The following is a 144179-nucleotide window of genomic DNA, read 5'->3' as shown; positions in this document are numbered from 1 at the left end:
AATATTTACTATCATAGTATCTTCTTGTTGGATTGTTCCATTTATAGATATGAAGTGAGTTTCTTTGTCTCTTCTGATTAATTTTGTCTTCAAGTGTGCTTTGTCATATACAAGAATAACTGCTAATGCTTGTTTTTAGGCTCCATTTGCATGGCATATCAATTTCCATCTTTTCACTTGCAGCATATGGCCTTTTCCTGTAAAGTGAATCTCTTGCAAACAGTGTGTGTGTGTGTGTGTGTGTGTATACATATACATTTTTTTTTTGGTGGGGGTACCAGGGCTTGAAATCAGGAGTACTCAACCACAGAGCCACATCCCCAGCCCTATTTTGTATTTTATCTAGAGACAGGGTCTCACTGATTTGCTTAGCACCTCACCATTGCTGAGGCTGGCTTTGCACTCATGATCCTCCTGTCTCAGACTCCTGGGCTGCTGGGATTACAGGCATATACCACCATTCCAAGCGCAAATAATATAATTTTGGATCTTTTTAAAAAATTTATTCTGTCAGCACTTTTTTTTTTTTTTTGTTCTGAGGATTGAATTCAAGGGTACTTAATCACTGACCCAAATCCCCAGCCATTTAAAAAGAATTTTTTTAGTTGTTGATAGACCTTTATTTATTTATACATGGGGCTGAGAATCGAACCCAGTGCCTCACACATGCCAGGCAAGTACGCTACCACTGAGCCCCAGCCCCAGCCCCTCCAGCCATTTTTTTGTATTTTATTTAGAGACAGGGTCTTACTGAGTTGCTTAGTGTCTCACTAAGTTGCTGAGTCTGGCTTTGAACTCACAATCCTCCTTCCTCCACGTCCCAAGCCACTGGGATTACATGCATGTGTCACCATGCCCAGCTCCAGCCTATGTTTTTTAATTGGAAAGTTGAGATCATTTACATTCAGCATTATTATAGAAAGATTCTTATTAATTATTGCCATTGTGATTAATTTTTAATGTTTAATTTGGTCCTGTTTCTCATCTGTTTAGCTACTTTTCAAATGAAATCTGTCCATTATTAACTCTGCAGTTTGGCTTTGATTTATTCTGTGGGTAGTATTTCTTTTTTAAGAAATTTTAAAAATTTGTTCTTTTTAATTATATATGACAGCAGAATGTATTTTGACATATCATACATACATGAAGTTTAACTTGTCATTTTTTGTGGTTGTACATAGTGTGGAGTTACACTTGTCATGTATTCATATATGAACAGGAAATTTATGTCCAATGTGGGTAGTATTTCTTTATTTTCTGTAGTGCCAGCTTAGAGTCTAGTCATGAATTCCTTTAGTTTGTGCTTAGCTTGGCAAGTTTTTATTTCTTCTTCAATTCTGAAGTCTAGCTTTATTGTATAAAGCAATACTGGTTGACAGTTATTTTATTTCAGGGGTTGGAACATATCTTTCCATGCTCTCCTGGATATAAGAGTTTGTCTTGGGAAACCAGAAATAATTCTGATTGGTTTGAATGTAAATATGATCCAGTATTTTTCTCTTGTGACTTTTAAAATTCTATGTTTTTTCTACATGTTAGGCATTTTAAATTATAATATGTTGTGGAGAGATTCTCTTTTTTTAATTTTAAAAATTTGCTTATTTTAGATATGCATAAAAGTAAAGGGTATTTTGACATATTAAATATACATGGAGTCTGACTTATTCTAACTAGAATTCCATTCTTGTAGTGGTACATGATGTGGGGTTTCAAGTGCATTTGTATATGAACATAAGAAAGTTATGTCTGATTCATTCCTATTTTTCCTATTCCTATCTGCCCTCCCTTCCCTTCATTCACCTTAGTATAATCCACTGAAGGAGGGATTCTTTTTTCATCTTGTCTATTTGGGGTTCTGAATGCATCCTGTATCTCAATATTCATCTTATTCCCAATGTTTGGAAATTTTTTCTGTTATTATTTCCTGAAAGGGTTATCCAAGCCTGCATCTCACAACCCTCTTTGATTCCAAGGATTCTCAAGTTTATGTTGTCCCAGAGTTCTTGTATTTCTGGTCATGGTTACTTATTTTCTTCTCTTTAATATGGTCTGAATATTCAAGATTGGCTGCTTTGTCTTCCAGTTTTAAAATTCTGTCTTCTGCATGGCCTGCTGTATTAAAGAGACTTTCAACTGAACATATCATTTGATTTATTGTGCCTCTCATTTCCAAGATTTCTGAATGGTTCTTATTCAATATCTCTTTCTTCTTATTAAATTTTTTATTTGTATTCTGTAGTAACTTTTTAAAGTCATTCAGTTATTTTTCTATGTTCTCTTAGAATTTATCGATCATTTCAATCATCATTCATTTGAATTCTTTATCTGTTATTTCAGCCACTTCAATATCTTTGGAGTCAGTCTCTGGTGAATTATGAACACCAGGAGATGTTGTAGACCTTATTTTTCATATTTTTTGTATTCCTGTATTGGGTTTTACTCATCTGTTGGTATTTCTCTTCCACTCCTATGTGTGGGCATTTTTAGGGCACAGTCTTCTCTTGGCACAGTGTTCTAAGAATCAATTTGCTGGGAATTTTTCAATATATTTGCAGATGGCTTGTTTAGTATAGTTTTCCTGATAGTTCTTTTCTGATGATTAGTGTATTTTGTTACAGTGTTTATAATGTCATAACTGAGGATCCCACTTTCCCTGTAGGTCTCACAGAGTGGGATACTTGCACATCTGGCAATTGTATACAAGAAGGTATGTGGTATTTACCCTCCGTGATTGCTCTTCCTCACATAGAAACTGTGGTAGATTCTAATGGGGTATAGGAGTGACCTATATTGAGATACTTCATGGATGAGGTGTCCACAGTCTTTGTGTCAATCTTCTGTTTTTGCTGTTCATTAGTGATACCCAAGGGTCCATCCTAGCCATTCCTACTTGGGGCTTGGTAATTGGTTTGGGATTTTTGTCTCCCATATTCTTCTTTTTTTTTCTTTTTGGGTTCCAGGGATTGGCCCAGGGGTGCTTAACCACTGAGTCACATCCCCAGTCTGTTTTATCTTTTAGTTTGAAACAGGTTCTTGCTATGTTGGTTAGGGACATTCCAAGTTGCTGAGGCTGGCTTTGAACTTGTGATACTTCTGCCTCAGTCTCCTGAGCTTCCGAGATTACAGGTGTGCTTTACAATGCCAAGCTGTTTCCCCTATTCTTTTTCATTAAAGTATCATTGAAGTTGAGTGTGGTTAGTTTATTTGGGGGGCAAAGCATAGGCATGGTAGGAGGAGGTGGGTATTGGGGGTGTGCCCTGGAAGGGCTCATTTTCCATATGGCCCATTCCCTGCTTTCTCTCTGCTTCCCAACTGCCATGAGCTGAGTAATTTTCCTCCACTATGCTCTTTGGCCATGATGTTCCACCTCACCTTGAGCCTGGAGCAATGGAACCAATCAACTATGGTCTGTAACTCTGAAACCATAAGCCCAAATAAGCTTTTCCTCCTGTAAGTTGTTCCTGTTAGGTATTTTGGTCTTAATGATGAAAAGCTCATTAGCATTCTGTCCTTTTCAAATTGAGACAATTTCATCTTTTCCTTTTCAAACAGTATACCTTTTCTTGCATTATTTCAGTAGTATGACCCCAAGCACAATGTTGAACAAAAGTTCAAAGCAGACTTTTCTACTTTGTTCCTGATCTTTTTGGGGAAAATATTTTCTTTCCCTACTAAGCATGATGTTAGCTATAGATTTTATGTACTGTTGATGCTGTTTATCAGGTTGAGGAGGTTTTCTTATAGTCCTAATTTATGGAAATTTAAAATTCATGAATAGGTTGAATTTTGTCAAAATGTTTTTATATGTTTTGAGATGCTTTCATGCCTTTTTAATTTCATCAGTATGGTAAATTGCCTTGCTTTAATTTTCACATATTTTATCAACCTTATATTCTTGGGAAAATTTCTCTTGGTCGTGATGTATTATTTAATTTGCTTGTATTTTATTAAAATTTTTATGTCCATGTACATGAAGAATATTGGTCTTAAGGTTTCTTTTCTTGTAATTCTTTGCCTCAGATTAGTATTGGGAAACACTTGTCTTAAAAAATCAATTGAGAAATGGTCCCTTCTAGTTTTTCAGAGTTATTTTTAAAGAATTGCTATTTTGTCCTTAAATATATGAAAAGGAAGTTATCTGGGCCCAGACTTGTATTTATAGGAAGAGTTTATTCTAATTCAACTTCTTTAATTGATATAGGAATTATTCAGAGTTTCTCTTTTCTGGAATCACTTTTGTTAATTCATATTTTTCAAGGAATTTGTCTACTTCATCTAGATGATCAAAATTTTTTTGCTTAATAATTTTAATAATAATCTGTTATTTTATTTTATATATCTGTAGATATTAGTGATTTTCTTTTTAATATGAATATTAGTCATTTTCTTCTCTTTTTTTAGAGTTTTTCTTCAATTTTGTTGAACTTTTCAAACAACTAGCTTATATTTCATTGGCTTCTCCTTATGTTTGCCTTCTGTTTTATTATTTCCTACTTTTACTTTTATTATTTTTTCCTTCTATCTATTTGGGTTTAATTTGCTCTTTTTTTTTAAGCTTCTTAAATGGAGGCTTAGATAATGGATTTTTGAGCTCTATTCTTTTTTTCGTTTTTTAAAAATTATTTCTTACATACATGACAATAGTGGAATGCATTACATTCATTTTTGTTTGCATTACAATTCTTAATACATCTTTATACCACAATCTATCAAGTCTCTGTTTGTATATATGGTATGTTGACACCAAATTCACATCTTCATACATGAATTTTGTATAATGATGACCATCTCCTTCCACTATCCTTGCTATTCCTCTTCTCCCTCTCTTTCCCTCCCACCCCTATTCCCTATCTAGAGGTAATTCTCCACTCATGCTCTCCCTCCATACTCCACTTTGAGTCACCCCCTTTATATCAGAGAAAACATTCAGCATTTGTTTTTTGGGGATTGGCTAACTTCACTTAGCATAATCTGCTCTAATACCATTCATTTCCCTGCAAATGCCATGATCTTATTATTTTTTAGTGCTGAGTAATATTCCATTGTGTATAAATGCCACATTTTTTTTTATCCATTCATCCACTGAAGGACATCTAGGTTGGCTCCACAGTTTAGCTATTGTGAATTGTGCTGCTATAAACATTGATGGCTGTGTCCCTGTAGTATGCTGTTTTTAGGTCCTTTGGGTATAGTCCAAGAAGAGGAATAGCTGGGTCAAATGGTGGTTCCATTCCCAGCTTACCAAAGCATCTCCATACTGCTTTCCATATTGGCTGCACTAATTTGCAGTCCCACCAGAAGTGTATGAGTGTACATTTTTCTGGCATCTTCATCAACACCTGTTGTTTGTCTTCATAATGGCTGCCATTTTTACTGGTATGAGATGGTATCTTAGAGAAGTTTTGATTTGCATTTCTCTGATTGCTAGAGATGATGAGCATTTTTTCATGTATTTGTTGATTGATTGTATATCCTCTTCTGAGAAGTGCCTGTTCAGGTCCTTAGCCCATTTATTGATTGGATTATTTGTTTTTTTGGTGCTTATCTTGTTGAGCTCTTAGTATACCCTAGAAATTAGGAACTCTCTTCTTTTCTAATAAAAGCATTTAAAGCTATAAATTTTCTTCTAACCATTGCTTTAGATGGTTGCACAAATTTTGACATGTTGTGTTCTCATTTTTTTTAGTTCCAAATATTTCCTAAGTTTCCTTGTCATTTTATCTTTGATTTATGTATTATATTGAAATATATTTTTCACTCCTCACATATTTTGGAATATTATAGATATGGTTCTAGTATTAATTTCAATTTTAATTTCATTGAGATCCTAGAATATGCTTTATGATTTTATTTTTGAAAAATTTATTGAAACTTAGTTTGTGGCATTAAATTTATTGAGATTTCTTTTGTGTTTTAGCATATGGTCTATGTTGGTGAGTGTTCCATGTGTATTTGAAATGCTGAAATGATGCAATGGTGTATAAACATCAGTTGGGTTGAAGTGATTGATAATGTTAAGTCTTTGTATTTTTCTGATTTTTTTCTCTACCGTTTCTATCAATTATGGTGACAAGAGCGTTGAAATGTGTGACAATTGTGGACTTATTTACTTCTTTTTTCAGTTGTGTCAGTTTTTGTTTTATGTATTTTAAAGCTCTATTATTAGGTATGTACATATTTATGATGCCTTCTTGGTGAACTGATACCTTTATTATTATGAAAAGTTTCTCATAATCCTGGTACCATTTTAATTTTTTGATATTAATATCAAAGCTTTATTAATCATTTTGATATTAAGATCAAAGCTTTATTAATAATTTTTCATGATGTATCTCTTTCCATGTTTTTAATTTTAATTTATCAGTGCCTTTGAGTTTCTTTTTTTTTATTGGTTGTTCAAAACATTATAAAGCTATTGACATATCATATTTCATACATTAGATTCAAGTTGGTTATGAACTCCCAATTTTACCCCAAATACAGATTGCAGAATCACATCGGTTACACATCCACATTTTTACATAATGCCCTATTAGTAACTGTTGTATTCTGCTACCTTTCCTATCCTCTACTATCCCCCCTCCCTCCCCTCCCATCTTCTCTCTCTACCCCATCCACTGTAATTCATTTCTCTCCTTGTTTATTTTCCCATTCCCCTCACAACCTCTTATATGTAATTTTGTATAACAATGAGGGACTCCCTCCATTACCATGCAATTTCCCTTTTCTCTCCCTTTCCATCCCACCTCATGTATCTGTTTAATGTTAATCTTTTCTTCCTGCTCTTCCTCCCTGCTCTGTTCTTAGTTGCTCTCATTATATCAAAGAAGACATTTGGTATTTGTTTTTTAGGGATTGGCTAGCTTCCCTAAGCATAATCTACTCTAATGCCATCCATTTCCCTGCAAATTCTATGATTTTGTCATTTTTTAGTGCTGCGTAATACTCCATGGTGTATAAATGCCACATTTTTTTTATCCATTCATCTATTGAAGGGCATCTGGGTTGGTTCCACAGTCTAGCAATTGTGAATTGTGCTGCTATGAACATCGATGTGGCAGTATCCCTGTAGTACGCTCTTTTAAGGTCTTCAGGGAATAGTCCGAGAAGGGCAATAGCTGGGTCAAATGGTGGTTCCATTCCCAGCTTTCCCAGGAATCTCCATACTGCTTTCCAGATTGGCCGCACCAGTTTGCAGTCCCACCAGCAATGTACAAGAGTACCCTTTTCCCCACATCCTCTCCAGCTCTTGTTGTTGTTTGACTTCATAATGGCTGCCAATCTTACTGGAGTGATATGGTATCTTAGGGTGGTTTTGATTTGCATTTCTCTGACTGCTAGAGATGGTGAGCATTTTTTCATGTACTTGTTGATTGATTGTATGTCCTCCTCTGAGAAGTGTCTGTTCAGGTCTTTGGCCCATTTGTTGATTGGGTTATTTGTTTTCTTATTGTTTAATTTTTTGTGTTCTTTGTATACTCTGGATATTAGGGCTCTATCTGAAGTGTGAGGAGTAAAAATTTGTTCCCATGATGTAGGCTCCCTATTTACCTCTTTTATTGTTTCTCTTGCTGAGAAAAAACTTTTCAGTTTAAGTAAGTCCCATTTGTTGATTCTTGTTATCAACTTTTGTGCTATGGGTGTCCTATTAAGGAATTTGGAGCCCGACCCTACAATATGTAGATCGGCGCCAACTTTTTCTTCTATCAGACGCAGAGTCTCTGATTTGATATCTAGCTCCTTGATCCACTTTGAGTTAACTTTTGTGCATGGCGAGAGGAGGGGATTCAGTTTCATTTTGTTGCATATGAATTTCCAGTTTTCCCAGCACCATTTGTTGAAGATGCTATCCTCCCTCCATTGCATGCTTTTAGCTCCTTTGTCAAATATAAGATAGTTGTAGCTTTGTGGATTAGTCTCTGTGTCCTCTATTCTGTACCATTGGTCCACCCTCCTGTTTTGGTACCAGTACCATGCTGTTTTTGTTACTATTGCTCTGTAATATAGTTTTAAGTCTGGTATCGCTATACCACCTGATTCGCACTTCCTGCTTAGAATTGCTTTTGCTATTCTGGGTCTTTTATTTTTCCATATGAATTTCATGATTGCTTTATCCATTTCTACAAGAAATGCCATTGGGATTTTGATTGGCATTGCATTAAACCTATAGAGAACTTTTGGTAATATCGCCATTTTGATGATGTTAGTTCTGCCTATCCATGAACAGGGTATATTTTTCCATCTTCTAAGATCTTCTTCTACTTCTCTTTTTAGGGTTTTGTAGTTTTCATTGTATAAATCTTTCACCTCTTTTGTTGGGTTGATTCCCAAGTATTTTATTTTTTTTGAGGATATTGCGAATGGAGTGTTTTTCCTCATTTCCGTTTCAGAAGTTTTGTCACTGATATACAGAAATGCCTTTGATTTATGCGTGTTGATTTTATATCCTGCCACTTTGCTGAATTCATTTATTAGTTCTAGTAGTTTTTTTGTAGACCCTTTTGGGTCTTCTAGGTATAGAATCATGTCACCTGCAAATAGTGATAATTTAAGTTCTTCCTTTCCTATTTTTATGCCTTTAATTTCTTTCGTCTGTCTAATTGCTCTGGCCAGTGTTTCGAGAACTATATTGAATAGAAGTGGTGATAGAGGGCATCCCTGTCTTGTTCCAGATTTTAGGGGGAATGCCTTCAATTTTTCTCCATTGAGAATGATGCTAGCCTGAGGCTTAGCATAGATAGCTTTTACAATGTCAAGGTAAGTTCCTGTTATCCCTAGTTTTTCTAATGTTTTGAACATAAAGGGATGCTGTACTTTGTCGAATGCTTTTTCTGCGCCTTTGAGTTTCTTATTGACCACATATTGGAGCTTGCTTTTTGTTCATTCTGACAGTATCTGCATTTTATTTCAAGTTCTTTTTTTATATTTTTAGTTGTAGATGGACATAATACCTTTATTTTGTTTATTTATTTTTTTATGTTGTGCTAGGGATTGAACCCAGTGCCTCACACATGCTAGGCAAGGGTTCTACCACTGAGCCACAACCCCAGCCCCTGTTTATAGTTCTTATACTTTATATACAATAAACTTTTTGATATATTTCAGTTTGAATCTGTGAATATGTGCTTTTTAATTTGTTTAATCTGTTTACTATTCTTATAAAGAATTAACAGATTAATTAATAGATTTAATTTTTAATATAGTTTTAGATTTATAGAATAATTGAAAAACTGGTGGTACTGCGAATTCTATGTGTTCACTTCCCTCATAAATCCTTCATCCCAGTGTGGTACATTTGTTATAATTAATGAACCAATATTAGTATGTTATTAATAACTATAGTCTATAATTTATATTAAGATTCACTCTGTATTGTATGGTTCTGTGGGTTTTTAATAAATACATAGTTACATGTGTCTACCATTATAGTCTCATAGAAAATAGCTTCCCTAATCTGAAAATTCCCTCTGTTTCACCCATTCATTCTTTTATCCCTCAAGTTAAAGCCTTGGAAACCATTGATATTTTTATTGTCCCTATAATTTTGTCCTTTACAAATATCATATAGTTGGAATTATACAGTATATGGCTTTTAAGACTGGTTTTTTCACTTAAAAATATAAATTTTAGGTTCTTCCATGTCTCTCTGAAGCTTGCTTTCTCATTTGTTTTTATTACTTAGTAATATTCCATGGTATGGATGGAATAATATAACCATGATTTGTTTATCCATTACCTATTTTAGGATATCTAGGTTGCTTCTAAATTTTGAAAATTATGAATAAATTTGCTATAGACATTCACTGGTAGAGTCTCACATTGGCAGAAATTTTCAGCTTTATTGTATAAATACCTTGGTTGTATCATTGCTGGATTATGTGCTAGTATTATGGTTATCTTTGTAAGAAAAAATGATTTTAGTATACTTACAGATTTACAGAAAAATTGAGTGATAGTACACAGTTCCCAATGTATTCTTGATGCAATGTGGTAGAGACAGAAGACAGGATAAAAATGGAATGTCCCATATACTTTTCCCTTTTAGTTATATCTTACATTATTAGAATGATATTGTAGGTTTGGGGGAAGAAGATCGTAGAGATGCCATTTTCATCACATCATTTCAAGGGTAAATACTACCAACATGACTTATGACTGTTAATGTTGTATGAGTACCCATCTGAAGTGTGTTTTCCAAGTTTCTCCACTACAAGATACTCTTTTTCTTTGTAAAAATCCCCTTTTCTTACTATATTCTTTTGATGGAAATCATCATGTGCAACCCATAATGAAGGAGTGTGGGTCACCTAACTCCTTAAAGGTAGAGTTTTTCCATAATTTATTTGGAATTTTTCTGTGTGGGAGACTTATCTCTTCTTCCCCACTTACTGTTATATTCAACCATTTGTTTACATTAGTATGGATTCATATATGTTAATTTCATACTTTGGGTTATAATCCAACATTGTTAATTTTGTTTTCCAAATGCTCCAGTTTTCAACTTGGGAGATTTTTCAGTTGTTTCCTGTGCCCCTTTGACATACATTTATTTTTTCTTTCTTTTTTTATTAAACTCTTCATTTTGAGATAATTTTAGATTCATATGCAGTTATAAATATAATACAGAGACTTCCATATGCCTTTTAGCCAATTTCTCCCAATAATGACATCCTGTAGTATTATATCGCAGTCAGGATACCAACATCAATACAGTCAATATTCAGCATGGTCCATCACCACTAGGATCTCATATGCTGTCCTTTTATGACCACACACACTTTCCTCCCTACCCACCTTCTTAACCCCTGATGACCACTAGCTGTTCTCTATAATTTTAATTTTTAAATTTTAGGCATCTCATGTAAGTGGGCTCATATAATACATAACCTTTGGGGATTGACTTTTTTTCACTTAGCCTAATTCTTTGGTGATTCCTCTTGATTGCTGAGTAACATTCTATAGTTGTGATACACTGTGGTTTGTTTAACCATTCACTCACTGATGGACATCTGGTTTGTTTCTAGTTTGGAGCTATAATCAATAAAGTTGTTATAAATGATTTCTTCTGTGTACATGTTTTGCTGCAAACATAAGTTTTTATTTCTCTGAGATAATGAGAAATATAATTGCTAAATCAGAAAATTTTAGTATTTGTGTTCAATAGCTACATTTTTAGAATTTTAAGAAATTGTTAAACAGTACTACTTTAAATTGCCATAAACAATGCATGACTGATACAGTTTATCTGTATCCTAATTAGCATTTCATGTTACTATTTCTTGCTTTAATCATTCTGATAGGTGTGTAGTAACATCTCAAATGTGGTTTGAATTTGCATTTCCCTAATGGGTAATCATGTTAAACATCTTTTCATGTGTTATCTCTGTTTATTTTCTGGGGAATGTCTGTTTATGGCTTTTCCCCCATGTATTAATTGGATTGTTTGTTTATTTTGCTGATGAGTTTTGCAAATTCTTACATTTTCTATATCCTGATTCTTTGTTGGATATGCTGTTTGTAAATATTTCCTCCTCTTTATGGCCTTCCTTTATGTCCTCTTAAAAGGGTCTTTCATAAAGTAGAGGTTTTCAATTATTAGGAAGTGCAACTGATCAATTTCTTTCTTATTTGTATTGTCCTTTGGTTATTTAGTCTAAGAACATTTGCCTCATTAGAAAGTTGATTTTTGTAGAAGCTATGAGACATGGGTTTAGATGATTTCTTATTTTCCCTTATGAATGTCTAATTGTTCCAGTACCATTTGTTTTAGAGGCTATTTTTCTTTCACTGAATTTCTTTTGCAGTTTTAACAAATCATTTGGGTATATTTGTGTTGGACTCTTTCTAGGTTGGAAGGTTTGAGTATTTCAATTCATAAATGTGGTTTGCATTTCTTTTCTTTTGGGTACCAGAGATTGAATTTAGGAGCACTCAACCACTGAGTCACATCCCCAGCCCATTTGTGTACTATATTTAGAGACAGGGTCTCACAGAGTTGTTTAGCGCCTCACTTTTGCTGAGACTGGCTTTGAACTCTAGATCCTCCTGCTTCAGCTTCCTGAGCTGCTGGGATTACAGGTGTTCAACACCGCACCCAGCCTCGGTTTGCATTTCTGTTTATCAAATCTTATTCGTTTTAAGTTTTGTAAGTTTTAGATAAAGTTCTTACATGTTTTATTAGATTTACATCTGAGAATTTTTTTCAATGATTGTAAATGGAATTGTATTTAATTTTGGTGGCTACATATTTATTGGTAGTTTAAAGAAACATGATTGACTTTTGTATGTTGATCTTATATTTTACAGTCTAGCTAAACTCACTCATTAGTTGTTATGGTGTAGATGTGGTCTACACCAAAAGCTCACGTGTGAGACAATGCAGAAATTTTGGAGGAGAAATGATTGGGTTATAGCATTAACTTAATTAGTGAATTAATCCTTGATGGGATTAACTGGTAACTGGAGGCATGAGGGGTGTGGCTGGAGGAAGTAGCTCACTGGGGACATGCCTATGGCGTATATATTTTGTATTTGGAGAGTAGAGTCTCTCTCTTCCATCTGATCATCATGTGAGCTGCTTCTCTCTGCCACACTCTTTCTCCATGATGTTCTGCCTCTCCTTAAGCCCTGAGGAATGAAACTGGCCTTCCTTGGACTAAGACCTCTGAAACTGTGAGCCCTCAAATAAACTTTTCCTTTTTTACAATTGTTTGGTTGGGTCCTTTAGTCACAGCAGTGAAAAAGCTGAATAAAACATTAGTTTTAACAATTTTAATTTTTATAGATTCATTAGGATTCTCTTGTGAACAATCATGCTCTGCAAATAGGAGCAGTATTTTTTATTCGATCTGTATGCCCTTACTTCCTTTTCTTGCCTTTTTGTCCTAGCTAGAGTTTCAAATCCTATGTTAAATGATAGTGGTAAGAGAAGATATTTCCCCCTATTTCCAATCTTAGGGGAAAGACATTTAGTTTATTACTATTATGTATATTGGTAGCCCTGCCTTCCTTCCTTTCTTCCTATATCATGTGAGCTACTTTTCTCTTGTCCTTCTTTCATTTTTCTTTAGGTATTATCAGTTTTAGAGAGTATTCCTGTAATCCTAGTTTCCTGAGGGTTATTTTTTGTTGTTGTTGTTATTGTTGTTTTTCTCTTTTTGGTATTAAGAATTTTTTTGGGGGGGTGGGGAGTACAAGGGTATGAACTCAGGTACACTCAACCACTAAGCCACATCCTCAGCCCTGTTTTGTATTTTATTTAGAGACAGAGTCTCACTGAGTTGCTTAGCGCCTTGATGTTGCCAAGGCTGGTTTTGAATTTGCCATCCTTCTGTCTCAGACTCCTGAGCAACTGGGATTACAGGGGTGTACCACTGTGCCTGGCTCTAAATTTTTAATAATGATTTTTCTATAGATATTAAAATGCTTGGATGACACCCCATTTTCATTAATATGGTAGATTACAGTAATTGATTTTCAAACATTGTTATTTGTTTTCTCTTTATTCTAAGTGTCTGTTTGTTCCGTGTTTGTGTGTGTGTGTGTGTGTGTGTGTGTGTGTGTGTGTTTGTGTTTTGTGGTGCTGGGAATTGAAACCAGGATTTCATGCATGCTTGACAAGCACTCTGCCATTGAGCTACATCCCAAGCCCTGTTTGTTCCCTTTTTCTTCCTTTTTTCCCCTGTCTTCTTTACAATGAGTATTTAACATTTATTTTTCTTCCCCATTGACTTATTTGCTCTTTCTTTCTCTCCCTCTAATTAATTGCATTAGGACTCACATTTACAATATAGATCCTATACATATCACCATCTACTTTGAAATAACATTATACCACTTCTCAGGTAACATAAAAATCTTACAACATAATAATTCTGTTTTTCCTTCTAATCTTTTGCATTACTGTTCCCATTCATTTAGTTTTACACAATTATAAATGTTTTAATAAACTATGATTTTTATCTTAAATTGTCAGTTATATTTTAAAGAACTAAAATAGGAAACATTCTCCATAATTACTTCAATAGTTACTATTTTTAGCATCTACATTCTTTTGTGTTTATCTATGGTTTTATCTTCATTTGTTTGAAGAACTTCCTCTAACACTTCCTATAGTGTAGGGTTTTCTCCTAGCTTTTGTATAATTGACATAAAACAGTCTATCCACATTTTAATCAAATAATCTTACACATTTTGACATGTGCACATCCATGAAGAAAGAAGATAATGAATATTTTTATCACCCATCAAAGTTTTATCATGAATTTACATTCTTCCTTTGACCCTTGCCAACTCATATGATAGGCAAACAATGCTATTTCCTGTTATGTAGATTAATTTACATTTTCCAAAACTGATTTATATGAAAGCATATGTTGTTATACTCTTTTTAAAAACATGTAGTCTTCTACTCAATATAATTGAGATTTATCCAAATTGTATGTATTAATTGTTAATATTTTTCAACTGTTAATATTTTTAATGATGAGTAATATCCTATTATTTGGATATAACAAAATTTGTCTACCCATTTATGCACGGAATAACATTTGACTTGTGTGCAGTTTTTGGCTTTTATAAATAGAGCTACTTTGAGCTTTTGTGAATAAGCCATTGTATGAACATAAACTTTCTTTTCACTTGAGTAAATACCTATGAGTAGCATGACTGAATCCTTATGGGGGTTTTATATTTAACATTTTAAGAAACAAACTTTAAAAAATGATGGTATACATTTTGACTTTTCTACCAGAAGGGCATGAGAATTCCTATTTTCCCGTATCTTTGAAAACACTACGGCCTGTCTTTTTTTAAAAATTAAATTATTTATTTATTCTAATTTGTTATACATGACGGCAGAATGCAATTCATTTCATATTACATATAGAGCAAAATTTTTCAAGTCACTAATTGTACACAAAGTATTTTCATTTTCACACCATTTGTGTCTTCATACAAGTACTTAGGGTAATGATGTCTAACACATTCCACCATCATCTCCACCTTCTTGCCCCTTCCCTTCCCCTCTTTCCCCTTTGCCCTATCTAATGTTCCTCCATCCATTATGCTCTCCCCATGGCCATTATGAATCAGTCTCCTTATATTAAAGAAAACATTCAGCCTTTGGTTTTTTTGGGATTGGCTTGCTTCACTTAGCATTATATTCTCTAACTCCATCCATTTACCTGCAAATGCCATGATTTTATTCTCTTTTAATGCTGAGTAATGTTTCATTGTGTAGATATACCAAAGTTTCCCTATCCATTCATCTCCTGAAGGGCAACTGGTTGGTTCCACAATTTAGCTATTGTGAGTTGTGCTGCTATAAACATTGATATGGCCAGTCTTTTAAAATATTAGATATTATAATAAATGTTCAGAAACTTCTTATGATTTTTAACTTGAATTTTTTAAATGATGAATGATGTTGACTGAGTTCATCAAACATGATGAACTCAACTTTTTGCTATCTCTATATTGTCTTTGGTAATTTATCTTTTTAGATCTTTCACCCATTTAAAAAATGGACTTTTAAAAATTGTTGAGTTTTGAGAATTGTTAATGTAGATTGGATACAAGTCCTTTATATCAGATATGTTCTTTGCAAAACTTTTCTGTCTATAGCTTGTCTTTCATCTTCTTAATAGTGTTTTTTTTTCTTTTTCTTTTTTGGTACTGGGAATTGGACCCAGGGGTTCTTAACCACTGAGCCACACCCCCAGCCCTTTTATTTTTTATTTTGAGAGAGGGTCTTGCTAAGTTGCTGAGGCTGACTTTGAACTAGTGATGCTCCTGCCTTAGCCTCCTGAGCTGCTGGAATTACAGGCATGTATCTTCACACCTGGCCTTAATAGTGTTTTTTGAAGACTAGACATTTTAATTTTGATGAAGTTCAATTAATTAATTTCTTCTTTTATGGAATGTGGTTTTTGTATTATATCTAAGAAATCTTCATCTAATCCAGGGACTGATTGGTAAACACTGGCCTGTAACCCAAATCTGGCCTGCTAAGTAGTTTTGCACCATCCAAGGGCTAAAATTTTTTAATTGAAATTTTGTTGAGAAAATTGTAGTTTTGTGTGCAATTGTAACAGACAGTACAGGGGCATCTTGGTACATGTTTTCCAGTTTCTCTGAATAGTAACAGTTTGCAAAACTATATTGTATCAAGATACTGACTTTGATACCATCTACCAACTACAGTTTTGCCTGTGTACATTTATGTGGGTAAGAATGGCTTTTACAGTTTTAAGTGGTTGGAAAAAATCAAAATAATAAAATTTCTTAATTGATGTGTATTATATGAAATTCACCTTTCAGTGTCCCTAAGTCAAATTTTATTGGAGCATAGTCACATTTGTTTGTTTACATATTGTCTATGACTGCTTTTGCACTATCATATCAGAATGGAGTGGTTGTGACAGAGACCATATGTGTTGATCTCATTGCTTCCCAATGCTGTTCAGTGACTATAAATTGTAGTGATGCAGTTATAACTAAGCAGCATTTTTTCTTACCATGTATCATTGTCCCATGACATTTACTTTCCTTTTAATTACCATTACATTCCCATCATGTCAAAACAAGTACAGTGAACTTTGGATATCTGGCTTTTAAGGCACAGTGGACTTTAGATTATTTTGTTAGGAAATTAGTTGGTAAAGCATTGTGCTTATTAGGCAATTATACTATAGTTGTGATAAGGAATGCATCATTCATTGATATTAAATTATTATTTGCCATATTCCAAGTTTATAGGAAAGAAGCTATTAGAAAAATTAGAAAATTCAACATAGAATATCTTGTGACAGCAAAATTTCTTTCCAAAAATAATAAAGAAGGCTTCACCCACCATAATTTCTGAATGGTTAATTTGTAAGCCAGGCAGGGATTAAGTAAATCATAATTTGATTATGGCAGTTGAAGGAATGTATTTAAAGAAAACACATTTATTTAAGTTTATTAGGCTTTTGGTGAATTGAGGAGCAACATCAGTATTTAAAAAACAAGGTGCATGATTTCAAATGGGTTTCCTTGGCTCTTGATGAGGTAAGAGATGCTACTAATATTCTTCAATTATTGTTTATTCAAAAATGTTCATGCAAATTTGAAGTGATAAACTATTAGCCTTATGAATAGTCTTCATAGAACTGTAACAGGTGAGAAAACATTCAAATAAGTTAAGACAATACTAATTCAGTACAACTTGAAGCTAAAATGTGTCACCACAACAAGAGTGACAAAAATATGCATGGAACAGGAAAGGCTTGGTTGAAAGGCTTTTAAAAACTTTGGTTATTTAGCAGGTACTTTGCAGAAAAATATTTATTCTGTCATGTGTTACACCAGAAGTGTAACAATGAAATTGATTCACTCTCATTGATTTAGCCATTGTCAGTTCTATGAAAAAGAATCACAGTAGTCTCAGTTGCCCCCCTACATAGCAGTTCCATGAGTTAGAAGTGGTAACATTTTATTGTGACTTGTCAAGCTCAGGGACAAAACTTAACCATTGTAAGTTTTGTGAATTTATTGTGTGAAATGATCAGTTCTGTGAAATAAAAGCAGGATATTCTAAATTGCCCTTTCACACAGAAGTTCAGTGACTTAAAGTAGTAACATTTTATTGTGCTTTTTATTTTTTAGCTAGTAGGCAAGACTGAATTTCTTCTGAAAGAAAATAACTTCTTTGAATTACCATTATTGAACACTAAATGGCTTTGGAAATTGTCCTTTGCTGTACCTTCACTGAGTTTCTCAATGAATTCAACCTAAAATTACAAAGTGAACAGCATTTACACAAGAAAGTTATACTAACACAGTTTGATTTTTATTGTATGAATCACATTCTACTATCATTGCTAACCCCCGTCGCCTCCTTTCCCCTCCCACCCCCATTCATTTGTATGAATTACAAATGATACCAAATGGATTTATATTCACCTTGTACTGTAAAAATAAAACATAAAAATGAGCTCTTCATTCCTACAGAAATTTGTAGCAGATATATTTTCCAGCGGCATTTTGTGGGACCATCATGCCAGTGCAAAGAAAATTCTGTTTTTCCAAATCCCATTTAATTGTGCAACTGAAGAGTTTCTAACTTTTAATCAGAAGTAATTAATTTGCTATGTAATCTAAAAGGAAAATATCAAAAGGATCTAATTTGTAGTTCTATAAATGCCTTCCAAGTGACAAATATGGTCAATTAAAATCATAAAATTTTGATATCAATCAGTATTTGGCAGTCCCCATCTTTTTGAAAAGATATTGTCAAAGATAAAATTAATAAAATCTCATTGTAGATGAGTATTAGCAGATATATGTTTGCAATTATTTTTAAAAATATTTTTAGTTGTAGATGGACACAATAACTTTATTTTATTTGTTTATATTTTTATATTGTGCTGAGGATCAAACCAGTGCCTCATACATGGTAGGCAAGTGCTCTACCACTGAGCTACAACCCCAGCCCTAAAATTTAAAAGTTTTTAATTGAGATATAATTTGCAGTCAAACTATCTATTTTTTTCTTTGATGACTTGTACTTTCAGTGTCATATATTTGATGGAATTTAGTTGATGGGCACTTGGGTGGTTTCCACTTTCTCGTTATTATGAATAATGCTCCTATAAACATCCATGTATGCAGTTTTGTTTGAATACCTATTGGAGGGATGCAACCACAAGCCATCGATACCAAGGATTACTAGTAATGATTGAAACTAGAAGTGGCAAAGAAGAATTCTTCCTGGAACATTCAGAAGAACATGAATCTTCAGATAGCCTGATTTCAGACTTCTAACTTCCAGAGCTGTGAGAGAATAACTGTTGTTTAAGGTCATCTGGTTTTTGATAATTTTTAAAGGAAGTCTAAAAAATTAATACACTGGGTCATATGAAAAGTCTGTTCATCTTTTTGAAGAACTGTCAAATTGATTCAACAGTAACTGTACTGTTTTATAATCCCACCAGTAATAGATGAATATTCTTTTTATTTTTTGAGTGTTCTTGTTTCTCTTTAGCTACATCAACAATTCTCATTTCTTTCTTTTTATTTTTTAAAATTATAATCATCCTAGTGTCATATCTGAGAAACTGTCAAATCCATGATCACTATTATGAACTTTTGTTCCCCCCACTTTACTACAATAAATTCATGTGTCGAAATCCTAACCCTCATTATAAAGACATTAGGTTAAGGGGTGTGGCCTTTGGGATATGATTAGGTGAAGAGAGTAGAACCCTCCCTAACTGGATTCATGTCCTTGTAAAAAACACTACAGAGTTCCCTTACTCCTACCATGTGAGGACACAGTAAGAAGGCTATCTGTGAACCAGACAAGGAGCCCATACCAGACACTAAATCTACTTCTCCTTGATCTTGGATTGCCTGGCTTCTATTGCAATGAGGAATACTTTTTTTTTTTTTGGTAATCTAAAGTCACCCAGTCTGTGGTATTTTTGTTAAAGCAGCCTGAGTGGACTAAAACAGTCATGAAGATTTATAGCTATGCTTTCTTCTAAGAGTTTTATATTTTATGTCTTTTTATATAGATCTCTGACACATTTTAAGATAAATTTTGTGAGGTTGGAGATCAAATTCATTCTTTTGCATGTGGTTATTAGCTGTCCCAGTGCCAGTTGTTGAAGACAGTGTTTTCTTCATTGAATAGTCTTGATACCTTCATGCAAAACTAGTTGACCATAAGTATATGGGTTTATTTCTGGATTTACACTTCTATTTATAGATTCATATTTATCTTTATGCTACACTGCCTTAATTACTTTGCCTACTTTATAGTAGAATTTGAAATCAGGACATGTGAGTACCACAACGTATTTCTTCTTTTCCAAGATTGTTTTATATGTTCTGAATCTCTAATAATTCCATTTGAGTTTTAGGATCAGCTGCCCATTTCTGTAAAAAAGGCATATGACATTTTGATAGTGTTTCCATAGAAGCCCTTGATCATTTTGGGAAGGACTGCTGTCTCAACAATTTATCTTCCAGTCTGTAAACACAGGATATTTATCCATTTATTTACATGTATTATAATTTTTTTGGTGTTTTCAATGTGTAGTTATTGCATTTTTTACATTAAATTATACCTTTTATTTTTGTTTGATGATTTTACAAGCAAATTTGTTTCCTTAATTCTAGTGATACAATTGATTTTTGCATATTGGCCTTGTATACTTGCTGAAACTTATTAGTTGTAAGAGTTTTTTTAAAAAAATTTTTAGTAGTTCTTTGGAATTTTTACATATGAAAACATGTCATCTAATAGAGATGCTTTTATTCCTTCCTTTCCAATACAGATGCCTTTTATTTCTTTTTCTTGCCTAATTCCCTTGGCTAGAACTTCAGTACAATATTGAATAGGAGTGGTGAGAGCAGATATTTGTTTTATTCCTTAGAGGAAAATTTTCAGTCTTTCATTATTAGTTATGGTGTTAGATACAGGTGTTTCATATGATCCTTCTTTTTTTTTAAGTTGAATAAGTTTCCTTCTGAAATAAGCACAGAAAGACAATTGTTGCATGGTTTCACTGATATGTGGAATCTAAAATATCAGTCAGAAAAGTTGAGAGTGGAGTGATAATTACCAGAGGGCAGGGAGAATAGAGGGAAAGAATGGATAGGAAAATGTTGATCAATGAGTACTAAATTTTAGTAGATAGGAGCAAGATATTCTGGTGTGCTATTGCACAGTAGGGTGATTATAGGTAAAAATAATGAACTGTACATACAAAAAAAAGCTAGAATAAAGGATTTTCCAAGTTCATACTTTAAAGAAATGATAAATGTTTGAGGAGAAAGATTCATTTAATCTAATTTAAACATTGCACCATATATATGTATCAAAACAATACATGGATCACCACTAATATGTATGATTTTTCTGTTTTTATGTGTATGTTAAAGATAAATTTAAAGGATTAAAATAACCAAATTAAACTGCTTGTATCATTGAAAGAGAAAAAAAATCTCTTCTGTTTCTAGTTTGTTGAATGTTTATCATGAAGGGGCAGTGGATTGCGTCAAATGTTTTTCTTTGTTGATAATTGTGTGTATATGTGTATATTCTATTAATGTGATGTATTGTGTTGATTGTATTTTCTATGTTAAATCCATTTTCATTCCTGGTATAAATACCACTCGATCATGGTATGTGCTTATTTTTGTTTGTTAATATTTTATGAAGGATTTTTGTGTCTATATTCATAAAATGCATTGATCTGTAGTTTCCTTTTTTTGTGATGTCTTTGAGTTTGTAATCAGGATCATACTGAACTCAAAAAATAAGTTAAGACGTGTTCTACTTTTTTGTTACTTGGAACTTTTCCATATTCACTCAATTTCTTTGTCACTGGTTCAGATTTTGAAATTTTCCTGAGTCAGTTTTGATAGTTTATGTTTATATAATTTGTTTGTGTATAATTGTTCATTTATGTTTATTAGTAATTTTCCTTTTTTAATTCATGATTTTAGTAATTTGAGTCTCCTTTTTTTCCTCATCAGTTTTGTTAAAGGTCTGTCAATTTTAAAACTTTCCCCCACACAGAACAAACTTCTGATCTTACTCTATTATTTTTCTCTCTTCTATTTTATTAATTTCAGCTATAATTTCTATAATTAGATTATTGTGTTGAGATCTATCTTTCTCATTTTTGGTGGTACTGGGCTTTGCACAAACTGAGCAAGTGCTCTACCACTGAGCTACTTCCCCAGCTCTTTTTATTTTATTTTGAGACAAGGTCTCCTTAAGTTGCTCAGTCTGGCCATAAACTTGTGATCCTCTTGCCTCAGCCTCCCAAGTAGCTGGGATTACAGGTGTGTGCCATTGTAAGATCTCCCTTTTCTAAGAGGCATTTACAACTACAGATTTTCTTCTGAGTACTACCATTGATAAATACTATAAATGTTGGTATGGTGTAACTTCGTTTTCACTTATTTTAAGGTGTTTTCTAATTTCACTTTTAATGTCTTCTTTTACCAATGGTTATTATAAGATTGCATTGTTTTCCCACATATTTATAAATTCCCCAATTTCCTTCTATATGGATTTTTAATTTAATTTGATTGTCACTGAAAAGCATCCTTTGTATGAATTCAACTTTGAAATTTTACTGAAACTTATTTATGAGAAAATTCCATGTGCATTTGAGAGAATATCAATTCCATTACTATTGGGTAGAGTGTTCAATAGACTTCTTTTAAGTCGGGTTGGTTTAAGTGTTTTTCAACCTTTGATTTTTTTTTTTTAGTAATCTTAAGTGTAGTTGTTCTATTTGTTATTGAAAGTTGAGCATTTAAGTCTGTAACTGTTGTTTTTGAATTTTCTATTTCTCCCTAAAATTTGGGCAGTTTTCCATTAAACACTTTGGGACTATTTTTAGGTGTATATATTTTTATAATCGTTCAAACTTTTGTTATTACAGAATGGCTTTATTTAACTCTAGTAATAATATCTATCTTAAAGTCTATTTTTTTTTGCAGTTACACTATGATTTTTTATTTTATTTTTTTGTTTGTTTTTTTATTTTTATTTTTATTTTTTTATTGGTTGTTCAAAACATTACAAAGCTCTTGACATATCATATTTCATACATTAGATTCAAGTTGGTTATGAACTCCCAATTTTACCCCAAATACAGATTGCAGAATCACATCGGTTACACATCCACATTTTTACATAATGCCCTATTAGTAACTGTTGTATTCTGCTACCTTTCCTATCCTCTACTATCCCCCCTCCCCTCCCCTCCCATATTATCTCTCTACCCCATCTACTGTAATTCATTTCTCTCCTTGTTTATTTTCCCATTCCCCTCACAACCTCTTATATGTAATTTTGTATAACAATGAGGGTCTCCCTCCATTACCATGCAATTTCCCTTTTCTATCCCTTTCCCTCCCACCTCATGTATCTGTTTAATGTTAATCTTTTCTTCCTGCTCTTCCTCCCTGCTCTGTTCTTAGTTGCTCTCATTATATCAAAGAAGACATTTGGTATTTGTTTTTTAGGGATTGGCTAGCTTCACTAAGCATAATCTGCTCTAGTGCCATCCATTTCCCTGCAAATTCCATGATTCTGTTATTTTTAGTGCTGCGTAATACTCCGTGGTGTATAAATGCCACATTTTTTAAAATCCATTCATCTATTGAAGGGCATCTGGGTTGGTTCCACAGTCTAGCAATTGTGAATTGTGCTGCTATGAACATCGATGTGGCAGTATCCCTGTAGTACGCTCTTTTAAGGTCTTCAGGGAATAGTCCGAGAAGGGCAATAGCTGGGTCAAATGGTGGTTCCATTCCCAGCTTTCCCAGGAATCTCCATACTGCTTTCCAGATTGGCCGCACCAGTTTGCAGTCCCACCAGCAATGTACAAGAGTACCCTTTTCCCCACATCCTCGCCAGCACTTGTTGTTGTTTGACTTCATAATGGCTGCCAATCTTACTGGAGTGAGATGGTATCTTAGGGTGGTTTTGATTTGCATTTCTCTGACTGCTAGAGATGGTGAGCATTTTTTCATGTACTTGTTGATTGATTGTATGTCCTCCTCTGAGAAGTGTCTGTTCAGGTCCTTGGCCCATTTGTTGATTGGGTTATTTGTTATCTTATTGTCTAATTTTTTGAGTTCTTTGTATACTCTGGATATTAGGGCTCTATCTGAAGTGTGAGGAGTAAAGATTTGTTCCCAGGATGTAGGCTCCCTATTTACCTCTCTTATTGTTTCTCTTGCTGAGAAAAAACTTTTCAGTTTAAGTAAGTCCCATTTGTTGATTCTAGTTATTAACTCTTGTGCTATGGGTGTCCTATTAAGGAATTTGGAGCCCGACCCCACAATATGTAGATCGGAGCCAACTTTTTCTTCTATCAGACGCAGAGTCTCTGATTTGATATCTAGCTCCTTGTTCCACTTTGAGTTAACTTTTGTGCATGGCGAGAGGAGGGGATTCAGTTTCATTTTGTTGCATATGGATTTCCAGTTTTCCCAACACCATTTGTTGAAGATGCTATCCTTCCTCCATTGCATGCTTTTAGCTCCTTTATCAAATATAAGATAGTTGTAGCTTTGTGGATTAGTCTCTGTGTCCTCTATTCTGTACCATTGGTCCACCCTCCTGTTTTGGTACCAGTACCATGCTGTTTTTGTTACTATTGCTCTGTAATATAGTTTGAAATCTGGTATCGCTATACCACCTGATTCTCACTTCCTTCTTAGAATTGCTTTTGCTATTCTGGGTCTTTTATTTTTCCATATGAATTTCATGATTGCTTTCTCTATTTCTACAAGAAATGCCATTGGGATTTTGATTGGCATTGCATTAAACCTATAGAGAACTTTTGGTAATATCGCCATTTTGAGGATGTTAGTTCTGCCTATCCATGAACAGGGTATATTTTTCCATCTTCTAAGATCTTCTTCTACTTCTCTTTTTAGGGTTCTGTAGTTTTCATTGTATAAATCTTTCACCTCTTTTGTTAGGTTGATTCCCAAGTATTTTATTTTTTTTGAGGATATTGTGAATGGAGTGTTTTTCCTCATTTCCGTTTCAGAAGTTTTGTCGCTGATATACAGAAATGCCTTTGATTTATGTGTGTTGATTTTATATCCTGCCACTCTGCTGAATTCATTTATTAGTTCTAGTAGTTTTTTTGTAGACCCTTTTGGGTCTTCTAGGTATAGAATCATGTCACCTGCAAATAGTGATAATTTAAGTTCTTCTTTTCCTATTTTTCTGCCTTTAATTTCTTTCGTCTGTCTAATTGCTCTGGCCAGTGTTTCGAGAACTATATTGAATAGAAGTGGTGATAGAGGGCATCCCTGTCTTGTTCCAGATTTTAGAGGGAATGCCTTCAATTTTTCTCCATTCAGAATGATGCTAGCCTGAGGCTTAGCATAGATAGCTTTTACAATGTCGAGGTAAGTTCCTGTTATCCCTAGTTTTTCTAATGTTTTGAACATAAAGGGATGCTGTACTTTGTCGAATGCTTTTTCTGCATCTATCGAGATGATCATATGGTTCTTATCTTTAAGTCTATTGATGTGGTGAATAACATTTATTGATTTCTGTATATTGAACCATTCTTGCATCCCAGGGATGAATCCTACTTGATCATGGTGCACAATTTTTTTGATGTGCCTTTGTATCTGATTTGCCAGAATTTTATTGAGGATTTTTGCATCTAGGTTCATCAGAGATATTGGTCTGTAGTTTTCTTTCTTTGAGGTGTCTTTGTGTGGTTTCGGAGTCAGGGTGATGTTGGCCTCATAGAATGAATTTGGCAGAGCTCCCTCTTTTTCTATTTCCTGAAATAACTTGAAAAGTATTGGTATTAATTCTTCTTTAAAGGTTTTGTAAAACTCTGCTGTATACCCATCCGGTCCTGGGCTCTTCTTGGTTGGTAGTCTTTTGATTGCTTCTTCTATTTCATCCATTGATATTGGTCTGTTTAAGTTGTGAGTATCCTCCTGACTCAGTCTGGGCAAATCATATGACTTAAGAAATTTATCGATGTCTTCACTATCTTCTGTTTTATTGGAATATAGGTTTTCAACATAATTTCTAATTGTCTTCTGTATTTCTGTAGCATCTGTTGTGATATTGCCTTTTTCATCCCGTATGTTAGTAATTTGAGTTCTCTCTCTTCTTCTCTTCGTTAGCATGGCTAAGGGTCTGTCGATCTTATTTATTTTTTCAAAGAACCAACTTTTAGTTTTGTTAATTTTTTCAATAGTTTCTTTTGTTTCAATTTCGTTGATTTCCGCTCTGATTTTAATTATTTCTTGCCTTCTGCTACATTTGCTGTTGTTTTGCTCTTCCTTTTCTAGGGCTTTGAGATGAAGTGTGAGCTCATTTATTTGTTGGTTTTTCCTTTTTTTGAGGAATGACCTCCAGGCGATTAATTTCCCTCTTAAAACTGCTTTCATTGTGTCCCATAGATTCTGATATGTTGTGTCTGTTTTTCATTTATCTCTAAGAATTTTTTGATTTCCTCCTTTATGTCTTCTGCACCCCATTGATCATTCAGTAACATATTGTTCATTTTCCATGTGATGTAGGATTTTTCCTTCCTTCTTTTATCATTGATTTCCAGTTTCATTCCATTATGATCAGATAAAATGCATGGTATTATCTCCACCCCTTTATATTTACTGAGGGTTGCCCTATGGCATAATATATGGTCTATTTTTGAGAAGGATCCATGTGCTGCTGAGAAAAAAGTAAATCCACTTGATGATGGTTGATATATTCTATATATGTCAGTTAAGTCTAGGTTATTGATTGTGATATTGAGTTCTATAGTTTCTTTATTCAACTTTTGTTTGGAGGATCTGTCCAATGGTGAGAGAGGTGTGTTGAAGTCACCCATAATTATTGTGTTGTGGTCTATTTGATTCTTGAACTTGAGGAGAATTTGTTTTATGAACGTCACAGCACCATTATTTGGTGCATAAATATTGATAATTGTTATGTCTTGTTGGTGAATGGTTCCTTTTAACAGTATATAATGTTCTTCCTTATCCCTTTTGATTAACTTAGTCTTGAAGTCGATTTTATTCGATATGAGGACGGCCACCCCTGCTTGCTTACGAGGACCGTGTGCGTGGTATATTTTTTCCCAACCTTTCACCTTCAGCCTGTGTATGTCTTTTGCAATCAGATGTGTCTCCTGGAGGCAGCATATTGTTGGATTTGTTTTTTTAATCCATGTTACCAGCCTATGTCTCTTTATTGGAGAGTTTAAGCCATTAACGTTTAGAGTTACTATTGATATATGGTTTGTACTTCCAGCCATGTTTGATTATTTATCTTCTTCTTTTTTATTTTAATTTAGTTTGTTTCTCCATGATTAGCTTTCCCCCGCCCTCTGTCTTTACAGAGGCACTTCCCACTGATGGTTTTGGTTATTGTTTTTCATTTCTTCCTCGTGTAGTGTTTTGCTCAAGATGCTTTGCAATGCTGGTTTTCTGGCTGCAAATTCTTTTAGCTTTTGTTTATCATGAAAGATTTTTATTTCGTTGTCGTACCTGAAGCTTAATTTTGGTGGATACAGAATTCTTGGTTGGCATCCATTGTCTTTCAGTGTTTGAAACACGTTGTTCCAGGATCTTCTCGCTTTCAGCGTCTGTGATGAAAAATCCGTTGTTAACCTTATTGGTTTACCCCTGAATGTAATCTGCCTCCTTTCTCTTGTAGCTTTTAATATTTTCTCTTTGTTCTGTATATTGGATATCTTCATAACAATGTGTCTTGTCGTTGGTCTACTGTGATTTTGTGTGCTCGGTGTCCTGTATGCATCTACAATTTGTATATCTGTTTCCTTTTTTATTTCTGGAAAGTTTTCTGTAATTATTTCATTCAGCAGGTTACTCATTCCCTTGGTTTGAATCTCTGTACCTTCCTCTATCCCGATGACTCGTAGGTTTGGTTTTTTTATGTTATCCCATATCTCTTGGATGTTTTTCTCGTGATTTTTTACCAGCCTTTCTGAGTTGGCTAGGCTCTTTTCAAGATGATATATTTTGTCTTCATTATCTGACATTCTGGTTTCTACTTGCTCCACTCTGTTGGTGATACTCTCAATTGAGTTCTTAATTTGGTTTATCATTTCCTTCATTTCTAGAATTATTGTTTGATTTTTTTAATAATCTCTATCTCCTGATAAAGATGCTTAACTTCTTCTTTTATCTGTTTATGTAATTCATTTTCAATGTGTTCTTTCACTGTTTGGATTTGCTGTCTCGTATCCTCTTTAAGGTTCCATTCCATCTGTCTAAGGTATTCCTTGAGTTCTTTATATGACCATTTTTCTGCTGACTCTAGGTCCTCCTGAATATTTAGGCTGTTCTTCATTTTTGTACTCCTTTTCTTCCTTGCTTTTTTATGCTGCTCATGTTACTTCTTGTTCTGTTTGACTGCTGAGTTACTGTTTACTCTTATAAATTTATTTGATGCTTGGGAGGAAAGATATTAGAAGGGAAGGGAAGAAGTCACTAAAGAGAATGAGAGTAGGCAGGTAGAATTCAAGGAAGGGGGAATAAGAAAATTGAAAAGAAATAAAAAGACAAAAGAAACAAAAAAAATAGAAAATAAAGAAAAAAAAATTTTTACAAAAATAATAATGATAATAAAAAAATGAAAATTAAAATTCAAAATAATAATAATAATAATAAAATAAAAAAATTTTAAAAAATTAAAAACATTAAAAAAAGTTAAACAACAACAACAAAAAAAATGAAAATGAAAGAAAAAGAAAAAAAAAAATAAATGCAGTCATAGAGTTCGATTAACTTCTCTTCCAGTAGGTGGAGCTGTGCCCACTGGGCCAAGCTTCTCCTCTCAATAGGTGGGAACCAATCACTGTGCAGCAGCTCTTCCTCCCAGACTGGGCGGGTCTCCAATCCTGAGTGTCTAGGGCCTTCTCTTGTGTTTCCTCAAGCCAGGCCCCGCTCACCTGTGACGCTCACCACAATACTGGCTACACGCAGGTCTGCTGCTCCTGGGAGCCCTGTTTTCATGAACGCCTGGGCACACTCTCCCTGTTTGCCTCCCTCAGACCCTAAGTTTGTAGATCTTGGGGCTGAGAACCCCCAGTGAATTTGCTTGCCCTCCGGTAGCCACGCCCCCGGTAGCTGGTGCAAGAGACCTCAGTTGTCAGCACTGGTGGGAGCGGTAGCCGGGAGTTCCGCGCCGCGAGTCCCGCGCCACTCCTGATACCCTCGGTCTGGCTATCGCGCTCACAGGAGAGCTGGGAGGGGCCCTTACGGGAGAGCTGGGAGGGGCCCTTAAGGTTTCCCCTCTGTGTGGAGAGAGATGGCTAGGGGATTACACACCTGTTGCGCTGGTTTCAATGAAGTTATCTCCTCCGCCCGTGACGTCAGTTCTCTGCCAAGGTGGTATCCCATGCAAATGGTGACCGTTCGTTCCCTTTGCCGGGTGACCAATGCAACAGGTGGGTCCTGACTGTCTCTCCCAATCCCCGTTTCAATCCTGTGGCCACTGTCTATGAAGGCTCGGTTGGCTTTTACCTCTGTAAGTTCAGAAGGGCCGACCAGTTATTTCAGCGGGATTGTTAGTGCTGAGTCATGAGAAGCAGGCGAACCGGAGCTTGAATGCAGCCGATCCGGGCTCGATGTGTGTGGTCTGATGGGCCCAGACTGTTCGCCCCAGATCCATGTCAGCTCAGCATTGCCTAGTGATCTTGAGCAAACAGCATTTAGACAATTTACGGCTCCCTATTCCCGCGCAGCTGAAGAGGTCAGAGACTTGATCTCTCCGCGCCCGCCGCAATGTTGGATCTCCTTAAAGTCTATTTTGAATGATATTAGCATAACTATTCCAATTATCTTGGTTACAATTTGCTTGCTATGTACTTTCCCACTCAGCATTTACCCCAGCAGTTTGCAACTCTGCCTTATCCTTCACTTCCTTCTTTTGTAGAGCCTCCAGGTCAGTCAGAAGTGAGAACTTAGGGCATTTTCAGGGCTTTCCTGAGCACACTCATAGTTATAGGCCTGTGTGTGGCCTTCTAAACTTCAGGAATACCTTAGAGCTTTCAAAGTCCCTATGAATCTCATTTTCTTAATTTTTCTTTCTAAGCCTTTTGGTTTGTCTCAGCTGTTATCCATTGCCTCTGGTAGCTGGGATGTTAAAACATTTGGCAAATGCTTCCCAGGGAAATATGTTCAGAACTGGGCAGTGTCAAATGAGGCCAAATAAAGGCAAGCATTTTGAGTAGGGTCTTCCAGGGATCCACTACATCGGTTAAATAACAATTCTTTGAGAATTAGGTCTATCCATTCCTTTCATTACTGGGAATGTGAGTTATCATTTTTTCAAAACTACTTCTGAACTGGAAAATATGGTATGTGACTTGTGTAAGTTAAAGTAAAGTTCAATTTTCTTATTGAAAAAGTTTAATATTCTAAAATTAAATGCTGCCTGGATTTCTGCAAGCCTTTTGTTAATTTTTAGATTTCTGAAAAAGTTGGCTTCAATAATTTTTGCAGTTTTTTGGGGGGTGTTGCTTTTATTGAGGGGCATATGTTTAGAAGTTCCCTACTCCATTTTCACTGAGGTTGCTTTGTAATCAATTTCAGGAAATCAATGTTAGGAAACACTAACTTTGGGCTCCATTTAAACAAGCTATTACTTCCCCCTGAATAATTCCATTATTGTCATTACTTTATAAGAAAGCTACACAGTTATCATTGCTATATCTTGAATCTCTTTAAAACATTTGTGGAAATTTTTAATTTTTGTTGCATAATTACTTATACAATATGCCTCAATTTTTTTCTCTTGGTCCTCCCAACCTAAAATATTTACTGTCTGACCCTTTACAGGGTCAACCTCTGGCTTATTCCAGAGTCCAGGGATTTTCTCCTATGTTTTTCTAAAAATTTTAGGTTTAAACTTAGATCTATGATCCATTTGAATTTTTAAAAATATACATTAAAAGATATGGATCTAAATTCATATTTTTACTTTATGTATATGTAATGTTTGCATCACAATTTATTGCAAAATCTTTGTCCCTTTGTCAAAAATGTTTTTTGTATGTGTGAGTTTATATACTCTATTCTTTTCAATTCCTTCGTTGTCTATACCATTACCTTGCAGTTTTAATTATTGTAGCTTTATAATCTGGAAATCATGCAGTGTAAATTCTTCAGCTTTATTGTCTCTTTTCAGAACTGCTTGGCAATTAAACTTTTGGCTATTAATAGTTTGCTCTTTAATATTTCTATCTGAAAGTTAGGATTAGTTTGTCAGTTTCCACAAAAAAAGCATTCCTGAGATTTTTATTGGGATTATGTTGAATCTATAGGTAAATTTGGGAGAAAAGTAATCTTAACAATATTAAGCTTTTGGACTCATTAACAAGATATCTCTCTTCATTTATTTAGTTTTTAATTCCCTCAGGAATATTTAATTTCTAATTCCAGGGTGCTGGATCTTAAGGACTACACGTACTGCAAAGCTAAACAGGAGAATATGAATTCTGACTCTTGGGCCAAACTACCTAGTTTTAAATTTCAGCTTTACTACTTACCACTATGTTATCTTACAGAATGAACTGATTTCTCTATGTTTCAGTTTACCACCTATAAAATGGGGGAGCTGGGCATCATAGTGCACGTCTGAAATACTAGTGGCTCTGGAGGCTGAGGCAGGAGGATTGCAAGTACAAAGCTAGACTCAGTAACTTATCAAGGCCTCAGAAACTTAGTGAGACCCTGTCTCAAAATAAAAAAAAAATAAAATGGGCTGGGGATGTTGCTTAGTGGTTAAGTGCCCCTGGGTTCAATCCCTGGTACTGCCTCCCCCCCAAAAAAAGAGGCAGTGATAGGGATTAAAATGAGTTCATTGCTTAGGATAATGCCAGGCACAGATTAAGAACTATATAAAGATCAGCTTTTGTAACCTTTGATAAGGAACCCATGTACACATCATTTTCTAATATTATTAGTAACAAAGGATGGGTATGCCTAAAACTTTATTATTGTATTTGGGCAACTAAAAATGAAAGGGATACCAAGTGGTAATAACTGTAAAACATTTTTGTAGTAAGCACAATTTTTAAATTTATAGGGTAATGATGATGTTAAAGGACATAGTAAAGTCCTTTGAACCCTGTGGATAAGAACAGTTTTATAATAATAGTTTACATTTTTAAAGTGCTTTTAGCCTTTAACTACTTTCACGTGATCACTGTGGCTGGTTTTAAAACTACTGCAGTCATGGAAGAGAAACTCTCGGTCTCTAGCCAAATACTATGACTTAGGCTATTTCTCATTTTGATGTTTAAATAAACAAGAAAATTCTTAACTTGAACTAATGAGTGCTTTGTATATAATGACAGTCTAATAGATTATGTGATTTATAGTGTTTGTAGAATAATGATTAAGAGTATAGGACTCTGAAGCCCGACTGACTGGGTTCAGGATCTTTCTTGCCACTATCTGAACATATGATTTTGAGGAAGTTATTTAACATTTCTGTGCCTTGGTTTCCTCATCTGTAAAATAGGGATAAATAATGGGGATAAATCATATCTATTGGGTTATATTATTTAATCAGTATATACAAAATGTTTATATTTTTAAAAAAAAATATTTTATTTTTACACAGGGTCTTGCTAAGTTACTTAGGACCTCACTGAGTTGCTGAGGCTGGCTTTAAACTCCTGCCCCAATCTCCCCAATTGCTGGGATTACAAGCATGCACCACTGCACTAGGCTTGATGTTACTTACTATCGTAAAGATATTTTTTCTGGTTATAAAAGTGTTGTCTGTTTACTATAGAACAGGGTAGTAGTGACTCTCAAACAGGAAAAGAAAATCACTTATAATATTGTCTCTTGAGATAATTGCTACTAATCCTTTAATTTATGTAATCTCCAGAGTTGTTTCATTATTATAATGTGTGCTTACTCCCTCCCCTGCCCCAAATAATTGTAAGATCACACAAAATGTTGTTCTACTAAATTACCTAACTCTATGGGTTGCTAATTATATGGCCATAGTCAAGTTTTGCTAACTTTTTATGCCTCAATTTCATCATCTGTGAAATGGATCACTAAATTAAATAAATGATATAGTGCATGTAAAGGTCATAGTAGAAACAGGATATCACTGTTATTATTAGATAAAAATTGGGAAACAACTTGGAAATAAAGTGTATAGTAAAGGCAGGTGGTAGACATATTTTCCATGGATAATAATCAGGGTCAAAGAGTTATGAGGCATACTTCTTTTTTCTTTCTTTCTTTTTTTATAGTTGAGATGGACAGCATGCCTTTTTTAATTTGTTTATTTATTTTTTTTTATGCAGTGATATGGATTGAACCCAGTGCCTCACACGTTAGGCAGGCCCTTTGTCACTGAGCTACAGCCTCAGACCTTGAAGCATCGTCTTTTCTGTAAAAAATGTTTTCATACTAAGAGTTTTTGTGTAGTTGTCAAATCTAATACATGTGATTGCCTAGCAAATTGTGCTGTAATAGAAGCTAATCATATAATACAAATTATTATATTATTTCAATTTTGGCAACTGGAAAATCAGTGAGCATTAATACATCTTTTAGCATGTATTTTAGCCAGCTTTTTCACTGCTGTGACTAAAAGATCTGACCAGAAAAATTTTAGGGGAGGAAATGTTTGAGGGCTCACAGTTTCAGAGGTCTTAGTCCATAGAAGGCTGGCTCCATTCCTCAGAGTTTTAGGTGAGGCAGACCATAATGGCAGAAGAATGTGGCAGAAGGAAGCAGCTCACGTGATGATCAGAAAGCAGAGAGAAAGACTCTACTGGTCAAATACAAAAAATATACCTCAAAGCCACACCTCCAATGCCCACCTCCTCCAGGCACACACCACCCACCTTGAGTTACCACTCATCAATCCCCATGAGGGGATTAGTTCACTGATTGGGTTAATGCTCTGATAACACAGTCAGGGGACTCTAAACCTTCTTGCATTGTTTCACACATGAGCTTTTGGGGGCCAATTCACATCCAAAGCATAACAGCATGTTTGATGAAATAAAAGGGTAGAAGCTAGGTCTATTGGGGCATATTGCATATGGGATTGGGAAGGTGGTGGGGGGTCAGTACCAAGCAGTAATAAGAATGAAGGAAGCTGGGTATGGAGGAAAAGGAAGGAAGGATGGGTATGGGACCAATCTTACACAAAATATCAGTAGATTCACATGATTTGGTTTCTCTCCAAGAGTAGATCCAAATCGAACTGCTGAATCCCTTCTGTACACTCAGATCTGTACAGAGAGGTTTTTGAGATAGAAGGACAGGGGATTTATGGATATCTATTCAAACCAATTGTTTTGAAAATCTGAAGAATTTCTAAGAGAACAATAATGGCCAATAAAAACACTTAAAGTGTTTTTTGTATAATGCATTATTCTTACTCATTAGAATATTCTTAATAAATATTGACTTTGTCATTTCAATCCTATGAGATAATGGTTATTGCAATCCTTATTCGTATATAATAAGAAGAAACACAAATAGGTTAACCAGCTTGCCCAAAGACACATAGCTATTAATTAAAATCTTGTATATAGGCCTTGCAGTTTGGTTCCAGAGCCACACTCCCAACTGCACTGCCTTTCTAGAGCGTCAAGGGTCCTCTTGAAGGAAGGAAAATTCCAGTACAATTTGAGGATGAGGGGTATAGCTGACACTACTAGTTGCCAGATTGGAATCAATTCTTTTTCTTCTTAGTAATAGAATACCATTTTTAACTCAGCATATTAATCTCCACATTTAAAAAGCAAAATAAAATACCTTCCCTTGTTGTTAGGCACAGTCATGGCAACTAACTTATAGCCAAAGAAATGAAAGTGGAAGTCTTGTATGGGATTTCCGGGAAGAGTCATTAAAAAGAAGAGGTTGTGCTTTTAGTGTTTTTCTCTCTTTCCTCCTGCTGCTCTCTTGAAATATCTGAGAAATATTCAGTAAATCTTTTGTACCATGATATGACCTTGAAAACAGAAACAATGGGCTGAGGTCGGCAGAACACTGGACCTCTATAGCAACTGCAGATTGGCTACTTATGTACTTTATTTATGATCTTCATTTATAAGAACAATAAATGAATTATGTCACATTTAGCAAGTTATGTTAGATGAAACTGACTCAATCTTGACTGATACAGAAAGAAACAGTATTGATAAGGCACAACTAAACAGCTAAACAGGCCCTTCCTGAGATTGACCTTTATTTCTCTGGCCTTCTGTTTTCTGTCTCCCTTGCCAGCTTTTCTTCTACTTGACTTCTAAGTGTAGTTTTTAGTCATGGTTTCCCTTCTCTTTTCTGAATATGTTTTTCTGTTGGTGATGTCATCCATTCCAGACTTTATATAAAGTATCTATATTGTTGTTTCTCAAATTCATATTTTTAGTGTAGACTTTCCTTGCATATGTATAGCTGCTTTCTTGACTTCTCCTCCTGGGTATTTCCCAGGACCTTTAGAGTAAATGTACCCCCAAATAACCAAACTGGATATTTAATCCCATCCCAAGCTCCACATCTGGCTGATGCTGATTCTTCTAATTAAACTATTATTTAAGCCAGAAATCTGGAAATCATCTGAGATTCTTTCCTCTTGCTTAGCATTCATCCTCCTATGCAACTATGACTTGCAACCTTGAATCTGATCATATTTCTCCATCTCTACTGCCATTATGTGAGTTAAGCTACCATTCTTGTATAAACTACAACAATTACATCAGACTGGTGGTTTTTCTTCCCACCTTATTTCTTTCCAACCCGTTTCTATCTGCCAATGAGAGCAAATGGTCTTTTAATAATATAAGTAGGGTTAGATTAGTCCTTAGCTTAAAATGCTTGACTGGTTTCTCAATTATATTTAAAAATAAAAAAAAAACTTTGTCCTTGGGCTCCAAGGTCTTTCTTAACATATTTTGTGCTCTGAATCTTACCTTGGGATTCTTCCCTTTGCTTGTGATACTTTATTCACTATGGTCTTTAAAGCTTAGCACCTTTGCTCAGGTCATTAACTTGGAATGCTTTTTTCTGTTAGTTTTCACATGATTTATTCTTTTTTTTAATCCTTCATATTTCAGCTTAAGCCCTCAGTCCTTCTCTGGTTATCCATCTAAAAATAGTTCCCCCTTCCAGGTGCTCTCATATACTATCATGGGGGTTTGTTTATTTTAATCTTTTGCAGCACTTCTCTTGTAATCACCTTTTATTTCTTTACTTATCTACATGTTATCGATTATCTCTTACATAGACTATAAACTTCATGAGTATAGGCATTAGGCTTTTTATTTATTGTAATGCAACGTTCAAACTATTATTCTCTACTAACACATATCTAGTGCCTATTGGCTGGCTCCATTTGATGAATGACTATAGCTGAGTGAACAAATATATTTGAGCGTCCACAGAAATTCTGGAAAGATCTATGCATGCTAGGGACAGATGACTATTTGTAATTGGTAGTATTAGACAATATTTGTGCTGGGTTGTATATAATATATTTGATGGTCTGGGATTTTTGTTCATACAAAATCAATATAGAGAAGTGTAACTGAGGGTGGAGTGGTTGTAGAGACTATACCATTTTGACATACCTCTGCTAGATCATTACCAGAGAATTGGGTTACACACTAGTCTATTTACAGTGCAGTTGCAGTTTGGCAAAACCAAGTCCATGGCCAGCCATCTGGGTCTTAGGTCCTTCTTTAGCTCTGGAACAGTGAGACAAAAGCACTCCTGTCTTTCTAAAGCTGATGAAGAACAGACTTCTTCCCTGGAATGGAGCCGACTGGTAATGTGCCTCTAAGGACTATACTGAGTAAACCTTTAGAGCAAGGTGCAGTCAAAGCTGATTAAAATCACACCATTTCATAACACTACTTACAGGCAAAGACATACACCAGGAAGCTGTGAAGAAAGAGAGCTGGCTGCACATCCAACAGCAGCTTGGATCTGTTCTCTTACCCCCTTGAGCTGTTTGTTTAGCACTGCATGGAAACAGATTTCCTGGTTTGTCTGTTAAAGTTTTCCTTTGGTGTCTAACTTACTGATAAGATACCTGCAGATGTCTTCAAGTTTTCCACTTTGAGACTGAAAGTTAAGTTAACACTCCTGTTTCACCTTTGCTTCCTTGAAAGAAAAGATTTAGTGATATTTTAGGAAAATGGAGAGAAAAGAGAACCATACTTCTTAGAAGTTTTCAGCATGTTACTAACATATAAAAGTTTCCATTCTCTCTGTGAGGGATGAGACTGTGTTTCCAGGAAGCTGTCCATTGATGTTTCAGTATTCAGTGTTTTCTGAGTGGTGATGAAAAGACAGTTGTTCCTGGAATTTAAAGAAGGGTTCAAATTATGACTATGTTACTTAATTTGAGAACTTCAGGCAAATCACTTAACATCTCTGAGCCTCAATTTCCTTATGTAAAATAGAAATAACAGCTGCTCTACTTACCTCATAGGGTTGTTTTAGGAATCAAATAGAATAATGGATATGAAAATATTTTGTATCCTGTGAAACTCTTTGCAAATGTACAGTACTACTGTCCTCGCCAAGGCTCCCTCCTCCTTTTTGTAAAGAAAATGTTGACATTTTCCAACCATTAGTTAATCATTCCTCTAGGGCCACGCTTGTTCCCAGACAGAATAGGTGTCAGTCTCTACCTTGAGATTTGGAGGAAAGTAAAGAAACCCTATAGTCTTTTAAGTGACCTTCCAGTCTGCTACCCTTCAAAAAGGAAGGCTGGCTTATGCAGAATCCATCTCTTTATTATTGCTCTTGTAGCAAAGACTTCTTTGAAACTATAAACTTCTGATAGAAAGCATTCATGAGGTTCAGAAAATGCTATTTCTAAGTGACATATTGGAAATTCAGAAAACAGCCTAAGCAGGAAGTTCACTCTCCAACCTTTTCCTATCTTTTCTTCCCGAAGCATGTCATAGACTCTGGTTTGAGAGATGCTTGCCTTATACCTAGAGAAAGGAAGATCCTTAACACTGAAGACACAGGGACACAGAGAAGACAAAACAGGCCTTGCTAAGCTCCTCTTAGTTGGTTAACATTACATCATATAATTTTGTCCAATCAGATTTCTCCAGCAATATTCATCTACTCCTCATTGAATCTAAGCATGAAAATACACAAGTTTACCTGTTTCTTTGGGCCTTCGTTTCTGAAGTCTCCGTGTCACCTAAAACTTATATTAAATAAATTTGCATGCTTTCTCTTACAAATCTGTCTTTTGTTTAAGGGCCTCAGCCATGAATTTAGCAATGGGTGAAAAAATAAATCTTTTCTTCTCCATAGCATGTATTTACAAGTATATTGTTAGTATATATTTATTAAAAGAGATTTTATAGGCATTAATTTAATAGATAACCAATTTCTTCATTGTAAAGGAAAATAGAAGTACCTTTGATATACACATCTACTTGACTAAAAATCAATTTAATTCTTTGAATTAGGTCACATTATTTTTATCCATGCAACAATATTTTGATTAAAAGTAATCTTATTTTCCCTGTCTAAATCTCATCAGAACAGTTTCAGTGATTTTAATTATAGGTCAAATTATAGGATAATTTATCATAATTGTTACAGAAGAATATATTTTTTTAAATATTTTTTTAGTTGTAGTTGGACATAATACCATATCTATCTATTTATTTATTTATTTTTATGTGATGCTAAAGATTGAACCCAGTGCCTCACACATGCTAGGCAAGCACTCTGCCACTGAACTACAATCCCAGCCCCAAGAAGAATGTCTTGTGAAAATAATTTCAGATAGCTTGGGAAAAGCAGGAATGTTCCTGTTCTCAGTAATACAAACAGAAGATGAAGGATTTTATTCTTTGTATCTGTATCTGCTAATTTTCTCCGAACTGTTATTCTACTTGTTTTTACTTGAAAACTTAGAAATATAATTTGCTGATTATATTTTTATACTAACATAATAATTATAATGCAATCTTTGTTAAGACAAGGGAGTAAATTCAAATTCTGATAGCAGGCATTTAGGTTAATCACTTTAACTTAGTGAAATGAACACTTTGGTGCTACTCAGTGAAAGTTGGTTCTGAGCAACAAATGTAGGTTTAACAACAAACATGTCTTGTTTCCTCCATCCCTGTCCTCCTGTCCCAAATTTAAGATTTTACATGCTCCAAAGATGCAAGCTGACCTGACTCTCCCCCCACCAAGAGGGCTAAGTACCTGAACAACTCTTTGGCAGGAAAATTAATAGTTAAGAATATAAGACATTATCAGATAAACAGATTGAAGTTTTAGGAACCTATAAAAGTTCTTATGCATAATATTAAAATCAATGAAATAAAACAATGAACATGGTTACATGAAATACAGAGAACAATCTATAACATTTTAAATTTGATAAATAATAATAATAATATATACTTTACAATTAGTTATCTATCACTGCTTGCTTTTTAGAAAATTTTTAGGATCATCCGTCTGCTAGAGTTTCAATTTGATGTAATAAAAAGCTCAGTTTGCCTTATGGGAGATAACACATAAACAAAGGGACTATTTCTTTTGTGTGTGATGGCCTGACTGTCTTTTTGGTCTAGAGTTGTTGTCTCTGTCTCTAGGTGTAATTTAGTCCCACACATACAAAAATTAAAAATTAAAAAATTTAACAAATAAATAAAATAAAGTGATCTCTCTATATATACACACACATCATTGATTTAGGTTGGGGAGGCTTCATTTTACATATTTGAAAATAAGTGTTTCTTAAGTTATGTCCTCAATTTAAGATTCCATAGCCATGCTTCTGATCACTATAATTTGTATAACAACATATTACTAGATCTTTAAAACGCAAAACTCAACTTTTGCCTGCCTTACAGAATTAGAAGTACAGTTCAAGACTCAAAGTTACTTTTTCTCAGCTCCCTATCTCAGATAAGGGACAAATGTAGCAGTTTCTAAATTGCTGTTCTGCCATACACTATATTTTTTCTATTCCCAACTACTAATTCCTTCATTTTCTTTTTATCTCTAATAGGAATGGCACATAGTTTGTGCACTCAGGAACTCAAATTATTGTAGTTGTTAAAATATATATTACGAAACTAGAAATCCTGATAAGAGAAAATTGCTACTGGGAAAAAAATTCTTGTACTCAGATAAAATAAATATATTTAATACTTTTGAATGTTGTCATATCTCAATGAGGTGTGTTTTTAAGATTGCTTCCTGAGAAATATATGTGGGACTGGGGATAAAAGAGACCACAAGAGTCTCTAAACTCTATGAAGTGAGCAGGCATTTACACAAAGGAGTCAGGCTGATGCTGAAGCAAGGGTTTAGGAACACTGCAGATGAACTCTGTTCACTTTACTATTTTGCCTAAAGTAGAAATAAAGTCTACATTTTCAAAGAACTTAAAATACAGTTTTTAATAGTAAGAATTTCTTGTGGTAGAATTGTGAACCACTGGAATATATTTGTCAAAATAATTTCAATCTTTTGAGAATTTTTAAATGAAAAAAATCAGATGACAATAATTTTTGGAGTAGATTGGCTTAAATGTAATACTGTGCAGAGAATACTGGAAACAACGAGCTATATACTATGAGATAATGGCTAAGGAAATAAATTAGAATAAAACAGACGATTCTAGTCATTGTGTCTTTTGGAAAAATAATATATGAGTACTTGATTTTCTTTATTCTCTGTTTTAAATGTTAGCCTGGCACATAGTAAGTAGCCAATACTTATAAGTTGTTTTTAGCAGAGTTATGAACACAAGGTTATTATCTAGAATTTTTCTGTAGTATAAGTTAAGACCTATGTTTGCTATTTCCCTTCTTTTTATTTAGTTTTATAATTCTGTTCTTTATTCATGATTAAACATTCTTATTACTAATATGGCATTATGTAAAAATGTGGATGTGTAACCGATGTGATTCTGCAATCTGTATTTGGGGTAAAAATGGGAGTTCATAACCCACTTGAATCTAATGTATGAAATATGATATGTCAAGAGCTTTGTAATGTTTTGAACAACCAATAAAGATATTTTCCTATTTCTAAGCCTAATAATCTTATTTTCAAGCATTCTTATTACCAACCTTGTGAAAATGCATTTTATTGCTAAACTCAGACTATGTAGATTTGATAATCCTCTATTAAGAAAATCTTATCCTCTTGCCAATTGTTTACCTATTGAAGACCTAAAAAAGTTGAGCTCTAATTCTACCAAAGTTTATATTTCCCTCCTCTCTGTCTCTTGAAAATTCTACAGAGGAACTATGACAGACATTTATAACTAAGAACTATTAGAAAAGATTAAAAATAGTGTCTGGTGAATATCTATAATTTCACAAAAAATATTTTATAATCTCCTTGAACTGTGGTGTATGGTCTTAGATTTTAGTGGGCTCAGTTTAAACAAAAGTACTTCCCAAGTGACATAATTCAGATGTAGGGACTTAGGCCAACAAGTGCTAACTAGTAGTTAATAGAGAATTTGTTGACATCACAGAGTTCTTCAGAAACTTTAATGTTTTCTTATTCCTTAAAGTCAGGTTAAAATGTTCAATATAGTTTCAGTGGCAAGAATATTTGGTTTTAACCTGCACTGGTTTCCCCCTTCATGATTATTTGGTTCCTTCTTTGTTCAGATTCCCTGAAACATGAAGGTCTGATCTTTGCCTGAAATTTTCTTTCCCCTCTTGAAGTTATTTGTGAATGTTGATTTGTAATCTATAGCCCATCTTCTGCTCCCATACTACTGATCATAACCTTAGACTTCTTTTCTTTCTATGGAGTTCTCTGTTGAACTTGATAGACGTTTTTCTCATCCTTACTCCGTTAAGTGACCTACTTAGCTATCTTGGAAAATTTACTGGTCTGAATTATCCTCTGAGTTCTATTATTTGGAAGGCTATCTCCTTTTATGCTGCCCCTTAGAGTTTTCCTGAATATAATGAAACATTTTTAACTCATACATGTCTATCAAAGAATCCCAAATACCTAATCTTTAAAAATTATGTTCATATTCCAATTAAAAGAACATTTCCTTGAAATATTGGCTTAGTCATTTTCTTTTTAGCCTTTGGAAATAACAAGTGCTTGTAGTTCTTTTATAGGACCACCCTGAAAAGCTTATTTTTAACGAGGATCCAACCACTTCCATGTCTCCCAAGTCACACAGTCATGTCTGTGAATGTCATTGCTGTCATCTAGAATTTTAATAGATAAGCCATGGGGAAATCTATTAGACACCTGGATACTTAAGAATCCTTTGAAAATCGATCATTCATTTGTGGGATCTCTGGATATGGTCTATTAACTATTGGACTTCCTTCCTCTTTCCTCTACCCCTGGAAAATGGAATGCTGCAAAGAAATTTAAAAATGAACTATACTTCTTTTCAAGTGGTCCAATTTGTCCTTTTGGTATCTATCTATCTATCTATTGTCTATCTTTCAATCTAAAATATATTCTGCATGTAATCTTTTAGATATATTTGTATGTTATAATTTATTTTGTAATTAATTTTAAATCAGGATATATGGTAGAACAAGCTAATTGATAAGGAAAAAATTAGAGTCAGAGACCTCTAGTCACTAAACACATGTTTATTTTTTTATTTTATTTTATTTTTTTTGGTACCTGAACTCAATTTAATTCTTTTTTTTTTTTTAATTTTTTATTGTTGGCTGTTCAAAACATTACATAGTTCTTGATATATCATATTTCACAATTTGATTCAAGTGGGTTATGAGCTCCCATTTTTACCCCATATACAGATTGCAGAACCACATCAGTTACACATCCATTGATTTACATATTGCCATACTAGTGTCTGTTGTATTCTGCTGCCTTTCCTATCCTCTACTATCACCCCTCCCCTCCCCTCCCCTCCCCTCTTCTTTCTCTGCCCCCTCTACTGACATTCGTTTGTCCCCCTTGTATTATTTTTCCCCTTCCCCTCACTTCCTCTTGTATGTACTTTTGTATAACTCTGAGGGTCTCCTTCCGTTTCCATGCATTTTCCCTTCTCTCTCCCTTTCCCTCCCACCTCTCATCCCTGTTTAATGTTAATCTTCTTCTCATGCTCTTCGACCCTACTCTGTTCTTAGTTACTCTCCTTATATCAAAGAAGACATTTGGCATTTGTTTTTAGGGATTGGCTAGCTTCACTTAGCATAATCTGCTCTAATGCCATCCATTTCCCTGTAAATTCTATGATTTTGTCATTTTTTAATGCAGAGTAATACTCCATTGTGTATAAATGCCACATTTTTTTTATCCATTCATCCATTGAAGGGCATCTAGGTTGGTTCCACAGTCTAGCTATTGTGAATTGTGCTGCTATGAACATCGATGTAGCAGTGTCCCTGTAGCATGCTCTTTTTAGGTCTTTAGGGAATAGACCGAGAAGGAGAATAGCTGGGTCAAATGGTGGCTCCATTCCCAGCTTTCCAAGAAATCTCCATACTGCTTTCCAAATTGGCTGCACCAATTTGTAGTCCCACCAGCAATGTACAAGTGTACCCTTTTCCCCACATCCTCGCCAGCACTTGTTGTTGTTTGACTTCATAATGGCTGCCAATCTAACTGGAGTGAGATGGTATCTTAGGGTGGTTTTGATTTGCATTTCTCTGACTGCTAGAGATGGTGAGCATTTTTTCATGTACTTGTTGATTGATTGTATGTCCTCCTCTGAGAAGTGTCTGTTCAGGTCCTTGGCCCATTTGTTGATTGGTTGTTTGTTCTCTTATTGTCTAATTTTTTGAGTTCTTTGTATACTCTGGATATTAGGGCTCTATCTGAAGTGTGAGGAGTAAAGATTTGTTCCCAGGATGTAGGCTCTCTATTTACCTCTCTTATTGTATCTTTTGCTGAGAAAAAACTTTTTAGTTTGAGTAAGTCCCATTTGTTGATTCTAGTTATTAACTTTTGTGCTATGGGTGTCCTATTGAGGAATTTGGAGCCCGACCCCACAGTATGTAGATCGTAGCCAACTTTTTCTTCTATCAGACGGCGTGTCTCTGATTTGATATCAAGCTCCTTGATCCATTTTGAATTAACTTTTGTGCATGGCGAGAGAAAGGGATTCAGTTTCATTTTGTTGCATATGGATTTCCAGTTTTCCCAGCACCATTTATTGAAGATGCTATCCTTCCTCCACTGCATGCTTTTAGACCCTTTATCAAATATAAGATAGTTGTAGTTTTGTGGATTGGTTTCTGTGTCCTCTATTCTGTACCATTGGTCCACCCGCCTGTTTTGGTACCAGTACCATGCTGTTTTTGTTACTATTGCTCTGTAATATAGTTTGAAGTCTGGTATCGCTATACCGCCTGATTCACATTTCCTGCTTAGCATTGTTTTTGCTATTCTGGGTCTTTTATTTTTCCATATGAATTTCATGATTGCTTTCTCTATTTCTACAAGAAATGCCGTTGGGATTTTGATTGGCATTGCATTAAACCTATAGAGAACTTTTAAACACATGTTTATAAAAGTGAGATTCTGTTACTTACTTTGGGTCTTTGTTTTCCAAGGGAAGACTATATTGTCTCTGTGTTGGCCAAGATGTATAGATATTGAATTTTAACTCTGGGTTCAAAAGTTTCAACAGGTTCAAAAATATTTTAAGTGTGGATTGTAGAATTTGAATTACAAGTTTTGTGGTGTGCCAGAAGCTTTGCAAAATGTCAATTTACCTGTTTTCTATTATTAGCAAGATCAAACACTAACTTGGCTTGTTTTAACATTTTTCACCATTCTTAAGCATCCTTTATCCAGAGACATATTAGATAACCTGATCTTTGCTTTCTTTTTTTGGATGAAAGACATTGGTTAAGTCTAATTTAATACATATAAAATTACTTACATAATACTTATATTTAAATTATCACAAATTTGGAGGATGGATACTTGCCTTCTTTTACCCATATGATGTATTCATATTGATTTATGTTCCTTCCTTTAAGAATTGTAATAGCTCAAGCTGGTGGATTTTGCAGGCTTTCCATTGCTCAAATATGAAACATCTTTTTCTGATAGTTAATTTGAGAAACTCTTTAGGTAGCATTTCTGGACTATTCTCAGATATAGTATGTCTAGAAATGGAGCTTAGTTTTAATATTGATATAAGCAATGATGAACACATTTTAAAACAAAAATGCTCTTATATCACTGAAAATCAATAATCTAATTTATAATGATGCATTTTGCATTTTATTCTTTTCATAGTTTAAAAAGAAAAACAAATTATTGAAGCAATGTTTTTGAAGATTGATTTTTTTCAAAAAAGGTTAACAAAATAGAGCAGGCTACATAAGTATAGCTTCTTTAATGATATCCTCAACTTTTAAATTTTGTTGGACATAAAAGCGGTGATAATCTGATTAGTAACTGTGATTGAGTAAAGCTACTGTAAAAATGGACTATGTTCTGGCTTTTAACATGATACCATGAAGTCATTTGAGAACTGCTCTGTGAAACATAAAAGTCTCTTTGATGGAATATTTATTCCATGATTAAAAACTATATTTACAAGTAGTTTTATAGTTCTACATACTTATACACATGCACACATACATACACACTTATGTGAATATATGATTTGTGCTGTTTATTTCCATAAATAGTTATGAATTTCAGTTCCTAGAAACTGATAGAAAGGAAAGAAAACCAGTATGCTGCAAATAAGTGTCAAATCTAGATGTGAATGTGGTTACCAAAAGTTAAGACCCAAGATTATCCGATGTTCTTTTTAACTTCTACCCTGCCCTCTTCCTGCTTCTAAACATACATATAGGGAGAAGAAAACTAGTATCTGAAAGATTGTTGTATATAGGTATTTTACATATGGTGCTTCATAACTGGAAGAATAAGGGGAAGTTTGGAAAGGTTTGTGATGTTGAAAAAAAATCTGTTAGCTGAATTGTGAGACTTTGGAAATATCCCTCAAGCAAGCCGTCTATCTAGCTGTAGAATATTTTTGTATGTCACTTTACCAGTCAAAGATACTTCTTTTAAAGCAGACAAGTTCATTCCTTGGCACCAACACATACTACAATTAGTCTCTTTGCAAAATGCCAAAAATCTCTAGCAGTTTAAGTTAAGTCCAAAAAAATGTCAGCACTGCGTATGAATGTATTCATTGGGAAAAAAGGTGGTCATTTAAAAATAGTTAATATGTATGAAAATATACTAAGAATGAAAAGGTTTTAACCAAATGAAATAAAATGCTTAATTTACAGTTTATATGGAATTTAAACAGAACTTTCCATTTTTATCCCAGTAGATATCTGTTAAAATTTCAAATTAAGTGATCTCATTTTGATATATTTTTAAATAAGACCAGTTAACACCTTATTTATAAATAAAGTCATTTTGTGCTTTTATAAAGCTTTTTGCACAAGAATTTCATTACTAACAATGTTATAAAATGTGAGTATGAACGTCATGTAAGACACATTATAATAGATGAGGTGGGATCAATTGACCCAACAAAGTTGGGGTTTTGTTTCAACTTAGTTGCTTGGCATCTTTTCTTAGCTTCATGGCAAATTTTGAAGGAATTGAACAAGTTTGTTGCCCTTTTAAGGGTTTCAAACAACACATTGGTTTGTGAAGCCAGCCGGTTCTATCTTCAGAGGTGGCCAATGGAAGTTTTTAAATAGGCTTATAGTGTATGATTTAAAAAGTAGGTTCCAAGTTTACTTGGATTTTAGGTTTATGATTTAACTATGAAACCTACATCTTTTAGTTCATGGTAATAACAAGGGTTGTTATGAGTATATAAGGAGGACACTGGAAGCGTGGATCCTGCATGGAGAATAGGACAAGAGTGACTATGGGCTGGGTGAGGGCAGGAATTGAAATCTGACCATTTAGTTTAAAGCATAGGAAGGATTGGCGGGAGGAAAACAGCACTTAGGAGAGTAGAGGATATAGCGCCTATAAAGGGTAAATTATTCCAAGCTATATTATCAATTGGGCCATTAATAGCCTGAGAATAAAGCCCAAGTTTCCATTCTAAAATCTTCACATGTATCAATTTTTTTCCAGCTCTGTATGTTCTTTAACAATTTTCAGTTAATTTCTTTTAGAAGAATTTAAACTTCTTTAATTGTCAAAGAAATTTAATTTTGTTTTCCTCCAAAAATGAGAAATTCTCCTGGTGGAAGTTACAGTGATTTTACTAGCAACATAAATGACACATATGATTATGCCTGGGCGTTGATTGCCACGTGTGTTTGGGTAGAAGTTTATCTTTTAAATAAAAAGTGTAGTCTTGCTGGCTGTAGCAGTGCAGGCCTGTAATCTCAGCATCTGGGGAGGCTGAGACAGGAGAATCATGAGTTCAAAGCCAGCCTCAGCAAAAAACGAGGTGCTAAACAACTCAGTGAGACCCTGTCTCTAAATAAAGTACAAAATAGGGCTGGGGATGTGGCTTAGTGGTTGAGTGCCCCTGAGTTCAATCCTGGGTACCCTCTACCCACCACCAAAAAGAAAAAATAAAAATGTGTAGGCTTTGCTGTCCAAGGGCCTAAACTCAAATCCTGGTTCCTTAGGATTGCCAAATGTGTGACTGAAAACTACTTAGTCTTTCTTCACCTCAGTTTCTTATTTGGCATAAAGAAAATAATAAGACTTCTGTATAAGTTAAACAGGAAATAATAAGTAAGGCACTTACAACAATAAGCACTTGATTGATGTGGTGGTGTATGTTTATAGTCCACGCTACTTGAAGGATCCATTGAGCCTACGAGTTTGAGGCCAGCCTGAGCAACACAGCAAGACCCTCTCTCAAAGAAAACAAACAACCAGTTTGTTTGTTTGGGCTACAACTATTATTATTGTTATTATGCACTTTTTTTATACCCATGAAATTCAGGGGATCCTCAGGACCTAGTTCTGGTTTAAGAAGTGAAATTTTACCTATAATCCCAGCAGTTTGGGAGGCTGAGGCAGGAGGATTGTAAGTTCAAGGCCAACCTAACAATTTATCGAGGCCCTAAGTAACTAAATGAGACACTGTCTCAAAATAAAAATGTAAAAAGGGCTGGGGATGTAGCTCAGTGGTCAAGTGCCCCTGGGTTCAATCCCTGGTACCAAAAAAAAAAAAAAAAAAAATGGACAAGAATTTAACTACTTTTAAGCCTTTTATACATACTATCAAACTGTTTTTCTCAAAACGATTTTACCAATTCATTTTCCTAAACCATCTATGAAACTTCCCATTTTGCTCATATCATTTTAACACACCATTATTTATAATTTTGAATCTTTGCTACATAGTGCTCAATAACAACATCACAGTGTTGCTTTAATTTTCAGTTCCTGGTTAGGTAAATCAGTTTTTCTTATAAGCTTATTATATTTATTTATTTGTGAAAGTGCTCATATCCTGTCCTACTTTTCTTTGACATGTTATTATTTACTCATCTGTTTTTGTGGAACCTTCATTTATTAAAAATATTAGCCTTTGTCATATTTGTAGTATTTCTTCTTTTCAATGTTATATTTCTTATGTACAGACATTTTAAATGCTTATTTAGTGAAATCCACTGACCTTATTTCTTTGTGATTTCTTTCACTGAAAAGCCACCATCCTGAAGATTTGTAAAATTTACTGCTGGTACTATGTCCTAATTATAGTAAAGAGATTTGTTTGCTCATCACTTTCAAGGACTTGGAGTCATTTGTGTGAACTTAAGAAGTAACTCTTACCATCGTTAAGATTTATCATGAAAAATCATAGAAACAATTTCCCCTTAATATAAATTAAAAGGTGGAAATATTGGGAAATGATATTGGCCAAATTATATTTTATATTTTATGCATGTATGAATATGTGACAACAAATCCCACCATTATGTACAATTATGATACACTAATAAAATATGGAAAAAATAAGACTAACAAATATTAATTAACAAACCAGTTAGGTGCCAGTGTCTGCTGATATGGTGCATTATAGTTTACAAAACACTTCTAACTTGCATTCTCTAATTTTATTTCACTTCTTACAACTACCTTAAGTAGCAGAATAAAATGGATATTATCATCACCTTATAACAAAGACACACATCTCTAAAAGGGTGTGTCTTTTCTCAGTTTATACAACTAGTATATATTGAAGAGTTTAGATTTGAATCCAGAGCCTCCAATTCCAAATCTATGTTTGTTCACTGTTCCACTTTGTCTTTATATTTTTTGAAAAAGCATGCATATGCCAAATAAGTTTCTTTTGTTTTTGCAGAGCTAGGGTTTGACCTTTAGGACCTCATGCATGTTGGGCAAGCACTCCTCTACTGAGCTACAATCCCAGCCTCCAAATAACTTAAAAATTATTTTTTATGGGCACATTTAATTATAAAAAAATCATACATCCTGCCTTATTCCGAATAACTTTTTAAGAACCTGACTTCTTTGAGTTTTAAAATTCCAAATTTGTGCTGTTTCAGATATACTGCTGGAGGAGGGGGGAGGAAGTAAATTTTGTTGAGCTAATATTTATTTATATTTAAAATGTATTCTTTGTGTTTAAGCCTCTCTCTTCTTTAAATGCTTACTTTTGCCATATCAACCACACTTTTTTTTTCTTTTTGCAGAGGTGAAACCTATGTTCAGATCTCATAAATGCTTAGACTATTTTTGGTAACAAAGTGCCATGACAGTGACCCTTCTCTCCTTTGATTCTCAAAACAGTATATGAGGTAGTTATTTTAATTATCTTCTTCATATTATAGGTAAGGAACAAACTTTGAGAAGTTACCTAACTTGCCCAAGGCTGCACTGCTAGTAAATACTGGTGCTGTGATTAGAACATAGATATTTTTCTGCTCCATCCTTCTGCCTTCCTGGCAGGGACGACTGAAATTCTTTTCACCTGTTAGGATCCTGGAAGCAGTTTTTCTTATGTGTCCGAGCAGCTGTAAATGTACTTCTTGGTTTCTATCCCATAAACCTAATTCCATCTCAGGGTCATTCTGCACAGCTTGACTTACACATAAAAATTAACTTTTAAGAGGTTTACTTTAGCTTGATAGCCATCTATTCACTGACCTAGAAAGCAGGTATCCTGAGTGCAATTTCCTTTTTATAAATGAATACATTGCTGTACTCTTCTGTGAGCTCACTCTTATAGAGTATCACATTTGCATTACTGTTCCAGACTAGATGAGGGCATACTGACCTATGGCTCTCAAGTCCTCCTGGTCTTCAAATTTCCACAAACAACAGGATTTGGGCATTGCTGGAATTTGGACATTAATTTTTTTTCTTGTTTGGAGAAGAGTACAAAAAAGAAAGAAAGAAACAGTACATAGCAAGGATAGACACAAACAACTTTTGGAGTAGATTAAAATATTTGTAGAAATAGAAGGAGCTGAATTTCCATAATATAGACAAAAGACAACTGAGGGGACCTTTACTTACTTGATATTAAGATGGAATTCTGCTGAGGAGAGACTGAGCAGAAAAGTGGTTTAGTTGTAGCAGGTTTTTAACATCAAGAAAGTATAAATGTAAATATAGAAACATATATGCAAACATATGAACATATGTTAAGAATATGGAGTAACCCCTATTAAGTGTTGTTGAGTGCTAGACTGCAAACCTGTTTAACCCTGAAAACAACCCTCTTCTTAGAAAGGTATACTTGTTATCTGTGTGTAGGTTTAGACAGGTTAATAACTTGCTCAAGGCCACAGAATTGGTAAAGAAGGGAACTGAAACAAAATCTTTAGCAGTTATTAGGCTCTTGTATTTGTTTGTTTATTGTCCATCACCTCCACCAGAATGTAAGCCCCACAAAAGAAGACAATGCCTGCTGTTTCATTACTAAATCTCCAGTATCTGGTTCAGGGCTTGACACTTAGAATTTGTTCAGTAGATATATATCAAATGAATTAAATTAATAAAATCCAGTGTAAGCCCAGAACTCTAACCCTTTTGTAGTAAAGGATTGCTAGGAAAAATGTTCTCATTGATTTGTCATGTTCTTCAAACACCTATATACAATTTTTCTCAAGCTTTTATAGATTCAGGGAGGAGGAGATTGCTAACCAATAGATGATATTCTCCCTAGTATAATAAACTTACTTCCATCTGAAATGATGGAAAGAAATTTTAGAATTTAAACAATTTAAGTCAGTTGTGGTTTTTCAAAATAATGATTTACAGCATTTTTTCTCTCTAATTTTCATGGAATTCAGGTGAATAAACAACTGACCAAGTATCACAGTAATGACCAAGACAGACTGAGTCCTTTCCCACTTGAAGCTTTTTGTCTCTTTATTAGTTTGGAGATTTATGGCACATCCTCATTAGATTGTGAATGTAATATTTAGGATGAATTATTTCCCACTAACATTGGTAAGTATCAAATGAAAGGTAAAATACATGTAGACATTACTCTCTAAGGTTTGATACTTGTTAAATAGTGAAAAAAGAAATGTGCAATATCTTGCAGAAGTTATTACCCCATTTCTGGTTTTCAACTTTGATGTGCATCAGAAGCATTGGAAAGTTTTAAAAATTACAGATGCCCAGAGCCTACTGCAGACCAATTGCATATATCAGAACCTCTAGGCTGGGCTCTGGTATCTAGTGTCTTTTTAAAAATGCAACAGTTTAATCACTGTTTTTACTATGATATGAATTTTAATCCCTTCACCAAGTCTTTCCTTCTCAATGGGCCTCATTTTCTCTAGGTTCTTTCAATGCTTGGTGTCCTCACCAATGATGTGATTTCCCCATTCTGTTGTAGTTAATTTTCTAAAAATTTTAAAAGGTTGTATATTTAGTGCCAGTTAAATTTTCAGTTTTAAAATTCCTGAGATAGAGTTTTTTCACTGAAAATTCTGTCTTGTTAGTTTCATCTGAAATTTAGTTTGTCCAAAATTTTTTAAAATTATAATTTGGTTACCTAGCATTTTACCTGCTAGAAGATGGTATAAGAAATCCTTTTATGTATTCATTTAAACCACCATAAGAATATGTTGAACAGGACAAGACCTGTTATGCAAGGAAGCAGCATACATATCTTTCCATGGTATGGATCAAGAAAAAAACAATTAATTTATTATTTAGGACTAAACTTATGTACTGCTTAAATTACCACAGATTCAGGAAAGATTCTGAGACCAACAACCAACAGTTGCACTTGGGTTCTTTCCTGAGTACCACCATTGATTCATTGAGCTGGATTAGTGGAGTATATGAATGACTGAGAATTGGGGATCTGAGGTAAAAACAAAGTCATGCTAGTGTTTTCTACCTTAGAGTTAATCCTAAAATGTTCACATCAAATTTGTTTTATTTAGTTGTTAAACGTTTCTGTGGCTGGAATTTAAGGGTCTTACCTCTGTCAACCACAAGGAGGAGCTGTGACCTTGTGAGGAAAGGGCTTGCTGCTTCTGATTGAGAGTAGAAGCTCCAATCTTAGAAAGTAAGACAAAACTTGGAAAATGATTTTTCTCAGAAATGACATTTTTATAGGAAATTTCATGTGTAAGTCTTTATTTCCAATGGGGAAAGAAACAAGATAATTATAGATAATTCAGATACAACCACCTTCCACTAAGAAACAAGTGAGTTTCCTTGTGATTTTCAATTAGCTATTTGGAACGGATTGATTGGTTAATTCTTTAATTCTTCACCCAGAACCATAGACTTAGAGTAGAAAGGAATATCTGCACCATCACGTTACCTCTTTTCCTGCAGGCATTAAGGAATTAAGTGTTTAAGAAATATAGTGTGTGGTCTTAAAAATCATTTATTGAATAAATGAATTAATGAGTGATTATAAACCTGAAAGACAGATAGGTTAATTAAGTTGGAAAAGCAAACAAGTAGTCAACCATGGGGTAAGGATTTGGGAAGAGGTGAAATCAGACTAAATCTCAGGCATCTAGTTACTTGGACTATAATTTTTACACAGAATTGTGCTGTCCCTCCTGCATTCCTTGCATAGGTACAGTCCAAATGTGAGTTAAGTAACTATTTTTAGTCATTATTTAAAGATGCGGTAGTCTACCTTGGGACATATTGAGTCTCTGACCACTGTACACATGTAAACTGAGGCTGGCATGATCCATTATTTGGGGAGATTGTAGAAGAGGTTCCTATGTTAGATGTGTTAGAAAAGAGGCTTTAAAACTTCTGTTCAAGGCTAGTGTTTTTATTTTACTCCTTTCCACTCTATCCATTCATTTAAAAAAATATTTATTATGGAAAAAATTTTAAATACAGAGAAGTTGAATGAATTTTACAGTGAATGTGCACATACCCACTGCATGGATTCTACCATTAACATTTTGCTCTATCTATCCCTCCCTCTATCCTTCTCCTGCTCCTCCTCCTTCTTCTTCTTCTCTTCCTCCTCTTTCCTCTTTGGTCATTTCAAAGTAAATTATAGGCATCAGTATGCTTCCCCTAACTGCTTCAACATTTATAATATATAAGTAAAGTTCAATATCATTTTTTTAGGTAAAAATTTCACACAAAAATGCACAAACATTAAATGAACATTTCTGAGTTTTGACAAATGAATTGCACTTGTGTAACCTAAGCTTTTCTCAAGATACAGAGCATGACTGTCACCCAACATGGTTTCCTCATGCAGCTGCCCCCACCAGAAGTAACTGCTGTCCTGTGGCATAATAGTATGGTGTAAAACAGAAAATAGCAAGTGATCAGTGAATGTTTGGTGAATAAATGGCTTACTACAGCTTGGGGGCTACAATAATAGAAAAAAGAAGCCTGGGGTCAAAAACCTATAAACATGCTATCACATTATTTTGAGTGTGTCTATCAGGTTATCAGTGTGCAGAGCAGCAAGTTGAAGAGATGGAATAGAGTACATGGAATCTTTTGGAATTAGGGTATAGAATGGGGGGCTACCATGGAGGCAAGGCAGTGAACCTGAGCACTGTCAAAAGACTGAAAGGACAAGATGTAGAGCAGCAGGGACCGGACAAAGAGGAAGAGGAGCAAACTTCACAATTTATCCATGTCCTGGTTGTGTTGCTCTCAGCCCTGGTTTGGAGGCACTAAGAACTTCTATTCAGATATTGTTACCCTTGGATTTCATTGGTACCATAAATTGAGAGAGAAGCAGTGTGCCTCCAGGGTCACAGGGTAGGCCATGGAAGATGCATGGCCCTTCTGTTTCTCTATTTTGGCATTGAACTAATTAGAAGCAGACCTTTAAGAATGATGAAAATAATCATTAACTAATGTTGGTATTAAATGAAATGTCTTGAGCTTTTTAAACCAGTATGCCTTGTTTAAAAGCTCATAGTCCTTCACAATTACTGAAAGTCACATTCATAGTCAGGACTTGAAATCTCCTTGAATCTGATCACTGAGATAAAAGTTCAGTTGTTTGGTATTACCATTGGTGATAAAAGTTAAGTGCCTTTAGAGAGGACTTAAATTAAAGGCTTTTGAAAAAGCCAGCTAATCTAGGACTAAGCATGATTATTATTAACATTTTTCAAGAGACAGTTGTTGACTATATTTCTAAATAATAGTAAAGATAACAAATGTGTTGAACTCTTATTATGTACCACATCCAGTGCAGAAAAACTCTAGATACTCATTATATCTTTTTATTCTTACAACCTTCCTGTTGTAATGTTATTGCACCCTTTTTTTTACATGATGAGGGTGAGTCTCAGAGAAGGCAGAGAGAATGTATGTGGGTACTATTTTAAGTACTGAATATATGTTATGATGTCATTTAATTAGGTAGGTGTTTTTATCCTCCATTTTATAGAGAAGGAAACAGACTGTAGAAGATTACTAAGTACTTACAATGGGTCAGACATCCTGCTAAGTGCCTTCCTAGCATGGTCAGTTCAGTTTCATAGCCTCAAAACAACCCCATCAGATATTTCTCCTTATCCCTGCATCATGAATGAGAAAACTGAGGTTCAATCTTGACATCACTATGTTAAATAATTGTCCCAAATTCGTGAGTTCAGTAAACAAAACAATACTGTGAGTCAAAAGTAGTTCCATTTTCCCTGAAGTTCATGTAACCTCAAAGATATGATGTTCTCCCTCTGATGATGTGGCTAAAGTTGCAGAATCATCAAGCAGGGCAGGATTTCCAAATCGTTAGTGTGGTGGTTCTTTCTGCGTCGCCTTGTTTCTTACTCTGTGGTTTTGGTTTGTGTCATCATTGTCCTCTGCACAGGTAGAGAAAACAGACCAGGGTTTGCTTTTTATGAGATGTTTTCAGATCCATGTGAGTAAGCAACCTTGAATATTCCTTGTCTCTAGACTAAATACTGTGATACCAAATCCTTTAGCCTTCATTTATAGATTATGTTTTTAGCCCTCCAGTATTTTCACTTATCCTCTTTAGTTTTAGACCTCCTGTTAACACTGTCAGGCAGCACACACTGGCCCTATACTGAGGGCTGTTTTCTGATACAGAGGTCCTATAATGTTTCTAAAGAACAGTGTTGCTCTGACAAATGAATTGTGGGTGCAACAATATGGCCTAATTCTATATTTATTACATTCAGATGACTTGGGAGGGATACACTGTCTTGGGATGTCAGGGAGGGAAATTTCGTAGTCCTAGAACTTCTATTTTGTGTCCTAAAATACTGAATTTTGTCTGTACAATGACACCTACAATATAAACCAAGTATGCTTCCAGGGATTTCACTAGAAAGGAACGTTTCACCTTCTGAATCAGCATCTTTGTGCCTGGAAGCTAGTGGTTGTCTGTTTCTTTCTATGTACCACATGGAAAATATTGTTTTGAGGCTATGTTCTCCATGAGGTTAGCATTCTCAGGAAATTTTTAAGACTTGTCCTTAAATATGTTCTCAGATAAAACACTGCACTGCATTTCTGTTTTTTCCAAGTATCAGAGTTACCACCATTTATAAAAATGTGTTATTACTTGCTTAAACATTAAGATGATTTTATCTGCAGGATTTTAGTGAACCACTCAGACAGAAATTGATATTTTTGCAAAATGAGTTTTTGTCTATCACTTTTTTTCTCTTCTGTTTGTTTTTGAGATACCATGATCCACTTTCTCCAGAGAATTTTCTATTTGCCAAATCAATAGACAAGACAGTCAGTCTAATTTTAACAATGAAAAAAGAAACCATAGCTTACTGAATGATGCCCTGTGCTCTGGTGAGCATAGTCCCTAGATTTTAAGAGTCTGTGACTGAGAGGAAAGCCACCAGCAGATGGCAGTACCCCTACACAGAATCTCCTGCCAGACAAATGGCAAGTGCCTCAAGTAAACTGATACCCCAGTGAAGTCACATGCCATTTCAGAGAAACCTGATAGTTTTGGCTGGGTAGGAGCCCATTTCACATTATCTCCCAGCTATTATCTCATCTCTCCATTCCATCTGACAATTCTCCAATTCAGCATTTTGTATGCACCATCCTAAAGGTCACACATGGCTACTAGGGTGGGTGCTTTGAATGTGGTCCCTGAGCCTGGTAGGAGGATCAGACATTCAGCACACCTACCTTGATAGGGCTATTTGCTGTATCCAACTTCATGGTCTTCTGGTCTTAGCTAACTGAGAGTTTGGGATACTAAGCACTGAATTGTGGGAACCCACGATCAATCCTTGAGGTGGAATATGTTGATGGTATTTTATTTAAATAAGAAATTTGGAGCTTTCGCCACAACAAAATGGCTTGTTTGAATTTGGTTGGTTGGTTTATTAACTCTTCTTCCCCTTTTTTGTGCTTTGCTGACTGGGCTCAGTGGTAGGCCTCTCAGAGAGCTCTGACACTTGCTTATAAAATCTACTTGCAAAGTATAGTGACTTTCCAGAAACTGATTGCGATATGGGGACTTTTAAAAAATTTGGGGACTATGGCTGTTATTTTAATTCTTGTTGTAGGCAGGTTTTCCTGGCCTTATATTATTTTCTCATTGATGTTTATGTATCAATATACTTTTGGTTATAATAGAAAACCCTATCTAGAAGTTTTAAGTAATAAGGATATTTGTTATTTTCTGTGTTAAGAGATCCTGAGATAAAGCAATCTTCAGGCTGCTTAATGCAGGGGCTAAACAGTGTTGTTGAACACTGAAATTCTTCTGTACTTCTACTTTGTCATTTGTAGCATTGCTCCAGGCTTAGACAACTTCTTAGGATCATAATATGAGAGTTTAGCATCGTCCAAGAGTAAAGACTCCCTTGAACCCTAGTCCTCTGAGAGACCTCTTCATCTTTGAACCAGGTACAGGAGAGGAGATGGAGAGTTAGCATGCTTGACTATATGTAATCACTTGGACTGAAGTGAAGGCTATGGAGAAATTAGCAGTGTTTACTATAGTATCTGTGGAACTGTTTGTACCTCAAATTTGGGTTTAAGTTGATCAATATGTACTTTTAATTCCTAGGAGATTTGAGAAATAAAGTGTCAGAATAATAATAATTTCTAGCTGAAAGATTAATAGTGAAATGTCTTTTTGGTGAGTAAAAACCTGGAGTCTAAATTCACAGGATTTGGGGGTAGTTTGGTAACTAGAAAATGTGTATCATGCTGGTCACAATGATGCATGCCTGTAATCCCAGCAGTTTGGGAGGCGGAAGCAGGAGGATTGCAAGTTCAAAGCCAGCTTCAGCAATTTAGCGAGGTCCTAAGCAACTCAGCAAGACTCTGTTTCTAAATAAAATAGAGAAAAGGGGCTGGGGATGTGGCTCAGTGGTTAAGCACTCCTGGGTTCCTTCCCTAGTACCAAAAAAAAAAAAAAAAAAAAAAATCATTATGTCTACACTTCACAAAAAATACTTGAGAAATTATTTGAACTATGGAAAGAAGACTTTTGTTTGAATAATGGGAAAATGACCTCAGTTTTTTTTAAAAAAATTGTATTTATGAGTGGTGTTCTGTAATTATATATAATCATAGCATTCTTGTTTTCTGGCTTCAGTTTCCAACTCTGTAAAGGAAGATTGAATTATTTTTCAGATTTGAATAAGGAAATAGTTCAAAATAAATATTTCTGCTTATTTGAGTGCATACTTCAGTAAAGATTTATATGTGCTCTCTGTTTTATATATGTCACAGTTTGGTTTTATATTGTGTCATATTTAATAACTTAATAATCTACTTGAGATTTTTTAAAAAAAGCAATATATTTGGCAACATTTTCAATCTTACATAAAAATCTCAAGAACAGCATGAAAAAATACCTGTATATTCTTTACTTAGAGACACTATAGAATCACCTATTGCCCTACTGATCTCTTTCATAGCAGACAGAACCAGGATCACATGTTGTAATTAGTAGTCATGTCTTTATTCATTCTTTTAATTTGTCCTCAAGTTTTCCCTTGAGTTTCAAATCCTTGCTATGATTTAAGATCACAGTTCAGTTACTTTGTAGCAGTGTCTTCAATCTGAGTTTTTCAAATGTTTCCTCACGATCAGGTGGTGTAGTTTTTGAAAAAAATTCACCAAAGTGAGGATGTGTTTTTGCATTTCACTTGAGTGGCACATGATGTTGATTTCTCCCTTGCTAGTGGTGTAAAGTCTGATTACTTGATTAACTCAGTGTATCTCATAATTCTCCACTGTAAAGCTTCTTCTTTTTCTTTTGTAATTAAATAAGTATTCTATGTAGAAATACTCAGGGGCACTTGATCACTGAGCCACATCCCCAGCCCTGTTTTGTATTTTATTTAGAGACAGGGTCCCACTGAGTTGCTTACCACCTCACTGTTGCTGAGGCTGGCTTTGAATTTGAGATCCTCCTGCCTCAGCCTCCTGAGCCTCTGGTATTACAGGCATGCACCACTGTGCCCAGCTCATTTAAATTTTTTTTTAAAGTTGTAGATGGACACAATACCTTTATTTTGTTTATTTATTTTTTTATGTGGTGCTGAGGGATCGAACCCAGTGCCTCACACATGTTAGGCGAGCGCTCTACCACTGAGCCACAACCCCAGCCCGTTGTTTTGTTTTTTAAATCTCACTCTCACTCACTCACTGGTTTTAGTAACCATTGATATTTCTTGCTTGAATTAGTTAATTATTATTGTGATGCATTTTAAGGTGTTTTTCTAATTATATCATTATATATTTGTTTTTGTTATATTGCATGCAATGCTTCTTTTTCTCTTTTAATTATAGAGGTGTTTTTCTAATTATATCATTATATATTTGTTTTTGTTATATTGCATGCAATGCTTCTTTTTCTCTTCATTTACTTATTCACTTACCTATTTAGATCAGCACAGACTTGTGGATTCCTATTTATTCAATGGCTGTTATTATCATTTTTCTTTCCACATTTTTTCTTGGTGTATTATAGTTGTGCATAATGATTCATTATTACATATTTGTACATGCTCACTATCATTTTGATGCTCAAAATGTCCTAAATTCAGCCATAAGTGCTACAAGCTGTCTTTTGTGTCCTTTTGACAAATCTTCACCATTCATTTAGTATTTCCTTACCATCAGGTTTATCTTGTATTTTCCTAGTCCAGCTTTGGATTCAGCCATTTTTCCAAGAAGTACTAGTTTCTTTGACTGTAGAGTGAAATTTCCAAGCTAAGAGCTGAGTGATAGATGTTTGATGAGCTCATTGCTACTTGATGTTGCTGTTCTCATGCCACAGATACAAAATACCCATAAATATTTACATCTATGTTTATTGAAACATTAGTTCATACTGATAACTCTTATTCCAACCAAATACCATAGGGTTCTTTTCAATCATTGAGAAGTTTGGCTCCCATTATCATCATGAGCTTTATTAATTTTCTGGATTTGTTTGTATGTAGCCATCTGCTAATCTTATACAGCTATCCCTGCTTCTCTACCTCTGACATCATCTTCGCATGGGCTACCATCGCCAGCTGTGGCAGGGTACCTGTGGTCCTTTGGTCCCAAAACATCTTTGAAAGGCCACCATTTCTGAGCTTCTCAGGCTGTCTTTTCTTCCCAGCTTCAATATAATCCTCCTTTAGGCCCCATAATTGTCCTTCTGGAGGCTACCTGATGGTGGACTAATGAAGGAGATAAGGAAGGAATATAAGAAGAATGGAGGTCTAAGAAATCATGAATTAAAACGAATAATGGTGATTTGACTATAATTAAGTCAGGATGCAAATCTAGGATTTGTTATTTATTCTTTGTAAGTTTAAGTTTCATATTAAAATCTACCTTAACTTAAAATTGGCATAATTCCTTTTTCAAGAGAAACAGTAATACTATAAAAATTAATGAAATGGAGTACAACCTGAATGAATTTGGTGTATAACTTGGATTTGGTGTACAAAACCACACACACTAGTTCTAATATAGCCAATAAACATAACCTTCTATTATGAATATCTCAAAATAAGTACACCATTGGTTGTGGCTTAATTGGCCTAAGTTGCTTATTATATGACTTTGTTTAAGTTATTTAAACTCTCTATTCTTTAGATTATTCATCTGCAAATTATGAATCAGCATAGTACTTACAGAATGATTTGTAGGATTAAAATAATTGATTACTGTAAAGTTCTTAGAATAATGTTTGGTATTTAGTAAATACTACCATAATGGTTGCTATTATTATTGTATAATCATTATTTATACTTCTGTATCCTCTTTTTTCACAAATATTTGTCATCTGAATTTTTATTATTTCATATCTCTAACTTCTTTAAAAGTTGCTTTAACTAGCTATTATGGTTTGAATGTTCATGTCTGTCCCCCCAAAGTTCATATTTTGAAACCCTAATCCCAGTGTGATGGTATTTGGAGGTGGAGTGTTTGGGAGACTATTAGGTCATGAAGATGGAACCCAAATGAATGGGATTAGTGTCCTTGTAAGAAGATTACAGATAACCAGCTTGCTCTCTTTCCACCTTGTGAGGATACAAAGTTGGTAGTCTGCCTCCTGGAAGAGAGTTCTTACTAGAGCCTGACCATGCCACTTCCTCACCCAGACTTTCAGCTTCTGAAACTGTGGAGAAATAAATTTCTGTTGTTTATAATTAATCTAGTCTGTGGTACCTCATTATAACCTTTGACCTGATTTAGGCACAAACTTTCTCTAAAGTTTATTCACAGTGTTTCCCTTTGAATATAAACTATTAATTTGATTTTCCTTCCTCTCCTCTTCTTCCTGTTCCTGGACAGGCAACTAGTTATTTATCATAACTGTCTACCCCACCCATGCCCCTGTGACTCTGATCTGATTTTACTCTTTTCCACCTGAATGTTTATTAATGTCTTATCCAAATTCTGTGGGGCTTTGCATGGTTCAGAACATTAGAAGACTAGATAGTTCTTTTATTCCTGAGGACAAACTCCCCAAACTGATGCAGTGTAGTTTGGATTTGACTGTGAGACCTTACTCAAGTTGATCAACTACTCTAAGCCTCAGTTTTCTTCAATTGTCCAATGGAGCTAAGCAGCGTTACCTTATAGGACTATTGTATGATTTAAATGAGACAATTTGGTAACGCAATTTGCAGAACACTCAAAAATGTTAGCTCTTGTTATTACTATTTCAAATTATAGAAGTAGATTCTGGCCTTTTCTACTTTGACATTCTTCTCTTTCTTTAAATATCTTTCTCCACATCTCAAATATTTGCCCTAATACTGAGAAAATATATATATATATATCTTGCTGTGTAACAGTTTCCTCTGTAAAATTGGGATGACAATATAATATAATAAAATATTTAATGCACAAGGCTATTGTGAGAATTCTGTAAGTTAATGTATGTCAACATACCTGGATTGGCTGGTACTTAATAAGCACTGGTAGTGACCTTCCCTTGAGCACAGGATGTGTTCCTGTTAACCATAACCAAATTATTCTTAGTTCCTGTGGTTTAGATGTTTTTTTTCCCTTCATATGTAGGAAGTTGAAATTTTGGTGTGTGTGTGTGTATAATATTTACAAAACAAGTCCTTCTATGATAACAATATTTTGATTGTTGCTGGTGTGGGAGAAACCTTCTTCCTTCAGCTTCCATCCTTGTGAATAAGCGAGACAGCATAGAACCAAAGCACCTCACCGATGTGATTCACTAAAGGATGTCTGGGAAGCAGTGATAGATGCCTCTCCTTTTCTACATGTGACTCAGAGGCTTAAAGAGCCATGGAAAACCAAGTCAATTGAATGTTCTGGAGCTCTCCATTTTGTTTGTGACTTAAAACCTACATGGTCTCTCTTAAGCCACTGCCACCCCTTTACTGTGAGCTGATTAAAGCACCTGAAGTTAGGAGTTTTACATTTTAGAACTGAAGTCACTAGCAAAAATGATGTATTTTGGAATATATGTCCCACTATTTTGGTAGAATCCTTATTTTTTTTTTGTGTGTGTGTATGTGTGTTTTAGATAAATTGGGCCAGTACAGATCAGGCTTTGAATTGTGCTCTTTAAGGCATAGGTTATACTTGACATCTGTTCTGATTTTTTATAGTTAGCACAGTATAATAAAAAGACCCATTAATTCATTAAAAAAATATGTATTATGCATTCAATAAATGTTAGCTGAGTGTGGGTAAAGAGTAGGTATGTGGGTACACACATTCCCCCCAGCACTGATAAAAAGGTGTTTCCACTCTTATGAATTACATCTGGCGGGAGACAGATATTAATCTAAGAATGATGAAATATGAGTGATCATGACTGAGGCAAAAGTATGGCACTGAGAGAGTATGTTGGCAGAAAAAATCTGCCCACTTAGAGAGGTCAAGAAGGCTTCTCAGGAGGCAGTGGTACTGAGAACTGAAGAACTAGCAGGAGAGAATACTAAAAAGGAATCAAGAAATGAAGGGAGGAGAATATTCCAGACAGAGGCCTAATGTGTGCAAAGGTCTTGTGGTAGGAGGGAACATGGGTTGTTTGAAGGAAAGAAAGAAGGTCAGTGTTGCCAGAGTTCAGAAGCAAGGAGTATGGTAAAAATATAAGGCTGCTGAGCTGGGTAGGAGCCAGACAGTCAGCATATTATGGACCATGGAAAGCCCTTGTGTTGTCCTAAATTTGCTGGAAATAGACTTCTGAGAGATTGCAAGATCAGGCCACAGCTTCTGATATATGAAGAAGGGGAAGGAAAAGGAGAAATTCCTCCAAATGGCTAATAACTAGGGCTATAATCTTAACACTCTTAATATATAAAAATATAATTCAGTAGGTATGTAATTTACCAGATAATTACAGAATTTATAAAAAATCAGTTCAAAGTTTATTACAGGAGTTATGGGCTGTAGCCATGTCCTTAATTGGCAATGGACACTAATTTAAAGTTGTATGATGAATATCTTTTCTCAATTTGGTAACTGCATTCCTGTGACCATGTGTACATCCTCATTTGGAGGTAATGTCAAACTAAATTTGTGGCCTATTCTGAATGTGAGGCTCAGGCCTCTGTGGTAAGTTCTAAATGCAAAACCATTGAAATGTTTCAAGCAAGGAAAAACAATGTATCAGTCATACATATTGAAAAACCACTTCAGTATCAATTGATTTTACAGGGACCAGTGAGAATTGAAGAGATCAATTAGATGACTATTGCAGTAGTCTGACAAAAAATGATAGATGATAGGGGGGTGGCAACGTAGTTTGAAAGAAACAAATTATATTTAAATCTTGGTTTGGGTGTTTTAGTCTTTGTTTAGGATGAATCTAGAGAACAACCATAATTTGGACTTTATAGAATGATGCTCCCATTTGGCACTATATTTAGGTAACTAGACTGAAAGGCAAACACAATTCATTGAATTATACCAATATGATGATTTTTTCTCACATAATAATGCATTTTCATATTCACATATCTAGGTATATTTTAAACTTTTGATTTTCCAAGGAGCTATTTGAATGTATAAATATTCACTTGGGTATACAGCCTCACGCAATTCACATGTTTTGACTGTGTTTTTAAGGTGGCACTTGAACAGAATGTGCTGGTTTATTGAACAACTACTACTATATGTTAAGTAATAAAGAATTTTAGTTTATCTTTAAATTTGTATTCTCCACCCTCTAGTCTTATAATGTGTATGATAATTCTGAAAAAGTTCAAATTATTTCAACTAAGTTTTAAAAATGGCATGGAAGTTAAAAAGAAAAAGGAAAAAAGAAGTTGAGTTCATGAATATTGTGCAGCAAGTGCTCTAAGAGTTTTAAGAATTCTGTTAGCCTTTTTGCTCTGTCTTTCCCACTGTGTACCCAGAATAATTGATTATCCATGTATGATCCTACAGCATAAAAAGCAGAAAATAATGGACAAAGATAATGAAATTTCACATTTTGCTCTGCCTACCTTTTCCTTTCAAACTAACCTAAGTTAATAAAACTTCACCAAAAGCCTTTGAAATTTCATCATGGGTTTTCTGAAAGAGGTGAAAGTTGACCTAGAAGCTCTTGACCTATATACCTTGGCAGCTACTGAAAGTCTAGCCTCATAATTCAGCCGTCCAGTGACAGCTTTGCCTATAAACCCAAGTCTTCATTTCACTGACATTTTCAGGTTTAGTCTCCTTGAAAATGCTAACAAAAGTGAAGCATATCATTTCTTTGCTTAGGAGAGCAACGGTGATGTTTATGGAACCATGCGCTGTCTCAGGGGTAATCTCCCGGTTAATTTGGATTAACCTTACCGGGTCTCTAGATACCACATTACCCAGGGCAGATGATCTCCAGAATAACCTTTCCAGATCTTAAAGTTTTAACCTTAGCACCAAGTTTAATCAAAAAACTTTCAACAGAAATTCAACTATTCATCCAGATTTACTTCACTCTTGCTTTACAGTGACTTTTATCCAGGCAAGAAAAATAAGATATGTAAATAATTCTAAGTAAAAAGTGGGGCATCCTGACATTTTCTTCTACTAACTCTTTTTTTTTTTACAAGACAGTTGTTATATATCAAAGGGCCTCTGTTCTCATATTTGGTCAGGTTTTTAAATTGATTACCCAGAAAAAGGTAGGGGGGCAGGGGGAGAACTTTTGTTAGAAGAAGAATTTGCTTAAAGGAGTGAAGAGTTTTCCCCAAGGAAGAATTTGTCTTTTGGAGTGGGCATAGCAAGAATCTTTCATGTATATTGATCAAAATTCCTTTAGGGCTTTTTCTCTTACTTTCTTTTTTCCTTTCTTCCTTCCTTATAAAAGGAAGGAGAAGAGTCAAATGCTTTCCAAACTTGGGAAAGAACTCTGAAGTTATGTCCCATTCCACGTTCTAATAAAACTTTCTCTTTTTAAATCTAATTTTATGCTAAGGAGTAGCTATTTCTTAATATCCAGAATTTATCGTTTCAGTGTAAGGTTATAAAATTTACTGTTTTCAAACTGAAAAATGGAAAAATAACATGTTTAAAAATCAGCAGTTATTTGATTGGGCTAAGAGGAGTGTGGTAAGGGGAGGGGACATGGGGGCAAGAAAGATGGTGGAATAAGATAGACATTATTACCCTAGGTACACGTATGACTGCACATATGGTAGGACGCTACCTCCTGTACAACCATAGAAATGTAAAGTTGTGCTGCAATTGTGTACAGTGAATCAATATGCATTCTGCTGTCATATCTACCTAATGAAAATAATGAAAAAAAAAAACAAAACCCAGCAGTTATAATTGTAATGGTGTGAGATGGTGAGTCCGGGTGGTTCACTGCAGATTTTCTGGAGTATCTTTTTATCCAATCTGAGTTAATTTAAGTTGGTGGGAAGAACAGTGGTGGCTGGAGGATCAAATATCTTGTAGCTATAATGGCTAAAGTACTTCATTGTCCTAGATAAAAGTTATTATGGAAGAAAAAACTCACTTTACATTCTTCGAATTGAGATTTGGTTTTCTGTTTATGAAGGTGGGTGTCTATAAATCTTTATTCAATGTATATTAATTTGGTTCTAAAAATGACAGTCTGAAAGCAGGCACAAGAGATATTGAGCATGAGAAAATGTAGTTTAAGCCCCATGAAGTTAGTGATGCTAGTAAATCAACTGCTTTTTTAAAATTAAGGTGAAAGTACAGTGTTGAGATTGTCAGTCCTTGAATTATGAGTAGTCTTGCTGCTAATTTACTCTATATTGAAGTTCGAGCTGGTCAAAACAAAATATCCAATAGTTAGTTTACTTTAGAAGTCATGGGTAAAGCACCCTTTAAAAAAATGATAGTTTCTACTTCCTGAGAGTTTCCTTTGTGTCAGATATTTGCATGTACATAGTCTCACTCAGCCCCACGACATAATCATCTTCATTTTATAGAGGAGAAAACTGAGACTCAGGAGACCAAGGTGCTTACCCAAGATTGCCTGAGTTGAAATCTTACAGGAGAGGAGCGGCAATTGGAACTTTATCTGTTACTGAAGTTTGTGCCTTTCCACTATGCATTTTGCCTATAAAATGCTTAGCCACTGGCATTTGTTTGAAAACCCAATCTAAGAGATTAATGGGACAAGCCAGGGAGAGGAAAGGAAGTATCTGTGGGAACAGTAGCATTTTCATTCAAGTCACATATTTGGATTATAGTGTGTAAATCTGGAGCCCGATAATGAGAGAATTAGCCAATTAACTAATTAGAGGCATTTCCACTGAGTTTGGTTGCACAATCCATTAGATAAATTCAAAGACAAGTAGGATCATTTCCTTGAAGGGAATAATGGAAAGAAATTTTGCATTACAAATTACAGATTCCCTTCTAAAATTGGAGTGTGATATTTAAAATGATAATTAGAATAATATTTGCTATTTACTGAACTCAGAAGCACACTTCATGAATTATTTTTGATCTTACAACACCTAATGTTGGTATTCTTATTTCCATTATACATTTACAGAAAGAAAGAAGTCAAGTATCATGAAGGTTAAAGAAGTTTTTCTAGGCTGAAAAATAGGTCCATCTTGACCTTGCGTTTGCATTCTCTCTCTTATGTCTGTCTCAGAGGAAAACATTTGACACCTTCTTTAGCTGTTGAATGTAAACACAATCTGAGAATATAAAAGCCTTATGACTCAGTTTTAAGAGTGATCAGTTTTGCCCATAAGGCTAGAGGTGCTAGTAGGACACATAGGTGGGTTAGAGAAGGTTTAGGCAAGAGAAGCCCACAACTTTTCCTGTTGCTACTGTGCTACCTTACCTTAGGCTACTGTGTTCTGAAAACAGTGGCACTGGCCTCAAAAGTAAACCTCATTTGCCTTAGTAAATTTAGACAAGTCACTTACTTTTCACTTTAGCCAAACCGATATTTGGTTTCATCCTTAGTTCCTAGTGCTATGTCAGGCACATAGTAGGAATGAGAATAATATTAATGAGGAGACTGAGACTGCAAGTTTTTAGTTTCTTTCAGTTCTAAAATTCTGTAATTCAGGTATAGTAACTTTGGTGTCTTTATTCTTTCGACAAGAAAAGTTGTGTCTCTCTTATGAAGTTATTATGAGAATAACTCATTCTCATGATATTTTGCAAGATACAAAGGTTCTCCAGAAAAAGGTAACAAGACCACATCTTTCCTTTAAAAGAGTTGTGATAGTTTTTATTAATATTTTGCATTGATTAAATGCCAAAAACGTGCCAGGGACTATAGAGAAAATACAAACTGTTACCAGGTTCATGATCTGAATTCAATTTCATGGCACTATTAATAGTCATTAAGTTTAGAAGTGACTGAAGTGACTGCTGCTGTTAGTTGAGAATCTGGTCATATATATTATACACAGAAAAGAATCAGACTGATAATAGTCCAGACACAGCCAGAGAGAAGAGAGTTCTTTAAAAGTCTGCCCTATTGGTGAGACTTTTCATTGCTTCTTATCTTTGTGGTTTGGAATGAGAGCTGCCAATACCTGCTTTCAAAGTAGGGAAGCCAGATACTTTGTGCTCAAGGTCAACTGATTTGCCATGTGAGGGTCAATCACACATCTTGATTGCCAGTTTACTTATTTTGGAAAAGTTGATAGTGGTACAAACATTATTAGTTTATTGTGGGGGATTCATAATGAATGACTATAGAATAATCCAGGAAGGTTCTATTTCCATGGCAATTATGTGCACATTGTATTTTTTCCAAGTCTCTTGAAAGATCAAAATAAATCAGGAGTTTGTATTTACTCAGATGTTCCAGGGAAAAATGTGATACTATATTCACTTTTCTTTCTTAAAAGTCTTAGTAACAATAAAAAAGAAAAGGAAAATAAAGAGATAATTTCTTTACTGGCAATGGGAAGTGAGTCATTTGCCAAATCTCCTGAAAAGAGTACTTTCTTCAACCCCAAGCGTGGGCTTTCTGGAAAAGTATCAGTGTATTCTCTAGATTTGTATTAATAATATGCAGTGATTACAAATTGTAATTTATATCTTATACTTTACTTGTAGATAAATTGAATCAATAAAGAAATTATGTTATATGGGAAAAATTCAAGAGTCAGATGTTGGGTAATGATTTTTTTTATTTTTCAGTATTCATTGATTCATCTCTTGATTCATGCGTACATTTATTCATTAAGCCAACATTATTAAATTCTAAGGTTCTGAGCAAGGTGATGAGGATAAAAAGATACTTAGCCTCATCTTTCCTAATTTAATTTTTTCATTATTAATGCTTATAACCTTTACTTCAGGAAAAAAAATCTATGAAGGTTTATAATGGGCAGTTCTGATGTTTCTGTTAATGTGTAAGATTCTCTGTATCTATGAAGAAATGTATTCTCTACCACAGCTCCTATGGATGAGGAAGGTCTTGACTCTAAAATACTTACAAGTAGTAGAAATATGCTCAAATTAAGATATAAACAAGACATAAACATAATGTATGGTGCATATGAGAGACTTTTCCTGCTGCAAACAGAAGAATCCTTCACAATAAAAACAAGAGTGTGTAAATGTAGTGCTGGCTTTTCTCAAATGATTCAAAGTGTGAACCATGAGTGTTTCTTAGACTAATCCTTTAGGACCTCTCTTCTTAGGGAGGATTTTTTTCAGCTGATAACTAGCTTAAGGAAAAAACAAATAAAGGAATGTATTGACTTTGCATCTGAGAAAGGGCTTCACAGGTGACCTGATGTCAATAAGCTTGGGCCTTTCATCTTTCTTTTTTCTGCTTTCCTTGTATGTGCTTTAGTCTGGGCAGATCTTCCCTCATGGTGGTAAAACAGCTATCAGTAATTCAGCTTTATGTCCTGTTTTCCCAGCAATTCAAGTGGAAGAACATGCCTTTTTTTTTTTTGTAATAGTTCCAACCAAAATATAAAAAACGAGTTTTGTTAACTCTAGTTGGTTTGCTTTGGGTCACAAGCCTGTTTTTGGAGCTAGTTTAGTGTTAGTCAGTCTCACTCAAACCACATGAGAATGAGGAAAGGGAAACGCAGACTTCCGTTATTAAGGAGGGAGGGCCTGATGATACCATTATTTTTAGCAGGGTCTAATGTCTAGGGAGGCCTTATTTGTCCTCCGCCTCTTATCACAACTAAAGATTTCATGTTTGGCTGCCTCTCTCTCACCCTGTGTGTATATTTTCCCCTAATATTTGGGGTTTGCTTGTTAGTTGTTTTATGAGACCACGGTTTACAACTAGAGATTTTTAGAACTATGAAATACTTAAGTGGAGAATGCTTCCATTTATAGCAGAAATACTGCTCTATGCTATTTGGCCATATGGCCTGCCTTGGTATGAAAACATATTCTTACATCATCAAAATCCCCTGATATTGATATGAAGTCAACTTTTATAGAACAGGATATATAATTTGTGTCCTCTTCACAAGAAATTTCTAATACTGGATGTCTCCTCAAAGAAAAAGCACCACAAGGCTGTATAAATTATGTTAGAAATAATTTTATGTTTGAAAATTAAACTTTCATTCAGTTGGATGGTTGTACTTAACCTAATGGATTTCTGAGTGTTCAAAGACGGTTAACATCTGCCAATGGACTTGTAAAGGACTCTATACATCATAACAATCAGAACAGGATGAAATGTCAACTTTCCATGAGGATTTAAGACTAGTAAACCCCTTTAAAAATATGGACACAGAATTATTCAATGAAATTTCATTATGTTTCTGACCACCTATTGATTTCTATGTAAGTTTTTGCATTTCTAATGACTAGAATTATTTAACTTTGTCACTATCTTAGGTAGTCCTGATTAAAACAAACAAACCAACAAACAAATATATCAGCCATAGTTCAATTTTAACTTAAAAACTCTTATTGGGGTGTAATAGAAACCGAGCTACAATCCTAGTATATCTATAAACCATAATAAAAATTTAGGAAGACTTAAATAGAACATACTAGCCACATAAATACCCCAAAATATTTAAGACAGAAATAATTACAACACAATATTAGGTTTAAATTTTACATTAAAATGTTAGCTTCTTAGAATCATATTGCATTCCATTATGTCTGAAATAAAACATGAAGTATCAGAGGCATTTATACAATTAGAATTTGTGGAACTACTAAGGAATCTAAGAAGTCTTGGATGCAGGAAGTTGGAACTTCAGAAAGTTGTTTTTTTATTAATCAGAAGATCCATTCTTAGCAAGTGGGTGGGTGCAAGCATCATTTTTTCCTCCCTTGACCGTCACATAGATTTGGTCCCTTAGTTTAATCTCTCCAGTGTGAAAAATGGTCCTTAGTTTATACCAATAAAAATCTCTGCTTTGAAGAAATCTGGGCAACCTCACTACATAAACTCCCTGAAAGAAATAAATCCATAACTGACGCAAATTCCAGAATACTGTTGGAATTTTCATGAATGAAAACTCTGATTTAATACAAACCACAAGAATAACACCTTCACAAGGAAACTGTGAGTTTCAGCGTCTGAATCTGTGAATCTTGGATTTGATTCTTTTACAAGGACAATTTTTTGATCAGGTTTCTGCTCAAGTCCATTGTAATGTTTTCCATTTTGTTTTTCACAGGGGCTTTAGGAGGTGAATGCTAATGTCCATTGCCACAAGGAGTAAACATTGAATATTATGTCCTCTCTCCCAGTTTCCTTTCCTTTTTGTTTGATTTGTTTTTATGTAATTTGCTTTTTTAAAAAATTGAATGAATGGAGACATTTTGGGGTCTGAACTCTGCAGTTATTAAAACAAATAATGTAGCCAGGCATGGTGGCACACACCTGTATTCCCAGTGGCTTGGGAGGCGGAGGCAGGAGAATTGTAAGTTCAAAGTTAGCCTCAGCAACTTAGTGAGGCCCTAAGCAACTCAGTGAGACCCTGTCTCAAAATAAAATATGAAAAAGGGCTGGGGATGTGGCTTAGTGGTTGAGTGCCCCTGTGTTTAATCCTTGGTACCAAAAAAACAAACAAACAAAAACAAAAACCAAAACCTATAATGCTGATTTATAATGGACATATTTTATCTTATTTCATCTATAACAATATTTGTAATTTTCACCGTTTTCAATGCTTTGGTTGATGCTAACTACTTTAACCTTCATAACAAACATAAGAGGCAAATAGTTCTGTCCTTATTCTATAGATTACATAATTGAGGCTTGAAGTTAAGTGACTCAAGTCACTCAAGATCAATCTGACTCTTGTTAGAGTAAGAATTCAAACTTAGGTATGCTCGATTCCAAAGTCTTTAATTTTTTTTATATTAAGAATAATTCAGGGGCTGGGGTTGTGGCTCAGTGGTAGTACACTTGTCTGGCATATGTGAGGCCCTGGGTTCGATCCTCAGCACCACATAAAAATAAATAAATAAAATAAAGGTATTGTGTCCATCTACAATTAAAAAATATTTTAAAAAAGAATAATGCATGCACATGGTGAGATTTAAAAATAATGCAGAAAGGTACAAAATTAAAGAAAAAAAATCTCCTCTTTCCCACTCTCTTGCTCTTAGGAGTTTTAAAAATGAATATTGTATAGTTTGATCATGTACATTATTGATCCCTGACTTGTAAAATTTATTTTAAAAGTTTACAGATGGTAAAATTCACTCTTTTTGATATGCTGAATTAAAAATTCTTTGTTTTATATAAATGTGTTTAAAAAAATTAATGGACTTAATTTTTTAAAGCAGTTGTAGATTTATACTAAGCTTCCATACACTAGTTCTTTTCCTCTGCCCTTGACCTCATTTTCCCTATTACTAATGTAGCACATTTGTGTGATATGTTTGTTACAATTGATGAATCAATACTGGTACATTATTATTAACAAAAGTCTGTCAGTTACATTAGAGTTTACTCTTTGAGTTGTACATTCTATGGTTTTCATAAATATATTATGACATAACCACTATTAGTAGTTTTTCTATCCTTAAAACCCATCTATTCATCTCTCTCATCTTTTCCCTGAACCCCTGACCATCACTGATCTTCTTACTGCCTCTATAGTTTAATCTTTGCAGAAGTTCATGTAGTTGAAATCATTCAGTTCTGTGCATCAGAGAAAGGCTTGAATGTAATATGCTGCTCAGGACCGCTAGGGTTGAACCTATATAGCATTTTCAGATTGACTTCTTTCAGTTAGCAAATGATTTAAAATTCCTTAATGTGTTTTGTGGCTTGCTAGCCTATTTCTTTTTTTATTGTGAAACAACATTCTATTATCTGGATGTATCAATTTGTCTATTCATTCACTAATTTAAGGATATCTTCGTTGTGTCGAAGTTTTAGCATTTATGAATAAAACTAATATAACCATTTGTGTGCAGGTTTTTGGAAAGACATAAATGTTTAATTCATTTGGGTAAATATCAAGGAGTGTGGTTGCTAGACTGCTTGGTGAGAGTAAATTTAATTTTGTGAAAAAATATTAAACTGTCTTTCAAATATCCTGTACCATTTTGCATTCCCACCAACAAGGAATGGGAGTTTCTGCTGTTCCACTTTCTTGCCAGCATTTGGTGATGTCAGTGTTTTGAATTGTAGGTATGTAGTGTATCTCATTGTGGTTTTAATATGTAATTTCTTGATGACATATGATGTGGAATTTAAAAAAATATATTTTTACTTGTCATCTGTACATCTTTTTTAAAAATATATTTTTAGTTGTAGATGGACACAATACCTTCATTTTATTTGTTTATTTTTATGTGGTCTGAGGATCCAACCCAGTGCCTCACACATGCTAGGTAGGCACTCTACTACTGAGCTACAACCCTAGCCCCTCATCTGTACATCTTTAGTGGGGTGTTCATTCAAATTTTGCCCATTTAAAAATTGTGTTTTGGCTTATTTGCTGGGAGCCATTAGCCAAGTAGGTATGACAATTTCCTTGCCAGCGTACCCCATGTTGCTTAGTGGAAGGACTCGTGGAAATAGGACATTTTGCAGTGACATTGCATGTAAGGTGACCTTGCTCAAGGACCAGGGCGGATCCGGGTTTAGGGCGTTCCTGGTTTAGGACAATCCGGGTTTAGGGCGTTCCCAGTTTAGGACAATCCGGGTTTAGGGTGGTTCCAGGTTTAAGGTTATTCCTGCTGGGAATAGGGCGTATCCTGCTGCCTGAGTTCCCCTTGAGTTCTCACGGGATTCAGACAGTATTTTTTGGGAGACAGAAGCCCAGTGGGGGTGAATTTGGGCAGAGAACGTGGATTTCCCCTGAACGTGATTGTAGACGGCTGGTGTGAGTTCGGGAATAAAGAGTTGCTGTTTGAATCTACAAGCTGTGTGGTGGCTCGTGATTTTGTGCCCAGCCAGACTGCGGCACTTATTATTGACTATTAAAGTTCCTTTATCCAATATGTTTTGCAAAGATTTTCTTCCAGTCTATGGCTTATCATTCTTTGAAAAGTGTCTTTTGTAGAGCAGAGTTTTAAAATTTTAATGAAGTTCATTTTATCAATTTTTTTTCATGAATCATGCTTTTGGTCTTGTATCTAAAACCTCATCTGAAACCCAAAGTTACTTAGGTTTTCCTCCTACGTTATCATCTAGTGAGATAATAGTCTTGCTATAATTCATTTTGAATTAAGTTTTTTTTATTTTTATTTTTAAAAAATTTTTTATTGTTGGTTGTTCAAAACATTACATAGTTCTTGATATATCATATTTCACACTTTGATTTCAAGTGAGTTATGAACTCCCATTTTTACCCTGTATACAGATTGCAGAATCATATCAGTTACACATCCATTGATTTACATGTTGCCATACTAGTGTCTGTTGTGTTCTGCTGCCTTTCCTATCCTCTACTATCCCCCCTCCCCTCCCCTCCCCTCCCCTCTTCTCTCTCTACCCCCTCTACTGTCATTCATTTCTCCCCCTTGTATTATTTTTTCCTTTCCCCTCACTTCCTCTTGTATGTAATTTTGTATAACCCTGAGGGTCTCCTTCCATTTCCATGCAATTTCCCTTCTCTCTCCCTTTCCCTCCCACCTATCATCCCTGTTTAATGTTAATCTTCTTCTCATGCTCTTCGTCCCTACTCTGTTCTTAGTTACTCTCCTTATATCAAAGAAGACATTTGGCATTTGTTTTTTAGGGATTGGCTAGCTTCACTTAGCATAATCTGCTCTAATGCCATCCATTTCCCTGCAAATTCTATGATTTTGTCATTTTTTAATGCAGAGTAATACTCCTTGAATTAAGTTTTGAAGTGTATGAAGTTTGTGTCTAGATTAATTATTTTTTGCATGAAGATGTACAATTGTTCCAGAACCACTTGTTGAAAAGACTTTCTTATCTCCAGTGAATGACTTTTTTCCTTTGTCAGAGATCAGTTGCCTATATTTGTGAGAGTCTAGTTTGGGGTTCTTTATTCTGTTTTATTGATCTATTTATCTATTCCTTTGCCAGTACCATCTGGTCTTGATAATTGTAAGATTATAAGAAGTCAGATAGTGTCAGTCTTGAGACTTTGTTGCTCTCCTTTAGTTTTATATTGGCTATTCTTTCTCCTTTGCCTTTCCATATTAAGTTTAGATCCATTTTACGGATGCCTGCAAAATGACCTTCTGGGATTTTGACTGGGATTTCATTAAATCTATAGATCAATTTGGGTGGAACTATAATCTGAATGTTGAACTTTCATGTCCATGAACATGTATGATTTCTCTTTATTTATTTTTAGTTGTAGTTGGACACAATACCTTTATTTCACTTATTTATTTTTATGTGGTGTTGAGGATTGAACCCAGGGTCCTGCACATGCGAGGTGAGCACTCTATAACTGAGCCACAACCTCAGCCCCATGTATGATTTCTCTACTTGTTTATTCTATTTATTTCATCAGAGTTATGTAGTTTTCCTCCAACACATCTTATTGATATTTTGTTAAATGTATACCTAATTATTTCATTTGGGGGGGATGCTAATGCAAGTAGTGTTTTGTTTTAATTTAAACTTCCAATTGCTTAAAAAATGCTGGTATATAGGAAAATAATTGACTTTTCTGTCTTGCCCTTATACGCTGCAAACATGCTATGGGTCCTTCATTTTGATTGTTGATTAGTATTCCATTATATGAATAGTATTCCACCAGTGGGTTGATTGATTTCCTCCAAATTATGAAAAAATTATAAATAACATGCATCGGTTTTTATTTCAATTTACATTTTTATTTCTCTTAAGTAAATGAATTGGAGAGGGATAAGTGGAATATGTTATATGTATATATTTGACTAGACAAGGAAGTGATAAGTTGTTTACAAAGCGATTACTAAATTTTGGATTGTTTCATATTTTTTCCTAGAGATTTTATAATCTTATATTTATATATATTTTCCATTTTTAGTTAGCTTTGTATAAGGTATTATGTATGAGTCAAGAGTCATTCTTGTGCCAAAAGATATTCAATCATTTCAGCACTTTTATTGAAAAACCATCCCTTGTTTATTGAATTGCCTTTGGACGTTGCAAAAAAAAAAAGTAAATTGACCATGGGTCTATTTCTGGATATTTTTCTCTTCTGTTTTTTACCCTTTTATATAATATGTAGGATAAGCATAATAAGAGCTAAAATTATGCTTAAATTTTGATTCAGATTACCTTAAATGTAAAGGTAAATTTGTAAAAAGAAGTAGTGAAATGATTATTTTTTTCTGATCCCTATTTTGGGGGGAGTGTATTCAGTTTTTCACCATTGTTATAATATTATAACTTTTTTTTTGTGATGCACTTATCAGGTTGAGGATGGAAATTTCCTTCTATTCCCACTCTGCAGAGTATTTGTGTGTGATGAATGGATATTGAATTTTGTCAAAGTCTATTTTCTTTTTCAATTGAGAATCAATGACTTTTCTTTATTATCTTACTGTGTTGAGTTACAGTGGTAGATTTTTGAATGTTAAACTTTTCATTTCTTAGATAAACCCCATTTTGCTCATGATGAATTATATTTTTATATGTTGCTGGCTTTGGTTTGCTAATATTTTGTTTCAGATTTATGTATCTCTGGTCATAAGGATACTGGCCTGTAGTTTTCTTATAATGTCTTTTTTGTGCTTTGATAGTAGTATGCTGCTGACCTCATAAAATGAGTTGGAAGTGATTTCACCTCTTGCATACTCTGGAAGAGACAGTGTAAATTAATTTGTTTCTTAAATGTTTGGGAGAAATCTCCAGTAAGACAATTGGGCCTAAAGTTTTCTTCATAGAAAAATTTTCAATTTCTTCAATAGATATAGGAATATTTAGGTTATCTATAGTCTTTCTGAATTTTGTTGGTTTTGTTTCAAGACTATTTGATCCCAGTTGTTAAATTCATCGGCATAGTGTTGCTTGCAGTGTGTTCTCATTGATCTTATAACATACATGGGATTTTCATTCCTGGTATCATTAATTTATGTCTTCTCTCTCTTTTCCTTGGTCAGTTTGTCTAGAAGTTTACAAGTTCTATTACTTTTCAAAGAACCAGTTATCAGCTTCATTGATGTTCTTTAGTTTTTTGTTATTAAGTTCTGCTCTCAGTTTTGTGTTCCTTCTGATTGGTTTAGATTTATATTGATGTCCTCCCTCCCCTGCTTCTTTCTTTATTGAGATTTCTTCTTTTCTAATATAAACATTTAATGCTATAAAATTTTAAACTGTTTTAGTTGCACATAAGTTTTGATATGTTATTATTTTTTTTTTAAATTTTTTCATTGTAGTTGGACACAATACCTTTATTTTATTTATTTACCTTTATGTGGTGCTGAGGACCCAACTCAGTGCCTAACACGTACTAGGCAATCACTCTACTGCTGAGCCACAACCCCAGCCCCCTACTATTATTTTCATTCAGCCCAAAATATTTTCATTTTTAAATTTTTATTTATTTATTTATTTAGGTACTGGGGCTTGAACTCAGGGGCACTTGACCAGTGAGCCATGTCACCAGCTCTACTTTCTATTTTATTTGGAGACAAGGTCTCACTGAGTTGCTTAGCAGCCTCTCCCTTGCTGAGGCTGGCTTTGAACTTGTGATCTACCTGCCTCAGCCTCCCGAGCCTAAAATTTCTTTTTTTTAATTGGCCTTTGTGGTTATATACCACAGGAGAATCTGTCTTGATATAATTAAACAAGCATGGAATATATCTTATTTTTATTAGGACCCCATTCTTGTGGATTTACATGATAGTAGGATTCACTATGGGGTTTTCATATATGTATACAGGAAAATTATGTCAGATTCATTCCACTCTCTTTCCTTTTCCTATCCTCCCTCCTTTCCCTTTGTCTAATCTAGTGAACTTCTGTTCTTCACCCTCCCTTCCCCTTATTGTAGGTTAGCTTCCAATATCAGTGAAAACATTTGACCTTAGTTTTTTTTGGATTGGCTTATTTCACTTAGCATGATTGTCTAGAGATCCATTCATTTACTGGCAAATGTCATAATTTCATTCTTCTTTATGGCTGAGTAATATTCCATTGTGTATATATATACCACATTTTGTTTATCCATTTATCTGTTGAAGGGTGCTCAGGTCGGTTCCATAGTGTAGCTATTGTGAATTATGCTGCTGTAAACATTGATGTGGCTGTGTCACTGTAGTATGCTGGTTTTAAATCCTTCAGATATATACCAAGGAGTAGAATAGCTGGGTCAAATTATGGTTCCATTCCTAGTTTTTTGAGGAATCTCCATACTGCTTTTGAGAGTGGTTGCACCAATTTGCAGTCCCACTAGTAATGTATGAGTGTACCTTTTCCCCACATCCTTGCCAATGTTAATTATTACTTGTATTCTTGATAATTGCCATTCTGATTGGAGTGAGATGAAATCACAGTGTAGTTTTAATTTGCATTTCTCTAATTGCTAGAGATGGTGAACACTTTTTCATATATTTGTTGAGCATTTGTATTTCTTCTGTGAAGTGCCTGTTCAGTTCCTTTTCTCATTTATTGATTGGGTTATTTGTTTTTTTTTTTTTTTTTTTTTTGGTGTTAGGTTTCTTGAGTTCTTTGTATATCCTGGAAATTAATGCCCTATCTGAGGTACTGATGGTGAAGATTTTCTCTCATTCTGTAGGCTCTCTCTTCGTACTCTTGATAGTTTCTTTTGCTGTGAAGAAGCTTTTTAGTTTGAGGCCATCCCATTTATTGATTTTTACTTTTACTTCTAGTGCTTTAAGAGGCTTGTTAAAGGAGTCAGTTCCTGAGCTAATATGTTAAAGTGTTGGGCCTACATTTTCTTCTAATGTGTGCAGGGTTTCTGGTCTAATTCTTAGGTCTTTGTTCTGCTTTGAGTTGAGTTTTGGGCAGGTGAGAGAGGGGGATTATATTTCATTTACAACGTATGGGTTTCCAGTTTTCCCAGCACCTTTTGTTGAAGAGGCTATCTTTTCTTCTGTGTATGTTTTTGGCACTTTTGTCTAGTATTTATGTGGGTTTGTCTCTGTGTCTTCAATTCTGTTCCACTGGTCTTCTTGCCTATTTTGGTGCCAGTACCCTGCTGTTTTTGTTACTAGAGCTCAGTCGTGTTATTTGAGGTCTGGTGTTGTGATGCCTCCTGCCTTGCTTTTCTTGCTTTGGCTATTCTGAGCCTCTTATATTTCCATATGAATTTCATGACTGCTCTTTCTGTTTCTTTTTTTACTCAACACATGGTTTATTTCTACAAGCTTTAATAATATTATAGCTACAAAAATTATTGCAGCCACAAAACTACTATTTAAATTGCATAAATAAGAATTTGATAAACTTCTAAATTGATAGATCAATGTCATGAGAAATTAGTTGATAGTCAGTGTTAGATTACTATGCAGTAATCTAATGAACTGACTTGAAATTCTATTTAATATTTTGATATGTCTGTAATTATACATGATCATAATTATCTATTTCTATGAAGAATGTCATTGGAATTTTGATGGGAATTGCATTGAATCTGTATAGTAATTTGGGTAGTGTGGCCATTTTGTCAATACTAATTCTATCTTAGAACATGGGAGATTTTTCCATCTTCTAAGGTCTTCTTTAATTTCTTTATTTAGTGTTCTGTATTTTTCATTGTAGAGGTCCTTCACCTCTTTTGTTCAGTTGATTCCAAAGTATATTATTTTTTTTGAGACTATTGTGAATGGAATGGTTTTTCCAATTTCTGTTTCAGCTTATTCATCATTGGAGTATAGGAACACAATTGATTTATGGGCATTAATTTTGTATCCTGCTACTTTGCTGAATTTATTTGTGAGTTTTAGAAGTTTTATAGTGGAGTTTTCTTTTTTGGTCTTCTAAATATAGAATCATGTCATTGGCAAGCAGAGATAGTTTAGCTCTTCTTTTCCTGTTTGTAACCCTTCAGTTTCTTTCTTTTGCCTAGATGTGCTGATAAGAGTTTCAAGGACTATGTTGAATTGTAGTAAAAGTGGGTATCCCTATCTTCTTCCTGTTTTTAAAGGGAATACTTTTAGTTTTTCTCCATTTAGAATGATGTTGGTCTTGGGTTTGTCATATATAGCTTTTCCAATGTTGAGGTATGTTTCCTTTATCTCTATTTTTTCTAGTGTTTTAAACAGGAAGAGGTGCTGTATTTTGTCAAACACTTTTTCTCAATCTATTGAGATAATCATGTGATTCTTGTCTTTACATCTATTTATGTGATAAATTATGTTTATTGATTTCTGTATATTGAACCAACCTTGCATCCTTGGGATGAACCCCATTTGATCATGGTGCAATATCTTTATAATGTGTTTTTGTATGCAGTTTGTCAGTATTTTATTAAGAATTTTAGCCTCTATGTTCATTAAGAAGATTGGTCTGAACTTTTCTTTCCTTGATTTGGCTTTAGTTTTGGTATCAGGATGATACTAACTTCATAGAGTATGTTTGGAAGAATTATTTCCTTTTCTATTTCATGGAATAATTTGAGGAAAATTGGTATTAGTTCTTATTTAAAGATCTCATAGAACTTGGTTGAGAATTCATTTGGTCTTGGGCTTTTGTTTGTTTGTAGGCTTTTAATGGCATCTTCAATATCATTACATGAAATTGATCTATCTAAATTTTCTATATCCTCCTGGTTCAATTTGAGTAGGTCATATGTCATTAGGAATTTGTTAATGTCTTCAAGATTTTCTAGCTTATTGTAGTATAAATTTTCAAAATAATTTCTGATTGTCCTCTGTATTTCAGTAGTGTCTGTGGTGATATTTCCATTTTCATTATGGATTTCAATAATTTGAGTTTTTTCTTTCTTTTGGTTAGCTTGGCTAAGGGTTTATTAACTTTGTTTATTCTTTAAAGAACTAATTTTTTGTTTCATTGATCTTTTTGAATTTTATTTTTTAATCTCAATTTCATTGATTTCGGCTCTGATTTTAATTATTTACTGTCTTCTATTGGTTTTGGTAATGAATTTTCTTATTTTTCTAGGGCTTTTAAAAATTTTTGTTCATTTTAGATATATATGATAGTAGAGTATGTTTTGATATGTTATAAATACATGGAGTATAACACTGGAATCCCATTCTTGCAGTTGTACATGATGTGGAGTTTCACAGGTTATATATTCATGTATGAACTTAGGAAAGTTATGTGTGATTCATTCTACTGTCTTCCCTGTTTCCATCCTTCTATTTCTCCCTTCCTTTCCCTTTGTCTAATCCAATGAACTTTTATTCTCTCCACCCACCCTTATTTTGTGTTAATATCTACAAATCAGAGAGCACATTTGGCCTTTGGTTTTGGGGATTGGCTTATTTCATTTAGTATGAGTCTCCGATTCTAACCATTTACTGGCAAATGCCATAATTTCATTCTTTATGGCTGAGTAATATTCCATTGTGTGTGTGTGTGTGCGCATGTATGTATATATATGTATGTATATATGTATATATATTACATTTTATATATATAGATAATATATAATATATTATGAATATATATTATATTTTCTTAACCCATTCATCTGTTAAAGGGCACCTAGGTTGATTCAATAGCTTAGCTATTGTGAACTGTGTTGTATAAACATTGATGTGGCCGTGTCACTATAGTATGTGGATTGTAAGTCCTTTGAGTATGTATATATATATATACTATTTTATATTGCCTTTTCAAAACTCAGATATGACTTTGTGACAATCTAGACTGAAACCATACTCATTGCCATGATTAAGAACTTTCTATAGCTTGCAGTATCCCCATTTTAGACATCTTCTCCCGTGCCCACTTTCTCTTTCTATCCATGTCTTGAAGGCAGTGTTATGTACAATGAAGAAAGATAGAAGTACTGATGAACATAAGAGAGTTGGGGGGGGTGGTATAATTTAATCGGTATAAATTCTTATACAGTAAGTAATGTTTAACTGTCTGCAATTGGTATCCAAACCTACTAGATACCACAATAAGTTATGAAAAGTTATTTTTTTCTTACTCTCAAACATACCCTCTGACTTGTTTTCTGTTTTGATTTTTATTATTTACTTAAAACATCACGTCATATTTATTCTTTGCTTTCAAAGTTTTGCAAAAAGCCTTTTGCCAAAAAAATAATATTCTGATCTAATCCAATTTAATCTTTTTGAATTAGTTTAATACTCAAAATAGAAAGTTCTGAAAATTATTTGCGTGAGTTAAGAGGAAATTATTTTGTTTTGGAAAATTGAATTATTGAAAATGTACTTTTTATGATGATTGCCTTATAATCTTCTGCATAATGTTCTCTTAATTCTTTGGACCATTACCAAATTAATCCTTGAAGGCCTTGTTCAAATTAAATCTATTTTTTGTTTAAGTGGACAAGGTCAATTTTTTAAAAGTTTTCTGTTCATCAAACTGAATATAAATTTTATCTTAGGTGACTTGTATGGGGATTGCTGCAATGAGGAGTAATTAATTCATACATCCATACAGTCAAATTTTAATGACTACCTTTGGTGCATCAAATACAATGCTAAGAATGAAGAATACAGAAAAGGATGTTTTGTTCTTTACCGTCAAGGAATTCATAATAACGACTATAAACTTCCATGTTTTAAAACCCACATAACTTTTCTTTCCTTCACCAATCACATATAATCAATAACTGAGTTCTAATAATATACTAATTAAATCAGTTGTTCTCAGTATTGCTTCACAAACTTAGAGCTCACCAGAAAACTTTTTTTTAAGCCATAGTTTTATTGGTGCATTATAGTTGCACATAATGGTGGGATTTGTTGTTACATATTTGTACATACACACAATATAACAATTTACTTTGGCCAATGCCATTCCGCAGTGTTTCCCCTTTCCTTCCCTCTTCCTTCTCCCTGGTCCGTTTCCTCTATTCTACCAATCTCCCTTTGATTTGCATGATATTTCCTCACCTCTCCTTGCCTTTTTCCTCTTTAGTCCCCACATATGAGAGAACACATATGACCCTTGATTTCCTGAGTTTGGCTTATTTCACTTAACATAATGTTCTCAAATTTCATCCATTTTTCTGCAAAAGACACAATTTCATTCTTCTTTATGGATGAATAAAACTCCTTTTTTGGTATATATATCCCACATTTTCTTTATTTGTTCATGCATTGATAAACCTTTAGACTGGTTCCATAGTTTGACTATTTTGAATGTTAGACTATAAAAATGGGTGTTCATGTTTTGCTGTAGTATGCTGACTTTGGTTCTTTTCTTTTTTTAAGAGAGTGCAGATGTCATGACATTTATTAAAAGGCAGGTTGTGATGCCATAATAGTTAGGAAAAGGAATAGGAGATATCAAGTAATAACAAATATACAAACTGAAGGAAAATGGAATATACTGTAGCGTACAGAAGCTTGAATTAACCACACACTACATATTTAGAAAATGTTTTAAACATTTTATCTTCTCTTTGCATTTATAACATAATTCAATTTAACAATCACAGAATCCTTTTCTTTCAATGTCACAAACTGTATTACAAATTAAAGCTGGTTTTGCTGCTTATCAAAATATACAAGATAATTGATGTCTTATATAAAACCACTTTATATGTTAACTTGTTCTGAAAAACCTTTTTTCTTTTTTGTTACGAATATTTATAGCATTTTTTTGTTTGTTTGTTGAACATTCTTACACACTGAAAACAGGAATTTCATGAGCAGATCACTTAAAACATGAGACAATATGACTTTAATTCTTTAGGATAAATACCAAGGAGTGGGATAAGTGGGATAGCTGGGTCATATGGTAGTTCCATTCTCAGACTTTTGAGGAAACTATAACGATTTCCATAGCGGATGTACTAGTTTAAAATTCCACCAACAGTATAAAAGTGTTCCTTTTTCTATATATCCTCTCCAGCATTTATTATTGTTTGTGTTCTTGATGGGTGCCATTCTAACTGGAGTGAGATGAAATCTCAGTGTAGTTTTGATATGCAATTCTCTAATTGCTAATGAAGTTGAACATTTTTTTTTCATATATTTGTGGGCCGTTGGTATTTCCTTTTGAGAAGTGTCTGCTCAGTTTTTTGCCCGTTTTTTAAAATTGCATTATTATTTTTTTTTGGAGTTAAGTTTTTTGAGTTCTTTATATATTCTGGTTCTTAATCCTTTAGAAGAGTTGCTAGCAAAGGTTTTCTCCCATCCTGTAGGTTCTCTCCTCACATTCTTAATTATTTCCTTTGCCATGAAGAAGCTTTTTAATTTGATGCCATCCCATTTATGAACTCTTGGCATTATTTTCTGAGCTTTAGGGGTCTTATTAAGAAAGTCTTTGCTTGCGCTTAGGCTGTAAGTTGACCCTTTATTATCTTCTAGGAGTTGCAAAGTTTTTGGTCGAATGCCTTTGTCTTTGATCCATCTTGAGTTGACTTTTGTGTAGGGTGAGATATAAGGATCTATTCTCAGTATTCTACCTTCTAATTTTCCCACCATTTGTGAAAATGGCTGTCTTTTCTTCAGTGTGTTTTTGGCAGCTTGTCAAGGATAAGATGACTGTATCTGTGTAGCTTTATCTCTGAGTCTTCTATTCTTATTAGACTAGTCTTTTATTGTAGTCCACATTTCTTACTTTAAACTTTCCAGTGGATTCTATTGCCTATAGAACAAAGTTCGTAATTCCTAGCAAGTTCATACTTCCATACCATTGGTTTATGTCTTTGTTTTGTTTTTTGGATGGATCCGGAGGTTTGAGCCCATTCCGACCCTATTTTGTATTTTATTTAGAGACAGGGTCTCACTGAGTTGCTTAGCATCTTGCTTTTGCTGAGGTTGGCTTTGAACTTGTGATCCTCCTGTCTCAGTCTCCTGAGCCGCTAGACTTTTATTTTTATCTTGTACCTAATAGCCTCTCTCCATGTTTCCAGGCTAGACTCTCACTAACCAATCTACACTGCCACATTTCTTACCTCAAACTTTCCAATGCAGTCTATTGCCTTTAGACAAAGTTCATACTTCCTAGCAAGTCTTATGATGGTTTTTATTATCTGACTTTGCCTGTGAAAGCAGTCCCCTCATGCTCTTTGTTCTTGGAAAAAAGAACTACTTGCAGTTCATACCATGCTATTTCTTGTTTATATGTTTAGTCTCATGTTGGTTCCCCTACTTGAAAAGACCTATTCTGGTGGCAAATATCTATGGTCCTTCAAGACTCAGCAGTATCTTTACCTCCTCTTTTTAAATGCCTGGGTTAGACATTGAGGTTAGATGATCCTCATCTGTATTTCCATAGGCCATTTGTTTACCTTTCATATAACATGTATTGCTTGACATTGGAGTCTGCTTATGAGTGAATTATTTGAGATCAGGAGCCCAATTTTATTTGTCTTTATTTCATAGAATTTAATAAAATATGTGATATATAGTAGGTGCTCAATAAATGCTTATTGTTCTATGATATATAAATGAAGTAGGGCATGTTTCCATTGTTCCCATGGCATAGCAAGAAAATTGAGACTCTGAGGGAATAAATAACTTCCAAGGGGTTTGCCCAACTACTAAGTTGTAGGGGGTGGGGAGATTAAGTGTGAATTTCTGGTTTCTTACTGCCAGCTGCAGGTTCTCTTCTTGTCACTCCAGGCGCTTCTCTGGTATAACTGCAAGCCATCTGTGAGCACCACTATTACACAATGAGTAGAATGAGCACTAGGTTGGCAGTTATGAAACCTGGCCTCAAATCTCGGCTTTCCTACTAAGTGGAGATATGGACTTCAGTTTCTTAGTCCATAAAATGAAGAGATCAATAAGGTTTTAAGGATGGTTTTCAATTTTTTAAAAAAGTAATTATTTTTACTCAGTATTTTTGACTTTACTTATTAAAATGTTGTTACCAAACCTTGCAAACTGGTGGTAGAAGTAGGAAACAAGCCTCTATTAATTTTCTATTGCTGCCATGATAAATTGCCAAAAGTTCTATAGCTTAAAACCATACACGTTTAGTATTTCACAGTTCTATAAGTCAGAATTCTGAGTGGTTTATCTGGCTTCTCTGCTTAGAGTCTTACAAGGCTAAAATTGAAGTATCAACTGGCACAGAATCTTATCGGAAGGCTCTGGGGAAGATCAGGCTTCAGATCATCTAGGATGATGGCAGAATTCAGTTCCACCTGGTGGAAAGACTGAGGCCCCCATCTCTTTGTTGGCAATCAGCTGGAGACTGTTTCCACTTCCAGAAGCTACTCGTATTCTTGGATCATAACCTGCTTCCCAACCATTGAGTATTATGTGCTCACTGCCTTTTTGCTATTGCTTATCTTCCGATTCATGTGATTACGTTGGACCTACCTGAATAACTCAGGCTGTTCTCCCCCTGTTCAGCTCAGTGGATTATTGGCCTATTTATATCTGTGGAATCTTTTAACAGTAGTTCTGGATTAGTGTTTGATAGAATAACCAGGAGATGGGAATCTTGAGGGACATCTTTAGAATTCTGCTTACCACAAAGCCCAGATTACTTGATCTTCATTCAAGCAAAGGTGTGGGCCATGGTAATGCATTTACTAATACAAGTTTGTTTTGCTTGGTATTAAATCATTTTCAACATATCCCTTATTCACATAACTTAGTTATTGACATTCTGTACAAATACACAAACAAAACCATGTATATTATACATTGGGATAATACAAATTTAATAAATATTTTTGGTAGAGCCACTATTAAGGCTATCATTCCATTAATGCATCAAACATTTCTTAAATGTCTACTTTGTATCAGCAAAACTAGTTCTAAGTGCTGATGTAAAAGTTGGAAACTTTATGAAGAACTCATTTCTTTATCCACTTGCCACATCCATATTTATCTAGCACTTATGTAGTAGGTAGCCTTCTAGGTTTCTGGAGTAGAGCAGTAAAATAAAGCATTGCTATCATGGAGGGTACAACATAAATAAGAAGTTGACTCTAAACAAATAAGCAAATGAACAGATAATGAATTGATATGTGGTAGTGTCATGGGTTAAAATAAAGCAGGATAAAGGGATAGAGACTGGTAAGGTTGAGCGTTGGGTGCTATTTTTAAATGCAACCAAGATGAAATGGCATGGTGAATACATGAATGAGAGAATAAGGGTACTCAGAGGACTAGCAGCTAAACCAGGGACCAGGAGGAGTTGATACTTAAGTCAACATTTGAAAGAAGGGTATGAATTATACACTTGAGTGGAGGATGAAGGTGTTGACAGCAGAGTGAGCAGCATGTGAGAAAAATACATGTTATAAGAGGCAGAAAGAGCTGGGTGCAGTGGCAACACCTGTAATCCCAGCCGCTCGGGAGACTGAGGCAGGAAGATCATGAGTTCAAAGCCAGTCTCAGCAAAAGCAAGGAACTAAGCAACTTAGTCACCCTGTCTCTAAATAAAATGCAAAACAGAGCTGGGGATGTAACTCAGTGGTCGAGTGTTCCTGAGTTCAATCTCTGGTACCCCCTTCCACCCCCCCCCCCAAAAAAAAAGAGGCAGAAATAAAATTGCATGTGGTTCAGAATGGCTGTTCCAGTTGATTGGGACAGGGGAATGGTGGCAGATAGTGAGGAGTGGGTCAATGAAGGATGTTGATGGTTGTGATTAGAAGTTCATATAGAAGAGTATACTTGCAGGCTGGGGTTGTAGCTCAGTGGTAGAGTGCTTGCCTAGCATGTGTGAGGTACTGGGTTCAATTCTCAACACCACATGTAAATAAATAAATAAGTAAAGCAAAGGTCAATCAACAACTAAAAAAATTTTAAAAAGGATAAGAGTATACTTGCAAACATTTTGGTCTGAAATATGACATGATCATTGATAATATTCCTAGAAGTAATGTGAAATATGAATACAAAAGGGTCAAGACTAGAAGAAGGGAAAAGAGCTATACCTTTACCACATGAAGACTAGAACATGGTGTAGAGTCACACTGGTAGTGTAATTATACATATATATAGGGTAAAAATGTCCACCTCATTCCACTGTCCTTCCCTTCCCCACAACCCCTTCCCTCCATTCACTCCCCTTTGCACAATCCAAAGTTCCTTTATTATTCCCTACCTGCCCCCTCTGTCCCCCATTATGGGTGAATATCTGCTTATCAGAGAAAACATTCACTCTTGGGGTCTTTGGGTTTGGCTTATGTTGCTTACCATGATATTCTCCAGCTCCATCCATTTACCTGTAAATGCCATAATTCCATTCTTCTTTAAGGATGAGTAATATTCCATTGTGTATATGTAATACATTTTCTTTATCCATTCATCTGTTGAAGGGCATTAGGTTGGCGCCATAGTTTAGCTATTGTGAATGGAGCTGCTATAAACATTGATGTGTTGCATCGCTGCACTATGCTGATTTTAAGTCCTTTGTGTATAAACCAAGGAGTGGAATAACTGGGTTAAATGATGGTTCCATTCCAAGTTTTCTGAGGAATCTCCATACTGCTTTCCATAGAATCAATAAATGGGATGGATTCAAGCTAAAAAGCTGCTTCTCAGTGAAGAAAACAATAACATGAAGAGAGAGCCTATAGAATGGGAGAAAATCTTTACTACACATACCTCATAAAGCACTAATCTCCAGGATATATAAAGAACTCAAAAAACTTAACAGCCCCCAAAACAAATAACCCAGTCAATAAATGGGCTAAGGAACTGAACACACTTGCTTACTTTTGTATGTGGTGCTAAAGATTGAACCCAGTGCCTCATACGTGATAGGCAAGCATTCTGCCACTGAACCACAGCCTCAGCCCTCAAGTGATTTTATATGTGTTGTCTATTGAGGAGCGTCAGCTTTCATGAAACAAGATTTTTTAAGAGGAACAAAGTCCTACAACTCTTTCTTATTCAAGATTGTTTTCCTATTTTTGGCCTTTAGCCCTTCAATACAATTTTTAGAACAGTTTAATAATTCTATAAAATATCGTGTTGCCTTTTTAATAGACATTATATTGAATCTATAGATAAATTAGTGGAGAACTAATGTTTTAAAAAATATGTCTTCAATTCATAAACATGCTATATCTATACCTTTATTTATTGAATTCTTCCTTAATTCCCCTCAGTAATATTTTACAATATTCTGTGCAGAAGTCTTTTATATCTTTTACAAGACTTGGTCTTATGTATTTTATATTTTTGATACTAACATAAATGGTACCATTTAAAATTGTATTTTCTAATTGTTGACTGCTGTTGCATTTGGCATGCTATTCATTTTTAGATGTTGCTCTGGTGCTGCTAAATCCACTTATTAATTTTAATAGTTTATCTGTAGTTTCTTTTTGATTTTTGATGTATGTAATAATATCATCAGTAAATAACTATAGTATTATTTCTTTTTTTCCACATTATCACTTTTACTTCTTTATCTTGCCTTATTTGCTGATACAAGGATTTAAATATATAATTGAATGAAAGTGGCAATAGAGGAACTTCTTATTTTGATGTACATCTCAGAAAGAAGATTCCAACATTTTACCATTAAAGATGTTTATTACAGATTTTTTAATAGATATACTTTATTAGATTGAGAAAGTTTTCTTCTATTTTTTGTTTTCTAAGAGGTTTGGTATTTTGTCAGATAATCTGAAAAAATCTTTCTGCATCTATTAAGAGGCCCATATATTTATTTGTCTCTGTTTATTCTCTTAAATGTGGGGAAATTACATTACTTTTCAAATGTTAAGCCATCTTTGAATTTCTAAAAGGAAACCAATTTTGGAATGGTATAATATCCATTTTATATATTACTGGCTTCAGTTTACATATGTATATATATGTGCATATACGTTCATTGTTTTATAAACATATATGTGTGTGTATATATATATATATATATATATATATATATATATATTTACATATATTTGGATTATTGCGTCTATGTTTATGAAAGAGATTGGCCTGTAATTTTTTCTTAATATACAAATTTGATAACAGGGTTATTTTTTTAATAAAAATTTTTAACTGGTACATTATAATATACTAAGGTTATATTGATCTCTTTGCTTGTCTTTGTGACATCCCTTGCACAAAGACAAGAGTCTGTCTCTTGATGCTCTCTCAACTACATTCCATTGTTACTTTCACTTGACACTTGTTACTACAGGGGTAGGAAGAGAGATAGTGGGGCTTTCCCTGATGTTCTGATTAAGCCTCAGTCTTAGGCAGGCACTGTGAACCTAGATTGGGGGGGTGTGGCCTTTACAAATGTTCTTGCCCCTTCTACTTATATAATTCAAACCTAATCTTTTTCCTGACCCCAGGGAGCAGCTGCAGTGGGTTTCTCTCAGTGCCTCCATGATACAGTTTTAATGTACTTTCCCTTAAAGTTTAAAGTCTATGTTCTGGGAACAAAAGAGAGAGGTGTCTGGGTGGAATTTTGGCAGTGGCTGCTCTTCCTCTCCTCCAAAGATCACCTGGGAGAAAGATTTCCCAGGATCTTCTCTGTGTAAGTGCTTTATGGCACATGTGGAGGAAAAGCCCACAGGAAGGTGCACATCCCTTCTGTATGTGTTTCCTCAGAGGCTTTTCACTCATTCCAGCCCTTACTCAGTCTTCATCAATTTTTAAAATTTTGGTTAATATTCTTACTAGCTGCAATGAACTTAATTTTGCAGCAACCCTTCCAAATTCATGAGTTTAATACTCAACTCTTAATGTGGTATTTGGAGATTTGCATTTCTTTAATTGCTAGAGATGTTGAACATTTTTTCATATGCTGGTTGATTGATTGTATATCATCTTCTGAGACATGTCTATTCAGTTCCTTGGCCCATTTATTGTTTTTTTTTTTTAGTTCTTTATATATCCTAGAGATTAGTGCTCTATCTGATGTGTGTGTGGTAAAAATTTGCTCCCATTCTGTAGGCTCTCTGTTTACCTCAAAGATTGTTTCTTTTGTTGAGAAGAAGCTTGTAAGTTTGAATCCATCTCATTTATTGATTCTTGATTTTAATTCTTGTGCTATAGGAATCTTAGTAAGTAAGTTGGGGCCTAATCTGACATGAGGAAGATTTGGGCCTACTTTTTCTTCTGTTAGGCGCAGGGTCTTTGGTTTAATTCCTAGGTCCTTGATCCACTTTGAGTTGAGTTTTGTGCATGGTGAGAGATAGGGATTTAATTTCATTTTGTTGCATATGGCTTTCCAGTTTTCCCAGCACCATTTGTTGAAGAGGCTATCTTTTCTCCAATTCATGTTTTTGGCTCCTTTGTCTAATATGAGATGACTGTATTTATGTGGGTTTGTCTCTGTGTCCTCTATTCTGTACCATTGGTCTACAAGACTATTTTGGTGCCAATAATGCTGCTTATGTTACTATTGCTCTGTACTATAGTTTAAGGTCTGGTATAGTGATGCCACCTGCTTCATTCTTCTGAACAAGTTATGTATCTTTGAAAACTTCTTTTCTTACTCTCTTCCCTTTTGGGAATGATATTGGTATCAACTTGAAGGATTGTTATGAGAATTAGACAAGTTAATCCATGCAACACACCTGGAGCAAGCCACGTAAGTAGTAAGTGCATTGTGTTAGTTATTAATTGTAGTGTAAGATGGTGTGACATCCAATTGTGCTGGGGCAGTAGGGTAGGTTGTAGAAAGCCAAATAAATTGCCTGAAGATGGTATTGGGGGCTAATGATTTATTGGGGAAATCTTACAGAGGTCAGTGACTCTTGTGAGAAGAGTTTGGTGATAATAGGCTGAGCAGAGAGTACCTCTGTCCCTCAAGGTGCTTCATCAAGAGTGCCTTCTCTCCCTCACAGCATTTGGTCCAGTGGTGACTGGTTGGAATAGTGACATGCATCCTTTTCCCAGTGCCAGTTCTGTACCTGTCCCCACTCAGGGAGGGTTTTATATGTTAGGCTGCAGAAATAGTAACATCATCGGCATTAGGGGGCTTAGTTTCTTGTCTGATAGGCATTCCATGGAGCATCTGTCCTGGTGTCCTGGTGCAAGTGCAAGAAGATAGCTTTCTACAGAGAACATTAACTTTCCCTAGTTCCCAGTGTTCATGAGAAAGCCAGTGTCCTTGAAGATAATGTGTTTCTGGACTTTCTGGCCCAGGCTTGCCCTCATTGTTCCCTTAACTTGGTTTGATTTTTTTTCGAGAACAGAAAGTGGGCATGCAGGGAAATGATGCTTTATTGTCCCTTTTTTCTTTAGGGATGATACAGATGGTAGAAAGAGCTATTTGGAGATTTTGGCTTAAATGCAGGTTGGATCAGCTCTGGTGTGTGTGTTGAGCTTTGAGACACAGTGGGAAAATTCTGTTGCTTCAAAATCTTTTGTCACTGTTAGATTGCTTGACATGTTATCTTTGAGTGCTTTCCCTTTGGATTTATCATGGTTTGTCCTCATTAAGTAGATATGTAGATCAGACAAGGGACAACCAGGGACTAGAAGACATGAGATGAAGGGCCCAGAAGTTGGGGAGACCAGTGTAGAAGGAAACCAATAAAGATGGTGGTTATAGGGAGCAGACTGTATGAGGGTGATCCAGAGAGGAGGTAACAGCCAAGAGACTACTTCAGAAGGAAAGCTTCCATCCTTAGAAGGAGTGGAGGGAATAAAGCCCTTACTTACAAAGGAAGTGGATTAGGACACAAGTAACCTCTAGTTTCTGGACTGGATTATAACATAATCCCAGTGCAATAAGGGAGTGAACTCAGCCTCCAGGCTAAGCCAAGAGGTCTTAGAGAACTTCCAGAAAGGGAACAAATATTGGTCTCGGAAGGGGTCATGTGGTTATAATAAAACAAGAGGTTTTTAAGAGCTGGCATGCTAAATAGATCATGGCATTTTTACAGAGGAAGCATGGTTGGTACAGCAGCAGGGACTTGAGTCAGCCATGTACATTTCAGTTCCGCTATTTACAATCTGTCTTATTTGGTGCAAGTTACTACTGAGCCTTAGTCTCTGTATCTGGTGCAGGGGAAAAGAATACATATTATAGAAGTATTTTTGGAAGAGGGAAGATTAAGTAAACCAACATGTGAAGACATTCAGCAGAGTTCCAGTCATAGATGCTCAGTAACGATGGTTTCTCTCCCTATTATCAGTCATTCATATAGTAGGATGAATGTTTATGGTTTGCTCTCTTAATAACAGATCTCTTGTCTACCAAAGCAAAATAGTGTGAATGAGTGGTTTGATTAGGAGAAAGTATAAAAAGAAAGGAAGAAGGAATAATGTTGAATTTCAGGGCTGGGTGGGGTGTCTGTGTACTTAGGGTATCACTGAAGGGTATTCCAGGGTAGTGCTTTAGCAGCTGGGAATTACTAGCTTTCCTCACTGGGCCGCCTGCTACGGGAAGGCAGGGAGCTGTCTGTGCACAGTGTGCCCACAGAATACACAGTGACTACAGCAGCACCTGGCACACAGTAAGTGGGCACCAGGATCAGAATAAATGAACATGAAAAAACTAGAGATGTTGAGATCGTTTCAAACAGACTTTTCTTCCTTCATAGTTTTGTCTTGGGCTGCCAGAGGTATAACATGTTGCACGAATAAAATTCACTCGAGAGCCTTGGAGATTTATCAACTCTGTTCCTTGTCTGTACCATCAGCATAATTTTCTTTCTGAAAGGCCTTGTAATTGTTATAAAATGTTGGATGGTATCAACAACAGTGCACATACATAATGCCAAAGGGGAATGGCTCTGCTTTATGTCTGCTTTAAAGAGAATAAATATTATCTATACTTTGGTAAATTTCAGAAAAATGTGATTTTTAATAATGCATTTTCTTCTATGCTACCTCTTTTTAGGAATATGTGTTTTTTAATCAGTGAAATTATAACCATCAGAGTATGAGAGTAGAATCTCATTGTGAATGTTGAATATTACATTAATCATAAAAATTTGGTTTAAAAATATTGTAAATTGTGAGACTCACTAGACAATGAATGTATAAACCCTATCCTTAGAATGCATCATTATAATAAATGAATATGTTACTATATTAATTATTAAATAGGAGCTTTTGTGTAATAAATTTTTAAAAATAAAACTAAAAGAAACATTTTTTTTGTTCAACCATGAGAAATAGGCTGGTGAAGGGGGTGAGACTTTATGTACTAAAACTATTTTTTTTTTCAGTTCTGCACAATACCTTTATTCTTATTTGTTTATTTTTATGTGGTGCTGAGGATCAAACCCAGCGCCTCGCATGTGCTAGGCAAGTGCTCAATCCTGCTGAGCCACAACCCCAGCCCTAAAACTATTTTTTTTAACAAAAAACCCCCACATGTTGTTAAACTTGGAAGCTAGAGATTTTTCTTAGAGTGAATATAAAATATGACATCTTTTTTTTTTTTTTTTTTGTAAAACACCTCAAACAAGTTGATATTAAATCAGTTCACCAGTTTTCAAATGCAAACAGTCTGGGAATGAGCATGTATCAGAGGTAGACATTTAAGAGAAATTTTTGTGCTCACCTCTCTCAAATTATGAGGACAGGATGGGGATGTTTTCCTATTTACTTGCCTACATTTTAAGTAACTGTTACCATTATTTTGAGATGAAGCAACTATGAATAAATCATAAAATCCAGAAAAAGTGTTATTTGCTTAACTGGAAGAGGTGAAATGAGCATTTTCTGCATGCTTTCTTGAACCATCATTTATTGACCTTCCACAGTGTAGCAGACACCGAGCAGGTCCTTTAAATTCATTCCACTTCCTTCACAGCAGTCACAGGAGTTATCATCCTGTATATATCTTATATATACATCATCCCATCATTCTATAGCTGCTGAAACTGACACTTTCCCAAGGTCACAGATTAAATTGGAATAGCCTGAATTTTCACTCAGATCTGACTTGCTGTTAAAGTATACTGTCTTCTCCAAGTTGAAATTTCAAAAAATTTTAATCTGACAAATATAATTTTAAATGTTAAATAGAAATCAAAGACTCCAATAAAATCAAACAGCTACTTTTCTGTGTTCCATTAATAATAATTTATATGAAAAAGACTCATATATTTTAAAATTAACTCAAGTCCTTCATTAATTTAGATGTCCTTAGTTTTACCCAATGCCTTTTGTATTTGTATTTGATATGTGTCTGAATACACATTTATTGGATGGATTTTCTAAGCTCTTTTTGTGGGGCACACATGTCTATATGTCTGGCCTTGTGTGTATTTATAAGAATTTTATTAATAAATCCTTTGTCATCAGAGATTGTAAGTTCTTACATGGCCTCATCATTTTCCATACTGAAAATCTCTAAAAACTGTTCCTAGGCATTCTCTATAATGTATGCATTTTGTTTACTGTTAAAAAGCTTACTTAGGTTTCAATGACAAGTAATTGTTGTATAAGATGACTCTTTTCCTTCTTTAAATTAAAAATATCACAAACATGGATGTTAAGGGTCCTTGTTTAAATGATGTTGATGAATAGACACAAGGGCCAAACCTGTGAAGCCATTATTGAGATAATTGAGTCGATAAGCCACTTCTTACCTTGTAGAGTTCTTTTGTGGTCAAAAGATTGTGGGTTATTGTGAGCCACATATAACATTTTATTCAACATCAATTTCTCATCCCATAAATCCAATTATCAAGAGAAAAAATCCAAGTCCTAATAATGGTGAGTGGTAGCCAGAAATCAGTAGGCCTAATGATACAGCATAGAACTGGAAGAATGTAATTGGAGCAGCAGAACAATTCCTTGAGAGCTGAGATGGTTTTTGCTATCCACCCAAGTCAAAGAAAGGCAACTGCCATTCTGGGATCCTCTAACTTGGAGAATCCCTGCTCTGTGTAGACTCCTGAGTTACCTGACCTTCAGGGCCCTTCATGAGGAAGTAGAGAGGCTGAGAGGACTGCATCTCCTCCCTTGTGCCCTTGATCTTGGCATATGTATTCCACTCTGCTTGCTGTTTGGATAACAAACTCTAATAGTCATTATTAAAGGGAATTGAGTTTAAATCGCCAGAACTGTGGGGATGGCCCAGCTCCCTGTTATATGCTTTTCCTTTTTTCTGTATTTGCAGAAATAAGTCAATATCAAACTTATTTCTTTTCTCTTTACAAAAATACTTATCTTCTTTTATTCAATTTAAATTTATTTAGATTTCTGTCACAGATGCTTTCAGTTGAGTTCATGTTATAGATTTTTTTTTTAATGAAGAAACCAAAATTGGTGACAAATGATAATGAAATCTTTAATAAAGTACAAAGTAGAGGTTAGCAGTCTTTTAGAAGAGACTTGCTAAATCTTTATTTTTTAATGATTTTACATTTTGTGGTGATAATACCCACTCAACAAAACCCCCAAATGTATACAAACAACATATAATATCCTCCCTCAAAATCTCCGAAGATTAGGACCTTTTACATCATTTTAGAACCAGGAGAATGAAAGTAAGATTGTACTGTGGATAATATTTTTTTGAAACTACACAATGATATCTAGAAAATGGAAGGCATGACTTTGTAATTACTGCTCTTGGGGAGTGGGGGAGGGATGAAAAGGGGGAGTAGACAGGGTACTACAGAGAAACTAGGGTTCAGAAGCAGTAATTGTCATGGAAATAAGAGTGGAGTTAGGGAATTTGCCTCCCCTACCCTTCCCATACCTCTGAGGGATATCCACTTCTAACTTCCCACTTGCTAGCAGTAAAAACAATTTGGACCCCACATCAAAAGACAAGTTCCAGCAACTCTTCCCTGTGCCTGCAATTCTGCAGAAGCCAGTCTTTGTAGCAGAGTTGGTGGAATGAACCACTAGAAGGGCTATTCAGAGTTTTCATTTGCTGCTTTGTACATGGAACCATAGTTTGTTGAGCCCCAGAGGAAGTTATCAACTTAGATAGTCACTGTAGATAATGCCATTGATCTCCAGTTATGGTGGTGAATGGAAAGGAGCAGAAGGCATTTTATCAATGTAAACATCTATCCACTTTGTCTTCTCTCAGTGTTTTTTTGGGGGTATTTTTACTGTTAAAGAGATGAGGAGGCTAAGATAAACACATCAAAACCCCTTCAATTAGCTACTGGGCAAATAACTTCTTTAGCTGACAGAGAAATTATATGCAGTCCATCCAACTATATTAAGAGGATACTCACTGGGACAGAGGGACTTCTCTCTGCTCCTGCCTTGTGTGGCAAATGACAACTAGTAGTGAAGAATTAGCAATTATTGGCATTTGTCAACTTTCAGGTTCTGTGGCAGGAAAACGGAAACAGCAGCAATCATGCTCAATTTAAGTCTCTCGTGATGTCAGGCTTTTCACGGACTCACACGGACATCAGAAGAGGCTCGAAAAGGTTTACAGATGTGCATTCAGCTATGACAGCGATGCTGCCAATGTGGCGCATGGATCAACTAACGATTAAGATATCAAAAGCGATCCCCGTAGCTTGCTGACAGCTGGTTCAATTGTTTGCACCTGTTTTTCCTGCATTACACATGAGTCTGGAATGGATTATTCTGGCTTGCGCCAGACACATTTCACCTTCCCTCAGGGCGATGTCCTCCAGCAGCCTTAGGGCCAGAGACTAGGCAGCTCTCACTAGGACCCGTGGAAAGATGAAGCCCTTGCACTTTTGAAAAAGGGTCCTGGTGTTGGGGTTGTTAAGCTATTGGTTCAGGTTTGTTCTCAGTGACAGTTCACACTGATATATGGACAGTGCTTGCTTCTCCCATGAATAGGAAAGAGAGCTCTGTGATCCCACAGCCAGACTCAGTGCTAGCTTGTTCAGCTCACCAAAGTGTCACCATTCCATGAGCCACTTGGAATCAGTTTTGGAAGTAGATAGGGCTGAGGTAAGTAAACCAAGGAGCCATCCCTGCCAGGCTCCTAAAACTTCAGTCTTCATTTCCATGCCTCATTTGCCCTCAGAGGCAAAGCCACCATGAAGTGGATGAAACTCAAGCTTCAAATCCTTACACTTGCCTGGCCCTTCCCAGGTTGAGAGTTGCCCTAGCAGGGGGTTCACATGGTTACATATTTTTGGAAAATGTGCAAAAGTAAGACTTTTTAACCACAGTGGGTTTAGACTGCTGTTTATTTCCACATAGACTTCTCCTTCGACATGCTTCCCATCATTATGATGTGGTGCTGGAGTGGTTGTGGGCACTTTTAGTGTCTGGCTAAGGGGAAGCTGAGTTGGGGACAGATTTAACTTGGGTTTAGTGGGATATTTTTATGTGGTTTATAGTATATTTACTTCTGGCTTCCAGGAATACTCCTACTCTCTTATTATTTATGCCTAATTTTGAATTCATAATTCTATAGTCTTTTCCTTAAGGAGAATACCTCAAATTATAAAAGCTTCAGGACTCACCAAACCTGTTATCTCCTGCTTGCTTCCTGTACCTAGTCCTTTTAGGGTATGAACTGCTAAATGATAGACTGACTCTTTAAAAAAACAAAAAGCCTTAATTTATGTTGTTTGCTAATTTCTGTGGCCAGTTTCCATTGCTGATTCCAAGTTAACAATAATTTAACAGCCAGCTTGCACAATTTCTGAATATGTAACTATTGACCCTTGCAAGCTGGTACAAGCTGGCTCCAGGATGCCACTAATTCTCCCTTAGCAATGGTTTTGAGAACTGGTTTCTTTTCTTTTTATTCATTTTTAATTATTATGTTTTTTGAATGTTAATAACAGCAGCTTTATTATTTTTTAGTTGAGTCTTTTTTTTATTTGTTCTAATTAGTTACCTCTCTTCAACTTCACTCCCTCCCTAAGACCTTGTGACAGTTTCTTAGACTTTTTTTCCTGCCGCCTGCCTTTTCTGAGTTCTATCTTCTAAAATACCACCAGATTTATTTCCTAAAATGCAAGTTTTGCCATGTGAGCCTCTGACTTCCTATTATCTAGAGGGGAAAAAGTCAGTTTTCAAGCTTGTTCCCAAGTTCCTTCATGCTCTGGCTCTTACCTGCCATCTGGCTTCATCTCCCTCCACAGTGTGGGAGCTTCCTGGTGAACTTGGAGCTTCCCAGACATGCTGAAGCCATCACTCTCCTGTGTCTCTTGGTTGTTTCTTTGCTTTTGCCACTTGGAAAACTATCCTCTACACATTAGTCTGTATTTTGGACCATGGAAAAGATTTTCTGCACCTTGAGGATGTCTACTATACAGACTGAACTCACAAAAGTTTGCTTGAAGGCTCAGAACAGAAAGAGTGCAACTGAACAAAATGTAAGGCAATGTATTTCCCTAAATTCCCTAAGCACTTGACCAAACAATGCCAAATAAGATGTTGTCATGCTATATAAGACCACTTCCTTTATTGGTGCTCTAAAAATATCATGGTTGTAGAGTAAAGAAACTTAGCTTGGGCTTGGACTCTCTAAGCCAGGAGTAGCAAAATTTAACCTCAGGTCTTCTTTCTAATCAGCTTTCCGGTATAGTCATCTATTTAATGCCCTCTATTTGCTGAACTGATAACCTATATCATGTTCAAAAAACATTCTTTGTCTCTTTTATACTTTCAGTTGCATTCCCTGTGAAGATTTTTACCTTCATAATGTTCTTAGGTCCTGCAGTGGGGTTCCTTCCATGCTTTTTGCAGTCTCACAAGGGTATACGTACTTATCTGTTTAAGTGCCTGTTTCTTTCATGACTAGACCACATGCTTCTCAAGAATAGGCACTATATACATGTAGGTATCACCAATACCTGACCAATGAACCCTGAGTATCATACATAAACCCTATATAAGAATGTGCTGGATAAAGAATGAATGGATGGGAAAATGGGTGAGTAGAGAAGGTCAAAATGATAAATTTTCCCATGTTTGTATAAGTGGCAATCAGAATAGTCTCCTGCCAAGATGATGGAATGAGACTTTAACTCTACAAATAAGTAGTGGAAGCTCTTGGTTACTATTGATGTTACAAGTATAGTGCCTTTATAAAATTAACCATTATTCTTGATATTATACATTTAAACATTAAAAAGAGATATAATAGGTGAGGTGATAATAGGCGAGGTCTCACTAGAATAGAAGCCTGACTGTGCATTTAGTGGATATGCATGACGTGTGATAATGCAAACTAAGAGTTAGGAAAAGGGAATCAACAGGACTGACAGGAGGAACAGGTAGTAACTAAGAGGTGAGAAGGAAAAGCAGTGTGCAAAGACTGCCGAGGAGCCTATTGTGATAATCAAGAGACACTATTGGTATGTGGGAAAGAAGTGAGTTGGGGCACAGGAAGGAGGGGAGGAATGAATACTTAGAACAGACAGGTATCTGGAAAACCAAGTGAAAAAATAATAGGGATTTCTGAAATGAATGAGAAGATGGTGGGAGACACTAATTTCAGAGACTGATTTATCAAGCATTTTCATATACATTGTAAATACAGATTATAGGGCTGGTGATGTAGCTCAGTGGCAGAGCACTTGCCTAGCATATGAGAGGCCCTGGATTCAATCCTCAGCACCACATAAAAATAAATAAAGAAAATAACAGGTCCATTGACAACTACAACTAAAAAATATTTTAAAAAGAGTATATGATTAATGTTTCTAAACACTATGACAATGTTTCCCTAATTATGTTCTGTGCAATACTTATGTCTTCAAGATGGCAATGGTTATTCCAGTGGAAAAATATTTCACATACGTTATAACTAATCTTATAGATTTATTGTATCCACCTATTAAAGGCTTTGATATGTTTTCTATTGGAAGCCTTTTCTTTTTCTCAACCCAACTTTCCCCAAATAGACCTAAAACCTAAACATTTTTTTTTTTTCATAAAATAAGGTTGCTGGTTTTCCTCAGAACATAGTTTGGTAAATACATATATTTCCTCTGATTTACTTCAAGCTGAGCCCAGATTATAACAGAGGAAAACTATTTATTTCAACCACTATTTATTTCAATCACACAGAAAAAATATGTACAAGCAACTTAGTATCTGAAGATCAGCTTTTAATCCAGTGATGGAAGGCTGTCCTACCAACCTGTGGAAATGAAATGCCTTTGAAATTAATCAGAGAAGTTTAGAACAGCTGCAGGTAGGATAAGACCAAGTCATCTGCCTGGGAGTCAGGAGACTTGGGACACTTGGCTTTCACAACTTATGTTGCCATTAAGTGTGTGGGTTTAGGAAGGTTATATGAACTTTTAGGATGTTGAGTTCATTACAGTGGTTTCTACATCCATAGATTCAACTAACCTTGTATTGAAAATATTTGGATAAAAAAGAGTTGCATCTGTCCTGAACACGTAGACACTTTTTTCTTGTCATTATGCCTTAAACAATATAGTATACCAAGTATTTACATGCCAATTATATTATGTTAGGTATTATAAATAACCTAGAGATGATTTAAAGTACATAGGAGGATACGCATAGGCTGTATACAAAAACTACACCACTTTATATAAGGGACTTGAGCATCTATGGAATTTGTTACCTGTGGATGGTCCTGGAACCAATTCCCCACATATTCTGAGGAATAACTCTGTGTGTGTGTATCATACAATGTGTATGTGTTATGTATACTGTATACTCATATACAAGGGATCTTGTCTAAAAGAGTTGTAAGATCCTGAGCTGGAGTTATTTGACATTAAGCTAAGAAAAAATGGGACACAGAGTAAGTAAGTAAGTGTCCAGACAAGCAGTGAGAAGCAGAAAGTAACAGAGGAGAGGAAAGGGTGCCACTGATGAACTGTTTAGGGGCAGAGAACCTCCTGTGTACTGAGCAATGAAATCAGGAGTGCAGGGCAGTGGGTGGGATCTCTTTTTCTGTCCCCACCTCTCTTAGTCTTTTCATGCTGTTATAACCCCCACCTGAGATGGGGTAATTTATCACTAATGGAAGTTCATTTCTCACAGTTCTGGAAGATGGAAAGTTCAAGATCAAGGCATGGGGGGATTTGGTGTTTGGCAATGGCCTTGCTCTGCTTCCAAGATGTTACCTTGTTACTGTGTTCCAGGAGGGGATAAATGCTGTATCCTCATGTAGCTGAAGGGAGAGAAAGGCCAGACAGCTTTCTGAAGCCTGTTTTATAAGGGTATGAATCCCCTTCACAAAGGTGGAGCCCTCATGACTTAATCACTTCCCCAAAGGCTTCACCTTTTAATACCACCACAGTGGGGATGAGGTTTCAACTGACACTCAGACCACAACACTACCCAGCCCTTGGCCAGCTTATTGCTATCTTGGCTGCATATATATATTTGTGGTGCAGAGGATTGAACCCAGGGCCTTGTGCATGCGAGGCAAGAATTCTACCAACTGAGCTATATCCCCAGCCCTTGGCTGCATCATTCTACAATGATGTTTATACCTCCTGGCTTAGGCCATGGGTCAGTGGGTACTGGATCTGGTGGTAGATAGGAAACCCTCTTCTCTATTATAGGAGAAATAGTCTGGAAATTGTCTGCTGTCTTGTATCTACCTCAATAACACTGAACTGAGCTCCAGAGTCCATTTGAGCCTGGAGCTATAGCCTAATCCTGGAGCTGACCATTAATCCTTGTTTATTGCCTGCCTGGAACTATGTGCAGGTGTTGGGCCCTTTGGGTTTTTTGTGCAGTTTCCCTGTTTTCTTCATCTTCCCAGGGCCCTGGTATCTGGTTCTTCCCCCCATTTTCCTGGAATGACTTGAGTCCAGACTTGAGACTTTTATTTAATTCCTTTATTTTTCTTTCTTGCCAGGGTTCAAGTAAAACTATGATTTCCAAGTTTTTAAAATTTTTTTAAAAATTTGTTTTAATTAGCTATACATGACAGTAGAATGCACTTATATACTTTGATATATCATACATAGATGGGATATAATTTATCATTTTTCTGATATACATGTTGTAGAATCACATTGGTCATACAGTCACATACATACATAAAGTAATAATGTCTGTTTCATTCTACTATCCTTCTTATCCCCACATACCCTGCCTTCCCCTCCTTTTACTTCCCTCTACCTAAGTTTTATCGAGACATTTTGGCGTTTGACTGTATAGTTTTGTCATGGCCTTATAGACATTATTAAGCACACCCCCTGTGGGATGAACACATCTGTTGCAAAATAAAAGAGGCTTAATTGTTAGTAATCACAGATACAAAATGTGCACAAATGACCTAAAAGCAAAATGACTTAAAATCTGATTCGCTTTTTAAGTTCCTGAAATATATGCAAATAATAATAATGCCTAACGTAACACTGGTTTAAATTTTATCACCTTTCAGCAAAGGAATTCTGTGGCTTATCATCTGTGCTTTAGTTGATATCTATAATTGCTGCCATCTTAAAACCTGGGTGTCCTTCCTTGGTTTGAACCCTCACATTGTCTCTTCACTATGAGCCAGGGTCAAAGTTCCCTGGGTTTGTTGTTAGATGACCATAGTATTCTTCTGCCAGGCTGGTCAGACTCCAAAGTTAGCCCCAGTTTGTTTTCTCCTTTTGGCAGGCACAGACATGATAGTCATCCTTCTGCAAAGAAGGGATGGGAAGGCCATGTGGAATAACATCACAGACATGTTAAATTAAAACAAGTCAAACCTATGAGTTGGGAGAGATAGGGTCGAGATACTATTATAGATTCTACCCACCATTCCACACATGGATTATGCATCTGGGGGTAAGCAGGAAATGGAAGGCGGGAATCTAGTTCCCTTGATTAGTCTTGGTTCCCTTTGCATCTCCTGATGTGAGCATCTCACCAGGCTGGTGCAATTATGGTATTTTTCTTACCACATGGTGGGTAAGGGCGATATGATATCATTTACTATTCAACCAAAGAAATGGTCATCTGGGTCAAAGCTGCATGAAAACAGGTTCTTTTGGATTTTCCAGAGCAGTGCAATAAAACTTTTCATGATGATAAGAAAGAGTTCTATAGTATACAGTTCCAGTATAAGTGACTAGGAACCACATGTGGCTATGGAACACTTGAAGTCTGCCTAGTGTGGAAAGGAATTTAAACTAATTAAAGTTAATTTAAACTACATTATTTCATGCTGCTGCATTGAACAGTACAGATCCAGAGAATTCCATGTGGCAGTGCATTTATTTTCTCTTTCTGTAGAATATTACCACAGACTTAGCACTTACCCAACACCCATTTATTAGTTCTTTAGATCAGAAGTCTGGACTGGCTTGACTGGGGCCTTTGCTTAGAGTCTCACAGGACTGAATCAAGGTGTTGGTCAGTCTGGGATCTTATCTGGAAACTCTAGGTATGAATCCCCTTCCAGAATGATTTAGGCTGTTGGCAGAATTTGGGTTCCTTGCAGTTGTAAGACCAAGGTCTATGTTTCCTTGCTGGCTGTTGGCCAGGAATTGCTCTCAGCAGCAAGAGGGCAGTTGCCAGTCTTTGCATGTGATTTCTTCCATCTTCAGGCCATCAATGGCTCATTGAATCCTTCTGGTACTTTGTATCTTTCTGACTTCCTCTTCTGCTCCTAGCCTGAGGAAAGGTAGTGCTTTTAAGCTTTTAAGAGCTCACTTGGTTGGGTCAGGCCTATTCAGATAAACTCCATATCTTCAAGGCAACTGACTTAGCATCTGCAAAATACCTTCATTCTAGTACTTACACTAGTGTTTGAAAACTAGGGAATGTTAAGCAGAGGAGGCCACCTCTAGAATTCTGTCACAAGCACCTTCTTAAGATTTCCAGTGGTAAGTTGAACTAGATTTGAGGTTTGTATTTGATACTAACTTCAGAATCCAATCATCAGTAGAAGACAAACACCTAATAGGTAGAGTTACTTCATTTCTTTGGGGTTTGAATTTTTTCTGATTTCAAGAATCATTTTAAAAATGTAGAAACCTAGAATTAGTAAGTGGCTATTGTAGGTAGGGTGAAGTAGGTTATGTAAACCTGTAGCTACTAAGACTTTAACTTTTCACACTGTAGTGAAGAATAATAGGCAACAGATAGATGAGATGGGCCTCTAATATTTGTTGGCTGAATTGAGGATAGAAAGCCTCTAGAGGGTTGGGAGGGGATGTGTCTAATGAGAGGGCTTAGTGGCTATTACAGACAACTTAGTTAATCCACTTTGCTATTGGGGTCACAAGTTGCCACTCCATGCTGTGGCATATTTTGAAAGCTATTAAGGTCAATAAAATTGCATGATTTATTAAAAAAGAGAGACCCCCTCAAATCTTCTGAAAATGATATCAGGCTGTGTTAATGGAAGCACTATGTTTTAAACCAGAAAAAGAATTATTTCAAGCTACTTGGTTCTAGTCTTGGCTGGACAGTTTTCAACTGCTTTTAGTTTGGGATACCACATGTTGAAAAAGAGACAAATTAGAGAAAATTCGGAGAGTGGCAACCAACATGATAAAATGTCTAGTTAACGGTTCATGGCGTGGCTCATGGGATTGGTAATGGATTATAAATCCTGTTTCTCGTCAGCACTTCATTTTTAGCAGTGTCTCTCTAATGGCTGTCGTCACCACTTAGACTCAGAGACCAAGATGGGAGGACCTGATAGTGGGGATATGGTTCAGAATGTTGTAGTCCGTGTGCCAGATAGCATCACCATCAGAGCTTTAGCCCCCTTTCTGCTCAAGTGAATGCTTTAAATGCAGAGGCTAAATCTGGTATTCACCTTGACCTGAGCCAATTAGTTCCAAGTTTGGCGGGTCATATTGCTAATTACTCTTGCTTAGTAGATTTTACTGTACTAGCATTTAGACTGAGAAATTCATTTTTCTCATGCTTAAATAAATATCTGCAGTAGTTGAATCATTTCCAGGAAGTATGAAATCTGCTTCAAGTTTAAACTTCAAAAAAATTGGAAGGCCAATTCATTTAACCAGAATGAGAAATGAAACTATAAACCGCAATGCTCATGTTAATGAGATCCGTGTATTCTATATCCATATGAAGAGTACTAGAAGGTATGCAGTAATAAACTATGTGAGCATGGTTTTCTACAATGATTATAAGAGATCCAGATGTATCTGTCTACAATTTTTGATCAAGTCTGGATGACTGACCAGGTCCTGTGGTGGGATGAAGACTGGCCTAGGAGACATTAGATCTCTGTTTTAGTCCTGGACCTGTTACTAAGTTACTATGTGATGCCTAGTAAATGGGTAAAATGACAATCTAGCAATAAATGGTCTCTAAGACTGTTTTAGCTATAATATTCTTGTATTTTATGTATATACTCTAGAGACGGCTGAGTAAATAGATAATTAGCTTTCTTGGTTCTGTTCACTAAAGACCTCAAAGCTTTCTACACATCTTAGTGAATTCAGTAAACACTTGTTAATGGCTGCCTGTGTATATATTATTGTGTTAGTCATGGAAGTAGATATGATCTCTTTCCAAAAGCAATTTAAATGACTAATTAAAATATGAATGCTGTTGTTATGAATTAATGTAAGTATTAATGAATATAAATGACAACAAAATATGATGGCAGAATATGAATAATGTCTGCTAACAATTTAAGACAGAATTAAATTAGATAAGGGGCAGCAATGGAGAAGTAGACATGTCAGTTAGCATCAGATAGGATTTGGGACAGGGAAAATTAATTTCATCTAAGAAGATCAGAGATGAATTCATAGAATATAGCATTTGAACTTAATTTATTTTTGTTATTATAGTGCTGGGGATTAAACCCAAGGCTTGAAGGCATGCTAAGCAAGCACTCTACCACTGAACTACAACCCCACCCCTTTTAAAAATTTTATTTTGAGATAAGAAAATAAAATTTTCTTATTTGTGCTAAGTTGCCCAGGCTGGCCTCAAGCTTGTGATCTTCCTGCCTCAGCCTCCCAGGTAGCTGAGATTATAGATGTGCACTACTGTGCCTAGCATGAACTGGACTCTGTGTGTGTATTTCCCTTAAAATGAATATTTTTTTTATTAGAGCTGTATAGTTATACATAGCTGTTGGGTTCATCCTGCCAAACTCATACATGCATGGAATTTGATTTTAGTTCATGATCCTATCAGTCTTCCCTCCCTTCTCCCATTCTCCTCCCTCTACTAGACCTTCCTTTCACTTGTCTATTTATTTTTATTTATTTTTTAGTTGTAGTTGAAACCAATATCTTTATTTTATTTATTTATTTTATGTGGTGCTAAGGATCAAACCCAGGGCTTCACACATGCTAGGCAAGTGCTCTACCGCTGAGCCACAACCCCAGTCCTCACTTGTCTATTTATTGATATTTGATTGGTTCTTTTTATTTATGCATAAAGATGAAATTCTCTGTGGTGTAATTATACATGCACATGACATGATTTTTTAAGAATTCATTTTTGCATTGCCCATCCTTACCATCCCTCCACTCTGCCTCTCGACTTTCTTCTTCTCCACTGCTGATCTTCCTTTTATTGGGATTAAAGTTTTATTGGGATTAAAGTTTTATGATTGTTTTTATCCTTCCCATCGCCTTTCCTTTATTTTATTCTAACTTCTGCATATGAGAGAAAACATTCAGCCTTTGAGTTTCTGAGTTTGGCTTATTTAACATAGCATGATATTCTTCATTTCATTCCATTTACTGGAAAATGTCATAATTTGAGCTGGACCCTTAAGGATAGGTATGTTCAGCAAAATTTGATAGCAGCTGGCCTAGGGTCAAAGTTGGTGTTGCAAAATATTCATTAGGCTCACTGTTCAGCAGGAGAGGTAACTCTAAGTAGGATTACTGTGCAGGAGAAGTGGGCCAGTGAGTAATTTCTCCACTAACATAGAGAACATAGGGGCTACTGTGAATTCTGAGTACTGGTGGGACTCTGGATGAGTTTAGATTGGGAATTAGTGGATAGGAATGAAATGCACAGGTCTTCAACAATTATCCTCCGTTTCCCTGTCATATTCTACAAGTGTCAGAAGAAACCAGTGTTAGTGTCTAATGGCAATCCAGACATAAAACAATGAAACACTGAGAGCACTTAGGAAATATAGGATTGCATTAAAATTGAAAGAGAATGTAGGCCAAAAAACTCCACCATAAAACTTCTATAACTAGTAAATGAATTCAGCAAAGTAGCAGGATATAAAATCAACACCCATAAATCAAAGGCATTTCTGTATATCAGTAACAAATCCTCTGAGAAGGAAATGAGGAAAACTACCCCACTCACAATATCTTAAAAAAAAATAAGATTCTTGGGAATCAACAAAAGAGGTGAAAGATCTATACAATGAAAACTATAGAACCCTAAAGAAATCAAAGAAGATCTTAGAAGATGGAAGGATCTACCTTGCTCTTGGATAGGCAAAATTAATATTATCAAAATGACCATACTACCAAAAGCATTATATAGATTTAATGCACCTCTGATCAAAATCTCAATGGCATTCCTCATAGAAATAGAAAAAGCAATCATGAAATTCATCTGGAAAAGTAAGAGACCCAGAATAGCTAAAGTAATCCTAAGCAGGAAGAGTGAAGCAGGTGGTATCGCTATACCAGACCTTAAACTATACTACAGAGCAATCATAACAAAACCAGCATGGTACTGGCACCAAAACATGCTGGTAGACCAATAGTACAGAATACAGGACACACAGACTAACCCACAAAATTACAACTATTTTATATTAGACATGCACTGGAGAAAAGATAGCATCTTCAACAAATGGTGAAGATATCAAAAACATGCACTGGAGAAAAGATAGCATCTTCAACAAATGGTGCTGGGAAAACTGGAAATCCATATGCAGCAAAATGAAATTAAACCCCTATCTCTCACCATGCACAAAACTTAACTCAAAATGGATCAAGGACCTAGGAATTAAATCAGAGACTCTGCGTCTAATAGAAGAAAAAGTAGGCCCTAATCTTCATCTGAAATGTGGGATTGGCCCCAACTTCCTTAATAAGACTCCTATAGTGTGAGAATTAAAATCAAGAATCAATAAATGGTATGAAATCAAACTAAAAAGTTTCTTCTCAGCAAAAGAAACAATCTGTGAGGTGAACAGAGAGCCTATATCCTGGGAGCAAATTTTTACCCCTCACAATCAGATAGAGCATTAATCTCTAGGGTATAGAAAGAACTCAAAAAGCTAAACACCAAAAAAACAAATAACCCAATCAACAAATGGGCTAAGGAACTAAACAGACACTTCTCACAAGAGGATATACAATCAATCAATAAATATATGAAAAAATGCTTATCATCTCTAGCAATCAGAGAAATACAGATCAAAACTACTCTAATATATCTTCTCACTCCAGTCAGAATGGCAGATATTTGAAACAATAAGTGTTAGCAGGGATGTGGAGAAAAATATACTCTCATACACTGCTGGTGGGACTGTAAATTGGTGCAGCCAATATGGAAAGCAGTATGGAGATTCCTTGGAAAACTGGGAATGGAACCACCATTTGACCCAGCTAAACCTCTCCTTGGACTATATCCAAAGGACTTAAAAACAGCATACTACAGGGACACAGCCACATCAATGTTTATAGCAGCACAATTCACAATAGCTAAACTGTGGAGCCAAACTAGATGCCCTTCAGTAAATGAATGGATAAAAAAAAATGTGCATATATACACAATGGAATTTTACTCAGCACTAAAAAAAGAACAAAATCATGGCATTTACAGGTAAATGGATGGTGTTGGAGAAGATAAATCTAAGTGAAGGAAGCCAATCCCGAAAAACAAATGCCAAATGTTTTCTCTGATATAAGGAGGTTGATTCATAATGGGGTAGGGAGGGAGAGCATGGGAGGAATAGATGAATTCTAGATAGGGAAGAGGGGTGGGAGGGTAAGGAAGGAGGTAGGGGATTAGCAAGGATGGTAGAATGTGATGAACATCATTATACAAAGTATATGTATGAAAAAAATAAAAAAAATAAACTATTTATAATATAATATGTAGACTTAAAAAAAGGAAAGAGAATGTAGGCAGAGTTAAAGTGGGAAATAAAAGTGGGAAAAAATTCTTATTCTATTTTTTTTCTGTCTTTGCTGGCATAATATAAATATAAATTAGGCAAAGATTTCTTGGCCTTAGAGTCAGGCAAAAATAGTTAATGTTAGTAAAGGAATGAAAGCTCTGGGTAGCAGGGACATACCTTCCATTTCTCTTCTTTAAGGTCCTCTACTCTTCCCCAACATCACTGCTTCTCATCAGAGTCACTTGGAGGTGCTTATGAAAATTGAAGAGTCCTACACTTAATCCCAGATTGAATGAATCAGAAACTTTGGTGGGTAGGACCCAGAAATCTTTATTTTGAACATTTCAGCTTTGCTTTTCATATTCTCTTGAGATTGAGAAGCGCCTTCCTATAGCCACATAAACAGTACTGCCTCTTAATTCAGTATTGCTTCTATGAAGATCTATTAATTATAAAGGAACGCACAGTAATGGGGCACTGATGAGCTGTTTTGAGTGACCTATTCACCTGATTCTCATAGTAAACATTATGTGATAAGTTTACTCCCATCTTGCAGAATAAAACCCAAAGCTGAGGAAAATTAAATTGCTCAAATCCAAATTAGTAGTAGTACTCATAAAGGGAAGGGCACAAAGAGAAGGGAAAATTGGATAAACATTAATTCAAACATATTTCTGTATGTAAAAAAACTTCAAGTAGAGCTATATATTGTCCTAATTGTGTGGATGTTATAATAAATATTAACTCCTGAGACCCCTGCCTTCTTGGACATTGTTCAGCTACCTTGTTAAACCAAAATTCTGATGAAATGGAATGCCAGGAAATTCCAGGCACTTTGGGCAGAAATAATAGATTTCATGTACTTTTTTGGCAATATTAACCTCTCTCTGTGACACTTATGAGGCTATAGGGACTTGTTTGGTTAGCTAATGTTCATGTTTTTGGTTTGATAAGAAATTTAGGCAGTCTCAGCAATAAGGTATATAGTTTTAGAAACTGTGGACAAAGCCCTGCTGTGTTACACTCTCTTTTATTTTAATAAAATTTGGATAAAATCATGGTGCTTTACTTTTATAAGCAAAACAAAACAACTCAGTCAAAGCAAGTTTTGTGACTACTCTAATATTCCCTCCATTAGTCCTTTGTAATTCTACTTAAACAAGGATAAAAATTTCCATTTAATGGATCAGGCAATACAATAAACTTTCTTGAGTTAACTAAGGAAATGTAAACTTATACTGATGACAAAGACAATAATAATATAACATATAAATAATATAGTGCATGTAAGTTTATTATAACGCAGGGAAGAGAATTAAATAATGCATGTATCCTTCAACAAATTAGTATTTTAAATCTTCAAAAAGAAATAAAATCTGCATGTTTAGTATATTTATACTGACTGAATATGAATGACAAGAAATGGCTAAGGAAAAGAATTCAACTTGATATAACTCAGTTCAACAAATGGAATTCTCTCAAAATTTAAGAGGCCATTTATTTTGTAGATTTTTTTTATCTGCAAATAACAAGATAAATATGTACTTCTTTTATATTTATTGAGTGATAGGTTTCTGGTTTTAAAGTGCTTTTCGAGGTTAAATATTTTGAAATGTACTGAAAAATAAAAATAAAGCAAGATTCAGTCATCCTCCTCTGTATATTTGGATTTTATAAAACAAGAAGCTGAGGATCATTTCTACCCATTGCTATATATTTTTTTCCTGTCAGGGTTAGTAACTGTTGGCTCTCTGTTTGATGTATATCCTTTTTGTTTCCTCAGTTTATACACATTTGATACCCTAAGTTGGAATATTACTAAATAATCTAGAATTTATTTTGAGCTTTATTTACTCAAAATGCACTATAGGCATTTCTTAGGTCACTTCGAAAGGACTTTCTGGCTTTTTAATGTCTGTATATTGTTATTGTTGAACCTGTTTAAAGTTTCTCCTCTTTTTGCCATTATAAACAATTCTTCAGTGAATAGCCTTGCAAAGTATGCCCATTTCAAGCTTCAGTAGATATTACCAACCAAATCACTTTCAACACAATTTGTACTACTCTTCCTCCCACACTATATGAGCATATATTTCCTCCACATATTTGCTGGCAATGGCTGTTAGCAATCTTTTTAGTCACTGACAGTCTTCTGAGGGAAAAATCGTATTTGTTTCCCTTTGCAATAAGAGATTGGATGAATGAAATCTGTCTGGGGAATTTCTAAAAGGTGCCGGTAGTCTAGAATTAAGAGTAAGAAAGATAGTTGCTTAGTTAGAATGAAACATCATTTAAGTACTGTTCACATTCTCAACATCAGATTCCTAGCACCTTTTATTTGCCTGGATGGAGAATTTATTCAAATGAGTAAGGCCCTGGATTGGATGCCAGAATGGCAAAAAAGCAAACAAAAATTTCAAACTTTAATCTCAATTTTTACTGCTATTATAAGGAAACAAGATGTGGAATAAGTAATCCTGACTGAAAAATTTAAGCTGTTTTGCTTTTACCTTCTGCACCTTTTTTGTTGGGAACAATCTTTATCTTTCTTGCCTCGTGTTACAAATTATATTTTAACTTTAAAATCCACTAAAAAACCCCTCAAAGTTTATGATTTGGACAGTTTCTGACTAGTGCTAATTCATGGGAGCTACTTCACTAGTGTTTTTCTAAATTAAAGCCATTTATTTCTTCTTTAGAATAACTTATCAGGTCTTAGTGGATAAGAAACTGAAATGAGATGCTCTCTACTCAATAGAACCAGAAAATACCTCTGCAGGCTTAGTCATAAAACCCAGCACGGAAATAATGCTTGTCTCACAATCAGGTCAGAAATGATAACTGAAACCATGGAATCCTTAAGATAAGCTACCTGTGTAATCAGGGGAAATAGCTGAAACCCTAATAGAAGGCTTTGTGTTGGAGGACAGTGATTGAAGTTCAAAAGGCTTAGCAGAGGTCAAGTTGGCAATGTCAGGTATTTCCCCAAGTTTACTTCATTCAATTATGTTGAAACAATCTGCCCCTGTGAATGAGTTAGTGGCTTTCCTTACACAGGAGGGGCCCAGGCAAACGGATGCTTGGTTTTCTCTGTACTATGGCCATGTCTGGGGTGATTTTTAAAAAAGAGATTGATTCAATTTTTGTGAATTCTCTGTCAGAGCATGTAGATGCAATACAATGATTGTAAATCTTGTATATTTACTGGATACATTGGAAAGACATGGGAGATGTATTTATTGTGTGTGTTGGCCAACTCTCAGCAACTAAATTCTTTTCAAACTTTTGTTGTTTCTAGAAGGGATGACTATTCCTGTCTGTACCATTAATTGAGCTGGTTTTCTTCCTGTTTAGTCTAAACCACTGTCGATTGCCTTGACCCCTGCCCAAATGAGGAATGAAAATGTCCTGGGTTGAGGGCTCTTTTAGAAGTTCCTGTGTTCTCAGTTCAAGGCTGCTTGATCCAGACAGAGTTTAGAATGAAAGAAAATTTCCAAATTTACTTCTTTAAAACATAATTTTCACACACTTAGGATTTTCTCTTAGTATGTCATTTATTTTATTGTTGTGAAGTATACTGTCTTATTTCTAGGTTGGAGTAATTATTTTTCAAACATGAGTGAACTTTGTGGAGGAGTAGAAATGGGACATACCCAAACTGCAGCAAATGATCAGATTACAGAGATAAATTGATATATGAGAGGTTCCGGAATACTGAGTAATTAAGGCACATACCTCCAGGAAATTCACACACACACACACACACACACACCACATTAACATCCTGCATATGTGTGTGTGTGTGTGTGTGTGTGTGTGACAATATAGATTTTAATTAGAAGAAAGATTTGATCGATAAAACCTATTTTAAGTTGGATAGCACCATCCATCATTATTGATGTTTTTATTATACTTTGAGATATGTTTGTAAAAGGCTACAACTCCAATAACTATTCATTAGTCAGGTGCTGAGCAAAACAAATGTGAACAAAAATGACTTAATTCACTAGTTTGACGCCTGACTAATTGTTAGATTCATTTTTGCCTACCCAGACCTACTGAATCTAAAATTGAGATCCAGCAATTTTTAGTTTTATACGTTTCCTGATGATTCTTAGTCAAGTTTGTGAAGCCTAAAAAAATCGGTCTAGAATAATCTGTCATTTCATTCTAATCAGTTTGACATTGAGGGAATTTTGTAGTTTACTAAGGAGCCATGGATGCGTGATTTTTGTAATGCATAGGAACACTGTAATCATGAATGGCCTCACTGGATTTTCCAACACTCTGCTGATTTTCTCAGCATTGCCTCCATTTTACAGAGAAGGAAACTGATACTGTTAAAAGGATCAAGGCCATAAAGTTGATAGAAAAAAAACTAGGATACAGTTCCAATCCTTCTGGCTCCATGTCCAGGACTTCCAGCACATTGACTTTTTAGTAGCCTTGAAATAAAAATCGTTAAAGGCCTTTTCCAGTAGTATCTCAATTTAGTTCTAGTATTTTGTATTTCCTTCATCCTAGAATAACTTTCGAGGCCAGCAAGATTTCAGTTGCAAGCCCATTTCTTTAGTCAGTATGTACCTTTGTGTTGGATGATGGGTTAGACTGCACAGCACGGGTTCTGCTTTAGATAGTGCAGATGGGGAAGGAAGATTTACTTGGGACAGGAATAGAATAGGTACAATACAGGTTTCTAATGTGAAAAGAGTTCAGAGAAAATCATTTGAGCTAAAATATTTTTAGGGGAGACTCTAGGAGAAGCAGGATCTGACTCAGGTCATGAGAATGGGACTTGGAAAATGTAGAAGATGTTCCAGGTACTGAAAGGACAGGAGCAAGGGAGAGTCCGATGTGCCTACTCTCGTGTTTGCTCAGTTAGCCACGCTCAGTGTTCAAAGGAGATTGCTTCTGCTGGGGACAGTGAGAGAGAGAGAATGTGGCATAGAGGACAGGGCTCTGTACCATCTTTCAGGGTGGCCAGACTCTGTAGGGGACTGTAATTTTTGAGTTAAAAGGTGCCTTTTGGGGTCATTGCCCTCTTCTTTCACGTGTTGTTTATTATTCTCTCCTGCATGTGCTCCAAGCCCCCAGAAAAGAGTCAAGCCTAATGCTTCAAAAGCCTCTGTCATTGTCCAGAATCAAATTAAGCACAGTGGCTATGACTGTGCTCTGAGACACACATGGGATTTGGGATGTGGAAAGACACAAAAGCTCAGCACAATAGACAGAGAAGCAGCAGGTTCCTGGGATATGACTAATTTTTCTCTGGCTGTTTAGTAACAGGTGGTATTTATCTAAGCAGACTGCCCTGGGCAGCTGGTTGATGGGTTCTTCCAGCTGGACATCTTCTCCCCATTTAGTCCGACCACACCTGCTTCAGACAGCAAACAAGAGCCTTTCTGATCTCCAGTATCTACATGTTGGGGGCTAGGGGTACAGATCAACCACTCAGCTTCCAGCTGTAGTGTCTCATGATGTCCGAGGATCCCATCTGGCCTCCTACCAGAAAAAAAAAAAAAGTTAGGTTTTAAGTTTAGAGGTGGGCTTCTCCCTCAGGGGGTGGTTTTGTCTTGTTGGGTTGCTTTCTTTTAAGAAAGAGGTTTCATCATCGGCTGGTATCATGTGATCAGATTTATCTCCCATTAAGTTTTCTTTCCTTGAAGCATGCACTGACATGAGGGTATCTGTCCTTTAAGCTTTTACTATATGGAGTTAAGGAATAGTAGAATAGTCTCATGAAAGATTAATCACTTCCTGTAAGCATTTTGTACCTGAAGACAGGCAATTACTGAAATATGTCCGAAAGAAAACAAGGAAGGATGTTAAAATGTATTGGCCAGGTATCTTTTGGCAGTATGACTAAAAGACTTGTTTAGGTGCCAGCTTTTTTGGAGCCAAAAAGACCTTCTAGGCTGAGCTAATGGATCATAGTTTGTTTTGTACACGAGTAGCGATGTTTTCTTTGTCAGGATAGACACAACTTTGACATTACCCAGGTATTTCTCTGGAGGCTGTACAAGTGTGTATGTTCGTATTTATTTCCTTGTCTAACCTGAATGATGAATCAACATTTGGAACTAAATTCTAGCCCTTGCAATTTAAAGAATCCTGTATCTCCTGTGCCAGGCCTGACAGTGGGTATTTAATAAGTATTTGAGGACTGATAATCTATTTCACAGGTATAAAGAGTTTATTAAAGGAGAGAAGACCCTCATAGCCTCAGTCTTGAAAATCCTGGTAATCAGGCCAAAGCTGGGTTCATTATCACTTTGGCTTAGAATTTTCCATTTCTCACCTGTGTTCCAGGCTTTGTGCTAACAGCTGGGGGTGGGTGGGTGAAATGGGCGTGGGGAAAGGAAGAAGAAAGAGAGAGAGATAAAAAAAAAAAAGAGAGAAAAAGAAAGAAGAAAGAAAGACTTGGTTCTTGTATTTTAGAAACTGAGAATTCTTGGTAAGAGAAATAATAGTACAACAACAACAAAAACAACATTTATCAAGCACTTGCTATTATTAAGCACTCCAGTTTTTCAATTGTGTACACAGAGGCACAGACACTTGCACAACTTTGTGTAATTTATTTACCCAAAGTTAATAAGTGATGGAACTAGGATGTGAATAAGAAAAAAAAACAACAGACATAGAGGGCTGGGGATATAGTTCAGTTGGTAGAGTGCTTACACTGCAGGCACAAGGCCCTGGGTTCAATCCTCAGCACTACAAAAAACAAAACATAACAAAAAAACCCCATAGAATGTGTGGAGTGCTCTAGTGGGTGACAGGGTGCAGACAAAGTTGCTCTTGGCAGTGCATTGAGAATGGGTAAGAGTTTCAGGAGGAGGAAGTGACATCTAATCCTTCTCCTCCTTACCTGTACTTCTGTCACTGGGATCTGGAATGTGGGATTCCGTTTCTGTCCAGGTCTGTTCCAGTTGTATGTTTCTATGCACACCTCCCCCCCCCCCACCAGGGATTATCATTATGATGTCTATTATACCGATGTCTCAACCAGTTACTTAACTTCAACAGCTGTAATATCCTTCATGATTTGCAACCTGCTTTGGTGACCAGAACCAGGGCTCTAGAGTCAGACATACTAAGGTTTGAATCATGTCTCATTGAGTTTGGTAAGCTATGTAATTTTGGGAAAGTTACCTACCTTCTCTGGGCTTACATGTTCTTATATATAAGATAGAGTTAATTATACTTATCTCTTAGGTCTGCTTAAAGGGTGAATTGGGATAATATCTGCACAATATCTATCATGCAGAAGTTGATCAATAAATGCTAGTTTTATTTTGTTGATAGGACTTTGTCTATTATTGTTCCTTACAAATAGATGTTTATACATATTTATCAACCTGCTTTAATGAAGGTGGAGAAATATTTAAAAACATCAGTGTTATATTATTAAATCACCACACACATAATATCCTTCTGCAACACATTTTCTCTTCTCCTTTATTTCTCCTCCTCTAACTTCTCCCTTCTCTACTTAGCTGAAATCCTTCCTGTCTTTCAGGTGTTTTTTCAGATGTTATCTTCTCTGAGGAGTCTCTCCTATGGCTGATGTAGGTTTCCCTCTTCTAGATGTCAAACAGGCTTTAATATATTATATTATTGAAGTAAATTCATATAAAATTAGCCATTTTAAAGTGAATGATTCAATGGTGTTCAGCACATTTATAATGTCATGCAACCACCACTTTTATCCAGTTTCAAAGCAGTTTCATTATTTTGAAAGAAAACTCTATACCCCTTAAGCAGTTGTTCTCCTTTTCCCTGCCAACCAGCAGTTGGCAACCAACAATCTTCTTTCTAGTTCTTTGTAATTACCTATTTCAGGTATTTTATATATATTGAATTATGCAATATCAAACCTTTTATGTCCGACTTCTTCCACTTAGCATAATACTTTGGAGGTTCTATGTTGTAGCAAGTACTTCATTCCTTTCTAGGGATGAATACTATACCATTGTAGATACATACCGATATGTATGCTGGCCTTATTAATTTTCTTGTTTCAAAAATATTGCACAAATCAAACCTAAAGACAAAATCAGAGTCTAGAGTTATCAATACTAGAATAAATACAATTGCAGGTCTTGAAGACTTCTGTTGAAGATAAAAAGACGCCCAAAATGGTATGTAATACATCTACTTCATAAAAACAGTTCTGCTTGTGTGGAAGAAAAATGATGTACAATCTGACTATGGGATGAGGTATAGGAGCAGAGATTCATTGTCAGTATTCACCCAGCTCCCCAATACCCTCCCCCAAAGGCCTCTAGGTTAACTTTTACCAGCTGGCTCCCTGAGATCTCATAGTTCCCTGTCTAGACTCTTTAGGTTGCATCTGCAGTTTTTTTTTTTTTTTAAATTTAAACCTCTTCAGGTGATTCCAATGTTCAGCCTGTATTTAAAACTACTGTTTCAGAACAACGAGTCATTCTTTTGTACTCACAGCTAGAAGAAAAGTTCTCCCCTCTTAAACTTATTTGGCATTTCTGTTTCTCTCTTTCTGACTTTGTGTTGTTACATGTGTGCCTGAATCAACAACTCTCTTAGATTGTATGTTCTTTGGGAACAAGGTCCATAAGGTATATGCCTCATCATCTCCCATGGCACTACTTTATAATGGGAAGAATAATCAATTCATGAAAAAATATGTACAAAACCAGAAATATTTAGAATAAAATAACTCTTTTCAAAATAGAATAAAAATGCATACTTTGTATCAAGTAAAGGTTTTATCCAATTACCAGAAATCCCAAATACTTTGTTACCACCTGTAAGATCTCACCAAAGCAGGATAAGGAAAAAAGGGAGTTTTGCAATGAACTATCCCCCTCAGGGGGCATTTTAAAGAGGACCAACCTAACCTAGTGACTCTTTCCAAGAACTGTTTTCAGAGTGTGAAAAACTCAGATTCTGACTTACTGAGCACTTACCATGTGAAAGTCATCATGTTAGGGACGGAAGCCGGTGCAACTTGGGGAGGACTTAGGTTGGTTTGTTGTGTGTTCCGTCACTGGAAGAACTGGCAATTTGAGTGGAATTAAGATATATGAACAGACAGGAGATAACAAGATGGCAAATTAGAAAGAACCCCAAACACTCGCCTGCTTCTCCCTGAGATAGAGTCAAAACATTGGAGAGCAGCTGCATATTGAGGTGGGGAGTATGGGAGAATTCCAAAGTGGACAGAGACATGGAGAAACCCAGGGACTTTGGACAGTGGAAAAGAGGGTAACATGGAGTCCCCCAGTGCTGATCACGTGGGAGGGCTACAGAAGGTGGGGGTGGAGGTGACAGAGGGAGAGTCCCCGTAAGCATTACTTGGACAAAAATTGGCATCTTGCAGAAATACATTCTAAACCAACAATAGACATGGGATCTGTGTAGCAAACTGCTCTGGAGAAGTCCTCTATTCTTCCCAGATTCTTAAGTATTTTTTAACAGGGAGCCATCTTGAGAAGATCTGACTTGAGCTTACTGCTCTTGGAGTCAAAGACCTCTGCATTTTCTTTCTTTTTTAAAAAATTTGTTGTTTGTTCTTTTTAGATATACATGACGGTAGACTATATTTTGACATATTATACAGACATGGAATATAACTTCCCTTTTTTGTGGTTGTACTTGATGTGGAGTTACACTGGTTATATATTCATATATGGGCATAGGAAAGTTATGCCTGATTCATTCTACTGTCTTTCCTATTCTCATCCCCCTCCCTTCCCTTTATTCCCCTTTGTCTAATCCAATGAATCTCTATTCTCCATTCCTCCTTGTTGTGTGTTAGCATCTGCATATCAGAAAGAACATTCAGTCTTTGGTTTTTTGGGATTGGCTTATTTTACTTAGCATGATAGTCTCTAGTTCCATCCACTTACAGGCAAAAGCCATAATTTCATTCTTTAAGGCTGATTAATATTCCATTGTGTACATATGCCACATATTCTTTATCCATTCATCGGTTGAAGGACATCTAGGTTGGTTTCATTAGCTTAGCTGTTGTGAATTGTGTACTATGAACATTGATGTGGCGGTGTCACTGTAGTATGCTGATTTTAAGTCCTTTGGGAATAGACTGAGGAGTGGGATAGCTGGGTCAAATGGTGGTTCCATTCAAAGTTTTCTGAGTAATCTCCAAACTGCTTTCCAGAGTAGTTGCACCAACTGCAGTCCCACGAGCAGTGTATGAGTGTATCTCCCCCCACCCCCCTGTATCCTTACCAATATTCATTGTTACTTTATTTTTAAAATTTAATTGATTTTATTGTTACTTGTATTTTTGATAATTGCCATCTGACTGCAGTGAGATGAAGTCTCAGTTTAGTTTAATTTTCTTGGTTCCTGTGGCAATATTACCACACCAACCCATTGGGTGGCTGACTTGCTTGTTTTGCCCCAGGGGAGAACGTCTGGCACAAACCCACTGAGAGCATGTCACATGGATGCTCTGTTGCTGAATTACATTTCTAGTTTAGGTCAAAGAAATTGCACCCTTTTCCAGCCACAGCTTAACCACACTCAAACCTTGGAGGGTTCTTCAACTTAAAGAATAGGGGAGATATTAAGCTCCAGCGGTTAACTCAGCCCCTAGTAGCCATGGCTGTGGGAGGACTGAAGTCCAATTCTTGGATATTCACCCCTATGACAACTGCAGAAAGAAATAACAACAGTTGTGGACACCACATCTATGAGGGACCTCAACATAAGTTTCTTCCATACCTTATTGGACTGCATTTTGGTAGTAAGACTAGAGGAGTAACCACAGAGTATATAACCCATGTATCCTGCAGTCTGTATTACACCTGCCTAAAACACCAGAGGGAATCTATTCTTGCAAGAACTAACAAGAAAGCAGGTCCCTCAGGCTCTGACAGAGTACAAACTGTCTTATAACCCACTAATCACAAGAAAAAAAGCCACAGGGAAACTGCACTACAAAGTCAAACTGGAATGAAACTCAACACTGCACAACAAACTGGTATCCTAGGGTACATCATTGAGAGAAGTCTGCTTTTAAGAAGGTCCTCACATAAAAGTGGAAGAATTATCCATTCCAATAGATGCAAAAATATCAATGTATAAACACAAGAAATACGAAAAACAAGGTAACATGACACCTAAGGTTCATAAGACATCATCAAAGAGGATATCAAGTGGATAAAATGCTGATCAAAGAATTCAAAAGGATAATTTTTTTTGAAAAGCTTAATGAATTCCAAGAGGATACAAGTCAATAGCTGAATGAATTAAAAAGATAATGCAGGATATGAATGACCAATTTAATAAAAGAATAGAAATTTTGAAAAAGAACCAAACAGAAATCTTGGAAATGAAAAAGCTTAAGTCAGATTAAAAACTCAATTGAAAGCCTCTCCAGAAGAAAGAATGTCAGGACTTGAAGACAAGGTTGAGTAATTTTTACATCCAGACAATAATAAAGAATAAAAGAAAGAAAGAAGAGAACACGCAAGATCTCTGAGACACCATTAAAAGACCAAACATACAATTAATATGAATAGACAAAGGAGAAGAGCTACATGCTGAGGCATAGAAATGCTCTTCAGTAAAAAAACAGCAGAAAATTCTTTAAATCTTGGGAAGACTTGGACAATCATGTACAGGAAGCATTTAGAACCCGAAATAGATGTGACCAGAAAACCTCTTCAGAACATCTGTGGATGAGTTCAATATCCCACTCTCAGCAATGGATAGATCATTCAAAATCCTACCCCACCATCAAAAAAGAAACAGCAGAGTTAAAGTATAGATCAAATGGACTTAATAACATCTGTAGAATACTCTATCCAATAGCTGCAGAATATATATTACTTTTATCAGAACATGGAAGATTTTCCAAAATAGATTCTAAAACAAATTAAAAGAAAATTGAAATAATTTCTTGCATTTTATCAGATCAAAATTGAATGAAACTATGGCTGAGCTATAGCTCAGTGGCACAGTGCTTGCCTAGAGCATGTGAAACACTGGGTTAGATCCTTAGCACTACATAAAAACAAACAAACAAACAAACAAGCAAATAAATAAATAAATTCTATTCATATACAACTACATTTAAAAAAAATTGAATATAACTAGAAATCAATGATAAGAGTAACCTCAAAAATTATATAAACACATGGAGGTTGAACAATACACTTTTGAGCAAACCTCTGAAACTGTGAGCCAAAATAACCCTTTTCTCCTCTAAGTTGTTTGTGTCAGAAATTTTTGTCACAGTGACAAAATAAAGCTAACACAGAAATAATAAAGATAAGGGCAGAAATAAATGCAATAGAGACTAACAGCCTAAAGGATCAATTAAAAAAAAGAGTTCATTGAAATGAAAGAAAAATTGACAAGAGTGAAGAAACTCTTCCAAACTGATTCTTGGAAGCCATATTACCCTTCTATCAAAATGTAATAAATCACACCACACACACACAAACACATACACACACACACACACACAGAGAGAGAGAGAGAGAGAGAGAGAGAGAGAGAGAGAGAACTATAGACTAATATCCTTGATAAACATAGAAGCAAAAACATCTATAAAATACTTGAAAATTGAGTTCAACAGAACATTAAAAATATCACAACCAAGATCGAGTTGGTTTCATTCCAGGGATGCAAAGATGATTCAACACAAATCAATAAACAAAATACAGCACATAAATATAATCAAGGATAAAAGTCATATAACTATCTCAAAAGATGCAGAAAAAGCCTTTAATAAGATTCAATTTCAATAGATATAGAAGGATCACCCCAACATGATAAAGTCTATATATGAGAAACCCATAGCGAGCATCATACTGAATGGGGAAGAGTTGAAAAAAAATTATCTAAAATTAGGAATGAGACAAGGATATCCACACTCAATATCCTCATTTTATATAGTACTTGAAATTTTGACCAGAACAATTAGGTAATAGAAAGAAATGAAACACAGATGTATATATGAGAGGAGAAAGTCAGATTATCTCTGTTTGCAGATGATATGATTCTATACTTAGAAAATCTTAAAGACTCCACAAAAGACTGTTAGAATTGATAAATAAATTCAGCAAAATAACAGGATTCCAAATCAGCATACAAAAATCAGTAGCTTTTCTATACATCTGAATTCACTGAAAAATAAATCAGAAAACAGTACCATCATAATAGCCTCAAACAAACAAACAAAAACCAACAACCTAGTAATAAAACCTAACCAAGAGGCAAAAGACCTCAGTATTGAAAATTACAGAAGATGGAAGAAAGAAATTGAAGAAGACACTAGAATATGAATATGGAAGACATCCCATGTTCACAGATTGAGAGAATTGATATTGCTAAGATGGCCACACTACTAGAAGTGATCTATAGATTCAATGCAATCTCCAGCAAAAGACCAATGACATTATTAACAGAAATATAAAAAGTAATGCTAAAATTTATATGGAAGCTCAAAAGAATCTACATAGCCAAAGCAGTCTAGAGGCATCGCAATACCTGACTTTAAATGTACACAGGACCATAGTTCCAAAAGCAGCATGGTATTGACAGAAAAATAGATATGCAGACCAACAAATTAGAGGACAGAGAAATAAATCCACACTTATGCAATCAACTGATTCTTGGCAAAGGTGCCAAAAACATATATTGAAGAAAAGACAGCTTTTTAAACAAATAATGGTGCTAGAAAAATCAGTTATCCCCATGTAGAGGATTGACACTCGACCCCATCTCTCAATATGTACAAAAATCAACTCAAAATGAATCAAAAATCTTATGTAAAACCTGAAACTTTGAAATGACTAGAAGAAAATGTAGGGAAAACATTTCAAGATATTGGCAAAGGCAATTTCCTTGAAAGGATTCCAATAGCTCAGGACACCAAAGCAGGAATTGACAAGTGGGTTTACATCAAGTTAAAAAGCTTCTGCACAGCAAAGGAAGCCATCAGCAGAATAAAGAGACAATATACAGAATAGGAGAAAATCCTGTTGGCCATTGATCTGACAAAGGATTAATGTCCAGAACATATAAGGAACTCACAAACCTAACAACAAAGCCAGGAATGGTGGTGCAGGTGGCAATCCCAGCTACTTGGAAGGCTGAGGCAGGAGGATTGCATATTTAAGGTCAGCTGGGCTACTGAGAACCCTGTCTCTAAATTAAAATAAGTTAAATTAAAAGCACTGTGGGTGAAGTTCAATGGCCAAGCACTTGTCTAAAATGTGTGAGGCCCTGGATGTGATCTCCAGTACTACAAAACAAAACAAAACAAAAAACCCCGAAGAACAAAAAAACAAACTTTAAGAATTAAAAAAAAAGTAATCCAATAAAAAATGGGCATATGATATGAACAAATGCTTCTCAAAAACTGATAAATATATGAAAAAAACTCAATATTTTTAACCATAGGGGAAATGTAAATCAAAACTAAATGAGATATCATCTCACCCTAGTCAGAATGGATATTATCAAAAAAGCCCAAAATAACAAATGCTGGCTGGGATGTGAAGAAAAAGGAACACTTCTATACTGTTGGTAGGAGTGTATAGGGGCAAAGCAGGAAAAAAGTAAGGAGAAAACTAAAAATAGAACTACCATATGTTCTAGTCCTTAGTATATATCTGAAAGGAAATGAAATCAGCATGTGCAAGAGATATCTGCATACCCATATTTATAGCAGCTCCGTTCACAATAGCCAAGATGTGAAATTGGCCTAGGTGCCTATCAACAGATGAAGGCATGATAAAATATGGTATATTTACACAATGGAGTATTACTTGGCCATAAAGAAGAATGAAATTATGTCATTCTCAGGGACATGGGTAGAACTGGAGGACATCATCTTAAGCAAAATTAGTCAGACACAGGGAGTTAAGTATCACAGGATCACATATCTTCTTTCATATGTAGAAACCAAATAAACAAAAGTCCTGGAATTAGAAAAGGGATTATTAGGGGAAGGAAGAAGGATAAAGATTATCTCCAGGTAAGAAATGGTCTGTTTTAGTCTAGTGAGTTTGCTTATTGAGTTTGGTTCTGTGAAGGCTTTCTCTTTAGCAAAGAGAAAACAAAGTGTATAGCAAGTTATAGAACAGAAGAAGGGAATGAATTTTCTTTAGAAAACCAATACTTGGAATCTGAGTTGGAAATTGTAGCCAATTAATTTTATTAGGAAAATTTACTGCTAAGGAATTTATGGAAGAGGTGCTGAATTTCTTTATAAATCGAGGGTCTTGGGTTTTAAAGCTAAGTTTAAAAATGGCTCTGATAAGGTCGCAAGCTTTTAAATTTCTTTTTTCTTTTCTTTCTTTTTCTTTTTCTTTTTTTGTACCAGGGCACTCATCCACTGAACCACATCCCCAGTCCTTTTTATTTTTTTATTTTGAGACAGAGTCTCAGTAAGTTGCTTAGGGCCTCACTAAGTTACTGGGACTGGCTTTGAATTTGCCATCCTCCTGCCTCAGCCTCCTGAGCCGCTGGGATTATAGGTTTGCGCCACGGCTCCCAGCTTTCGGTTCTTTTAAAATAAATCACTTGAGTAATTATATGGTGAGTCTAACTGAAAGTTAATGTTCTCTTCTTCCTAGACTCAGGGGTTTGAATCTATCTTTGATAACTCTTCTGTCTACACACAAAACTACCCTGAGTCTACATTTCAAACTCTATTTTATTTGAACATACTCATTTGCTTTATACTTTGCCTATTTTTAACTCATAATTATCAGATATTATTTCTCCCTTGCACTTCGAATAAAGCTTTGAGTAAGATTAAAAAAAAAGATTAGATATTCGCTTTTTTTTCCAACCTGGAGAGATGACTGAAAATAATAAACTATATGTCTGCTGAGAAAAGAATGGCATTTCTCCCATAAGCCTCTGACTTCTACCTAGATGAGGAATCATACGTCTGGTACTCTCAAATCTCAAGTTCTGTCCTTAGAAAGCATTTTTTTTTTCTTCCTTTCTATTTTTTTCCCTACTTTGGCAATATGCTTGTTTTACACATATAGTTTCACTTAGATCTTTATCTAGTCTCCTTGTAAATGAAGAAAGTGTCTTAAGTGAGCCCTGGGTGCAATAGTGTGATCTCTCTAGTCCTAGGTAACAGTCCTAGGGATATAAGACACTTCCTTGTATCCTAGAAACACATAACCTTACAGCTAGGTAAAGAATGATCATATTAATAACTATATTTGGCTTTTGTGCTTCCTTGGGAACACTTCTGTGATCTGCTTGGATAGGCTCTGGATTCAGATTAGAGGTACCTTTACACCATTATTTTTTATAGGAGTCCTGACATTAATCAATTACTTACCTGCCTTAGAAATCTAAAAACAGTCATAGGCAAAGGAGGAAGCAGTAGTCTAAGAAGCAGGGTGAGTTGGGGAAAATACATGAAGGGGAACAGTCATACTGTAGCAGTATTAGCCATTCCATGATTTTAAAAACCCTTCCCTTCTGCAGTTTCACTCGGGAAAGCCTGAGGGCCAGCTTTGGATGTATATGGTCTCGAGGTTTAAACCATGGCTTACCTGACCACCCATGTAACCTGGGTTAAGTTAGTCAATCTTTCCCAATTTCAGTTTTCTGATCTGCATTTGGGGATAAAATATTAACAATTTCTTAGGCTTTTCTTTAGGATTAAATGAAGTAATGTATGTGGTACATAGAGAACAATGCATGGTCCACATGCTCCTAGCAGATGATGATTGTTGGTGACTTTCTACAATCACCCTCTGTGGCCAGCCCGTAAGTCTTACCTACATTTTCTGTAAGTTCCCATTTTAAACCGTAAGTTTCATTTGGCCAGTCTTTTCCATACTTTTAGTAAATTCATGCATTATTTCAGTCTAGTGAGATTTACATTCCAAAATTGGTTTATATAGAACACATGGGGATTTATAATATGGCCTAAAATATTTATAAAAATTATATTTTTATTAGCCAGATTAATAATAGAAGCAGTGAAGAAAATGTTTTCCCTGGAATTAGGATAAAATTTTGAATTATTACTTACTGATAGAGTTAAAAAGCCTAGTATTATTGGGGTGGTTTTGAGTTGTTCCCTATTCACTCATTCACTCATTCATTCTTTAGAGTCTGATGGGTTCAGATTGTAATAAATACTGGGTTTTCCTAATTCATAATTTAACAATTGTTGGTCAAATACTATTTAATAAGTAAAGGATAAAATCTGAAAATAGATTAATAAGACTTTTTAGCTGCCAGATGATCTTCCAAAACAAAATGTTGAAGAAGAATAAAGTAGGAGCATATGGATTTCATTTTCCTTGAAATATAGTTTGATTTGAAAATTAAGGAAAACTGGGACAAAATATTTTTGAAGCCAGTTTTTAAGAAGGTAAATATTTGGCTAAATGCATAGTAATACCAAATTCAAATATTTGATTTAAGCATTGTTGCCAAATGCCAAAAGATTTTTTCTTTTAAATAACAATGAAAAGTAATAGTTCTTTCTTTACCAAAATCAGCTTTTTCCTTGTCTTTCCCATATGATTAATAATCCTGGGGGTGGGGGGTGCAGGGAGAAAATTCTAAGTAAAGCTCCTTTGTTAAAATCCTGGCTGAAAGTTTGGAGAGTTTGGAGATTTGGGTACCATGTTTCCAGATAAAGACTTATGAACACTTTTAGAAACCAGGAACTATGAAAATGGCATTTTACATTAAGTTAAAGCCTAATTTTAAAACTTTGGAATTTTGTTACTATAGTGAATACTATCTTCATATTTTTAATTTTATCCTGGAATTGAAAAATATTTTTAGTGAAGTTATATTCTGGCTAAATTATTCAGCAACATATGTGACCACTTTTAAGAATCCAGGCTTGAATATCTGAGTGTTTTCTCAAAAGAACAGGTAAAATATTTCACAATTGTCTAAGATTCAAATAGTTCATAATACTAAAATGTATCCATGGGTCTTTTTCTTGTGCAGAAATGTTCTGGTTCATCTTCCACGCATGCACCAGGCAGAATCATGCTTCTCAGAGATTTGGAGAATTATTTCCCCTACAAATAGTTGTAGTTCCTTTTTAGAGAGCTGTACCCAAACCAGATTTTTATTTGAGAAAGGAGCCATTACCTATGGGTTAAGAGGAGAATAAATTCATCTTTATAAGCCTATGATATCCCAGTTCAGAGTATAAAATATAATAGTCCACTGTAGGAGAGAAACAATCTAGTTATTTTGAGAGCAAAGAATTTCACCAACACAGGGACTCAGTAAATAAAAACAAACAAACAAACAAACAACAAAAGAAAACCCAACTCCTCCTAATCTTTAGAATGTTAATTTTATCTATAAAGTTATTTAGGAAAAAAATGACACAAGAAAGAAGAGTCATCAAGAATACAGGGTCTTATGAAAAAGTTGACTACAGCCAGGAATCATCTCTGCAATATCACCCGTCTTCTGTTGTGGTCTCCATTCCCCATGCATTTCAGTTTCCATCTGGAAGCACCTAGGGTGAACTGAGGAAGTCCTTTGCTCTTCATAGCAGTTAGATCTTTGCATGGGCACCCCTGTCCATGAAGGGGTGACAAGTTAGCTGCAGCAAACAAAAAAGGATTGGAGGTGAGAAGGCACATCCAGAACATTCACTGGCCACAAGCTTCTGAGGAAAGGGATTAGCAAAGAGATTTAATGGAGAGGATGCATCTCCATGGGGTTGCTCTGTACAATCAGTCGTCCCTTGGGTTAGTGTTTTCAGCTGTCTTCGAGTTGAGTTTATTTTATTTTGAAAGAGGCTCTGTCATACTGCAGAAAACAGCAAAGTCATGGCCACCTAAGATGGATGAGCTGTTATTAAATCCTGATCCATAGGAAAAACAAGTAAGACAAACAATACAATAAGAGAAAATAGCTGCCAGCATAGCATTAGGTACAAATTATTTTCTTAAACATTTATGGATTTAAAAATGTGATTGTGATGTTTTGATATAATTTACATTATTATACTTTATCATTGTTCATTTGTATATCTTGAATGTAATTAACCACATGTTTATCATGGATCTTAGCATGTGTCTTTCCATGTTTTGTTATAAGTATTTGCTTAATTGATAAAGGTTTATATTGAATGGTGCTTGGGAAAATAATTACTAGCAAGACCTTGAGTCAGTGTGTGCTTAGAACTTAAAAACATCTGATGATCAGTGGATACAGATTTGGTCTTACAGTGCTGTGTAAAGTCTCAGAATTACATTAAATAGAAATGAAACTTGACACTTCTGGCTTCAAAATTTAATTTTGAAAAAGGGGATCATGGCATCCCCCAAATGGCACATGTCTGCTGACTAAGCAGTGCAAGATGCTGTAACTAAATCCTAAAAGCAAAGGCTGAAAATAGAAATAATTGAAGAAAAGGAAAGAAAATTGTGTTAGTAAATTCAGCGACCACTAATCGCTGTTTTTTGATCAAAGGCGTCTAGACACTACCTAACTAATTCTAGCTTTTATGATTGTTACAAAGGAGTGTGCATTCTTATTATCTTATTTATAGTGTTGGAAGATGTGTGTGTAAACAGACATCTCCTGAACACTTGTCCACTTGTCAGAGTTGCCTGTTCTCTGGGCTTACTTACAAATCTGATTTTGTATTAAAATTGTTATCTTTCTGGAAGCCGCAGCCAACAGCCCACCAGCTTGCAGACCTATTACGATTAAAAAACAGACCTGATATTTTCAGTCTGGTGCTTCAGTTCTGTCCCAGCTGAGAGCCCCTCTCCACTCCAAGTTGCCCTCTTTCAACTGCGCAGCAGACAGTAGGGTTGTGTTTTCTGTAGGATGGCTTTTTTGGGATCCATCTCACCTTCAAATATTTTTTCCCTTTGTTGCCCTATGTCATTTATATTTGTCACATTTTTGAAGGCATAATTTTCAGAATAAAAAAATACACAATTGCCATAGGTAGGTCATAGATATAATACCTTTCCATCTTTATGTTGGAGATAATAATGTCAAACATGTATTGAGAACTTATAGTCCAGGCACTTATCATATGTAGTCCCTGCAACAATCTTTGAGAATAAAGTGTCACTATTCTTGTTTTACAAATGGGTAAACTGAGAACTGGGGAAGCTGAAGAAACTTGTCCAATGGGATAAGGGAACAACAGTGAATTGAATCCGACCTAACTTTCCTGTGTACATATACGAATACCACAGTGAGTCTCACCTTTATGTATGTTCACAAGGCACTAATTAAAAAAACCCAACAAACTATAATTGCAGAAAGATTAATACAATAGAGGGAAGAGAATGGGTAGGTAAGAAAGTGAGGAAAAGGGGAAGTACTGGGGGACTGAATTAGCAATGAGCAAATCATATTCCACGCTTTTATAATTAGGTCAACATTAATTCGAACATTATATATAACTAAAAAAACTAATAAAAATGTAAAAAACAATGAAGAAGAAGCTTGTCTAAGACCACATAGCTGGTAAACAGAGAAATCCGGATTAAAATGAAGCCTGAGAATAAAGCCCCTGTTCTTTTTGTTATGAAACTCTAGAAAGTGTCCCTGGTCCAGGCCAGTCTTGAGGGTGTGTTGAATAGAAGACCTCTGTGATGTGATTTGCCTGTGATTGTTCCCTGAGTGTGCATGAGAAGCTCTCATGATTTACAACTTTGCAATTTCCATTGTGGATAGAAATTCACATTCACAACTTATTTTAATTAGTTGCTGAATTACCCCGAAAGACTTGAAGAATGGAATACAGGGCCAGTGGGTTTTAGTATAGAGTAGTTCCAGGAGAGAACTATCCAGCTCAAATGGGAGTGCAATCAGCAGTTCACAAGCCTCTGCAGGCTCTCATTTCTGCCAGCAGGGGCCAGTGTCCAGGTGCTAGAAATCCAGGCAGAGGCAACATTGAAAAACAAAGTTGGATCAAAGTGGAAAATGGAAATAGAAACTGCATTTTGGTTACTAAGACTTGGCAAACAGCCCCTGGCAGGTTAAACCCCAAATCAAAACTATAAATCAGAGAAGTTGTTTATGATTAGGTCTATTTGAAGACTCAAAAATATATTCTGTGTACATGAATAAAGATTGCTACAAGGAGGATTGCTGTTAAGTGAGGATCTTAAATGACAACATGACTAAATTACAGCACATAGAAACCTACTGACAATAGTCCTCCCAAATGATATCAATTAGAAATCCTCTTATTGATTGCACTGGAGAGTGAACACATGGCAAAGAGGGTAAAGGAAGGTCAAGGAGTACAATTAAATATATTTTATAAACTATAAAGGAATAAAAACTATTTTTTTGAATAAACACGTTTTTAATGAAGAAAAGTCCTCTGAGTGTATTAAGTAATCATAAGGGGCCATTTTAATCCTTAATCTCTTTGTTCCTTAGAGACAGCTTATGCAGTGGGAAGAAGATATTGAAGTGATATTAAAATATTTAAGAAAATACATGCCCCAACATAATGTCACATTCCCTTTTATTGCTTCCAAATACTTTTATTTTTACCTCAGTTCATTTGTGAAACTTTTTTGCTTGGTTGTTCCAGTACTATTGGCAACAAATGATCATATTCTTTTCTGTAGACATGCTTATTTGGTTGGTTTTTTTTAATGATTTGAAAATCAAGAGGGTTTAAAGTTTTTTGCCAAAATGATTATTCCAGGAAACTGTAAGGTATTAATTCTCTTCTTATTTTCCTACATATTCATCTACTGGTTGGGAAAACATATTCAAAATGGTAGTTTGCATCCTTCATGATTTAGCAGGAGCATGTGTCTGCTAAAGAGCACGGTGAAAGTTAATTGCTGTCTACTTGGAAAGCTCTAAGCAGCAGATTTTGCCCCTGGCAAGATAATTTTACAAAAGCAGGAACAAATAATGAGCCAGGCTGTCTCTCAGCCATTACTGTGTCAGATGAAAGTCTCAGTCCTTCTCTCTCTCTCTCTCTCTCTCTCTCTCTCTCTCTCTCTATATATATATATATATATATATATATATGTATATATATGTAGTTTTTTCACAAAATGACTTTATGATTCAAGCAGCAAAAACTATAAGACAACAAAATGTAACGCTAGAGGCTTCATCCCTATTAGTGAATTTTAAGTGATATGTTTCTAGAGTTTAAAAGTACAAATTATCTTCGGGCTAAACTACCTGCCTTAACTTTGACTTACTTCATGTAGGTCTTTCAGTGCTGGGATTTAACATTCTGACCTAACATTTAACATATTAATCCTAATTTTCATCTGACACCAAGACTCTCTGTTGTATTGAATCAATTCAGGTTAATTCCGAATTATGTTGCTCCCACCCAGAATCAATAGACCCACTGTTGGTTCTCTCTAAAGTTGACCACCCAGTTTTGTGAGAATCTGCAGTGAATTAGAAAATCTGTCATTGCTGGGAGACTGGGCAGCTCAGATATGGCATGTCATTCTCTCTGGTCTATACAATGGCCACTCTTTGTCTACCGTCTCCTAAACTAACCTGACATAACTCAGCCTGCCTGTCAATGAAATCTTTATTCTCCTGGAAGGAATGCCTTGCACACCAGCATTATTAAGAAATTTCTGGACAATGTTTAGTGGCTAAAGAATAATCCAAGGTTCTATTAAAAAGCCATCTGGGTAATTAATAGCACATTTGTTCTCAGCCTCCTCCCAATTTGTCCATTAGTGGAATAAAAGCTCAGGACAAAGGGTAATGTGGTTCAGTTATATTTTACAAGAATTCTTCAGGAAGTTGAAAACACATGATAGTTTTCCAAAGATACATATGTTTATGGCCTCTTAGAGCAGCAAATAGGAAAATCCCTGGGCTTTAAACTGAAGTTTTCTGCTGCCGCTATATAAATTAAGAAAAGTGATATAGAATAGTGACAATCTATCCCTGGAACTGACAAATGTATAGCTAGAATGCTCCAAAAACATACGTAGGCTAGGATGTTTCTTTCACATTTATATTAATTTTTTTCCCTGAATTCTTACAAATGTGGGGAAAAAAAGGCAAACAAAAACACAGGACTTTTATATACTTCACCTAGCAGTTGAAGGCTTTTCTGGGATCTCTTTTTAATGTATTTTCATGCAAGTAGTAGCTTCAGGCAGCATATTTCTGCACCAGTGCCAAGTAAACTCTGGTTTTCATATTGATGCTTTCTCTATCTTTCCTGTTGGTTTGTCTTAAAAAAAATCGCATGCACAGAGAAACTTTGAAGTCCTAGATATTTGCAGATGGAAGTTAAAAACACCTCAAAAAAGCACCTCAGTGTTAAATGAGGATTCAGTATGGTATGTTTCTTCTGACTTTAACACTTATATTGATTCAGTGACACCATGGAAAGCTGAAATTTATCAGGACCACACTGCTGTGGAGTGGAGTGAGTGTGTGTGTGTGTGTGTATGTGTGTGTGTGTGTGTGTGTTTTGCAGAAGGACTTTGAGAGGTCCTCTCTGGGAAAACAATGGGGTCACAACCAGTGTATTTACAAATTAACTCAAGTCACTTGGGAGGGGATGGGACTGAGGGAAAGAGAGAGAAAGAGAGAAACCGAGACTCTTGGTTAAGGGTTAAGGTCTTCTGGAGTTATCAGGTCAAGAAGAGATCCTGCAAGACATTAGCTTTCGTTACTTTTTATTTAGTGCTTACTATGTAGCAGGCTAGGCACCTCTATAGATCACCTTACTGAATCCTTATAACAAGGTAATTAAGTAGGTGATAACCTCATTTCATTTCAGATAAAGCTTTGAGAGGTTAAGTTCACACAGCTAGTGTGTACTGCAAGACTGTATGGCCTGACTCCACGCCCTATTCTATTCTGCCAGTGGCCTTTCTTATCCCAGCATAATGATTAAGAAAACACACTTTAGAGACAGGTGGAGACAGGTCAAGTTGAGTCCTAACTTCCTTCGTTCACTCATTCATTCATTGCTTATGAGACACCTGTTGTGCTACAGACACTGTGAAGCCTCAGTGGGGAGGAGCAAAAGTATTTCTAGCTCTTGCTCTCAGGGGCTTATGACTTAGCAGGAAGAAAGAGGGAATCAGATACTCCTGCAGCTGTAAAATTGTTAACAGTGACAAGTGCAGACAGTGGGGGAGCAGGATCCCCTGAGAGCCTAGTTGGTGGATTTGAATTCAGCAAGGAAATTTTGGAAAGGCTTCCTGAGGAAGTGAATCTTGAGCTGAGCTCTGAAGGATGACATGGCATTATTGAGGCAAAAAGGGGAGGGAAAATGTGGTCCAGGCAGAAGCAGCAGCAAATGCTGGTTCTGGGAGGGAGGATGGCTACATCCAAGAGAGTCAGAAGTGAGCAGGTGGAGCCCTGCGTGGAGGGTTGGCCACACCCCCAGGCTTTGGAGGTCTTCAGAGCAATGGGGGCCATTCAAGGTATGTGATACTTGGGTACAGTACTTTCCAAAATTCTTCCCTTCTCTCTTTCCTTTTCTAGCCCTTTTCTCCCTCTCTTCCTGATGTCACACACATAGACACACACACACACACACACACACACACACACTTACACCCTGTGTATGTGTGTGTGTGTATGTGCTGACTTCTGTCATTTTGTATCATTGTGGCATTTTTATCCCAGGGTGCCTTTGGTACCTGGGTTCAGGAGGGAGGATCTAGAGGCTGGACAGATACTGCTCACTACCACCAAGGGACAGCTTCAAGTTCAGTCCTTCTGACCTTCTAAGCACATAAAAGAAAGCATAATTTTATTCCTAAACTGATTTCTGTTTTAGAAACTCAAACTTCAAATTAAGCCAAAGAAATGAAGCTGTTTAAATATCCGTTTGTGACTGAGTGTTTTTTAATTTCACCAAGTTGGGAGGTCAGCTACAGTGGCTGCCAAAGGGTGAGGGGAGTGCAGAGCTTGAGGCCCAGGACCCTTACACAGGCCGTTCTTGGCCGGGAGAGCCTGGCCTCTCCTCCACAGAACAAATATTTGTTAGCACTTTACACAAGAATACTTGAGCTGCTTGTATTTACTTTGCAAATGCTCTGTAAATAGCAAAGCAGTTATGTGTACCTGAAATTTGTCATTTGTTTGAGGACACTATATTCACAGAGGATGAGAGAAGTGAGTTTTGGAAGAGAGAGGAGTGCCATTAAAAAGCAAACAAACACAAAATCTCCAGCACAACCTCTTTTTTGCCAGGGCAGATACTTAAAAGGCCACCCCTAAATGAATTCCAAATGAATGCTCCCTCCAAGTCTCTCTCTTGGCAGGTTAAGTGGACCTAGGGCTATAAACCCCACTGTCAGTACAAGCTGTCTCCAAGGGAGTAATGGCAGCCTTCCTCTGGCTCCAGCACCAGGGTCCCCTCAGCATTACGGGGTTCCCCCATGGGACCTCCTAGCGCCCAGCCACTGTGCCTAATCCCTACTCACCAAAACAATGTGTCTTAAACAGCTTTAGGAATTAAATTTTTATGTCAACACAGGTCTACACATGTGGGTAGATTGGAGTCATGTGTAGACAGCACTTTTCTACATGCTTTTCCATTATAAAATAATTAAAAAAAAAAACATTTTAAATAAGGAAGAGGAAATTTGAAGGGAAAAAAAAACCAAACCACTTTAGTTCTTCCAGTCAACAATCTTCACATTTTAGTCTTTTGTGCTGTGGAGTTTAAAATTTTTATTTTTGTATATCTTACATAAGGATTATCTCCTCATGGTGGGTGTGATGCTTCTGGAAATATCTCCACCATTCTCCGAAGCTGTCCCCCTGGCAGGAGCACATAGAATCCCATTATTGATCTTTCTTTGTATTGATCATCACTCTTCTTAACTAGTAGGTTGCAGGTCAAAGTCCTTTTTTTATCCCCTCTCCCTCCCTTCCTCTACCAAGTCTCTTACCCTATAGCATGAATGCATTTATCAAATTGCTTTCTTGTAAGTGGGTTTTTCTTTGGTGCATCTCTCTGCTAGGTGGTGTTGGGAAGGAGGAGTGGGAAAATAATAGAAGAGATATTGAAGAGGCATCAGTACTTTGACCACCTTATAGGTCAGTTAGCTAAATGTCTGGGATGGAGGTAGAGTTGTGCAATCTTGGTAGGTGATCCCCTGATAAAAGGGGCAAGTATGGGTTCATTGTTTAAAAGGCCAAGTACATTTTCAAAGATGACTGGAATTCAGAATCATCTGGCTGGTAAACTCTGCTCCAGAGTTCTAGCCAGCTACTACCTACTGCTACTCAAAGTGTGGCCTGAGAACTGTTACTGGTTCATGACAGAAATTGAGAACCAGCACTTAGAAATGTTTTAAGCAATATGTCATTGCTGTGACATTCAAGAATATGATCCTGTTAAATGGCATTGACTGGTTCAATTGTTGTCAAATTCACATAGCAAATTGCACATGGCATGAGCTGCATTCTAGATATACCCAGTAGGACTGGGGCAGATTAGATGGTATAATAAAGTTACTCCTTAGCCACAGTGTAAGAAGCATTTCAGCAAACTCAAGCTTTTCAAGAATTTTCTCCCTTCAGCTATGTTAGACTGAAATGGGAAGGAGGAGAACCAGGGCACAGGAGAATAATGAGCACTTACTAAGTGCTAGACTGGGTGCCAAACATTTATCTCAACCAGCATAACTTATGCGACTGCTATACTCATGCCATTCTACTGCTAAGATTTCCACTCCTAGAACCTGGAGAATAGGAGGCATATGTAGTAGCTCAGTGGTAGACTTCTGTCCTGCAGGGCTGCCGGGTGAGCCTCAGCTTCAAGTCTTTCTGGTTCATGGGAGTCTGTCATTGATTTGGATCCTGCTCCCCACTCCTTGCTTTGGTTTTCCCTGTGTGGGCCTCTGGCTCTGCCTGCCCCCTTGGCTGACTGATTCACAGGGTTAGAGAGAGGTGGGGATGTCCTGTGAGGCTAGCGGGTGGGAAACCAAGAAGGAAGAGCCAAGACAGGAAAAGACGTTGGGCAGGAGCCCTGAGGAGCAAAGGAGAGCTTGGCTGGAAGCCATTCTTTAAGGAAAGTGTTGTAGCAACTGCGGTAAAAAAGTAGAAATTTGGGGGAAGGGAAAAATGTTAAAAAAAAAAAAAAACCTAAGTGCAAGGCCATCACTTTCTCTCTTTCTTCACGACCTTGGGAAGAAAATCCACCATCCTTTCCATGCTTTCAGAGTGAGACCGGTATTTTCCTTTTGCAAAAGTGGACCTGGGTCTCCGGCCATACCACCCTGAACGCGCCCGATCTCGTCTGATCTCCGAAACCAAAAGTGGACCTGGGCAAGAGCAGCGCAGGCTGCCCCGCCAGGTTGAATGACATTTGGACAAACCAGAGCTCTTCAATCTTGGTCCCAGCTGGTATAACCTGGGCTTGTTTACATCAGAGGAAGAGAAGCCTGGTAATTTTCTCTTTGGATCTTTAAGTTAGGATCGGCAGGAATGGAGTCTACTCTCTTCCCACGGATTAACCCTGAGGGTGTTTTAAGAGTGTCCTCTCTCTCTGATCCACCCATGTGTCACCTAAGGTTTCCCTGGAGAAGTCTGATTTTTAATTAGTATCGTCATTGCAGAGTTTCCCAAATGGATTTATGCTAAACTCACTATCCTCTTTTGCATTGTTTTCCATCAGAGCAATTATTTTAATGACCTGCAAAGTGGTCTCATACTTAGAGATCTGAGGTTAGTGTCCCTTAGGAAGAAGTGAGGCTACCCCAGGCTTTGCCTTTAAGTTCCTTCTGATTCACTGAGGGACCCAGGGCTCCAACAGCTCATCTCAAATGTTGGTCATTTACAATCACATAACAAACCAATACTTTCAGGGAAAAGTCTCCTGTACATAAATCCTCCTACATCTATTCGCCAGGTAACAGTCCTGACAGCTCTTTACATCTTTCAGGTATGTTGCTAGGTCTGGGCAGTACAATATAGAATATTTAGGGAACTTTTTTGAGAGATTCTTTCCCCCCTGAGATGCATAATTTGCAGGCTGGGGAAGACATCAGTCTTTTGTAAGTCTGAGATTTTTTCAATTTAGAATGAAATATTTTGCTTCTGGGGACTCTTCTCCATGGAATTGTAAAGTGCCCTTGTGTCAATGTGCAATTTATTCCAGGAGAGCTTGGTCTTGGGAGCATTGCAGTGGCTGGAAATTCAGAAACTTCTGTTTCAATTCCAACTTCACCAATGACTCCTGTGTGACCTTAGGGAAATTAGTTAACCTCCTTGGGTTTTATGTGCATCGGAATGAGGATCAGACTATTACCTCATAGTCTGGGCTCACGACTCAATAAGGAGCTGAGGCCCAGAGGGATCCCCAAGTGAAGGTTGCTGAAACCAGGCTTGTTCTCCAACATGCAACAAGCCCTTGTTCAGTTCAGAAGGGCACAATTACTAATTCCATCAGCCTGCAGCCCATTGGGAGGCTTATTACACACAGACAAGAACTTACATTCAAGGAACATCTTTTCCTGTTTTTTTTTTTGTGAATCAAGGACTTAACCCAAGGGCCCTTAACCACTTAGCCACATTCCCAGGCCTTTTTATTTTTAGACAAGTCTCACTAAGTTGCTGAGCCTGGCCTCAAAACATGTAATCCTCCTGTCTCAGCCTCATGAGAGGCTGGGATTATAGGAATGTGCCACTATGCCTGGCACAATTAAAATAAAAAAAACCCCAATTTTTGATATCCTGGGGAAGGTGGGATTTATTATCTTCACAATTCTACTGAATCAATGGGCAGGGAACTTAAAAGCTGTGCTGAGTTACTTGATAGATTCTGTAGCATGTAGTCACATGGTGAGATAATTTCCTTGGTACATTTACATTTTTAATATAAATTACACGTTGGAAGTGTCTTCTAGAATCAGACTGACTGGGTTTAGACCTGGAATCTTGTTCTATTGCTCAATGAAGACCCTTAGGCAAGTTACTTATCTTCCCTAAGTCTCATACATCTTATTTGTAAAATGGGGATCATAAAGGTACTCACTTTATAGTGTTGTTTTGAGGATTAAATGAAATAGTATACACGAAATACAAGATGTTTAGTACACAGTTCTAGTTGTATAGTAAATTTCCAATTTTATTTTCTGGTATGTGGATATATCATAAAGTTATACTTAGAACAAATTATAGTTCAGAAGTAATATATTATATGTATAACACATTAGTCTTGATAAATCAAAAATACAAAAAGGAAAATATAAGAATGATTTTTAAACTTTCTACTCAAAATTCCTGTTGACACTTAAAAAAAAAGATTAGTATGGTTAAAAATGACAAAGTAGAGATATACATAGCCTTCTCTATAAAATGGTAAATGTGAAATTTCCCTTTTATAAACCAATTCCTACTAATAACTGTTATGGTTATTTCCAGAAAAATGTTCACATTCCCACTTGTAGGCATTTACTTTTTTTTTAGAAATAAGGATTGAGCTCAGGGGTGCTTAACCATTGAGCAACATCCTCAGCCTGTTTTTCTGATTTTCTTTTTATTTTCATTTTAAAATTGTGAGACAGGGTCTCACTAAGCCACTTAGGGCCTCACTAAGTTTCTGAGGCTGGCTTTGAACTTGTGATCCTCCTGCCTCAGCCTCCCAAGTCTCTGGATTACAGGTGTGCACCACCATGCCCGGTAATGTTTTTACCCATATGATAACATCTTAACCACACTGCCCTGTACTTAATGTTTTTCTCCAATTCTACTTCTAAGAGTTCTTTCTACAGTTGGATCTGCTGAATTCTCTTTAGTGTCATCTTAGCATTCCACATCAGATCATGTATTATAATTTATTTCTATGGATGACACTGCGTTGTTTTCAGTTGGGGATGATTGTCTATAATTTAGTTGTGCTTCAGTGAATAACCCCATACATATGCTTTGAAGAATTTTTACAAGTGAATCAGTAAGATAATTTCCTAGCTGAGGACTTGCTGAGTCACCTAGTTAATAGTTTTGAGAGTTATTTATAGATCCTTCTCTACCAATTTACTCTTCTAGAGGCTGTACCCCAGGCCCTTGTGTGCAGCAGGTATTCTTTAATTGAAATCATTATAAAGATTAAAAAATGACATCTTGTGTTTGTATTTTTGCTGAGTATGGTTCTGCACAATCATCCCCAACTGAAAACAACCCAGTGTCATCCATAGAAATAAATTATAATACATTAAATAAATTATAATATAATTGAGGCCAAACATCTTTTTCTGTTTATCCTTTTTTTTTCCTACAGTAAAATGTGTTTGTAGACTTTGCTCACTTTTTGATCATACTGTCAATTTTTTTTCTTTTCTTATTTTTTTTTTTGTGTAGATCTTTAAACAATAAATTTGTGGTTTAAAGGGCTATATTAAATCATATGTAATTTTTTAAAATTTTGATTTGTTATATATGACAACAGAATGCATTACAATTAATATTAAACAGAGCACAATTTTTCATTTCTCTGGTTGTACACAAAGTAGAGTCACCTCCTTTGAGTCTTCTTACATGTACTTAGGGTAATGATGGCCATCACATTCCACCATCTTTCCTCCTTCTATGCCCCCTCCCTTCCCTTTTCCCCTTGGCCCTATCTAAAGTTCATTTAATTCTCCCATCCACCCCTTCCCCCAGCATATTATGGATCAGCATCCTTAAATCAGAGAAATCATTTGGCATTTGTTTTTTTGGGATTGGCTAATTTCACTTAGCATTATATTCTCCAGCTTCATCCATTTACCTGAAACTGCCATGATTTTATTCTCTTTTAATGCTGAGTAATATTCCATCATGTATATATACCACAGTTTCTTTATCCATTCATGTACTGAAGGGCATCTAGGTTGGTTCCACAGTTTAGCTATTGTGAATTGTGCTGCTATAAACATTGATTTGGCTGTGTCCCTGTAGTATGCTGTTTTTAAGTCCTTTGGGTATAGATCAAGGACAGGGATAGCTGGCTGGTTCCATTTCCAGTTTTCCAAGGATCCTCCATACTGCTTTCCATATTGGCTGCACCAATTTGCAGTCCCACTAGCAATGTATGAGTGTGCCTTTCCCCCTGTAAACTCACCAACACTTATTGTTGTTTGTCTCCATAATAGCTGCCATTCTGACTGAAGTGAGATGAAATCTTAGAGTAGTTTTGATTTTCATTTCTCTAATTGCTAGAGATGTTGAACATTTTTTTCATGTATTTGTTGACTGACTGTATATTCTCTTCCGAGAATCATATGTAATTTTAATTACATCTTGGGATCAAAAATTGTTTAGGAGACAGACAAAATTGTGTTTGCTTGCCCTGCATCTATTTCCCCTTCTGCAAATAGCATCTAGATCTTCCTTTTGGATAACAGCTATTTTTACTTCATTCATTTGAAGTGTGTTTAGGCTAGGACACATGACTAGATGTTCATCAGAAGTCCTGCATCCTGCTGGCTACAGTACATCAAATGACTCACAATTGAGGAATAGGAGCCTTTCCTGTGACTGCCATATCCATTTGAAAAGAAGTACACTCATCCATCAGGACCCCTCAAGGATACCAAAATTCATAGATGCTCAAATCCCTTGTATAAAATATTGTGATATTTGCATGTAACCAACACACATCCCCTCATATGCTTTAAATCATCTCTAGATTAGGTTACTTTTAGTATCTAATACAATGTAGGTGTTATGTAAATAGTTGTTATACTGAATAGGTTTTTGTTGGTATTGTTTTCATTATTTCTTATATCTTACCCTTTTTTGGTACCAGAGATTGAACCCAGGAGTGCTCAACCACTGAGCCACATCCCAGCCCTTTTTTTGTATTTTTATTTAGAGAGAGGTTCTCACTAAGTTGCTGAGCCTGGCTTTGAACTCTTGATCCTCCTGCCCCAGTTTCCTGAGTTACTAGTATTACAAGTGTGTGCTCCCAGGCCCAGCCCTTATTCTTTTACCTTTATTTTTTGATCTGCAATTGGTTGTATCTGAAAATACAATACCCATGGATACAGAGAGCGGGCTGATCTCTCTCCCACTATGCTGCAGTTGCAAAGAAGAATAGGATGCTACATTGGGACCTGTAGAAACTGAGTAGAAGGCAAACTCTTATCACTAGTCGTCTTCTTTAACACCATCTGTGCAGGCTTGATTTGAAACTTGCTCTCAAAGGATGTGCTAGCCGAAAGTAAGCAAGGGAAGGAAGAAGAAATGCTGAAATTCAAATAATCCCAGCAGAGCTATGAATGCCAGGCAAAAGTTGATTCAGAAAGGGGACATGAGGACTTGCTTTGAGTAGTTGTACTAGAGCCTCTAGATTGCGAACTGGCCGAGTCCTAACAGGGGACTGGTTTAATAAATGCAAGGCTTTAGCCTACAGTCTTCCTATATATGTGACTCAATGTGCTTAAGAGTCCCTTTTGGTAAAGTCACCCACATTGATGACTACAGAAGCACTTGAGGGGAAGCTGTCTCTATTCCCCACATCCCTCAGGTGTTTTGCCCTCCCTTTTCTGGATTAATTGGGAATAGGGGATTTGACATCACCCCACGTGAGAGGGTGAGTCCTACTGCATTACACGCATTTCCATAACCAAGGTTCAAGACTGAAAACATGTAAAGCCGGGACTTATTTCACAATGCTGCTTACTCTTGGCCTTGAGCACCAGCTTATGATCATATTCCTTTTGGCAAGCCAGAAGTTCAACTTTCAGTAAGAAGAGTTAAGTGGTGAAAATGTGTAAGATAAACTCATAAAATTAGGTTTCTGAAACAGGAATTAGCTAAGTGAAAAAGCATAAAATCAGCTCATAGTCAGAGTAAAGCTAGTAATTTATATCCACTTAAAAATGTTTTTAATTTTTTTACAGTGTGATAGTAGCAAGAGTGACAGATCAGCAAAATTCAAACCATGTAATAAAACCAGCCACAATGATTACACAGGAAAGTTCACTAAGTGTAGATCAAAATGATTTTCTCTCTTCAGGATGAACTCATTATAACAGTCAGACCGGAACCATATGGGTTCCATTCAGACCAGGAGAGCCATGGACTCAATTAGAAGGGAAAAGCTACAGGGCCTTTTCTGCCCCGGGGATCTTTGGCTACTGCCTGAGAGATGAAGCTGAGAACAAGAGCACCACACGTCCACTGTCGTTTGTAAGTCCATCTAATTTGATGAGAGCCACTGTCCCAAATTCCTCTTTCCCTCTTTCTTAGTTTCCTGAGGCTATGTATAAATATCATTTGGCATTATTTGGAGCGAAAGATTTTAAATACATGAATTTTTTAGGCCATTCTGGCACCCAGACTTTTACATTTCATTTTATCAAGGAACATTCTAAGTGGCATTTTTACTTTGTTATAAAAAATTAGTCGTCATTGGGACTTACTATGATTCTATGTGTGAATACAATTCTGTGACCACATGCTAGCCTGAATGTCAGGCTGTCAGCTATAACTTGTGGGCTGTTGTGACTGCATCCCTGAGCCACCATGGCTCCTTCTAGTTCAAATTCTCAAATACGAAGTGGTGATATATCATAGCCCTATGAGTCAAGCAGGGGACATAGGGTTTTCAGCAATATCTGGACCACAGTGTGTACATTAAACAATGAGAAGATTCCTGTGCTGGATGTACAATTCAGTTAGATAACCCAAAAGTATACTCAGTGATTGGCTTTTCAAGATTTTGCAAATAGAATTTTTTCCCCTTCCTGGGCTAGTTTTCCTTCTTTCTCCTTGACTCCTACCTTAGTCCATTTTCCTTTTCTGTTATTGTAATAGGATGCCTAGGACTATGTGAATTATAAAGAAGAGAAGTTTATTTAACTTACAGTTCTACAGGATGAAGTCCAAGATTTGATGGTCTGCATCTTTCAGGGGCCTCATGCCACATCATAACATGTCAGAAAAACAGGATAAGTAAGCATCTGGGGAAGAGACAAAACATGAGGGGTGGCTTTGCTTTGTAACAATCCAAAGTTACAAAAAGTCATCCAGTTTCATGAGAAAGGCATTAATTCCTCTTACTGACCTAATCATGTCTTAAATGCTCTACCATCTCCCAACACTGTTGCATTGGGGACCAAATTTCAACAGAAGTTTTGGAGGGGACAAATCATATTTAAACTAGAGTAACTGGCTACTTCCTGTTCATCCTTTTGATTTTAGTCACTTCCTTCAGGGATCTTTGGTTATTCCTCTGCTAGGTCTCCTTTGCCTCCACAACACTCCCAACTTCCTCATTTAATGCACCATTTTAGTGCAATCTCTTATGTAATGTCTGTGTGTTTTGGCAGACTCAAGACAGACTGTGGCCTGTGCATCAAGTTCTCCCTAACACTGGTGTATAGTGGGTGATTTATAAGCATTTATTTCATGAATGAACAACTATAAGTACAAAGTCACTTCTATTTTATGACTTTGCCCTACAAGTAGCAGGAAATGAAAAGTCAGTCACTCTGGGGAGTCCCTTCTCTTTCCTGGATGTGCATAGAATCTGTATGGTGAGAATCTGTATGTTACTTAGAGAAATGGGGAGTGCTTCTGGCTTTCAGTCTCTCATTGTTACCACTAGGATTCTAATTGTTCAGACCCTTATACTGCCTCCAAAGTGGGCATTTCTGCTTCCTGTAGGTCAAGAAAGACCCAGGGAAATTTGGCAGACCTGGAACCTGTGATGCCCTCACAATTATTGCCTCTGAAGTCTTGCCATGTCCTGTGGGATCTCATCATCTCTGTTCTTTTCTGTACTGTGCAGTATTTTTGTTATGGTGGATAGTAAACCATTGCAATCAGTGTTTAGAAGTGGGACTTTTGGGAAGTGACTGGATCATGAAGGCTCTTGACCTCGTCAGTGGATTAATCCATTGATAGCTGAATGGGCTACTGGGAGGTAGTAGAAGCTATAGATGGTGGGACATGGTTAGAGGAAGGATGTCACTAGGGGTGTGTACTGGAAGGGTGTTTATTGTCTCTTGCCTCTCTCTCTTTCTCTTTCTTTCTCTTTGCTTCTCAGCTGCCATGAGCTGAGACTCTTTTCTCCACCAAATACTTCTGCCATGATGTTCTGCCTTGCCTCTGGTCCAAAGCAATACAGTTGGCCAATCATGGACTGAAACCTTTGGGA

This window comes from Marmota flaviventris, chromosome 15, assembly GCF_047511675.1.
Source record: "Marmota flaviventris isolate mMarFla1 chromosome 15, mMarFla1.hap1, whole genome shotgun sequence".
NCBI classification, from domain to species: Eukaryota; Metazoa; Chordata; class Mammalia; order Rodentia; family Sciuridae; genus Marmota; species Marmota flaviventris.
This window is presented reverse-complemented; position numbering follows the sequence as displayed.